Source organism: Bufo bufo, chromosome 5 (assembly GCF_905171765.1).
Source record: "Bufo bufo chromosome 5, aBufBuf1.1, whole genome shotgun sequence".
Lineage (NCBI taxonomy): Eukaryota > Metazoa > Chordata > Amphibia > Anura > Bufonidae > Bufo > Bufo bufo.
Genome location: NC_053393.1, coordinates 369,528,675 through 369,672,853, shown reverse-complemented (window position 1 = coordinate 369,672,853; position 144,179 = coordinate 369,528,675). Strand labels below are relative to the sequence as shown.

Below are 144,179 nucleotides of genomic sequence, written 5' to 3'. Positions count from 1 at the left end.
GTTCGACACATCACGGATCGGGTTGACAGATTACTGGGAGGGGCTGGAGAAGATCCAGCGGTCATGGTCCATATCGGAACCAATGACAAAGTTAGAGGTAGGTGGAGAGTCCTTAAAAATGATTTCAGGGATTTAGGTCAAAAGCTTAGGGCAAGGACCTCAAAGGTAGTATTTTCCGAAATACTGCCTGTACCACGGGCCACACAAGAAAGGCAGCGGGAGATTAGGGAGATTAACAAGTGGCTCAAGAACTGGTGTAGGAAGGAGGGGTTTGGGTTCCTGGAGAACTGGGCCGACTTCTCTATTGGCTACAGGCTCTATCGTAGGGACGGGCTGCACCTCAATGGGGAAGGGGCAGCTGTGTTGGGGAGAAAGATGGCTAGAAAGTTGGAGGAGTGTTTAAACTAGGGACTGGGGGGGAGGGAAATAGTGCAGATAGAGACCGGGGGCAAGGTAGTGGGACTGGGGGAGGAATGGAAGGAGGGACTAGAACAGTTCAGAAGGAAAGGTGTAGGGTAAAAAATATACAAAAACCTCTCAAATGTATGTATACTAATGCCAGAAGCCTGACTAATAAAACTGGGGAACCGGAATTAGGGATGTGTGAGGAGGACTAGGACATAGTGGGAATAACTGAGACATGGCTGGATGATAGCTATGACTGGGCAGTTAATGTACAAGGTTACAGTCTGTTTAGAAAGGATCGTCAAAACCGGAAAGGGGGAGAGGTTTGCCTTTATGTAAAGTCTTGTCTAAAGCCCACACTCCGGGAAGATACAAGTGAGGGACATGAACATGTGGAGTCACTGTGGGTAGAGATACATGGAGCTGAAAACAACAATAAATTACTAATAGGTGTTTACTATAAACCACCTAATATACCAGAGTCCACAGAAAATCTACTACTAAACGAGATAGACAAGGCGGCAAATCATAATGAGGTGGTTATTATAGGGAACTTCAACTACCCAGATATAGACTGGGAAACAAACTTGTATATCTCATAAAGGAAACAGGTTCTTGGCAATAGCCAAAGAGAATTACCTCTCCCAACTGGTTCAGGACCCGACTAGAGGGACGGCCATACTGGACTTAGTATTAACCAATAGGCCTGACAGAACAACAGACGTGCAGGTTGGGGGACACCTGGGAAATAGTGACCATAAAGTAATAACCTTCCAATTATCATTCAAAAGAGCATTTCTACAGGGAGGAACAAAAATACCAAACTTCAAAAAAGCTAAATTTTCAAAAAAGCTAAACTAAGAGACGCCATAGGCCTAACTAACTGGGACAAAGTCCTCAAAAATAAAAATACAGCCACAAAATGGGATATCTTTAAAAGCATCCTAAAATCTCATTGTGAGAGGTGCATACCGTATGGGAATAAAAGGTTAAGGAACAAAAAGAAACCAATGGGGATAAATAGAACTGTAAAGAAAGCAATAAATGACAAAAAGAAAGAATATAAATCACTAAAACGGGAGGGTAGCACGGAAGCACTAAAAAAAATAGAACATGTAAAAAACAAATAAAGGCAGCCAAACTACAGACCGAGAGATTAATTGCCAAAGAGAGTAAAACTAACCCTAAAATGGTCTTCAATTATATAAATGTTAAAAAGTATAAATCTGAAGGTGTCGGCCCTTTAAAGAGTAATGAGGGGGGAGTCGCAGAGAGTGACGAGGAGAAAGCAAAGCTGTTATCTCCAATGTATTCACTGAGGAAAATAAACTGTCAGATGACATGCAGAATGTAAAAATAAATTCCCCATTAAAAGTGCCCTGTCTGACCCAGGAAGAAGTACATCAGCGACTTAAAAAGATTAAAATAGACAAATCGCCAGGACCGGATGGCATACACCCCCGTATCCTAAGGGAATTAAGTAATGTCATAGCCAGACCCTTATTTCTGATATTTGCGGACTCTATAGTGACAGGAAATGTCCCACAGGATTGGCGCATAGCAAATGTGGTGTCAATATTCAAAAAGGGTCCAAAAACAGAACCTGGAAACTATAGGCCGGTAAGTTTAACATCAGTTGTGGGTAAACTGTTTGAAGGTTTTCTTAGAGATGCTATCTTAGAGCATCTCAATGAAAATAAGCAAATAACGCCATATCAGCATGGCTTCATGAGGGATCGGTCATACCGAACTAATTTAATCAGTTTCTATGAGGAGGTAAGTTCTAGACATGACAGCGGCGAATCAATGGATGTCGTATATCTGGACTTCTCCAAAGCATTTGACACTGTACCACATAAAAGGTTAGTACATAAAATGAGAATGCTCGGACTGGGAGAAAACGTCTGTAAGTGGGTAAGTAACTGGCTCAATGATAGAAAACAGAGGGTGGTTATTAACGGTACACACTCAGATTGGGTCACTGTCACTAGTGGGGTACCTCAGGGTTCAGTATTGGGCCCTATTCTCTTCAATATATTTATTAATGATCTTGTAGAAGGCTTGCATAGTAAAGTATCAATTTTCGCAGATGACACTAAACTGTGTAAAGTAATTAACACTGAAGAGGACAGTATACTGCTACAGAGGGATCTGGATAGATTGGAGGCTTGGGCAGATAAGTGGCAGATGAGGTTTAACACTGACAAATGTAAGGTTATGCACATGGGAAAGAATAATGCAAGTCACCCGTACATACTAAATGGTAAAACACTCGGTAACACTGACATGGAAAATGATCTAGGAATTTTAATAAACGGCAAACTAAGCTGCAAAAACCAGTGTCAGGCAGCTGCTGCCAAGGCAAATAAGATAATGGGTTGCATCAAAAGGGGCAAAGATGCCCGTGATAAGAACATAGTCCTACCACTTTACAAATCGCTAGTCAGACCACACATGGAGTACTGTGTACAGTTCTGGGCTTTCTGTGAACAAGGCAGACATAGCAGAGCTGGAGAGGGTCCAGAGGAGGGCAACTAAAGTAATAACTGGAATGGGGCAACTACAGTACCCTGAAAAATTATCAAAATTAGGGTTATTCACTTTAGAAAAAAGACGACTGAGGGGAGATCTAATTAATATGTATAAATATATCAGGGGTCAGTACAGAGATCTATCCCATCATCTATTTATCCCCAGGACTGTGACTGTGACGAGGGGACATCCTCTGCGTCTGGAGGAAAGAAGGTTTGTACACAAACATAGAAAAGGATTCTTTACGGTAAGAGCAGTGAGACTATGGAACACTCTGCCTGAGGAGGTGGTGATGGTGAGTACAATAAAGGAATTCAAGAGGGGCCTGGATGTATTTCTGGAGTGTAATAATATTACAGGCTATAGCTACTAGAGAGGGGTCGTTGATCCAGGGAGTTATTCTGATTGCCTGATTGGAGTCGGGAAGGAATTTTTTATTCGCCTAAAGTGGGGAAAATTGGCTTCTACCTCACAGGTTTTTTTTTTGCCTTCCTCTGGATCAACTTGCAGAATGACAGGCCGAACTGGATGGACAAATGTCTTTTTTCGGCCTTATGTACTATGTTACTATGTTAGATTATTGCTCCTAACCTTGCCCCCTTCCCCACCAAAACTTATGCAGCCAAGCGTGCATTTTTTCTCAACCGGCAGCGGGGAATAAGCCACTGCGAGACACCTATGGTATTCCCCACTACAAAGGGTCAAGTATGGGACATGCTCAATCCTTCTCCCCACCCCATTTGCTGACAGGGGCGAGTCTGAACATCACATACAAATAAGGCTACTTTCACACTAGTGTTTTTTGTGGATCCGTCATGGATCTGCAGAAACGCTTCCATTACAATAATACAACCGATTGCATCCGTCATGAACGAATCCAGTTGTATTATGTCTTCTATAGCCATGACGGATCCAACTTGAACACCATTGAAAGTCAATATATAATTTTAAGCAATAATTAGACTGTAGACGTGTAGTGTGTTAATAAATACCTTTTATTTAAGCACAGCATGCATAGAGTAAGGCAATTGAGCAAATTGTATTTTGTATTTAAGGTAAAAATAGGCTTGGGAGAAGGCTTGTAGCCGGTAGTGAGAGGTTCGGATAATGGTGGACGTCAGTTGTAAATCATTGGCTGAACGGAGGGCACGGGTAGGGTATGTGGAAAACCACCATATATCAGGCGCACAAACAATTGACAATTGAAACAAAAGCAGTGTTTAGGCATTCAGTTCCTTAGAAAGGAGGATGTGGTAATATGTGACTGTTTAGTCAGCAATGTATTTCTTTTGATGTGTCATGTTGTGGTATTGTCCTATCCAGGGCCGGTGCAAGGATTTTTGCCAACACAAGCGAAGCTAAAATTTGGCGCCCCCCCCCCCCCCCAATCCCCAAAGCTCACCTGGCCCTGGTCCCGTCTGCATCAGCTGGCTTCTCCTCTGTGTGGTCCTGGTATCTTCGCTCTGCTTCAGACAATCACTGGTTTGAGGACCATATTTTTCGCCCTATAAGACACACCGGCCCATAAGACGCACCTAGGTTTTAGAGGAGGATAATAAGAAAAAAATTTCCATTACACCTCAGGTCAGACCAGCAACCACACCCCCAGTGTTAATCAGACCTCAGATCAGACCCCAATGACTCAGATCAGACCCCATGTCAGCCATCAGCCCCCATCCATCAGCCCCCCATGTCAGCCATCAGCCCCCATGTCAGCCATCAACCCCCCATGTCAGCCATCGTGCCCCCATGTCACATTTCTCCCCCTCAAGACCTCCATGTCACATTTCACCCCCTCAATGTCACATTTCTCACCCCTCCATGTCACATTTCTCCCCCTCCATGTCAAATCACCTATGTCACATCAGCCCTCACATTTCTCCCCCTCCATCCATGTTGTCACATTTCTCTCCCCCTCCATCCATGTCGTCACATTTCTCTTCCCCTCCATCCATGTTGTCACATTTCTCCTCCTCCATCCATGTTGTCACATTTCTCCTCCTCCATCCATGTTGTCACATTTCTCTTCCCCTCCATCCATGTTGTCACATTTCTCCTCCTCCATCCATGTTGTCACATTTCTCCTCCTCCATCCATGTTGTCACATTTCTCCTCCTCCATCCATGTTGTCACATTTCTCCTCCTCCATCCATGTTGTCACATTTCTCCCCCCTCCATCCATGTTGTCACATTTCTCCTCCTCCATCCATGTTGTCACATTTCTCCCCCTCCATCCATGTTGTCACATTTATCCTCCTCCATCCATGTTGTCACATTTCTCTCCCCCTCCATCCATATTATCACATTTCTCTCCCCCTCCATCCATGTTGTCTCATTGATTTCTCCCCCCTCCATCATGTCCATTTCACCCCCATGCCACATACATTTCTCCCTGCAGGCCGCACAGACAGACTACTCAGAGACATTTGTCCACACAGTTACTCACCACCAACAGCTCCACCTCCAGACCTCCGCTCCCCAGTCTGAACCAGTTCCTGCTGCCTGTCGCCCGCCGCAGCTCCACTCGGCAGTCACACCCCCCTGACCCCGTGACTGTCTGTGTTGCCGATGCCCTGCTGCCGATGAGCATGCGTGCTGCTCTGTGATGAGGTGAGGGCCGGGGCGCACACGGCACACCTGCAGGCTGGGGAGGGCGGCCGGGCCCAGCGGGGTAAGTCCGAAAGTTATGTATAAAACAAAATATAATAAAAAATTCCGCCCTGGTGCCGCCCCCCCCCCCTTCTCTGCGCCCTCAAGCAGCCGCTTGGTCTGCCTTATTATAGAGCCGGCCCTGGTCGTATCTTCAGACATTTAAGTCATGTTCACCCACCAGTCTTTCGGTGGATCCCTATGCTGGAATAGGACTATCTTCCCCTGACATAAATTTCCTGTCAATGTACTTGTGTTAATTCACAGCTTCTAACATTTTGAACTAAAGTAAAATACAAACAGTATGAATGTCTCAACCGATGTTTACCTGCTCCCCTTATAGTGCTGCTGTAACAGTAAGGGTGGCTTCTAGGGATGAGCGAAGTGATCTTCAGATCCAAGATTTAAAATTTATGGGCTCCAGCGAGGCAAATGCGTTACCACCAATGTCTCGCGGAAGTTTGGTGAATAACTTCAGGATATGATCTTTGAACTTGAAAACCTTTTTAAAACTTGGTTCCAAAGTCAGCTTCGGTACCGAGGTACCAGTCGGTACCGAAGCCGACTTCGGGTACCTGTTTTAAATGGTTTTCAAGTTTAACAATCAAATGCCGAAATTATTTGCCGAAGTATCGCAAGATTTCGGTGATAACTCATTTCGCCTCGCCGGAGTCCATACATTTTAATACTGTTTGCAGACATCAGCATTAAAACGAAGTTTGGAGCGAAGCAACTTCGGATCTCGGATCCAAAGCTCGCTTCTCTCAACTCTAGTGGCTGCACACGATCCGGATTAGGTGCAATTTTTCCCTATGGATTTTTGTGTGGAAAAACCATAGCAGCAAAGTGAATGAGATCTGCCAAATCTCATGTACATGTTTCATATGCAGAAATTAATTTTAAAATCTGCGTCATGGGTGGAGCGAAGCGACTTTGGATCTTGGATCTGAAGCTCACTTCGCTCATCCCTAGAAGCCACCCTTACTGTTACAGCAGCACTATAAGGGGAGCAGTTAAACATCGGTTGAGACATTCATACTGTTTGTATTTTACTTTAGTTCAAAATGTTACCAGCTGTGAATTATCACAAGTACATTGACAGGAAATTTATGTCAGGGGAAGATAGTCCTATTCCAGCATAGGAGTCCACCGAAAGACTGGTGGGTGAATATGTCTGAAATGTCTGAAAATAGGACAATACCACAACATGACACATCAACAGAAATACATTGCTGACTAAACAGTCACATATTACCACATCCTCCTTTCTAAGGAACGGAATGCCTAAACACTGCTTTTGTTTCTTTGTCAGCACTAACAGTGAGGAATCGTTTATTTCCCTGCCAGACACCATAGCAGAATACCCACAATTAGACACGAGGGACATTGTTTTCTTGATTTTTTTTTTTATAATATCAAGGTTCTCCCCTCTAGTTTGGACATTTCTGTTATGCTGCCCTTTTTTCCTTTTTCTCCCACCAGGACCTCCATCATTTCTCATGTATTCAAAGGCTAGGTGCTGCATATCCTAATGGAGGGGCTGTGGTGCTTCACTGAGATCTCTGTATCTTGAAGTCATGTTAACAATGGGCCTATTGGACTTTGGTCATTTAATCATCAATGCAAATACAATATTTTCTACTAAAAGTAGTGTTCTACTATAAGTACTTTAACTTTTTTTTATTCTTCAATAGTATACATTTCCCGACTACTGAATATGTACCTTTTACTTGGATAATACCTTAGTGCTCATGCACAAGAGCGTATTTTACTTCAGAGTGCTATCCGTTTTTAATACTGGATGCTAGATTATATTGGCGCAATGAAGTACTGAACAGTATGTATACTGTACTGTAATAAAATCAGTAAACTTGTTTGTCTTGTTACTTCCAAAACTGATTAAAGGGGTTTTCTGAGATTTTTATACTGATGACCTATCCTCAGGATAGGTCATCTGTATCTGATCAGTGGGGGTTTGACACCCAGGACCTCCGCAGCCTTCTCTCAGCTTTTCCTAGGCCGAGTAACAACATTTTCATGTGTCACATGACCTAGGAGCTGCTCAACCCCATTAAAGTGAATGGGGCTGAGCGCGATACCAAGCACAGCTGCTATACAATGTACGACGCCGTGCTTGGTGAGCTGGGAGAAAGCAGCGGCACTCACAAGAGCACCGATGCTTTCTCAAACAGCTGATCGGTGGGGGTCCTGGTGGTCGGACCCCACTGATCAAATACTGTCATCAGTTATAAAAATCCTGGAAAACCCTATTAAGGCATTGCCATAAGAAATAAAATGCCTGTAAAGTGATATACAAGATGGGATATAAGTATAGGCATTATATGTGGCACTACAATGTGGATACAGTACATAAGGAAATTTGTGGGCAAAACAAAGGCTGTACTGCTAAGTAACAGCAATACGGTACAAGATAAAGTATTGGCCCATATGAGACTTATTTAGTAGTACTCTGTGAGCGCAAACATGCAGGATTATATGGTGAACCAGCATGTAACCTTTCATTAGTATGTAGGGATGTTTGTTATGTGGGCATTTAAGGGTGTAAATATAGCACAGTCTTGATGCTCAGCTACACCTGGGGGACGATAAAGTACGTGAAAGATATACTATGGTGGACTGTAATCTTCAGGGTAAATTGCCATGTTGGCACTTTGCAATAAATAAGTGGGTTTTGGGTTGCAGTTTGGGCACTCGGTCTGTAAAACGTTCGCCTTCACTGCTCTAGTATAACACAAACATTATTAAACCTCACCCCCTTATGGTTTACCCCATCTCCTCACAAGCAGAAAATGTAAAAGTAACCCATGTTCTGCAGGATTCCTACAATCCCATGGTGTTTCAGCACCATGCCAAAAATCCTCCAGACTGACAAACAATGTGGTCAACCATGTGTTTGCTTTCATTTTTATTTCTAGGTTTTGCATTCCTTTACATAGATAAGTAAGCAGTGCAAGTATTATGTGGGAATTTGTAGCACCTGCACACAGCTGGGCCTTGGTCACATTCGGACTAGCAAATCTACATGACATCTATCTGGGATATCGCTCCTGCCAAAAAATGCTTTAACAATTATATAAAAAAATGAATGACGAGCGGTCTCCTTGGAAAGTGTAACAATAATAACATGAGGCGTCCACACCCAAGTGCTTACTCTTCAGCGCTGCAAGGATCCTGTGATCTGAGTAACATTCCAGACATATCAACTCTTCCACAACACCAAGCTCTATTATAATCCTGGGAAACGGGACTGTACGTCGGAACAGGGAATAGTTGTGCTTTTTGGAATAGTCACACACTAATTATAATACAATGGTTCCTTGAGAAAGGGAAAATCAGGAATTTGAGTGCAGGAAGGAAAGCTTCCTGTGCTGTTAAGGGATGGATCTTCTGGTCTACTGTATTCAGGGAAGAGAGAGTGTTATCCATGAATTACACTGAAGACAAGCAACTGCTCTGTATGGAGTACATGTAGTATAATTCAGGACTGCACCGCTGACAGGCTAGTCCATCTGGACGCCATCAAAAGTTTCCTTCTGACCTCTGAACTCCTTGACAAGTCAATGCTCCTACGTAGTAAGTCTCTAACAAGGGTTATCTTTGACAAGTAGGAGGCATATTAGGTCCACCTCATGAAAGCGCTGGAGGCTATTGTGTTTGAGATGTGAGAACATAGCGGTTGTTGGGGACTACAGTGATCCTAGAGTGAAACCATTCTCTATCTATGCAGGTAGTTTAATGCTTTGATCTTGTACAAAAAGTATATATTTCGTTATTTTAGACATTATTCAGTTCAACATACCAGGTGCTCCAGTTTCTTCCCACACTCCAAAGACGTACCGATAGGGAACTTAGATTGTGATCCCCATTGGGGAAAGCTTGATGCTAATGTCTGTAAAGTGCTGTGGAATATAGCAGCGGTATATAAGTGCGGAAAATAAATTAATAAGCATACTAATTAAATGCAGACTCCGATATAATAGAAAACGCACACTGCCACCAATAATCAATAATGTTTTTTTCACTGCACTTTATTTGGCCCTTGGTTTGTTTTTTTCGCTCCTTTGATAGGCACTAGTCATTTTGGTTCTATGTGCTACGTGTTGTCTAAAGTACCTATAATTGGCCTGGTTTGTGTATCCCTGCACTAACTCATCGTGGCGTAGTGATGGGGTGGTGACCAGCTGGGCGTTGTGACACACACATCCTGAAATGATCACATGACTGGATCCTATTCGGCGCCATTTTACTGCCCTATCCACCCGTGTGGCATTCATCTCGCTTCTCGTTTTCTGATGGAAGTTACTGAGTAGTAACACCCATGTTAGGAGGTTATGATTGGGCCATGTAGGGTATTTAAGGACTGTCTTGACCTATTTGCAGCTACCCTCCTGAGGAAGTAACATGGAACACATGTTGGGGTCTGTCTTGGTGCCACATTTTGGGTTACTATACATCTTTGTGGAGGTGGTGTTTCCCATATGGATATTTATATCTGTAAATTATTGCTGAGTACTTAATTGTTGACTATTTTTTGGTAATATTTTTGTTAATTTTGATCACAAAATGGCACCTTATATGTGGATTGTGTGTCTTCCCGATATATATATGTACTAGCAGAAGGACCCGGCTTTGCGCGGGTATATTTCATCTATTTCATTTAATGTTTGTGTGTGTCATTAAAAGATATCGACAGTATCCCCCATAACAGCGACCTCTACAGCACCCCACCCCCTTAACAGTGACCTCCACAGCCTCCCACCTTAAAAAGTGACCTCCACTGCAGCACACCCCCTTAACTTTGACCTTCACAGCAGCTCGTTCCTTTAACAGTGACCTCCACAACACCCCCCTAACAAAGACCTTCACAGCGGGGCATTATTGTCTTTAATTCACAGTATATAAAACCCACAGAATTAGTATACACTTAGGCCCCATTCACACGTCCGCAATTTCGTTCTGCATTTTGCGGAACGGAATTGCGGACCTATTCATTTCTATGGGGCAGCACGATGTGCTGCCCGGATACGGAATTGCGGACCCGCACTTCCGGGTCCGCAATTCCGTTCCCGAAAAAAATAGAACATGTCCTATTCTTGTCCGCAATTGCGGCCAAGAATAGGCATTTTCTATTAAGTGCCGGCGATGTGTGGTCCGCAAAATGCAGAACGCACACCGCCGATGTCCGTGTTTTGCAGATCCACTTCCCCTATACCCATTCCATATATGCATATGGATGTCAAAGGATGTCTCTGAGACAAAATAGCGGAGCCACCCTGTTGTACGTGGCCCATTCATGCATTACATGGATGGACCATTAGATTTGAAATGCTTCATCTGCAATTGATGGAGTGGCTGGAAGTGATGACGGGGGTTTAGAAAAAGTTGATCTCCTGATCAAAGAGGCAATAAGGCCGCCCACGCCAGTTTTTTGGAGTGAAAAAGTTGCAAACCTTGTGTTTGTGACTTTTTAAATGCCACAGCACCTAAATCTAGGTGTAAGTGGTGTTTCCATGCTGCTCTCATCCCTTTCCTGAATAGGGGCATGGTGAGGGCGTGGGCAGCAGGCCGGGCACATTTATTTTCTTACATGCCAGTTTTCTGGCATACGTAAAAGACTGAAATTTGGTACAACTTGGAACTGCCATAGATTTCAGTCTAGGTGTACGGACTGCTGAAGGATGCACCTGCATCTCGCTCATCATAAATTAATATGCCCCTGAACTTACAGGCGCCGGCCTCTACATAACTTCAGCACATCCAGCGCCGGCCTAAATGTAAGCCAGCTTCCTTGCTGGCTTACATTTAGACCATTTTCTATGCCTAAAACAGGCGTAGAAAATGATGAATGAGACGGGCCCGCCAGCCCACCCCATTCTCCGCCCCCTTTTTTAGCACTGGCGTGAGTCGGGAAAAGTCACAAATTGCGGCGCAATCAGTGACAGAAATACTCCTAACATAGGCGTATTTCTGACCGGAAATGACCCAAAGGTATATCATAGACCGGCGTAAAATGTTTGTCACTGATAAATCTCCCCCATTGTCTTTATGATAAAGTCCCTTTAGGTTTGACAAATGGGTTATAATCATGGAAATGAATAAAAGCATGAATATTCTGTAATTTCTAAGCTATGATTAGTTGGTATAGTGTAGCTTTCTTCTTTCCAATCTGTTGCACTGCTCCCAATGATCAGCGTGAGTCTCTCACATGCTCTCTTCCTGAACGGTCATGAGCTATAGATGATGATAATGATAAAACTCTTCCTCATACAGGGCTTCTTCTTTTAGTTGAAAATCATGTTAACCACTTAAGGACCACAGGTTTATACCCCCCTAAAGACCAGGCCCTTTTTTACAAATCGGCACTCCACAACTTTAGCGGTTTATTGCTCGGTCATGCAACTTACCACCCAAATGAATTTTACCTCCTTTTCTTCTCACTAATAGAGCTTTCATTTGGTGGTATTTCATTGCTGCTGACATTTTTACTTTTTTTGTTATTAATCGAAATTTACCGATTTTTTTGCAAAAAAATGACATTTTTCACTTTCAGTTGTAAAATTTTGCAAAAAAAAACGAGATCCATATATAAATTTTGCTCTAAATTTATTGTTCTACATGTCTTTGATAAAAAAAAATGTTTGGGTAAAAAAAAAATGGTTTGGGTAAAAGTTATAGCGTTTACAAACTATGGTACAAAAATGTGAATTTCCGCTTTTTGAAGCAGCTCTGACTTTCTGAGCACCTGTCATGTTTCCTGAGGTTCTACAATGGCCAGACAGTACAAACACCCCACAAATGACCCCATTTCGGAAAGTACACACCCTAAGGTATTCGCTGATGGGCATAGTGACTTCATAGAACTTTTTATTTTTTGTCACAAGTTAGCGGAAAATGATGATTTTTTATTTTTTTTTTCTTACAAAGACTCATATTCCACTAACTTGTGACAAAAAATAAAAGCTTCCATGAACTCACTATGCCCATCAGCGAATACCTTGGGATGTCTTCTTTCCAAAATGGGGTCACTTGTGGGGTAGTTATACTGCCCTGGCATTCTAGGGGCCCAAATGTGTGGTAAGGAGTTTGAAATCAAATTCTGGAAAAAATGGCTGGTGAAATCCGAAAGGTGCTCTTTGGAATGTGGGCCCCTTTGCCCACCTAGGCTGCAAAAAAGTGTCACACATGTGGTATCTCCGTATTCAGGAGAAGTTGGGGAATGTGTTTTGGGGTGTGATTTTACATATACCCATGCTGGGTGAGAGAAATATCTTGGCAAAAGACAACTTTGTATAAAAAAATGGTAAAAGTTGTCTTTTGCCAAGATATTTCTCTCACCCAGCATGGGTATATGTAAAATGACACCCCAAAGCACATTCCCCAACTTCTCCTGAATACGGAGATACCACATGTGTGACACTTTTTTGCAGCCTAGGTGGGCAAAGGGGCCCATATTCCAAAGAGCACCTTTCGGATTTCACTGGTCATTTTTTACAGAATTTGATTTCAAACTCCTTACCACACATTTGGGCCCCTAGAATGCCAGGGCAGTATAACTACCCCACAAGTGACCCCATTTTGGAAAGAAGACACCCCAAGGTATTCGCTGATGGGCATAGTGAGTTCATGGAAGTTTTTATTTTTTGTCACAAGTTAGTGGAATATGAGACTTTGTAAGAAAAAAAAAAAATCATCATTTTCCACTAACTTGTGACAAAAAATAAAAAATTCTAGGAACTCGCCATGCCCCTCACGGAATACCTTGGGGTGTCTTCTTTCCAAAATGGGGTCACTTGTGGGGTAGTTATACTGCCCTGGCATTTTCCAGGGGCCCTAATTTGTGGTAAGTAGGTAAATGACCTGTGAAATCCTAAAGGTGCTCTTTGGAATATGGGCCTCTTTGCCCACCTAGGCTGCAAAAAAGTGTCACACATGTGGTATCGCCGTATTCAGGAGAAGTTGGGGAATGTGTTTTGGGGTGTCATTTTACATATACCCATGCTGGGTGAGAGAAATATCTTGGCAAAAGACAACTTTTCCCATTTTTTTATACAAAGTTGGCATTTGACCAAGATATTTCTCTCACCCAGCATGGGTATATGTAAAATGACACCCCAAAACACATTCCCCAACTTCTCCTGAGTACGGCGATACCAGATGTGTGACACTTTTTTTGCAGCCTAGATGCGCAAAGGTGCCCAGTGAAACACTGGGGCAGTGCTGTTAGGTCACAGAGGACTGTTTAGACTGTGAGAAGTATCAGATCAGGGTAGGCTTTCAGGCTCTGAGTCTAAACAGTATTTTATTCACAATGAAGAATTTAAACATAACGTTAGGGGAAATTTATCAAAAGTTGTGCAAAGGAAAACTAGTGTAGCTCCCCACAGAAACCAATCAGATCGATCCACTCTGAACAGTGGGATCTGATTGGGCAACTAAGCCAGTTTTCCTTGGCACTGTTAGCCTGTTCAGGTACACCCCCCCCCCCCAACTGGTTACCTCCCCTCTGTACCCTTACTGAAGGCTAATAGCAATTCATTCATAACTTCTAGTAGAAATAATAAAGAAACGGCACAAGATACAGGTGTTAGGCAATATGATTGCCGTGTTTGTGAGAGGGGAGGTGGGGCCCTTCTGCCTATTTATACCTGCAGGCACACAGCCACAGGTGCGGTTCGATGACATTACAGCCCCCCCCTTTCTTAAGGCACTTCATATTAGGGTTGCCCCCTTTAGGCTGCCCTTCTACAGCAGTTCCGGCATAATCCTGCTGCTATTAGGTAGAGTTAGGTAGGGTTCTTACATGAGCCGATCCGAGCACAAACATAAGAATAGATGTTACAGAACTGTTATTACATGAGGAATGCATGAGGCTATTAAAACAGGCATGTCAGGAGCGGGGAAAGGTTCTCTTCCTATTCCGTAATGGCCCAAATTTACTAATGTGAGTGCAGCTCGATTCTGGAGTAAATTACATAACAATGTGGCACATCTAGGTTTAAATAAATTATTTGTTCCAATGTTGGCGCTTACCAGAAAGGGGCATAACCTAAGATGCAACATTTAGGAGTGGTGTCAGGTCCTCTTTACCACCTAAATGTTTTGCCCGAGTCCAGCTCGGGCAGTGGGAAAAGCACTTAACTGTTCTGCCCGAGCTGGTCTCAGGCAGAAAGTGGCGGGGCTGGGGGAGGGCTGCTTTAGATGCTGCTATCTCCTGGATGGTAGCAGCTAGAAACATGCAACTGGTCTTGTTTGAAAACCGGCAATGACAGCATTAGTCCAAGCAACAGAGGAGAAATCGAGTCAGGAATAATCGCAAGTAAAACCTGCTTTTACTTTCACTTTCAGCTGCATTCACAGCATCCCGATTTCTATCAGTGATATCTTCCCATGTATCTTCTCATATTTCTAGCTGGTACTAAACCAGAGATATGAGCAGTTAAAGCACCCCACCCCCACCCCTATTCAGTCTGGGGGGGAATGAGAGAGCAGCTACAGAGCTGACCGCTGCAGGAGGAGAGAAACAACAGTAAAAATATAAAGAAATGTGACATTATCATCATTGTAGTGACCCAAATAATAAAATTATATTATTTTTACCACCCAGTGAACACCGTAAAAATATTTCCACAAAATAATGTAAATATTGCCGTTTTTTTTATCTTTCCCCCTAAAAATAAAATAATAAAAGTTATTTAATACACTATATATACCCCAAAATGGCTCCTAAAAAACCTACAACGAATCCTGCAAAATAATTTAAAAAAATTTAAGTTATGACTTCTAGAGCACAAAAGGGGGAATATATTATTGGTCCTTAAGGCTAAAATTAATTATGTCACTAAGGGGTTAAAAACTGCAATAGTGTCCCCTGAGTTGTGCGCTGACAAGGTTTACTCCAGACACATTGAAAATCAACCAATAAAAAAAGTGACATTTTTGGGAGGGTTTTCCCAATTTTAACGTAACTGTTAAGAGGTTAAAGAGGACCTTTCACTACTCCTGACATGTCTGCATCGCGGTGACACTAGGAAGGCTCGTCCCTGTCCTCACCTGTCATTGGGTCGTCGTCCCCTTCCCCCGGATGTTTTCACGGGAATGGGGGAGAAGCGGCAGTGGCAATGTGGGGACCAGGAGTGGTGCAGGGAGCTGGAAACCAGGTAAGTAGATTCACTGTGAGAGGCCTGGGCATATGGGGGACATTCTTTTGTCTCCGATAACCCCTTTAAGGATAAATTAGAAAATATACCCAGTTCTTCCTTCTGTTTGCTTGTCTTCCCTTACTTACATACAGAGGAGAAGCTGAAACAAAAATCTAAGATGAAGATGATGCTCTTCATTTCCTAAATGTCGTACAGCGGCACCCTGCTTGCTAATGAATCTCCCAATCCTGCAGTCCGTTAACCTCCCTTTTCAGCTTCAGAGGCAATTAGCCCATACAGCAGAAGACAAAAAAAACTGCCATGTGGAATAGGCAACATATGCCTATTTTTGAGGTGGTTAACCCTTTCAGGACCAAGACATTTCAATGCCTGAATGCCCACAGCTAAATTTCACATTCGGATGTGACATTCGAAGGGCCAGTTCACACTGAGTTTTTGGCGCTGATTTTGGAGCATTTCTGCCTCAAAATCAGCTCCAAAAATTTGCTGGCCTCAGTATGGACGCGGCTGGCACAGTCGTGTGCATGAGGCCTAAGGGTGAACATATTTTTAATTTTATACATTGTCCAAATATTTTTAAGGCACAGCTCAGACTATAATATGGTGCCGCGCCAAGACAGAACCAGAATTTATTTATTTTTAAAATTTTACTTTTGTAATTTAACAAAATTAGGTTAACCATACCAATATTTGTCACAAAGTAACCCCCACACCGTGTATAATGCAGTATGTGTGTATATATATATACAGGGCTGCCCAAAATTATTCATACCCCTGGCAAATTTTGACATAGGCCTCATTCACACTTCAGTGTTTGGTCAGTGATTTCCATCAGTGATTTTGAGCCAAAACCAGGTGTGGGTCAAAACCACAGAACAGGTGTAGATCTTTCCTTTATACCTTATCTCTGTGTGGCCTCCACTCCTGGTTTTGGCTCACAAATCACTCATGGAAATCACTGACCAAACACTGAAGTGTGAACGAGGCCTTAAAGTTAGTTTTATTCAACCAGCAAGTAATTTTCTGACGGGAAATGACATAGGTGTCTCCCAAAAGATAATAGGACGATGTACAAGAGGCATTATTGTGGAAAAAAAAAACATTTCTCTGCTTTTATTTACATTTGAGCAAAAAGTGTCCAGTCCAAAACTATTCATACCCTTCTCAATAATCAATAGAAAAGCCTTTATTGGCTATTACAGCAATCAAACGCTTCCTATAATTGCAGACCAGCTTTTTGCATGTCTCCACAGGTATTTTTGCCCCTTCATCTTTAGCAATGAGCTCCAAATCTTTCAGGTTGGAAGGTCTTCTTGCCATCACCCTGATCTTTAGCTCCCTCCACAGATTCTCAATTGGATTCAAGTCTGGACTCTGGCTGGGCCACTCCAAAACGTTAATGTTGTTGTCTGCTAACCATTTCTTCACCGCTTTTGCTGTGTGTTTTGGGTCATTGACGGTGGGGATGGTGTTCTTTGGGTTGAAGGCTTCTCCTTTTTTACGCCAAATGAAGGAAACATCATTGTGACCAAAGAATTACATTTTTGTTTCATCTGACCATAATACAGAAGACCAGAAATCTTCTTCTTTGTCCAGATGAGCTTTTGCAAAGGCCAAGCAAGCTTTTGTGTGCCTCATCTGGAGAAGTGGAACGCAGCAGTGTGCAGTGTCCGGTGCATTGTCTGCCTTGAGACATTGCCACCAGCAGAGCCCAGATTCACCAGGATGGCCTTGGTGGTGATCCTTGGATTCTTTTTCACCTCTCTAACTATCCTCCTGGCCAGCACAGGTGTCACTTTTGGCTTCCGACCACGTCCTCTGAGATTTTCCACAGTTTAGAACATCTTGTATTTTTTGCTCAAATGTAAATAAAAGCTGAGAAATGTTTTTTTTCCACAATAATGCCTCTTGTACATCGTCTTATTATCTTTTAGGAGACACCTATGTCATTTCCTGTCAAACAATTACTTGCTGGTTGAATAAAAGTAACTTTAAGTCAACATTTGCCAGGGGTATGAATAATTATGGGCAGCACTGTATATATATATATGTGTGCACTTTGTCCCAACTACACCATTGATATAACACCTGACAACAAAGGTAAAAGCAAATATTGTGGGGCTTCAAAGAGAAAAACTAGTGAGAGACGATCATTCACGTCCACGTCAGAGAAAACAGTCGCTGAAGGTGTGGGTGGGTTCAGAGGATGAATTTTTTTTTTTTCACTTTTTTTTATTATTTATATTTGTCTTCTGTGTTATTTTATGTTGTAATTTTTTCTTTGCAGGAAACAAGAACAACAGATTACATGTTAGGCTCCATTCAGACGTCCATAGTGCATTGCGGATCCACAAATTGCGGATCCGCAATACACCCGGCCACCCCCCCCCCCCCCCCCCCCCCCCATAGAAATGCCTATTCTTGTCCGGACAAGAATAGGGCATGCTCTATTTTCTTGCGGAGCTGCGGACCGGAAGTTTGGGGCCGCGCTCCGGAAATGAGGATTCGGAGAGCACATAGTGTGCTCTCCGCATCTCTTCTGGCCCTATAGAGAATGAATGGGTCCGCACCCGTTCCGGATAATTGCGGAACAGATGCGGACCCATTCTACGGACGTCTCGATGGAGCCTTATGGTGAATTCACTTCACCACTATTTATTTCTATTGTTCTGCTCCACTAGAGCAAACAAATAGAAACAAACATTGGCTTTGATTAACGACCTAATTTGGGGCAGGAAGATGGTGCGCATAAAGCAGAGATATTTATGGTTGTCGGAGGCAGATGGTGGGCTGTCACTACCCTTTTTTCAAGGTTATTATTTTTGTGCACAGATTCAGCGGTGTTGTTATTGGAAAGAGAGTTTACTTTCACGGTATTTGAATAAAGTTATCGATAGTCCAATAGAGAATATTTTTGCATGTTTGGAAACTGGGTCTATGGGATTGAGGAAGTCCTTGCTGATCCCTTGCTCACTACAGAGGGTGTGGAACAGGCTGAAGGAGATCCTTAAAGTCCCCGGTCCGTTTGTTTTCACCCCTCTGTGGGGAAACGGGGGGCTGGAGGAATTCTTCAAAATTACAGATTTTGGTTATTGGTTACGAAATGGTATCTATAGGGTGTCTCACCTTTTTCATTTAGGGCGCTTTAAATCACTTTCGGAATTTGGTTTTAATGATAGTTCACCATTAGAGGTATTTATGTATGCACGTTTGAAACATGTATTTGAAGCCTCTAGGAATAGGGGTCGTATTTTTCCACGAGAGAATATATTTTTTGATTACTGTGACGCCCAGAAGGATGAGAAGGTGAAAATATCTAGACTATATGCTAAACTCCGAATGGCACTGGCAACTGTAACACCTTTTAAAAGTCCAAGTAAATGGGAGCAAGAGCTGAATTGCTCCCCTCTACAGTGGTCTACTATTTATAGGAACGTGAGAAGGGCGACAGTTTCCAGTGCACATAGATTAATTCAATTTAAGATCCTCCATAGACTGTACTATACGCCCAAAACCCAAGGAAAATTGGGTCCATTCACTTTCTGTTCGGGATCCTTTTTTTTACCGGACATGCATGTAAGACTTTTCTGTCTGGTCTTTTTGACAGAACCTGACAGAGGCCTCAAACATAGATGTGAACAAGCCCTTAGGTGGTGTTCACATCACCTCTTGTGATTTCTGTTCTGTTCTAAGCGCAGAATGCCAAAAACGATATTGGGGTCTGTCAGGTTTCCTTTCGGTAGTATGTCATTTTACAGAGAAAATCTCAAGAATCTAAAATGGATATCCTAAAGCAGATGTGAACACAGTCTTAGGCCTCTTGCACACGAACGTGTGCGGCCCGTTGCCGTATTGCGGACCGCATTTACGGATCCGCAATACAAGGGTGCCGTTCCGTGGGAATACTGCATCGCGGATGCGGACCCATTCACTTCGATGGGTCCGCAAATCCGGAGATGCGGAATGGTGCGAAACGGAACCCTACGGAAGCACTACGGAGTTTCGTCCCGTACTCCCGTTCCGCAAAAAGATACATGTCCTATCTTTTTGCCGAACGGCCGGATCGCGGACCCATTAAAGTGAATGTGTTTGCGATCCGCTGCAGCTGCCCCACGGACTGTGCTCGTGCATTGCGACTCGCATTTTGCGGGCCGCAGCACAACCACGGGGCGCACACGTTCGTGTGCAAGAGGCCTTACCTTGAGCAATCATCTGTATGCAGATGAGAGATAATAGTGATTTAATGCATGCGGACCATTATTTTATGGTTAGCAGTGATCTGTATACAGGGGATTGCTGGGAGAACACAGCTCATGTCCTCTGACCCTTGACACCATCGAGCAGCACAGGTTTGGCATTGGCCAGAGTCCAGGAAGAAAGCTTCCCGCATTCAGTTTTATTGCATAACACAGGGATACATTTATCATGGGGGATTTATAAAGGCAGTATTGTTTGCGTCTGCACTGGCTCATCATACGGCAAGATGTCACACGGTGTTTAATACATTTGGTATATCTGTAAACGTTTCCCTAGAGATGTTACAGTTTTTTACACCACCCCCAAACTGGAGTAATATGAAATATTCAGACTTTTTTTTTAATTGCTTGTAACATGTCTATAAATTGCTTGTACCTCATTAATATATAACGGACACTTTCCCACCCACTTGGCCAGTCAAGTAAATGCTGTAAAAGCACGCATTTTTAAGCAAAAATAGCTTTGTGCAAAAATTAGTGACTTTTTGGTGGCATTTTCAGTGGTCTGTTTAGTGTATTTCATGACACTTATCATTTCAGCTTCCATTCCAGGATTGGCTTCCCTTCTTTTGATCCGTCAGGACAAGGATTAGTTTACATCGTTTGTGTCACTTCTGTCAGAGATCAGTTATTTTTGATGGAAGAAAAAGTCCTGCAAAAAAAGCACTTTTTTCTCTTTATCTAACTGATCTCTGATGGAAGTAACGCAAACTGATCATAACTGATGCTTAAAGTAATGGATTCGTTTTTTTTCTGACGGATCAGAAGAATGGAAAGCTAAATGGTGATGTGAACTCGGCCTTAGACCAATCATTTTAAAGGGTTTCTCCCACCAGATTTAGAGATTTTCCGCTGACTGACACTAGCGATCTGCTAGTGTCTGCACTACCTAACAGTGCTCTTGTATCACCTTTGTCTGCTGCCGTTAAGCTTAAAAACATACTTTTATTGATATGCAAATGAGCCTCTAGGTGCTATGGGGGCGTCTTTTCAGCACCTAGAGGCTCCGTCTACTCACTATTTCTGCTGCCCACCGCGTCCCTCCAGCCCGCCCCGCTCCTCTTGATTGACAGCCAACCTCGCTCCATCTCGAATTCCAGCACCTGCGCCGTGCGCTTCTGTATTCCGCGCAGGCGCAGTGACTGTCCGACCGCAGTGAAGATGCCGGCGCAAGGAGCGGTCCGACAGTCACTGCGCCTGCGCCAAATATAGAAGCGCACGGCGCAGGTGCTGGAATTTGAGATGGAACAGCCTGCCGGAACGAGTAACACCAGTGTAAAAACAGCCAAATACAGTAGATTCCTTGCGGTCACTTGAATGGGTCCGCAATCCGGAAGGCATGGATCGGAAGTTATCTGTCCGTGCCTCTGCACCGCAAAAAAATGTTTGCGGTGCAGACCGTCAGATGCGGATCACGGACCCCATTCAAGTGAATGGGTCTGCGTTCACATTTTTTTGCTATGTTTTTGTTCCTTTTTTTTTTTTTTTTTATGTTGCCGGATACGTTAAAGTCCATAATGAATTAGGAAATGCACCACAAATTCAAGTTTTCATGTTTTTTTTCTTGCACGGAATTTGTGCAATTTTTAAATACAGTATGCTACAGGTGTGGATTTTTTTCTGATAATTTTCAATTATAGCAGTTCAAAAATTCCTGTCTAAAATGTTATAATAAAAAAAACTCTAAATATGGTGAAAAAAACATCAAAAACAGTCAAACATGGCATTTTTTTACCAAAATTTTTTTTAAAAAAATTTAAGAAGTAAGGCTACTTTCACACTTGCGTTGTTCTTTTCCGGCATAGAGTTCCGTCACAGGGGCTCTATACCGGAAAAGAACTGATCAGGCATATCCCCATGCATTCTGAATGGAGAGTAATCCGTTCAGTTTGCATCAGGATGTCTTCAGTTCAGTCGTTTTGACTGATCAGGCAAAAGAGAAAACCGTAGCATGCTACGGTTTTATCTCCGGCTAAGGCTACTTTCACACTTGCGGCAGAGAGATCCGGCAAGCAGTTCCGTCGCCGGAACTGCCTGCCGGATCAGGCAAAATGTATGCTAACTGATGGCATTAGTAAGACTGATCAGGATCCTGATCAGTCTTAAAAATGCCTGATCAGTCGAAAAAATGCATTGAAATGCCGGATCCGTCTTTCCGGTGTCATCCGGCAAAAACGGATCCGGCATTTATTTTTTCACCTTTTTTTCAGTCTGCGCATGCGCATACCGGAAGGACGGATCCGGCAATCCGGTATTCTGAATGCCGGATCCGGCACTAATACATTCCTATGGGAAAAAAATGCCTGATCCGGCATTCAGGCAAGTCTTCAGTTTTTTTAGCCGGAGATAAAACCGTAGCATGCTGCGGTTTTCTCTTTTGCCTGATCAGTCAAAACGACTGAACTGAAGACATCCTGATGCAAACTGAACGGATTACTCTCCATTCAGAATGCATGGGGACATACCTGATCAGTTCTTTTCCGGTATAGAGCCTCTGTGACGGAACTCTATGCCGGAAAAGAACAACGCAAGTGTGAAAGTAGCCTAAAAAAACTGAAGACTTGCCTGAATGCCGGATCAGGCATTTTTTCCCATAGGAATGTATTAGTGCCGGATCCGGCATTCAGAATACCGGAATGCCGGATCCGTCCTTCCGGTATGCGCATGCGCAGACTGAAAAAAAGGTGAAAAAATAAATGTCGGATCCGTTTTTGCCGGATGACACCGGAAAGACGGATCCGGCATTTCAAAGCATTTTTTCGAATGATCAGGCATTTTTAAGACTGATCAGGATCCTGATCAGTCTTACTAATGCCATCAGTTAGCATACATTTTGCCTTATCCGGCAGGCAGTTCCGGCGACGGAACTGCTTGACGGATCTCTCTGCCGCAAGTGTGAAAGTAGCCTAAGCAGTACAAGAATAAAAGTTCTTATAAACATAGCAAGACATGCTCAGAAATGGTGAAAAAAAAATAGTCGTTTTTTAAGAAGCAGAAATAGAAGTAAGCCTTACCACAATAAAGCTTTATAGTAAAAATGTGATCGTTAGCTATGACCCATAGACTATCTATCGCCTGTGAAGGTAACTCATATTGAATTCAATTCTTGTGTAACAGATTTCAACAAAGATGGTTTTGAAAAAGACTATATTTCGGTGGGATATTTATGACACGTTGGCAGGCGTCGATGTGCATTATAGATTCACTTACGGGCTGGCTCCATTATCAGTTTCATTCTAAATAATTCATATCTAAACCATTCTACACTAACATTACTAACCAGGCCATGAGAGGAAGTCTGCAGAAACTGTTGATGCCGCGTGATATTTATGGTGCTGTTACTTTTGAGAGAAAAAAATATTTTTTTGCAGAATTTTTCTTGGTGTTTTTTTTCCTGCATTTTTTAAAGCACCCAGATATTATCTGCAGATCCATTCAAGCACTTAGTTTGGGTCAGTGCCATTTTTTTTCATGCTGTAGGTGTGGTGTTTTTTCATGTACTTTCCAATAGGGCTGGAAAAACACACTAAAAAAAACAAAAAAAAAAACACCCAAAAGACTTATTATTATTATTATTTATTATTAAAGTGCCATTCATTCCATAACGCTGTACATATGATAAGGGGTGCACATACATAATACAGACAATTGCACTAATCATAAACAAGATGAGTTACAAACTGGTACAGAAGGAGAGAGGGCCCTGCCCGTGAGGGCTTACAATCTACATGGTATGGGAGAAGGACACAGTAGGTGCGGGTGAAGTTGGTCATGGCGGTATGTAGGCAGCAGGGTCACTGGTTGTAGGCTTGTCTGAAGAGGTGGGTTTTCAGGTTTCTTTTGAAGGATTCCACTGTAGGTGAGAGTCTGATATGTTGGGGTAGCGAGTTCCAGAGTGTGGGGGATGCACGGGAGAAATCTTGGAGTCGATAGTGGGAAATGGTGATAAGAGGAGAGGAGAGAAGGAGGTCTTGTGAGGATCGGAGAGTGCGTGTGGGGGTGTATCGGGAAAGTAGCTCAGAGATGTAGGGAGGGGACAGGTTATGGACGGCCTTGTATGTATTTGTTAGTATTTTGAACTGAATTCGCTGGGCAATGGGGAGCAGAGGGGAGAGGCAGAGGACTAATAAGGTGAGAGGTGGATTAGTCAGGCAGCAGAGTTGAGGATAGATTGGATTGGTGCGAGAGTGCTAGATGGAAGGCCACAGAGGAGAATGTTGCAGTAGTCTAGGCGGGAGATAATGAGGGCATGTACAAGCATTTTTGCAGATTCAAAGTTTAGGAAAGCGCGGATGCGGGAGATGTTTTTGAGTTGGATAAAAAAGCTTTTGGAAATATAAGGCTTCTTTCACATCATGCGGTATAGGCTGTTCTGGCACAGATTGCCGGGAATCGGACGGACAAAAACTATTACGTTCAGCGTTTTTTCCCCCACCCAAATGCAGCATATTTGCCAGGTAGCAGTCAGATCTCCGCTGAACCCCAATTTAGTTAATGGGGCTGGTGGGCATTCTGGCAATGTTGGATCCAGAGGACCCTGGCAGTCTGTTCTCTGCCGCAATGCTGTACTGCAGATGTAAAACTAGCTTACGTTGCATGCATGTTTGGTGAAGATGGCTGACTGTCCCACTGAAATTGGTGGGATCACCAATATACAACTGTGTACCCTTTAACATTAAAGGGGTTGTCTGGGTTCAGAGCTGAACCCGGACATACCCATATTTTCACCCAGGCAGTTCCTCTGACAAGAGCATAGGAGCATTTCATGCTCCGATGCTCTTCTTTGCCCTGCGCTGAATCGCGCAGGGTAAAGACATTTTCTGGAGATCCGGTGACATACGGGGATCTCCTTAGGGCTGCCAGGCGGAGGCGTCTGCCCAGCAGTGAGCCTGTTGACGTCATCGGCACTGATGGGTGGGGTTTAACGCTGCCCTAGCCTGTAAAACGGCTGGGGCAGCACTAAAGCCGGCCCTTCAGAGCAGAGCAATGAACTGTCCCTGTATCTACCACCTACAATTACCAAAGTGTACACTGCGCAACCCCCTTTACCATGATTTGTCATGTCCCATACCAATCATCCCAATGAGTGTCCCACTCCAAGAGCTTTAACAGGAGTTACACAAATTACATGTTTCATTTTCAGCTTTCTTACAATAACTGTTTAAACATTCTGATTTTTCAGTAAATATTATATATTTTTGGTGTGGATGCATTTTTTCCCCATTAAGTTGAGGACACATACCTGTATTATACAAGCCAACTGCTATGCACCCACACAACAGTCTACTTATTTAAAGGGGTTAACCTACCCCTATAATGACCCCCCTAATGGCCAGGCACCTCATATAGGTTATACTTACTCTGCTCCCCTGCACCCACGTCGCTATTACTCCCCGCAATGGGGACGAGCCTCCTTATCGTCACCCATGATGCTAGGGAGGCTCTTCCCCGTCGCGGCCTGCTATTGGCTGCCCCTCGTTGCCGGATGTTTTGACTTGTGCGGCGGGGAGATGCAGCGGCAGCCATGTGGGGAGCAGGAGCAGGGCGGGTGCTGGGGAGCAGGGTAAGTATAACCTATATCTATATGAGGGGCCCAGGCATTAGAGGGGGTCATTATAGGGGTTGGATAACCCCTATAAGCCAGTTGGCATATGTGTATCACAGTTACAAAAAACATTTGTACAAATAAATCCTGTTAAAGGGGTTGTCCCACGAAAAATATTCTACAATTTTTAAACCAGCGCCTGGATCTAAATACTTTTGTAATTGCATGGAATTAAACGTGTATTATAACTACCGAGTTATTCAATGAAATCTGTCCTGCTCACTGAGACGGAAGCACATGCTCAGTTGCATCCTCCAACTGCAGCAGAAAGGACACGTCCCCTAAACTATCAGCTTGAAAAAAATCTAGCAGAGCAATTGGAGCAATGAATGTGGAGATCTCTGGATCCATGTGAGGTACAGGGCTGGTTCTAGCTTTGTTAGAAAGAGGTGGTCATGGACTAGATTATGTGTCATTTCCATTTTTTACATTCACGGGATAACTTTTTTAATTCACAATAATGCAAACATTGTGTGAAAGACTTTCCTTTGAAATGCGTGCTCCACCTTCGCCTTCCTCGGCTGACTTGGTCAGTTTCCGGCACCTATCCATCATAAAGGAGGAAGGGGAAAGGGCTTCCAGATGTTCACCTCCTGTGTGCTCCTGGAGGCTATGACATGGCTCTGTCCTCCGTCAGGACACCTGAGGCGCACGTTTCTTCCACCAGATGTATGTGTGTAATGTAAGAAGAGATGACCAGCCTGGAACATGCGGAGGCCCCAGCAGCTGCCACTAAGAGCAGAGATTTAGATTGGTGCCAGCTTTACAAGTAAGGTCTCCCCTGCATAATGGGAACGGGACGGATCCATAATGCAGCCCATAGACTTCTATTATGACGGAATGAATAACGAAATGCCTCTAAAGGCATTCCGTCATAGAATTGCGTTATGGTCCGTGGTAGCGGAATCCATAACGCAATTCACCTTTTACCAACAAACGAAGTGTGAATGAATTTCATAAGCGGAAATTCGCTCCTCTCTAGTTACCACCCCTCTACCATTACTGCAGACTGCTAGCAATTCATTCATAACTTCTAGTAGGAATAATACAGGAATGAAGTCTGCCCAAACCCCTGATGAAGCCAGATTAGCTGGCGAAACATGTTGGGGGGCGGAATTTAGGTTCTTAATCTGCTGACCACATTGAGTTCTTGCAGGGATCTGTGTGCCTGATATATATACTAATATGTGCGGCCATTAGGTCTGCTAAATCTTGGTGTCTATACCCCAGACACGGGGGCCAAGCAGTTATCAGGCACTGTTGGAATCTGTTTATACAGCAGGGATGCTGGTGTGTGGTTGAGTGGTGATAGTGCACTCCCGCCAATCCATACACCGCAGTGCTCCCTTATACATAGCAAGTCTCATGGGGTACAGTGTTTTTAACCCTATAGGTAGCTCACAATTTGTTATTTTCACTTGTGTTTTAACATAAACAAGTAAAAGTTATGTTTTATTAGTCTGGGACAAGAGTGGTTAGTAGCCGTATAGGCAGCAGTGTTCAAGTAATAAATTTAACCCTTCCCAGATAGGGTCCTTTGTAAGTAATAATACAGGAATGGCACAACACAGAGCCATAAGAATAGATGCTCCTGAATTGTTATTACATGGGAAATGCATAAGGCTAATAAAACATAAAGGTCCTCTTTAAAGGGGTTGTTCGTCCCTGGGGACCACCTAGAGGGCTGTACCCGCGGTGGCAATCATACTTACCTGATACCAGCCTCTGGCTCCATCGTCATACCACCGGCTCTGTAGGTCCCGAGTCTCCCTGCATCAAACATCCTGTTTGATGCAGGTCATGTGACCACTGCAGCCAATGACTGGCCGCAGCGATGACGTGTTACCTATAATGGGTCAGAGTTCAAAGGATTCATCTTTTGAGTCTGTTTGACCTGCTTCCTGTTTGTTTCCAGCTTTTTCACCACACAGAATAGTTTGGTAGACTGCGCTATTCTGTCTCTTGTGGACGCGTCCCTGCTGAAGCCAGTGGTTGGCTGCAGTGGACCTTGTGACCATGACAGGGAGGAAGTACATGTCACGGACTGAAGATGGATACGCGGGAGACAGCATGCAGGTGAGCTTGCGAAGTATGGTTCTTTCCACAGCGGAGGCGAGGCTGAAGTTAAAACTTCAGTATTTCGGAAGACTCCTTTAAAGTTAATGCATCTCTGTGGATGGGTGTGAAGGGTCCGTAGCGGCATGATGTAGGTGTGCCGCGCTCCTCCTCTGGCTGCCCTCTCCTCTCTCTCCCCACCTCGCTCCTGGATGTAACCGTTGAGGGAACGCCGATTCCAGACCTGGCCCTGACCAATCGAGCCCAGATGTGACCGATGGAACTGCGATCTGCCTGCCGCCTGCCGCTCCGTTACCAGCTTTGAGCGGTCTCCTGTTACCCGATGGGACCTGCCGCTTGCCGCTCCGTCCCTCTGCCTGCTGGGTCCCGCTTCGACGCTTTGACGCAATTCACAGTCTGGTACCTGCCCTGAGCGCCCCCCAGCTACTTGATGTTGATTCGCTACCTGCCGCTTCGTCTCGCCGCTTGCTGCCTGCTTACGGTACCTGCCTTGCCCCACTGCCTGCGGCCCGCTGTAATATGTTTGCTCTGCCCCTCGTTTGCCTCCTGGCTGTGACCCGCCTCATGTTGTCCATTACCTCGGATCGGTGGTGTCCCTGTGGCTCGCTGTATGTGGTCTGCCGCCTGTGAGGTGCTGGGGGTGCTGGAGCTGCTGAGCCTGAGGTGTTGCTGAGCTGCGGTTTCCGTGGGTGGAGTGGAGAGCCTGGGTTTGGTGACCGGTGGGTGAATTCAGTGTTTTTGTCCGTGACTAACCTACTAACATTCTTTTGGGAGGTGGCAGTGATCTGGTGTGGCTGGCGGGGGGCGCTGTGAGGCTGGGGGATACTTTAATCCACGATATTTCTGTGGTCCTTGCTGGATCCCCGTGGGACTGTCTGCTGTATGACTCTGGTAAATCTGGTAAAACGGGTGGTCACAGGAGTTGGGCCCTGGGAACGTAAGGAACGGTTCCCCCCCTCCCCCCTTCTCTACAGATGAAACAACAAGGCCCAAGAGCAGAGGTGCACAACCTGCGGCCCGGGGGCCACATGCGGCCCTTGATACCATTCTGTGTGGCCCCCAACCATCTGGTAACAGACATGTATGCCTATGTCTGGTGGCTGCTCACATGTATTTTTCATGTATTTCTCCCATTAGACGGAAGTCCAGGAAGTGTAACCAGACATTATTGGTATATAATGTGTGTTCAATATGCCATAAGTACAATATTTCAGTTGTTAATACACGTTTAAATTTTAATTTCGGCCCTAGTCATTGGTTCAGTCTGGCAATGTGGCCCCCAACCAGGAAACGTTGTGCACCCCTGCCCAAGAGGATCCGTTCCCACTGATAGATGCTAGGACCCCCTTTGTCTTTCCTATTTGGATGGACTGTCTAGATGGACTGTCCCTTTGAAAATTAAACTTGTCAGTGGGGGCCTTACTTGGGTGCCCTTGTCATTATAGCGGGGTGGCTGAAAGCTATATGTTTGAGGCTCTATTCAGAAAGCAAGAGCAGCGTTATTACTGGGTATCTTGCTGTTGTACTCAGTGAACTGGACTTACACATTAATCCTAATTGCAATAAGTTATTTAGTTATGTCAACAAGTTATCTAATTATTTACTGGTCCTGCCACACTTTCACGAATATGATTTTCATGGAATGATTACCAACTATATTGTGTTTGTTAGTGGCTTTGTACCGCTCTCTGCTCTAGGGGATGATTGTTATATATTTACCTGTAACCGTTTATAGTCCTTTATTTGGGGGATGTAATTATTTATTCAGTCTGCAATTATCTTGTGTTTAGGGGTGCGTATCTATTTAGTACCCGCTCTCCCTTGGGTTTATGTTTACTTGTAATTTATCTTCTCCCGCTTAAGTGTATTTGATACTATTAACAACCGGCTGTTTAAGGGGCTGTGTTGGGTTTATAGTTTTTTGTGTTGAAGTGTGTCTATAATCGTAGCTCACTTATTTTGTTTAAAAATGCCGCCAAAGTTTCGTAAATCAGGAGGAGTGACCTCCCCAAAAGGAGGATCAGGGGGAAGCCCACAGGCCCGATTAGATAAATTTCTGAAGTCACCACCACCTAAAACTAGAGGAGGTGTACATAGGTCTGCCTCCCAGATCGAGCCAGGTTTAGATAACACGGATCAGTTAGAACGGGGTTTATCAAAGGCCAGCTCCTCCCATAGTGAAGGTTTTGATAGTATTAATAAAAAACTCCAGGATATACTGGGAGTAGTAAACGCTACTAATACTTCGGTGGCGGAGTTGACTTCTTCCCTTGCAGTAGTTCAAGGCGATGTCACCATAATAAGAGACGAAATGTCGAAGTTGAGACTAAAAGTGAAGGAATTGGAATCTGCAGTCAACTCTGTCACCGTAGAGAATGGTCTATTAAAGAACAGACTAGAAGAGGTAGATGTAGACCGCTCTTGGTTAAGAAGGAAAGTGGTAGAGCTGGAGGACAGATCCCGTAGATATAACCTGCGGTTAGTAGGGTTTCCAGAAGGGGTAGAACAGGATAACCCGTCGAATTTCATTCAGAAATGGCTGGTAGAGAGTCTGGGACCAGACTATGATGTGTCTACCTTCTGTGTGGAAAGAGCCCATAGAATCCCCTTTAAAAAAACTCCTCCAGGGGCCCCTCCTAGGGCTATCCTGGCAAAATTTGTTTGCTCAAAGGATCGGGACTGGGTCCTCAGACGCAAAAGAGAAGTAGCAGACACACAATTTAATGGTAATCTGATATCAATCTTTCCTGATTTTTCGCGAGAAACCCAAAATAAAAGAAGATCCTTCTTTGATGTGAAAAAAAGATTGATTGCAGCTAAGATTAACTACTCAATGCTATATCCCGCTAAACGGAGAGTGGTATATAATGACTCAGTGCGGTTTTTTTCCACACAGACGGAAGTGGCGCAATGGCTGGACCTAAAGGGCCTATGAACGGTGCGGAAGGTGGGTGAGGTGGGAGGTTAATGAGGGGAGGTGGCGGGGGGGAGGTTTGGTGGAAGGAGAGAGGTTGATGGGTATTGTGAAATGCCCTGTCAACCAGGTAGGGGGGGTTTGTGGGGGTGGGTTCAAGGGAGGGATTGGCTGCCGTCGTTTGCTGTGTAGATATGCGTGCTTCTCCGTTAAGGAAGGGGGTTTTGGAAATCCTTTTATTCATAGGATATGCCGTCTAACATTCTATTTTGGAATGTGAGAGGGCTGGGAGACAGGGTGAAGAGGACGGTGGTGTTTGACCTTGTAGTCCGCCACCTGCCGGCGATTGTGGTACTACTGGAGACCCATGCTACAGTAGATAGGCTTTACACACTGAAAAGGAAATGGGCTTCTCTTGAGTACCACGCTTGCTACTCTTCTTATGCAAGAGGGATTAGCGTATATATTCATCATGGGATGGAGTTTCAACCGCTAGATAATCTGATTGATAAAGAGGGTAGATTTGTATTTCTCCATGGGTATTGGAAAGGGCAGGAGGTCATATTGGCTTTTATTTATATCCCCCCACCATTTAATGTAACGGTGTTTTCACAGCTAGTCCAATATATATCCACAAAAAATCAATGTGCGCTGTTAGTGGCAGGTGACTTTAATGCAGTACCTGATCCTGAGTTGGATCGGTTCTCGTCGTTCTCCGGACGCGGCCGCACGGGTTCCCCCTTGACTGCTGTATGCCAGGAGCTGGCGCTGGTCGATATCTGGCGCCACCTATATGGCAATAAAAAAATCTTTTCATGTTTTAGCCAGTCATTCGGGTCAATGTCCCGTATTGATCTGGCGTTCGCAAGTCGGGATCTGTGCGGTCGCGTCCTGAGAATGAGATATGAACCCCACGGAATCTCGGATCACTCCCCAGTTCTTGTTGTTTTTGAGGAGGCTCCAAATATAGGTAGAACTTTTAAACTGAATCCGCACTGGTTTGAGGTGATAGGGGAGCAATCCCGAATAGACCAAGATATTCAGGAATTTTGGGATCTTAATGTAGGATCGGCACATATTCACTATGTGTGGGACGCTTTGAAGGCCCATATAAGGGGCTTATACTTTAGTAAAATTAATAGGTTCAGAACGGAAGTACGGCGCAGGGAACAACAATTGACAGACTTAATAAGGAGTTTACGCGCCGCATTAATTGACTCCTATACGGAGCAATCTATTAACCAGTTAAAAGAGGCCAATTTACAGCTTAAGACGCTCCTATATAAAAAAGCACAACATAAGCTCCTATTTCAAGGGCAGAATCGTTTCTGCGAATCTGGTAAAACGGGTAGGTTTTTGGCTCGCTTGGTGGCCAACCAGAGGGAGTCTACCAGTATAAGAGAAATTAGGAACTTACAGGGTGCTGGGGTGAGTTCTGCAGAGGAGATAAGGGAGGAATTTGCGAGATATTATTCTACCCTCTATAAATCTGAGTCTATGTTTAGTCGCACCGATATGGATCAATATCTTCAGAAATTAGAGCTCCCCCAGCTATGTTCTCAAGATAGAGAGCGCTTGGACTCCCCCATTCTTTTAGAGGAACTCCAGGCGACTCTCTCCTCTCTAAAATATAAATCAGCCCCTGGATCAGATGGATTGCCGTTTGATCTATATAGGTACCACGCTAGAGCACTTTTGCCGATCCTGCTTCTAGTCCTGAATGAATCTCGCGTATGTTGCTCTTTACCTCCATCATTTGGGGAGGCAGTGATTATTTTGGTCTTGAAAAAGGAGAAGGATCCGTGTGATAGGGGAGCAATCCCGAATAGACCAAGATATTCAGGAATTTTGGGATCTTAATGTAGGATCGGCACATATTCACTATGTGTGGGACGCTTTGAAGGCCCATATAAGGGGCTTATACTTTAGTAAAATTAATAGGTTCAGAACGGAAGTACGGCGCAGGGAACAACAATTGACAGACTTAATAAGGAGTTTACGCGCCACATTAATTGACTCCTATACGGAGCAATCTATTAACCAGTTAAAAGAGGCCAATTTACAGCTTAAGACGCTCCTATATAAAAAAGCACAACATAAGCTCCTATTTCAAGGGCAGAATCGTTTCTGCGAATCTGGTAAAACGGGTAGGTTTTTGGCTCGCTTGGTGGCCAACCAGAGGGAGTCTACCAGTATAAGAGAAATTAGGAACTTACAGGGTGCTGGGGTGAGTTCTGCAGAGGAGATAAGGGAGGAATTTGCGAGATATTATTCTACCCTCTATAAATCTGAGTCTATGTTTAGTCGCACCGATATGGATCAATATCTTCAGAAATTAGAGCTCTCCCGGCTATGTTCTCAAGATAGAGAGCGCTTGGACTCCCCCATTCTTTTAGAGGAACTCCAGGCGACTCTCTCCTCTCTAAAATATAAATCAGCCCCTGGATCAGATGGATTGCCGTTTGATCTATATAGGTACCACGCTAGAGCACTTTTGCCGATCCTGCTTGTAGTCCTGAATGAATCTCGCGTATGTTGCTCTTTACCTCCATCATTTGGGGAGGCAGTGATTATTTTGGTCTTGAAAAAGGAGAAGGATCCGTGTGATATGGGGTCATATAGACCCATATCACTCCTAAATACGGATTATAAGATTTTCGCCAAAATTTTGGCCAATCGTCTAAAGAGGGTTATAGCGGGTTTGGTACACCCCAATCAGACGGGCTTTATTCCGGGACGGCAAATACAGATGAGTCTATATAGGGTTTATTTGAATCTGTCTGTTGGGGGTAGTATAGACCACTCCATTCTGTCTTTAGACGCCGCAAAGGCGTTTGACAGGATGGAGTGGCCTTTTTTGTGGGCTACAATGTCCCATTTTGGCATTGGGAGTCCTTTTTTGGAAATGACTCAAATGCTATATGCACATCCTGTTGCATGTATTAGTGTCAATGGTATTAGATCTTCCCCCGTTACGATGCAAAGAGGGATGCGACAGGGTTGTCCCCTGTCTCCTCTCCTCTTCGCTCTTTTTATCGAACCATTGGCTTCTCGGATTCGCTTAGGTAGTCATATAGACGGTTTTGGGGTGGCGGGAGCGGGCGATAAAATAAGTCTATATGCCGATGACGTGATTCTGTTCCTGGATCAGGGATGGAAAATTCTCCCGTATGTCATAGAGGTAATAGAAGATTATGGTAAACTATCAGGCTATAGAATTAACTGGTCAAAATCATCGCTCCTCCCGCTGAACCGTAAGGCTGTAGACGAGGGGAGGCGAGTTCGTGTCTTGGTCCCCAATGACACTTTAGATTATTTGGGGGTTAAGATTGGGGTCCCTATAAATAGGTTTTATGATCTTAATCTGGCCCCGGTTCTGAATAAAGTCAGGGACAAAATATGTGCTTGGCGGAAGTTGATACTGGCACAGACGGATCGAATAGCTCTGATTAAAATGATTATCTTACCGATAGTTTTATTTCCGTTGTGTGCCTCCCCCATCTGGATAGATGATATTTTCTTTCATAGGTTAGAGGCTATGATCAATGATTTAATTTGGGGAAGGAAGAGGGTGCGTATAAAGCAGAGATATCTACTGTATGGTTGTCGGAGGCAGACGGTGGGCTGTCATTACCCTTTTTTCAAGGTTATTATTTATGTGCACAGATTCAGCGTTGTTGTTATTCCAAAGAGAGTTTACTTTCACGATATCTGACAAAACTTTTTGATAAACCAGTTGATAATATTATTGCATGTTTGGAGAATGGGTTTATGGGAATGAGGAGGTCCTTGCTGATCCCGTGCTCACTGCAGAGGGTCTGGAACAGACTGAAGAAGATCCTTAAATCTTCCGGTCCGTTTGTTTTCACCCCTCTGTGGGAGAACAGGGAGCTGGAGGAGCTCTTCAAAATTACAGATTTTGGTTATTGGGTACGTAATGGTATCAACAGGGTGTCTGACCTTTTCTATATGGGTCGGTTTAAATCACTTTTGGAATTTGGTTTTACTGATAGTTCACCATTAGATTTATTCATGTATTCACGTTTGAAACATATATTTGAAGCCTCTAGGAATAGGGGCCCCTTTTTTCCACGAGAGAATATATTTTTTGATTTTTGTGACGCTCAGAAGTATGAAAAAGTGAAGTTATCCAGACTTTACGCAAAACTCCGAATGGCACTGGCAACTGTAACACCTTTCAAAAGCACAGATAAGTGGGAGCAAGAGTTGAATTGCCCCCCACTACAGTGGTCTACCATTTATAGGAATGTGAGAAAGGCGACAGTTTCCAGTGCGCACAGGTTAATCCAATTTAAGATCCTCCATAGACTTTACTATACGCCTAAAATCCAAGGAAAATTTCCCCAAAATAAAGATCGGGATTGCTGCTGCTCCAAATGTGGATATATTAATGCAGACTATGTTCACTTGCTTTGGAGCTGCAGCAAAATAAGAAATTATTGGGATGAGGTTTTCGCTACTTTACAAAAGGAGAGTTCAATGAACTATAACCCGGGGATTTTGATAGTGATCTTTGGAGAATGTGGGTCAGAAGTGGAAGTCCCGGCCCAGGTCAGACGGATTTGGATGCGGGGATTGATGGTCGCTAAAGCTATATTGATAAAGTATTGGGGCTCCGTCTCCCCGCCCTCAACAAGGGAGTGGGGTTCATATCTTCAAAAAATTAGAGTTTATGAGGACATTGAAAGGAAACGGAGAATTGCACGCAGAGCTACATAGCCATAATTAATACTATTCTACACATTAATGAATGGAGTTGACGGCAGCCAATGGGGGGGCGGGGGGTGGATATAGTTATTATTATATATTGTCATGAGGGTGTTCTTAGGATGTTGTATAGAATTATTTATATATTTTTTCTCCTGTAAGGATGTTTATGATTGCCATGCTAGGCATACCGTTGTGATTATTACTGTTTTATGTATTAATATTATGTTCTGGAAAATAAAAATATATATTTATTTTAAAAAAAAGTTAATGCATCTCTCATAGTATACGTACTTTGATTACCCTTTTTGAGTAGTCAGATGTATACCTTTGGTAGAGATGTGAACCCAGCCTAAGTCTATGGGCTATTTAAAGCTAGTCTTTAAATCTCCTGCGCTGTCGGAACGGGCGGCCCATTATAGAAATGCCTATTCTTCTCCGAAATTGCAGACAAGAATAGGACATGTCTATATTGTTTTAGGGGCCGCGGACCAGAACAACGGATGTGGACAGTACTGTATACTATTGCGGCCCCATTGAAATGAATGAGTCCGCACCCGTTCTGCAAAATTGCAGAACAGATGCAGACCCATTTATACGGTCGTGTGAATGAGCCCTTACACTGTGATATGCACACACATGTAACATGGAGCTGCACGCTTTACACTCGATGTGGGGTTATCCTGTAGACTGTAGAGGGATATACTGGATGTGATATGACTGGGGTTATCCTTGTAGAGGGATATACTGGATGTGATATGACTGGGGTTATCCTTGTAGAGGGATATACTGGATGTGATATGACGGGGGTTATCCCTGTAGAGGGATATACTGGATGTGATATGACGGGGGTTATCCCTGTAGAGGAATATACTGGATGTGATATGACTGGGGTTATCCTGTAGAGGGATATACTGGATGTGATATGACTGGGGTTATCCTGTAGAGGGATATACTGGATGTGATATGATGGGGGTTATCCCTGTAGAGGGATATACTGGATGTGATATGACTGGGGTTATCCTTGTAGAGGAATATACTGGATGTGATATGACTGGGGTTATCCCTGTAGAGGAATATACTGGATGTGATATGACTGGGGTTATCCCTGTAGAGGGATATACTGGATGTGATATGACTGGGGTTATCCTTGTAGAGGAATATACTGGATGTGATATGACTGGGGGTTATCCTTGTACAGGGATATACTGGATGTGATATGACTAGGGGTTATCCTTGTACAGGGATATACTGGATGTGATATGACTGGGGTTATCCCTGTAGAGAGATATACTGGATGTGATATGACTGGGGTTATCCTTGTACAGGGATATACTGGATGTGATATGACTGGGGGTTATCCTTGTACAGGGATATACTGGATGTCATATAACTGGGGTTATCCCTGTAGAGAGATATACTGGATGTGATATGAGGGGGTTATCCCTGTAGAGGGATATACTGGATGTGATATGACGGGGGTTATCCCTGTAGAGGGATATACTGGATGTGATATGACTGGGGTTATCCCTGTAGAGGGATATACTGCATGTGATATGACTGGGGGTTATCCTTGTACAGGGATATACTGAATGTGATATCATATGACGTGGGTTATCCCTGTAGAGGAATATACTGGATGTGATATGACAGGGGTTATCCTTGTAGAGGAATATACTGGATGTGATATGACGGGGGTTATCCCTGTAGAGGGATATACTGGATGTGATATGACGGGGGTTATCCTTGTACAGGGATATACTGGATGTGATATGACGGGGGTTATCCTTGTAGAGGAATATACTGGATGTGATATGACGTGGGTTATCCTTGTAGAGAGATATACTGGATGTGATATGAGGGGGTTATCCCTGTAGAGAGATATACTGGATGTGATATGAGGGGGTTATCCTTGTAGAGAGATATACTGGATGTGATATGAGGGGGTTATCCCTGTAGAGGGATATACTGGATGTGATATGAGGGGGTTATCCCTGTAGAGAGATATACTGGATGTGATATGATGTGGGTTATCCCTGTAGAGAGATATACTGGATGTGATATGAGGGGGTTATCCCTGTAGAGGGATATACTGGATGTGATATGATGGGGTTATCCCTGTAGAGGGATATACTGGATGTGATATGACGGGGGTTATCCCTGTAGAGGGATATACTGGATGTGATATGAGGGGGTTATCCCTGTAGAGAGATATACTGGATGTGATATGATGGGGTTATCCTTGTAGAGGAATATAGTGGATGTGATATGATGGGGTTATCCCTGTAGAGGGATATACTGGATGTGATATGACGGGGGTTATCCCTGTAGAGGGATATACTGGATGTGATATGATGGGGGTTATCCCTGTAGAGGGATATACTGGATGTGATATCATATGACAGGGGTTATCCTTGTAGAGGGATATACTGGATGTGATATGACTGGGGTTATCCTTGTAGAGGAATATACTGGATGTGATATGACTGGGGTTATCCCTGGATGTGATATGACTGGGGGTTTGGAGACCCAGTGACCAGCTCTGGTATGGAGCAGAGTGCTCGTCATATAGAGGCAGTGGATTTGGGGGCGGCACCGGGAGGGATCCTGTGCCTCCTCACAGCCTGGCATGTGACATCCCGGAGAGGAGCCTGACCTCAGTGCGCTCAGCATTCCTCACATAGTGCTCTCCATAGCGGATACATACAGTTACCTCAGCCTCCGTCTTCCTGGGCGGGAGGGAGGTCCAGCGCTCAGCACCGCACAGCCGGGGGCGGGAGGCGAGAAGTTCCAGCGGACACGTAGCGGCAGAATGTGGGCACATAGCGGCTCGGGGAGGACGGCCGGCGGGATGCACTGAGGAAGTTGGCGGACTTGCTGGGCAGCGCAGGCAACAGGAGCCGCGGAGATAACGATGCTGTGTGTGAACTGATCCCTGGCATCCAGTTACTCGGGGACTTCTGGGGAGCGGCTGCCACGTTGCGCCCTGTTGTTGGGATGTGGGTGTCAGGGGGCGCAGCGGGCTGAGGATGGCATCGGCTGTGTTTGAGGGCACCTCCCTGGTGAACATGTTTGTGAAGGACTGCTGGGTGAACGGCATCAGGAGGCTCATCATCAACCGCAGGGGGGACGAGGAGGAGTTCTTCGAGATCCGGACGGAGTGGTCGGACAGGAACATCCTCTATCTGCACAGGAGCTACTCCGACCTGGGCCGCCTGTTCAGGAGACTTCTGGAGTCCTTCCCGGAGGACCGCGGGGAGCTGTCCCAGTGCTCTCTGCTGGAAGGTGGGTCACCTGTGCCAGTCCTCTGCCCACCTCGGGCCCTCAGGGCCCCCAGGTCTTCTCTTAAAGGGAGGTTCTAGTCGATTGAAAAAAAAAATTATGAACAGTTTGAACTTTCCCTTATATGTTATGCGTCAGTCCTTCACCATGTGCAAGATCTCTGCTTGCTGTCAGTGAGTGGATGCATTCTTGCTTAGGTCTGGAGGCTGACAGCAGTATTGGTCAGGGATCAGCAACTCTCAGCACTCCAGCTGCTGTGATACTACAACTCCCAGCATGCACAGTTATACTCGACTGTTCTTGTAACGCTCTTAGAAGTGGAAGGAGGATTCTGGGAGTTGTAGTTTTAGAACAGCTGGTATAGGTCATATGTTTGCTGAGCTAAGCATTTCCTGAGAAGCTTCTACCAACATCTTTTATTAGGAGGCGAAGACATCAGCTAGGAATAGACTGCAGCAAACCCTCAGCTATGAGAAGTTTTAGGGAGGGTCTGATACGCAAAGTGTTAGAAAGCTACAGTGATGTGTTCAGCTCTTCGGAGATCCCATAAAGTAGGTCTAGATCCTTCTCTCTTGGACCTCAGGGACCTGATCCTAAGATCAGTATTGCTTCTATCCTTAGAGATCTCCATAGTTATAATGTCCAGGTTATCATCATTGAACAGGAAGGTAGGTCATCTCCCATACTTCAGGAAGGTAGGTAGACTCTGACACACTGCATTGGCTCCAGAGCCCAGAACATTGACAACTGGACTGCCTGTCACTTCCCGTCCTCCACAATGAGGAGGAAACAGTCCTCCAGGCTGGAGGTGAAAGATGGGTCGAAGAACATCATAGGACAATATGTTATAGCTAAGGTCCTTCTCACACGGTCAGTGTTTGGTCAGTAATTTCCATCAGTGATTGTGAGCCAAAACAAGGTGCAGGTGGAAAACACAGAAGAGGTGGAAGTCTTTCCCTTAGACCTTATCTCTGTAGGCTTCACTTCTGGTTTTGTCTCACAATAACTGATCGAAATCACTGACCAAACACTGTGTGAAAGCGGCCTTATTAGATAAGTCATTATATGTTAGTTGTGTCTTTTATTTCATCGTCTTATAGTAAAAGTGATATATAAGACCACAGGACATGATCTTCTAGGTTCAGGAAGCTGAGATCTGTAGTCCTGTTTTACTGGCTCTTTTCCCTGCTGAACTAACTTGGAGAATACATGGTGGTTACCTATGAATTTCTTCGAGCAACGACCATGAAAGATGATATTTTCTGACCTTGCGCAGAGCCATCCATTTGTTAGGTGGCCGTAGACAGGGAGATTTGTGGAGCTTTCTGATTCTGATGTATACTTTTAGAGCATGTTCACACCAGTGCTAGTCATTTCTGGTTTTCTGCTGCATTAGAGGAGCAGAACATTAAAAGTAACGGAAGTAACGGAAGTGCCGGAGGTAGCACATAACTGAACCCAACAGAGCCGAACAGACCCCAACAATCTGATTTTTCCCCATCATTCTGCCCTCAATACCCCATAGTGAGAAAGTAAAAAAACTGAATTTTTGTAATATTTGCTATATTATAGAAAAACATTGACATAAGTATTCAGTACTCAGGACTTAGTTGAAGCACCTTTGTCAGTGACTACAGCCTCCAGCCTTCTTGGGTATGATGCCACAAGGTTTGCACCTGGATTTAGGGACTTACTGCCATTGTCTTCTGCAGATCCTCCTAAGCTCTGTCAGGTTGACTGGGGACCATCAGTGGACAGTCATTTTTGGGTCTCTCAATTGGGTTAAAGTCAGGGCTCCGGCTGGGCCACTCAAGGACATTCACAGAGGTGTCCACTCCTGGCTTGTCTCAGTTGTGTGCTTAGGGTCATTGTCTTGCTGGAAGTTGAACCTTCAACCAAGTTTGAGGTCCAAGTCACTCATTTTGCACAAGCCACATTTTACGCTAAAATGTGCAACTTTTTGCGCTTTTCTTATCCCTTTTTAAAAAAATAAAGAGAAAACTAGGAGGTGTTAGGGTCCATTCACACGTCGGCAAATGGGTCCGCATCCGTTCTGCAATATCGGGAACGGGTGCGGACCCAATAATTCTCAATGGGGCAGGAATGGATGCGGAGAGCACACTATGTGCTCTCTGCATCCGCATTTCCGAAGAGTGGCCCTGATCTTCTGAACATGTCTGAACAGAATAGAACATGTCCTATTCTTGTCTGCAATTGCGGACAAGAATAGGCAGTTCTATGGGGGGTGCCGACGGGTGTATTGCGGATCCGCAATACACCACGGACGTGTGAATGGACCCTAAAGTGGAAGAGTTGTGTCCTCTGCAGCCCAACAGAATTGTCATAAGTTACACCAAAAACTGGTGCACATTATGGCTCATCCATGCCCGCTCATAGTAGGCACAGGTTTGCTTGTGACACCCGGCAGATGCGCCTCATAATAAATTTGGGGCTTCTCACCCCAGCGCACTTTAGATTAGAACCGGCGTATTAACGGCCAATCTTAATAAATCTCCCCCCATGAGACTCTTGGAGGGCATCCTGTTACCTAAGCAGCATAAAGGGGGAGATTTATCAAAACTGGTGTAAAAGAAAACGGCCTTAGTTGCCCATAGCAACCAATCAGATACCTCCTTTCATTTTTTAGCACTCCTGTTGAAAATGAAAGATGGGATCTGATTGGTTGCTATGGACAACTAAGCCAGTTTTCTTTTACACCAGTTTTGATAAATCTCCCCCAAAATGTTAAGCGCCATTTGGACTAATAGTAGACTGGACCGTCCCATAGTAGGAGGAATCTAGTCTGATGGCAGCGTTCCACTTCCCAGTAGGTAAAACAACTGCCATAGTGTCCTGGTGCCAGCAGTCCCAGTGCCATCATCTATATCTAGAGGGCATCTAGCATTTTTCTGCTCAAGACAACTTCCCCCACTGTCTAGACTTGAGACAGGGAAGATCTTCTCACGGATGGTGCGTGCGTGTCTTTACGTCACACGTAGCTTGGACTAGTGATGCCACCATTGCTAGGACCATAACAGGGCACCCTGTATGATCTCTGATGCTAAGACTGTGCCGCTTGTGACTGACCTGAAGTAGTAATTGGAATAGATGAGTAGTAGACTTGTCACTCTCCTCTCCGTGCTGACTGGTCAGACAGTTGGCATCCCTTCATTACTCGCATTTTAACCTATGACTTCCTGTTTTCCTATAAACTAACCATGCCGTCTTCAGCATAGCTGGTATCAGACTGCTGCCTACTCAGTTTCCCTGACGTTTTCTGGAGACGTAACATTGTCAGCAAGGAGAGGCAAAACAAAATAGGAATTAAACGCAATGGACCTCAGCCGCACAAGTCCAAATATTCACAGCCAAAAAAACGACCCTTCCTCAATTTCTTTGCATCTACATCTGTCATAGGGTACGGGGTCTTCTCACATGTGTCACATTTACGCAGATTGCAATCCACACCTTATTCATGAAAGTATGGTATCCGCTCAGTGGGAAATTCTGAGCTGCAGCAAATAAATATTAACATGTTGTGTTCAGTATACCTGCTGCTCTAGAGCAGTGAGTTAGTGTCGGTATACCCAGTGCTCTAGAGCAGTGAGTTAGTGTCGGTATACCTGGTGCTCTAGAGCAGTGAGATAGTGTCAGTATACCTGCTGCTCTAGAGCAGTGAGTTAGTGTCGGTATACGCAGTGCTCTAGAGCAGTGAGTTAGTGTCAGTATACCTGCTGCTCTAGAGCAGTGAGTTAGTGTCTGTATACCTGGTGCTCTAGAGCAGTGAGTTAGTGTCAGTATACCTGGTGCTCTAGAGCAGTGAGTTAGTGTCAGTATACCTGGTGCTCTAGAGCAGTGAGTTAGTGTCAGTATACCTGGTGCTCTAGAGCATTGAGTTAGTGTCAGTATACCCGATGCTCTAGAGCAGTGAGTTAATGTCAGTATACCTGGTGCTCTAGAGCAGTGAGTTAGTGTCTGTATACCTGGTGCTCTAGAGCAGTGAGTTAGTGTCAGTATACCTGGTGCTCTAGAGCAGTGAGTTAATGTCAGTATACCTGGTGCTCTAGAGCAATGAGTTAGTGTCTGTATACCTGGTGTTCTAGAGCAGTGAGTTAGTGTCGGTATACCTGGTGCTCTAGAGCAGTGAGTTAGTGTCTGTATACCTGGTGCTCTAGAGCAGTGAGTTAGTGTCTGTATACCTGGTGCTCTAGAGCAATGAGTTAGTGTCGGTATACCCGGTGCTCTAGAGCAATGAGTTAGTGTCGGTATACGCAGTGCTCTAGAGCAGTGAGTTAGTGTCAGTATACCTGGTGCTCTAGAGCAGTGAGTTAATGTCAGTATACCTGGTGCTCTAGAGCAATGAGTTAGTGTCTGTATACCTGGTGCTCTAGAGCAGTGAGTTAGTGTCTGTATACCTGGTGCTCTAGAGCAATGAGTTAGTGTCGGTATACCTGGTGCTCTAGAGCAATGAGTTAGTGTCTGTATACCTGGTGTTCTAGAGCAGTGAGTTAGTGTCGGTATACCTGGTGCTCTAGAGCAGTGAGTTAGTGTCTGTATACCTGGTGCTCTAGAGCAGTGAGTTAGTGTCTGTATACCTGGTGCTCTAGAGCAGTGAGTTAGTGTCTGTATACCTGGTGCTCTAGAGCAATGAGTTAGTGTCGGTATACGCAGTGCTCTAGAGCAGTGAGTTAGTGTCAGTATACCTGGTGCTCTAGAGCAGTGAGTTAGTGTCTGTATACCTGGTGCTCTAGAGCAGTGAGTTAGTGTCTGTATACCTGGTGCTCTAGAGCAATGAGTTAGTGTCGGTATACGCAGTGCTCTAGAGCAGTGAGTTAGTGTCAGTATACCTGGTGCTCTAGAGCAGTGAGTTAATGTCAGTATACCTGGTGCTCTAGAGCAATGAGTTAGTGTCTGTATACCTGGTGTTCTAGAGCAGTGAGTTAGTGTCTGTATACCTGGTGCTCTAGAGCAGTGAGTTAGTGTCTGTATACCTGGTGCTCTAGAGCAGTGAGTTAGTGTCTGTATACCTGGTGCTCTAGAGCAGTGAGTTAGTGTCTGTATACCTGGTGCTCTAGAGCAATGAGTTAGTGTCGGTATACCCGGTGCTCTAGAGCAATGAGTTAGTGTCGGTATACGCAGTGCTCTAGAGCAGTGAGTTAGTGTCAGTATACCTGGTGCTCTAGAGCAGTGAGTTAATGTCAGTATACCTGGTGCTCTAGAGCAATGAGTTAGTGTCTGTATACCTGGTGTTCTAGAGCAGTGAGTTAGTGTCTGTATACCTGGTGCTCTAGAGCAGTGAGTTAGTGTCTGTATACCTGGTGCTCTAGAGCAATGAGTTAGTGTCGGTATACCTGGTGCTCTAGAGCAGTGAGTTAGTGTCTGTATACCTGGTGCTCTAGAGCAATGAGTTAGTGTCGGTATACCTGGTGCTCTAGAGCAGTGAGTTAGTGTCTGTATACCTGGTGCTCTAGAGCAGTGAGTTAGTGTCGGTATACGCAGTGCTCTAGAGCAGTGAGTTAGTGTCAGTATACCTGGTGCTCTAGAGCAGTGAGTTAATGTCAGTATACCCGATGCTCTAGAGCAGTGAGTTAATGTCAGTATACCTGGTGCTCTAGAGCAATGAGTTAGTGTCGGTATACGCAGTGCTCTAGAGCAGTGAGTTAGTGTCTGTATACCTGGTGCTCTAGAGCAGTGAGTTAATGTCAGTATACCCGATGCTCTAGAGCAGTGAGTTAATGTCGGTATACCTGGTGCTCTAGAGCAGTGAGTTAATGAAACATCCGAAGTTGATTCGCATAAAACTTAGTTTCAATACCGAGTTCGGGAAATGTTTTTTTACAGTATAAATTGTTCTCTGAAGTTATTATGCGAAGTCTTGCGAGACTTCGTGAAGCAATAACTTCGGCTTATCAGAGCCAATACTTTCTAATACTGTACGGAGCTCCTGCTTCGTACAGTATTGAAACAAAGTTTTATGCTAATCGATCATCCCTAGTCAGTATACCCGATTCTCTAGAGCAGCGAGTAAATGTCAGTATACCCGGTGTTCTAGAGCAGTGAGTTAGGCTAGGGCTACACAACGACATTTGTTGAGTGACATTTTGTCGCACTAATGTCACGAGACAATTTTTATAATGATAGTCTATGGTATTGCACTGTGACATGCTGCGACTGCCACACGATAGTCGCAAAAACCCCCATCCAAAATGGATTTTTCTGCGTCTGTCGCAGCATGTCGCAGTGCGACACCATAGACTATCATTATAAAAATTGTCGCTCGACATTGGTGCAACATCAATGTCGCAGTGTAGTTGTGCCCTATGTGTGGCGCGACATGTCGTCGTGTAGCCCTAGCCTAAATGTCAATATAACCGGTGTTCTAGAGCAGTGAGTTAATGGCAGTATACCCAGTGCTCTAGATCAATGAATTAATGGCAGTATACCAGTGCTCTAGATCAATTAATTAATGGCAGTATACCCAGTGTTCTAGATCAATTAATTAATGGCAGTATACCCAATGCTCTAGAGCAGTGAATTAATGTCAGTATATGGTACCTGGTGCTCTAGAGCAATGAGTTCATGGCAGTGTACTTGGTGCTCTAGAGCAGTGATTTAATGTCAGTATACACAATGCTCTAGAGTAGTGTGTTAATGGCAGTATACCCAGTGTTCTAGAGCAGTGAGTTAATGGCAGTATAACCGGTGTTCTAGAGCAGTGAATTAATGTCAGTATACCCAGTGTTCTAGAGCAAAGAGTTAATGGCAGTGTACCTGGTGCTCTAGGGCAGGGAAGGGGGTAAAGTATACCTGGTGCTCTAGAGCAGTGAGTTAATGGCAGTATACCTGGTGCTCTAGAGCAAAGAGTTAATGGCAGTGTACCTGGTGCTCTAGGGCAGGGAAGGGGGTAAAGTATACCTGGTGCTCTAGTTTTCTGCCACTGGCGTAGACTGTGTTGAACTTGCTTTGAAGAGGTTCTCCAGAATTAGAAAAACCTTGCAGCTTTCTTCCAGAAACAGCCAAACTGACTGATTATACGTCAAAGAGAAAATGTCTGGAGCACAGCAGATCCATCCAGCGGAAGCAATGCGGTTGTAAAGGTGCCCATACACATTACCCGTCAATGTCCATAGTGCTCTCCAGTTTCAGTGAGACTTGCTGGCAGAATGAAGGATCGGGCAGTTGGATTTCAACATGCCTGATCCCTTGTCATGGGAGGTATCTGGCAGCAGCTTATTCCCCTCTCCCCTTTGAGAACACGTGCATGCTCGCCAATCCGGGAGTGTATATGAATAAGGGCGGGGAGGAGGAATAGCTGTCAGCCGATGTAATGTCTGTGACTGCCTTCAGGTTTGGTTATCACCGGGCAGTAAATCTGCAGCGTTGTACAGCACCAGCACAGAGGATCATCCAGAGGCTGCATACAAAATCTGCAGTGTAAAGTGGCTTATGGTGTGGATTTGAAATCTACAGCGTGTCAGTTTATACTATTATATATTTTGCCATTCCGGAGTCACGGCAAGTTGCACTGTGACCCCAGTCAGTTCTGTATCCGCAGTACTACACAGAAACGGGTGTCACAGCCAAGATCACTGTGTAGTAGGGCGGCAGTAAACGATTATTTTAGCAATCGAGTATTCTAATAAGAAAAAAATGAATTAATAGACTGTTTTCCTTTATAAAAACTCATCAGACCCCAACACCCTTCGTTCCCCCCTGTGCAATCAGCCCCAGTGCCTTCAGCTCTCCCCCACCCCAGTGCCATCAGCTCCACTCCCCCAGTGCCTTCAGCGCTTCCCCACCCCATTGCCTTCAGCTCTCTCCCACCCCAGTGCCATCAGCTCCACTCCCCCAGTGCCTTCAGCGCTTCCCCACCCCAGTGCCATCAGCTCTCCCCCACCCCAGTGCCATCAGCTCCACTCCCCCAGTGCCTTTGCCTCTCCCACCCCAGTGCCATCAGCTCTACTCCCCCAGTGCCTTCAGCACTTCCCCACCCCAGTGCCTTCAGCTCTCCCCCACCCCAGAGCCATCAGCTCTCCCCCACCCCAGAGCCATCAGCTCTCCCCCACCCCAGAGCCATCAGCTCTCCCCCACCCCAGAGCCATCAGCTCTCCCCCACCCCAGTGCCATCAGCTCTCCCGCACCCCAGTGCCATCAGCTCTCCCGCACCCCAGTGCCATCAGCTCTCCCGCACCCCAGTGCCATCAGCTCTCCCCCACCCCAGTGCCATCAGCTCTCCCCCACCCCAGTGCCATCAGCTCTCCCCCACCCCAGTGCCATCAGCTCTCCCCCATCCCAGAGCTATAAGCTCTCCCCCTTTGTGCCATCAGCTCTCCCCCTTTGTGCCATCAGCTCTCCCCCCTTGTGCCATCAGCTCTCCCCCCTTGTGCCATCAGCTCTTCCCCCCTTGTGCCAGCATCTCTCCCCCCCCTTGTGCCAGCAGCTCTTCCCCCCTTGTGCCAGCAGCTCTCCCCCTTGTGAAACCATCTCCTCCCCTGCTCCTCCTGACATCCAGAGTGCACAGCGTCATTGGTTGCTATGATGCTGTGCACTCCGGGCGCCCGGCCTTAGTCTCACCAACTTACCTTTCCAGCAGAGGCGCCACCGGCACTCCATCGTTCCGCGCTGCTCTGCGTCTGTCGTCACACAGCGCGTCAGGTCACGGCGTGCGTACGTCAGGAGGTCAGTCCAGCGCTGGACCATGGATGTGCTGTGGAGTGTCCGGAGTCCCCCTGCTGGAAAGGTGAGTATTGCGGGCCAGCGGGAGACCAGGGAGCGGAAGTAATAACAAGCGCTTCACTCCCGCTCCGTGGTCACGTGACACAAACGAATCTTTGATGCAAAAAATTTGCATCAAGGATTTTTTTGTCGAATTACTCGATTCAATCGAGTAATCGTTTCAGCCCTACTGTGTATCAAGATGTCCAGTGTTTCATCTGTGAAGATGTCCGCAAAGGATTTTGTGTCGGTTTTTTGCCCTCTGTGTATCATGAGTATTCCAAGGACACTGCTAGGCTGAACATTCATTTCCAGAGCATCTCCTACCGTTGGTCAGTGAAAACCACGGCTCAAACATGGATGCCATCAGATGTTGTGTCTGTGGTTTTCGGCAGTTTTGACGACAAGATGGACCCCACTGAAATCAATGGGCCTGTTTTTAACAACCATTAAAAAACGGGTTCATAAGCGATGTGAAAAGCAAAGAGTTAAAAATAAATACTCATTTCAGGCATGTGCAAGAACACTTGTGACGTCACGCCGCTGGGAGCGTCAGGTTCTGCTGCCTCCAGTGCTGAGCAAGTGTTCTCGTGCGTGGCACTATCTTGGGTGGGGGGCATTATATATAAGGGGACCATTTATATGCTAGGGGCATTTTTTATACAGGGGGCACTATGGAGGTTATAAATAATAATGGGGCACTAAAGGGGGGATTGTATATACCGAGGGTGCTATGGGGGGCATTATATCAACAGAGGGCACTATGGGGGCATTACAGATATCAGTGGCACTATGGATGTATTATAGATACTGGGGGCACAATGGAGGGCATTATAGATACTGGGGGCACTACAAAGGGGCCATTATAGATACTGGGGCAATATGGTGGGTATTATTTATACTGAGGGAGCTATGGGACGTTGTCGTGTGAATGTACCTTTTAGGGCTCATGCACACGACCGTTTGATGTTTTGTGGTCTGCAAACCATGGATACTGACTGTGTGCCTCGCGCATTTTGGGGAACGGAACGGCCCCTATTAGAACAGTCTTCTCAATAATAGGACACGTTCTGTTTTTTTTGCAGAACGGCTATGCAGACATACGGACATTGAATGCACACGGAGTCATTTCCTTTTTTTACGGCCCCTTTGAAGTGAATGGTTCTGCATACGGGCCGCAAAAAACCCCAACAGAACGGACATGGGAAAAAATCTGTTTGTGTGCACGAGGCCCTAGAAGGCGGCTGCTGCCCCACCTTCTCTGCCTTCTTCTGACACCTGCTGTGTCTGGAGGTCTTCTCTAGAGATGAGCGAATTTCCGCTTATGAAATTCGTTCACACTTCGTTTGTTGGACTCCCCTGGACGGATCCGTTATGCAGGCCATAGACTTCTATTATGACGGAATGAATACATTCCGTCATAGAATCCATAACGCAATTCTGCTTTTTCCACCAAACGAAGCGTGAACGAATTTCAAACTATGAAAAATTCGCTCATCTCTAGTGTTCTCCTGTTGTTGGACAGCCGGTCCAGCACTTCTGCGGTTTTCCAATCCCACTATCCGGAAAGGATCCAGCTTCTTTATATACGTACGTTCACCTGTGTGGTTTTAGGGTTTGTTCACATGCAGCAGATTTGTAGCAGAAATGTCTACAACTGCAAATCAGTCCCATACATCTGAATAGGGGTTTTCTCCTCCGCAGGCTTGTATTTTGGCCTCCGGATTTGGTTGTTTGTCTCAGTTTCTTTTTAACTTGACGTTGCTAATTTGTGTCGCCCCCTTCTCTATCGCCTTGAAAGAGATCTTGTATACTTGGCAAGGACGTTCCCCTCCCTTGCCAGCTACTGACAGAGAACCTCTGTTTGCACCCTGCAGCTTGCCTGGGGATGCTCTTTACTTCTAACTTCAACTTTGGCTCCTAAGTCCTGAGCGTTTCGTCCCACTCCACCCAAACAGATGGATATGTTTACGGTTTAGGTCCCAGTTTGTGCACTGGGAGCGTTACCAGTGCGGATACACAGAGACGGCCACATTGGAGAGCATAGACTATGTATTTGTGAGCTGCAGAAGATCAGGGAATGAGGTGGTTGTAGCACATTAACCCCTCACACACACTATTAACCCCTCACACACACAAGCATATACAGGATCTGTATCAGTGAGGTCCTGTGCACGTTGATCGTGGATAGCATACTGACCCATTCATTTGCACACATCCATATGTTTTGCACATCCACAAATTATAGAACATTTTGGATGAAAATAGCCCTTTCGGTTGATGGGAGTAAGAAAAATGTGGAAGGTATCTGAATTTTGCAGATCCATTGTTTGCATATTGAAAAATGGACACAGTCGTGTGCATGAAGCCTAAGAGCTGATTCACATGACCGTGGGAGATGGCGCTGACACACCCGGACGCAGACCTAGCGTGGTCGAGTGAATCAGCTCTAAGGCCACCTGTACACATTGCAGAATACATGTGGTTTGTTGAGCATATAGTGCAGTACACAAATCTCATGTACTGGTCATCTCTCCATTTCTGGTTATCTGTCCGTTTTTAACAGCCACTTTGCATCCGTTTTTACCATCCACTTAAAAATTGCCATTAAGTATGGATGTAGTTTATTGAAAAAAAAAATCAAACACTGCAGTGCCCTCAGAAAAACATAATGCCCCCCCCCCCATAGTGCCCCAGAATATATCAGTGCCTCCCCCCGCAGTAGTGCAAACAGATTCTTAAAAAAAAAATGACTCACCTCACCACTTGCACATGCAGGACCTGAAGGCAGCAGGACCTGACGCTCCCAGCATGATCATGTGACATCAGGACGCTCAGAACGTTAGGTCCTGCTGCCTCCAGTGCTGAGCCAGTTTTCCCTTGCATGTGTGTGGTGAGGTGAGTATTTTTTATTTCTTGAGATTTCAACCCCTAAAAGGCCCTTTTCTTATCTAGTGTACCTGTTTTTACCGGCCATTAGATGGGTGCACTTCTGTCTAAATGGCCGATAAGAACTAGTCCATTGATTTCAATGGGGGTCTGTTTGGCTGTGAAAACGGCCAAAAATTGGACATCTCCTGTTTTTTGATGGCCTCTATTTACCAGCTGTTAAAAAAAACGCCCACGTGAATAGCCCCACAGAGTTTAATTGGTTCTGAAGACGACCGTCGCACCGCTAGGTAGGACTCTTTCACGCGTGAACACATGCAAATGTTTGGATAATTTCTGAAAATAGGAACATTTCAAGAGCAAAGAGGAATTGGGGGATTTGGACCCAAGGGTAGGAGAAGCACCTCCAATAACAGACACTTGGGAGGCATTCCCGAAGAGCGAGGCAGGGGCTATTCACATCACGTTTTTTCCCCCCCACATTTAACATACACATAACACAGTCTAACTCTAGATTTGCAATACTGTAGAATACTATACTATTGTGTCACCAAAAATGTTATCCAGTCAAAACCAGATAGCGACACATCCCCTTTTTTCTAATCTGTTTTTATTTTCTGATTGTAGATTTTTTATACGATTATGAGGGCGGCCATCTTGCCTGAGCTGTTAACAACATTTAGAGAGCATAAAAAAATTGCTTTATGGCAGCCCCATGGTCCATAGACACAATGGTCAGGAGGGGACCTCAGTCACTTCTATGGGAGAGTTTTCTAGGCATGCTCTGTGACCTGTGCAGAGGTCAGGAGGGAGCTGATAAGCTGTGATATCACCTATTGTGAATGCTGGATCCTGTCTTATCTATACACAGAGGTGATATCATAACAGGCAGGATGAGAATGACAGATATGCAGGTAACTGTACAGACCAAGAAGACATAGTGGCCAGTGCGAAAACTGCAGGATTTTTGGTTTCCGTTGTGACATGGAAAATTAAAAATAACATCATCAAAAATTATAAAAAAAATGTTAAACATAAAAAAGGATTTAAACAGCAGGTCATTTTCTGATGACACGTTCCCCTTAAGTAAAAAAATGTATACTCAATATTCTCTTTTTTTGGGGGATTTTGGATCCATCAAGACACAAGAACAGAATGAGGGTAGGTTCACACAGAGGTTTTTTTTGTTGAGGTTTTGAGGCCTCTAAAAAACTCTGTGTGCACCTACCCTGAATGTTCTTAACCTTCACAAATTTTGCTTTGGCATTTATCCAGCACTAAAAAGACTCCAGATAAAGTGCACGTGTTTATTAGGACCCCTGTTTTTTATGTTTTGTTAGTGCCGTTAAAGTGACAGTGTGAACTGCGCTTTGTTTCTCTGGCATTTTTAAGATGTGAAAGAACATCAGAACTACAGCTTGCTGCATATGGTAAAAGAACCCAGAAAGACATATCATTTCCCATGGACCTTCAGCTAACATCTGGAGCCTGCATTTTTACCAAAATAAAACACACCAGAGGAGGTGCAAAAAACACCACAAAAAAATCTAAAGTGCAGAAAAATACCTGCAAAAACCTATGTGTGAAATCTAAAACCAGTTCCATTTTTTAGCAGAAAATCTGGAAATGAGGCCTCATGCACACGACCGTTGTTTTTGCGGCTTGGATGCGGACCCATTCACTTCAGTGGGGCCGCAAAAGATGCGCACAGCACTCCGTGTGCTGTCCGCATCCGTTTCTCCGTTCCGTAGCCCCATTTTGCGGACAAGAATGGGCCGCCCGTTCCGTTATGCAAATTGTGGTTTGCGGACCGCAAAAAACGGAACGGTCGTGTGCATGAGGCCTTAATGCTATAAAAAAGCCTACATTTGTATCCTATTGTATACAATGTCCTCTGCTAAGAGAAACATATACCTAAGGCTACATGCATACGAACGTTGTTTGTTTCCATGTCCGTTCCGTTTCTTTTGCGGATAGGATGCGGACTGATTCATTTCAATAAGTCTGTAAAAAATGTGTGCTGTCCGCATCAGTAGGTCTGTTCCGTAGTTCCGCCCAAAAAATAGAACATGTCCTATTCTTGTCCGTTTTAGGCTACATGCAAACGACCGTTGTGTGTTTTGCGGTCCGCAAATTGCGGATCCGCAAAACACGGATGGCGTCCGTGTGCGTTCTGCAATTTGCGGACAGCCATTAATATAACTGCCTATACTTGTCTGCAAAACGGACAAGAATAGGACAGGTTATATTTTTTTTGCAGACCACGGAACGGAGAAACGGATGCGGACAGCACACGGAGTGCTGTCCACATCTTTTGCGGCCCCATTGAAGTGAATGGGTCCGCATCCGAGCCGCAAAAACTGCTGCTCGGATGCGGACCAAAACAACGGTTGTGTGCATGAGGCCTTAGGCATTGTTACAATGGATCCGGAAAAAAACAAAACGATGGCATACGGATGTCATCCGTTTTTTTTTAGGGACCGCAAAATACATACGGTTGTGTGCATGTAGCCTAAAATGCACTGCCAAACTTTGTTGTAAGTGCAGTGCCTACTTATTGCTCGGCATTATGGCCAGGCAAAAGCTAAATCAAACCTGGAATGAAACCAGGGAAAGAACTTTTTACTGCAAAGACTGGGAGAGAGTTATAAAAACTGATGTAAAGCTGGCCTAGTTGCCTATGGCAACCAATCAGATTCAACCTTTGTCTTTAAAAATGAAAGGTGAAATCTGATCGGTTGCTATGGGCAACTAATCCAGTTTTGATAAATCTTGCCCAGTTTCTGATTCTCCCACCTAAGACAGTCAAGGGTTGTGGTAGGTATCCATAGGTTTTGGTCCGTAACGAGTGGCAAGTGACAATAAAGCATGAGAGTTCATTTAACCCCTTTAGGACAGAGCCTTATTTTACCTTACCAGGCCATTCTTTGCAAATCTGACCGGTGTCACTTTAAGTGGTAACTTAAAAACGCTTTGACTTATCCAGGCCATTCTGAGATTGTTTTTTCGTCACATATTGTACTTCATGACACTGGTAAAATGAAGTAAAAAAAAATAATTTTTATTTATAAAAAAATACCAAATTTACCAAAGATTTGTAAAAAATTGCAAATTTCCAAGTTTCAATTTCTCTACTTCTATAATACATAGTAATACCTCCAAAAATAGTTATTACTTTACATTCCCCATATGTCTACTTCATGTTTGGATCATTTTGGGAATGATATTTTATTTTTTGGGGATGTTACAAGGCTTAGAAGTTTAGAAGCAAATCTTGAAATTTTTCTGAAATTTTCAAAAACCCAATTTTTAGGGACCAGTTCAGGTCTGAAGTCACTTTGCGAGGCTTACATAATAGAAACCATTCTAGAAACTACACCCCTCAAGGTATTCATAACTGATTTTACAAACGTTGTTAACCCTTTAGGTGTTCCACAACAATTAATGGAAAATAAAGATACAATTTCAAAATTTCACTTTTTTGGCAGATTTTCCATTTTAATAATTTTTTTCCAGTTAAAAAGCAAGGGTTAACAGCCAAACCAAACTCCATATTTATGGCTCTGATTCTGTAGTTTACAGAAACACCCCATATGTGGTCGTAAACTGCTGTACGGGCACACGGCAGGGTGCAGAAGGAAAGGAATGCCATACGGTTTTTGGAAGGCAGGTTTTGCTGGACAGTTTTTTTTTACACCATGTCCCATTTGAAGCCCCCCTGATGCACCCCTAGAGTAGAAACTCCATAAAAGTGACCCCATCTAAGAAACTACACCCCTCAAGGTATTCAAAAGTGATTTTACAAACTTTGTTAACCCTTTAGGTGTTCCACAAGAATTAATGGAAAATAGAGATACCATTTCAAAATTTCACTTTTTTTGCAGATTTTCCATTTTTATATTTTTTTTTACTTTTAGGCTGAGTACACACGGGCGTTGTGGGAAAAGGTGCGGGTGCGTTGCGGGAACATGCGCGATTTTTCCGCGCGAGTGCAAAACATTGTAATGCGTTTTGCACTCGTGTGAGAAAAATCGTGCATGTTTGGGATCGGTGTTCTGTAGATTGTATTATTTTCCCTTATAACATGGTTATAAGGGAAAATAATAGCATTCTGAATATAGAATGCATAGTAAAATATGGCTGGAGGGGTTAAAAAAAAAAATAATTAAACTCACCTTAGATCACTTGATCGCGGAGCCCGGCTTCTCTTCTGTCTCCTTCTTTGCTGATTGCAGGAAAAGGACCTGTGGTGACATCACTCCGGTCATCACATGGTCCATCACATGATCCATCACCATGGTAAAAGATCATGTGATGGATCATGTGATGACCGGAGTGACGTCTCAACAGGTCCTGTTCCTACAATCAGCAAAGAAGGAGACAGAGGGAGATGCCGGGCTCTGCGATTAGGTGGACTAAGGTGAGTTAAATTTTTTTTAAAATTTTTTTTAACCCCTCCAGCCCTATTTTACTATGCATTCTGCATTCAGAATGCTATTATTTTCCCTTATAACCATGTTATAAGGGAAAATAATAATGATCGGGTCTCCATCCCGATCGTCTCCTAGCAACCGTGCGTGAAAATCGGACCGCATCCGCACTTGCTTGCGGATGCTTGCGATTTTCACGCAGCCCCATTCACTTCTATGGGGCCTGCGTTGCGTGGAAAACGCACAATATAGAGCATGCTGCGATTTTCATAAGTGATGCGTGAAAATCACAGCTCATGTGCACAGCCCCATAGAAATGAATAGGTCCAGATTCAGTGCGGGTGCAATGCGTTCACCTCCCGCATTGCACCCGCGCGGAATATTCGCCCGTGTGAACTCAGCCTTACAAAGCAAGGGTTAACAGCCAAACAAAACTCAATATTTATGGCCCTGATTCTGTAGTTTACAGAAACACCCCATATGTGATCGTAAACTACTGTACGGGCACACAGCAGGGCGCAGAAGGAAAGGAATGCCATACGGTTTTTGGAAGGCAGATTTTGCTGGACTGGTTTTTTTGACACCATGTCCCATTTGAAGCCCCCCTGATGCAACTCTAGAGTAGAAACTCCAAAAAAGTGACCCCATCTAAGAAACTACACCCCTCAAGGTATTCAAAACTGATTTTACAAACGTCGTTAACCCTTTAGGTGTTCCACAAGAGTTATTAGCAAATGAGGATAACATTTCAGAATTGAAATTTTTTGCCAAATTTTCCATTTTAATCAATTTTTTCCAGTAACAAAGCAAGGGTTAACAGCCAAACAAAACTCAATATTTATGGCCCTGATTCTGTAGTTTACAGAAACACCCCATATGTGGTCGTAAACTGCTGTACGGGCACACGGCAGGGCGCAGAAGGAAAGGAATGCCATATGGTTTTTGGAAGGCAGATTTTGCTGGACTGTTTTTTTTTACACCATGTCCCATTTGAAGCCACCCTGATACACCCCTAGAGTAGAAAATCCCCAAAAAGTGACCCCATTTTAGAAACTACGGGATAGGCTGGAAGTTTTGTTGGTACTAGTTTAGGGTACATATGATTTTTGGTTGCTCTATATTACACTTTTTGTGAAGCAAGGTAACAAGAAATAGCTGTTTTGGCACCGTTTTAATTTTTTGTTATTTGCAACATTCATCTGACAGGTTAGATCATGTGGTATTTTTATAGACCAGGTTGTCACGGACGCGGCGATACCTAATATGTATACTTTTTTTATTTATGTAAGTTTTACACAATGATTTCATTTTTGGAAAAAAAATTAAAATCATGTTTTAGTGTTTCCATAGTCTGAGAGCCATAATTTTTTCAGTTTTTGGGCGATTACCTTGGGTAGGGTATGATTTTTGCGGGATGAGATGACTGTTTTATTGGCACTATTTTGGGGTGCGTGTGACTTGATCGCTTGCTATTACACTTTTTGTGATGTAAGGTGACAAAAAATTGCTTTTTTTACACGGTTTCTATTTTTATTTTTTTACAATATTCACCTGAGGTGTTAGGTCATGTGATATTTTTATAGAGCAAGTTATTACGGACGCTGCGATACCTAATATGCATACTTTTTTTTTTATTTATGTAAGTTTTACACAATGATTTCATATTTGAAGCAAAAAAAAATCATGTTTTAGTGTTTCCATAGTCTGAGAGCCATAATTTTTATTGGCACTATTTTGGGGTGCGTGTGACTTTTTGATCGCTTGCTATTACACCTTTTGTGATGTAAGGTGACAAAAGATGGTTTATTTAGCACGGTTTTTATTTTAAATTTTTTACGGTGTTCATCTGAGGGGTTAGGTCATGTAATATTTTTATAGAGCCGGTCTATACAGACGCAGCGATACCTAATATGTATACTTTTTTTAAAAACTTTATGTAAGTTTTACACAATAATATCATTTTAGAAACAAAAAAAAATCATGTTTTAGTGTCTCCATATTCTGAGAGCCATATTTTTTTTAGTTTTTGGGCGATTATCTTAGATAGGGTCTCATTTTTTGCGGGATGAGATGACTGTTTGATTGGCACTATTATGGGGTGCATATGACTTTTTGATCGTTTGCTATTACATTTTTTGTGATGTATGGTGACAAGAAATGGTTTATTTAGCTCAGTTTTTATTTTTGATTTTTTACGGTGTTCATCTGAGGGGTTAGGTCATGTGATATTTTTATAGAGCCGGTCGATACGGATGCGGCGATACCTAATATGTATACTTTTTTTTTATTTATGTAAGTTTTACACAATAACAGCTTTTTTAAAACAAAAAAAAAATATGTTTTAGTGTCTCCATATTCTGAGCCATAGTTTTTTAATTTTTTGGGCGATTGTCTCAGGTAGGGGCTCATTTTTTGGGGGATGAGGTGACGGTTAGATTGGTACTATTTTGGTGGGCAAACGCCTTTTTGATCGCTTGCTGTTGTACTTTTCGTGATGTAAGATGACAAAAAAATGGTTTATTTAGCACAGTTTTTATTTTTAACGGTGTTCATCTGAGGGGTTAGGTCATGTGATATGTTTATAGAGACGGTCGATACGGACGTGGCGATACCTAATATGTATACATTTTTTCCCCCCCTATTTTTTACCATTTTTTTTTTTACTTTACTTGGGAAAATGACGTTTTGGTTTATTTTTACTTGAAACTTTTAATTTTTGGGGGGGAAAACGTAATTTTTTCAACTTTATTTTTTACTTTATTTTTTGTCCCACTTTGGGACTTCAACTTTTAGGAGTCTAATCCCTTTACAGTGAGTATTACTCATACAGCTTCCGGCCTGTGAGATCCAGGGGGCTGGATCTCACAATCTCGTTACCGGAAGGCAGCGCAATGCCTTCCTTAGGCATCGCGCTGCCTTCCATGCCATCGGGTCCCCCCTACAGCCGCATGGGGACCCGATGGCACCGCCGCCAGCCGCCGCAACCGCAGGTAAAAGCCGCAAACCGCAGGTCTGAATTGACCTGCGGTTTGCGGCGATCGCCGACACGGGGGGGTCACGGGACCCCCCCTTGCATTTAGCCAAGGTGCCTGCTCAATGATTTGAATAGGTACCGGGTTGCGATCAGCGTCCACCGGGCGGCGGTGATCGGAACTATACATGACGTACCGGTACGTCATGTGTCCTTAAGTACCAGGACAACATGCCGTACCGGTACGTCATGTGTCCTGAAGAGGTTAAAAAGAACCTGTCACCATGAAATGTAGTACAATCTGCAGGCAGCATGTTATAGAGCAGGAGGAGCTGAGCAGATTGATATATAGCTTTATGGGAAAAGATTCAACAAGCCCGGGACCATGGCAAGGAAAATAGCTAAGCCAAACATCAAGTTGGATTTTCACTCATGGCGCTGGCGAGATGGTTCTCTTTCCTAGGGAGATACCTCTTGGAATATGCGTTTCCCATGGAGCGTTACCAATAATCCAGTAAGTCTCCATACAGGCCTGATATCTTTAAGGATATTTAGCATCCTGCCCAAACTGCTTCCAAGGCATCAAACTGGGCCAGTGAGAGTCCTACTCTGTAATGATGAGGAGTGAGCACCCTGAAACAGCTGTCTACGAATGGATATCTAGGCCTGACTATATTCCCTTCTCAAATCCCAAGGCTTGTTGGAAAGTCAGATCTTGACTCATAGGGTGCCACTTCCAATAGGTGGGGCTAGTGAGATGGTTCTTTTTCCTAGGGAGATGCCTCTTTGCATATTGTTTTCCCATGAAGTATTGCTAATAACTCTCCATACCATGGAGCACTTCCAGTAAGTTTTTATACAGGACCTTAAGGCGAGCCAGTCACCTACCTAAACGGTTCCAACTGCAGTTAAGCTGCTGCCAAAGGAGTCTGTAGGCGTTTTATTCCCAACTCCCAATTGAGAACATATGAATACTCGATGTGCATGGGGGTTGGGAGGACTAGCATTCGTCCACCGGCTAAATATGCCCCATGAACACTGCAGGACTTCTAGAACATATTTGCTGTAATGTGACAGAGCCCTGGTGTCTTTGCTGCTTGCTGGGTGCAGATGTATAAGTTGAGGGGCTCCAGCTGAAGGGTAAATAAAGCTGATGAAGCTTGTGAAACCTTTGATGGATGTATCAGCGGGCGCATATATCTAGGAGAACTTCTATAGGTTGTGCCTATGAAGTTGTGGATCTCTTCTCTCTTGGACCCTGATTATAGAAATTCCTTTTCACATCACTTCAGAACCTTCCTGAATAGTATTTATTGGCATTGCAGGCTGGAGATTTTCTCAGTCTCCTCGTGTGGCCATGACCTGTTCTGCAATCAGATTTTTTTTTATGTACTTCCCGTCAATGGAAATGCAGATATATTATATTTAGAGTTAGTGAAGTTGTTTTTGTGCTCCTTTCAGCAAGTCTATGCATGATTTAAAAAGCCGCAGGACTTGCCAAATGTATGATAATTAAACCTGCTTTATAACTTACTTCCAAGCTACTGAATAATTTACATGGAGTAATCTACTCTGACACAGAGGGAGAGTGGGGTGTCTTCAGAAGTCTTTGTATTACCAGGGAGAAAACGAGCTTTTAGTACGACCAATTTGTGACCATGAAAATGTTTTAGAGGCCGTATCTAAGGGCATAGGGGGCACTCATGTGAGCAGGCTGGCATACTCTGCTTTCTGCAGAAGGCACTATCCTATGAATACGTGATAAATGTTCATCTGTTCATCCGAAACAGTTAAAAGGGTCGTCCCTTGAAAAATATTCTACAGTTTTCAAACCAGCGCCTGGATCTGAAATCTTTTGTAATTACATATAATTATACGTTTAGCATGTCCTTTGAGTTATTTAATACAATGTATCTCTATAGCGCCATCTGATGTTTGTTTTTGTTTTTTTTATTTCTTTGACCTGCTCACTGAGAAGGCCGCACATGCTCAGTTTCATCTTTCAGCTGCCTCCTGAGCTGTGATAGGGCGAGCATGGACACGCCCTCTGAGCAGCAGCCGAAAAGACACTCCCCTTGAACTGTTCCATTAATATAAATTTAGCAGAGCAATGAATGGGGAGATCTCTGGCTCCATGTGAGGTACAGGGCTGGTTCTGGCTTTGTTAGAAAGAGATTGTCATGGACTATATGATGTCTGAATTTCATGTTTTACATTAGTCATGAGATAACCCCTTTAAGGCTCTCTTCACATTTCTGTCGTAGCCTCTATTGCAGGTTGTAGTTTGGGTTAGGAAAAGTGATGACACCTTGGCGTCTGTTGGCACTGCTGGTGTCCATCGTGCGATGGATCCCACACTTCTGTTATAAATGAAAGCCACAATGCAGTTCCACAGTGCACTTTTGTACATGTCTACGGAATGGAACAGCCAAACATTTTAGGTCTTTTCCTTTGTAAAACTCTACTGAATGGGGATGGTCTTACCGTTGTGGAGATGGGGAACTGTCCTGTGTGCTCTGACCAATACGATGTACCTCCCTCTAAGGGTCCATTCACACGTCCGTTGTGTATTGCGGATCCGCAATACACCCGGCCGGTACCCCCCATAGAATTGCCTATTCTTGTCAAGAATAGGACATGGTCTATTTTTTTTGCGGAGTCGCGGCCCGGTAGTTCACGGCCGAAGCCCGGAAGTTCGGGGCCGCGCTCCGGAAATGCGGATGCGGAGAGCACATAGTGTGCTCTCCGCATCCATTTCTGCCTCATTGAGAATGAATGGGTCCGCACCCGTTCCCGATATTGCGGAACGGATGCGGACGTGTGAATGGACCCTAATAGCGTGAGTCTGTTACACAGGGTAAAGCCACTCATACACTTCAGAGAGCCCCCCTGACCGCTATTGGTCCCGGTTTCCCTATAAACATTCTTATTTTAATGGGGAGATGATTCCCTCTTTCCCCTGACATTTGTCATCAGAAAGCCAAAACGTACATGAGATTGTCGGGTTTGCATATGAGACTGTAACTTTATCCTACGTATTGAAAGACGACAACTCTACATCTCAGAGACAAGGCAGCTATAAGATAATTTCCTGTGTATGATAATATATCTCTAAATAATAGTCAGTTACCAAAATAACACAAATATTATCACTGCCATGTTACTAAACGAAACCTAATATACCAAGGCCAATATTAAAAATAATACCACTATATATGGGCAAAAAACATTTACAAGAATAGGTGCACTACTGTGGTGGATGCAATCAACCAAATCTGACTAAACCCTCAAACTGATGTTAAAATGAGACTTTAGCCAATATATCCTTATATTAAGGACATACCAGAGCCCGCGCACCCTGTCAAGGTATCTCAAGTGGCACGGGACCTAAGGATAAGGATATATTGGCTATAGTCTCATTTTAATATCAGTGTGAGGGTTAAGGCAGATTTGGTTGATTGCATCCACCACAGTAGTGTACCTATTCTTGTAAATGTTTTTTTCATATAGTCAATTACATCCACACATTTTGCTATCTGGTGTAGGATGTCCTTGTGGCACTTGTGGTCTGCTGCGGGCATCCCCCACTGCAAGCATCTTTTGCCGGGGATCGCCATTAGCAACGGACCACATGTGCAGGATTTGCTGCCCCGGGCATATATGCACAACTGCATATGGGGTTGAGCATTTCCTGCCTCTTAAGACCACATTATTTTGTCATGTAGTCACTATATATGGGCCAAATAATATCGCCACACAGTGATTCAATAGTACGCCATGCTGTTGCTGAATAAATGCAGAATTTAATGTACAGACATCTTTGACTCTTCATTTTTCTAACACCTTTCCTTAACTCCCACCTCTACACTAATTTGCCACCCATAGTACCCCAGACGGTAATAATGTTTCGCACCACACACAGTAAAATTTCCCCGTTTAGGCCCCACATAGTTATAGTGCTTCTCTATGTCCTGCAGTGTAATAATTCCCCCTTTGTGCCCCCACTGTCACAGTGTAAGGGATAGGGGAGGAACACCAGAATGACAATAGAATGGAAATGACCAGGAACTAGGCCTCAAGGCTAGGGAAAGGGGAATGGTGACCACCTAAGGAAACCCTAAACCTAGCCCTGACTCGTGTCAGTATGAAGAGACCCTGAAGGTGGGAATATTCATACAGCGTAAACCTAGGACCTACTAACCCTGAAAATCCCTAGGATTAGTGACAGGGTCTGAGACTACTGGTTCCTTCCCAGATGAATGAACCAGCGTCTCCCTGAGGCCTAGTAAACAACGAGCAAATGGGAGCAACAAAATACCAAGAGAAGTACACTTATCTTCAATAGAAAATGGATGAGCAGGAACTCAGATGAGGACCACACACCAGCTCTTCCAACTCCAGGCAGAGAATATTAACCGCATGGTAAGAAGTGTGAGTCCAGACTAAATAGAGGAGCAGTAATGACCACAAGCTACACCTGAGACAAGACAAGAGGTGTAGTCATTACCAACAACAACACTGCAACAAGTGAAAACAAATAGGCTGTCAGGTGACCTAACGTGCGGCCAGTCTCTCAAATCTTCTAACCTCTGTCATGGGAGGGACCGTGACACCCACACAGTACTAATGCTCCCTTTTATGGTACATACGCTGCAATGCATCCCTTTTGCCCTTAAACAGAAGTAATGCCCCCCCCCCCCCCTTTGTATCACCATACAGTAGTGTGTCCCCCTTTGTGTCTATATCAAGTAGCAATGCCCCCCACAGTAGTCCTCTTGTGCCCACATATAGTAATGTTATACATTTGGACACTACCCTATTCATATTGCCCTAAAACTCAGGTATCCCCGTTCCCACAACGTCTTCAGCCTGACTGTGTGATGTTCTCTGCATGTTTCCGGTCTCTGGTAGGCCATAACCCTAAAGCAACCCATGACTTACAGGAGTAAATGGCAAGGGAGGGAGGCAATAGGTTTCTGTACCAGCATAGTTTTTAACTGAATTGGAATTGGTGCTGGCCCAGGGTATAGGGGAGCCCCCTTCCCCTGCTGAAACTGTTGCAGTCACACATCTATGACCTTGATCGTTACACCACTCCATGTGAATGCTGGGAGTTGTAGATCTGCAGCAGCTGGAGGACCACAGGTTATTAACCATCATTTTGAAAAATAACATGATATTAAAGTAGTACTGCAGGCTACTGGATGGTAGGGAAGATGTTGCTTTACCTCAATGAGATATATTACAAACATTAAAGGGGTTATGCTGTGATTGAAATATAAATTGAAAAAATCATCATATAGTACATGACACTCTATTTCTAACAAAGCTAGAAGGAGCTTTGTGCCTCGCATGGCTCCAGTTGTTCTGCTAGACTTATGTCAGTCTGGCAGCTTGTGGGGGTGTACTTTCTCAAGGGGCATATCCTTTGTGCTGGAACTCTATCCCTGTAACGGTCACGGCTTCTACTAGAGTATATAAATGGTCGCAATTAAAGATTTAAATTGAGCATGTGCGACCACCTCAGTGGGGTGGACAAGAAATAAGGGAAATAAAAACAGCACTATGGTGGCGCTATACAGATACATTTTATCAAATAGCACACTGTGTATACAAAATTTTTTAATTACATGCAATTACAGAAGTGTCCCGATCTGGGTGCTGTAGAATATTTTTCGTGACACAACCCATTTAATATACTCACATGTACTGCTGCATTATGTAAAGAATTATGTTGGTTTATTATAAGTAGAATTGTTCTCATATCCTAATAACTGTATGATTTCTATCTTTTAGGGCTGATCACAATTAAAGAGTCTCATGAAATAGAGTCAAGACTCAATGAAGTGGAGAAACTGTTGAAGACTGTTATAAACATGCCTTGTAAAGTAAGTAAGCGAAAATTTAAAGGGATCAGAGTATCAGAAAATAACCTCTTGTTTACATCAGATTTTTGTTAGACAGATTTTTTTTTACATGTTTGGTAATAATTTTTCACATCTTTATATTTCTTAATAAATATCTAATATGTACTGCTCAAGTCGGGACTTTAAATATGGTACAATATTGAATATCACACCCAGAGGCAGTCAGTGGTCAGCAATAAGGCCAATCACAGAGATTTAACTCCTCAGATGCCATGGTCAGTTGCAACCATGGAATCTTTTTTTTTTTTTTCAGGGAGCTTAACCAAACTGCTCCCCTGCGCTAAAATCGAGCCTTCTGAAGGCTCTAAAGCCTACCGTAGTGAAGTTCCTATCAAGCCCTGTCTGTGGCAGGGCTTGATTAGAACATAGTGACTGTCCTTATAGGGTGCCATAGTAACTCTTTGCAGTCTATGGGAGAAGCGATAACACATCACATATTAATGTCTGCAAGGGGGACTTAAAATAAGGGTTAAAAAAAGTGAAAAGGTTTTTAAAAATAAAAAGATATAAAAATTCAAATCACCCTCTTTAATCATTTTAAAAATAAACAATAAAATAAAATAAAGATCATTATCATTGCCGCATCCAAAATGCCCGAACAATTAAAATCTAAAAATATTTATTCCATATGGTGAACGACGTTGTGGGGGAAAAAAAGATAATAATAGCTGGTTTAACCCTTAATATGCCGGGCTCTGTAACAGCTAGAGATATTGACTTGGTCTTGTTTGAAAGCTGACAATTTAAGCATTTCTAGTTACTGAGATCACAGCCAGCGTGGAGGAGGATGGGGGGTTGGGGACGTGAGCTAGTGATGGATGTGTTGACAGCTGCAAGGAGGAGAGAAGAAAAGATCCCCTTTCTGTGTGTAACTGTACATGACCCCAGGGGAGGATAACATGGACTTCTGTGCATGTTACCTATCCCCCTCTCCTCCATTAATCAGAGATCATACTTGCTCTCTGATTGTCACATATGAGGGTCTTTATTTCCATTGAGAAGATGATCGCTCACCCATCTAATCACTCTTTTGCCCCTAATATACTGTTTATTGATGCCATGACCCAGATGCTTAGAAGCATATTTCTTCCTTTTTATATCAAGATCTAGCAGGCATCAAAGTAATTCCTGGCACGTTAACCATACAAGCTTAGTGGGCTTAGTTAAACAACGTGCAAAGCTTCTAAAGCTTAAAGTTTGTATCAAGGCATAACAGGTTAAGCCACTGATGTTGGCGCATTCCACATCTGTATCTGTGAAAAGATTTGTGACAGTCATAAAATACATTTTTGCTCTCGGATTGTCGCCAAAAAACAAGTGTTTAGTTTTACAACCAGTATTGCAAACCAGGGCAAACTGGACTCCTGCATAGAGCTGCATGGCACAGGGTGCAGCACTGAAATATGTGTAGAGTATTTTTCCTGGCTTTGAGGTTTGCTTCTCCATAAGAGCTAAAAAAAAAAAAAAAACACTAATTTTGACCTTTGTCAACTTGGGTGGTATTTTTGGTAAGGAATGGTGACAACCATAGATATGCTGAGTATGTAACAACAAAACTATAAACTTAATACAATATTTATGGGTCACAGAAAACATAGTAAATAAACTACAGTACCTTGAAAGAGTATTCATACCCAGAGTTCGCACTACATTTTTTCCAGAAGAGTAAAAATACTCCTCTTAACAATTTTGAGAAGTATTTTTAGCCGAGGAGGAGTACGAATTTTGCAATAATTCGTATATAATAATGCATAGGCCCACATAACGTTATGAGGCTGATATTTGCTAGTCTCCCATGCAGAAATAAATGTAGACAATTTTACATTTATCCAACATCATGCACTAAACATAAGACCACTTCTGCCATACACAGCGCCCAGCTGACGCTGCCATACACAGCGCCCACCTGCCATACACAGCGCCCACCTGACGCTGCCATACACAGCGCCCACCTGACGCTGCCATACACAGCGCCCACCTGACGCTGCCATACACAGCGCCTACCTGACGTTGCCATACACAGCGCCCACCTGACGCTGCCATACACTGCGCCCACCTGACGCTGCCATACACTGCGCCCACCTGACGCTGCCATACACTGCGCCCACCTGACGCTGCCATAAACTGCGCCCACCTGACGCTGCCATACACATATTACACACACAGCTCTACCACATGCCCATTGCACAGATAGTTTACTATATACACATTGCACACACAGCTCTGCCACATGCCCATTACACAGATAGAACTACTGTGTGCACATTATACACAGAAAACTGTACAATAGACTGGTTACACTGACATTGCCCTGCTTTATACACACCTTCCATGCATAAAGTACCTCTGCCTTCTCCATTAGCACAGTCCTATGCAGAGCCAGTGTTCCTCTAACTCCTCCCACACACATGGCTGATCACATGACTGTGACATCACCACCACAGGTCCTGTAACCACAATATAGTCTGGAGCTGCTCCTGGTGAGAAAGATGTGAGGGGCGAGGCTTATCCGGAGAGGGGCGTGGCTTTGTGTGCCGGACCTGGCAGCTTCTGTACAGCGCTCCTGACTAGAAAAAGACCATGCGCAAAAACGGGAGTAAAATGGCCTGAACAGGCATCTATGACGCTTGTACAGGCATTATTGCGACCTCTATTTATACCCCTTGATCTTTTCCACATTTTTTCATGTTACACCCACAAAATTAAACATATTTTGGGGGATTTTCTGTGACACAAAATAGCAAGTATGTGTGACATGAAAAGAAAATGATACATGGTTTTCAAAATGTTTAATAAATAAAAATCGGTATTGTGTGGTGTGCATTTGTATTCCGCCCCAGTCAATACTTTGTAGGACCATCTTTTACTGCAAGTACAGTTGCAAGTCGTTTAAGGTATTTCTCTACCAGCTTTGCACATCTAGAGACTGACATTTTTGCCTGTTCTTCTATGCAAAATATGGCAGATTGGATGGAGATTGTCTGTGAACAGCAATTTTCAAGTTTTGCTACAGATTCTCAATGGGATTGAGGTCTGGACTTTGACCCGGCCATTCTAACACAGGAATATGCTTTGATCTAAACCATTCCATTGTGGCTCTGGCTGTACGTTTAGGGTCGTTGTCCTGCTGGAAAGTGAACCTCCTCCCCAGTTGCAAGTATTTTTCAGGCTCTACTAGGTTTCCTTCAGGATTGCCCTGTATTTAGCTCCATCCATCTTCCCATCAACTCTGACCAGCTTCCCTGTCCCTACTGAAGAAAAGCATCCCACAGCATCATAATGCCACCACCATGTTTCAGGGTGAGGATGGTGTGTTCTGGGTGCAATGTTATTTTTGCACCACACATAGGGCCAGATTTATCATTAGCTCAAGTCAGAAATATGGAGTGAAAGTCGCAAATTTTTGCGCAATTGCTAAAACTGCGCAAAACTTTGCGTCTTTTTTCTGCTCTGCACTATGCTCGCCAGTCTTCTGAAAGTGGGCGTGTTTTCTTATGTAAATGAATCTCTAGACAGATTTACTATTGCGACTATTTAAAAAGTCGCAAAAATTTTTCACTCCAGTGAGGACCATGCTTATCTTATGAGACTGTAAGCCACACCCATATCAGACCGTGTGATGGAGGTTACCAGGTGCAAAAGAATGTTTAAATGCCAGGTAAAGGCACATACACTACATATAAAACAAAATCACATGATGGGCTCCGATGTGTTCCTGACAGGAATATATTGGCAAAAGTCTCAGCTTTTAATATCTGCTTGTATGACTAGCTAGTATAGTCAGTGGCATATCCGTTTGGTGCATTTTTTTCTGTGATTTATATAATTATATTTTCATCCGCACAATGCTCCGTTTTGTGTAGGATGCCTTTGTGGTGCATGTGGACCGCGCCGGCATCCTCCATTGTACGCATTTTTTGCTGGGGATGGTCGTTTGCTGCGGTCCACTTGCGGTGGGACTGCTCCTCCAATGAGAAACACGCTACAGTGTTTGGGGTTTGAGCAGCTCCCCCATATTTGCCACTATATTTCTGTGATTTTGTAAAAATAAGTCCCCAAATATGTTAGAGGGGAGAATTTTACCTGGTCTTTACTGCTAAAATTATTTGCGTCACTAAGGCCTAATGCACGCGGCTCTTGTGCGGCCGTTTCGTGCATTAGGGGCCGCAATTTGTGGTCCTCAATGCACGGGCAACGTCCGTGTGGCGGCCGGGACGGATCGAGACCCATTCAACGCGGAGAGAAACCCCATGGAAGCACTCCTTAGTGCTTCCGTCGAGTTCCACGCCTCTGTTCCACACACCGCAGCTCCGGATTGCAGACCTATTCAAGTGAATGGGTCCGCATCCGTGATGTGGGGAGCACAAGGCTGGTGCCCGCATATTGCGGACCCGCTGTTTGCAGGCTGCAATATGGCAACGGCCGTGTGCATGAGGCCTAAGAGATTAAAATGCAATTCAATCACCCGCGTTGTGTACCAACTATATTAACTTTAGACATAAATTCTAAATCTACAATTAAAAAGTTACAATTTCAAGAGTTTTTCCAATTTGAATGTGACTTAAGGGGTAAGATGTCATCTTATAGCATTACTAATAGATGTCAGGGTAAGATGTCATCTTATAGCATTACTAATAGACACAAACCAGTCTGCCCTAATTTCAGGCTTGGATTTTTCCTCCTCTTTCACAGAGAGTCAGTGATGCAATAGGAATTATTTGTCCTCTTTGTCGAAATTTATTTGGGGCTAAAAACATTTTTCCAATTGGTCTTTATTAAAAAAGTTTAACTGGTTGTCCTCTGCCGTTTTCAGGTTTCACTCTATTAAGCTACTTTCACACCAGCGTTTTTCCTGGATCTGGCAGGGTTCAGCAAAAACGCTTCCGTTACTGATAATACAACCGTCTGCATCCGTTATGAACGGATCCGGTTGTATTAGCTTTAACATAGCAAAGACAGATCCGTCATGAACTCCATTGAAAGTCAATTAAGGACGTATCCGTTTTCTATTGTGTCAGATTGTGTCAGAGAAAACGGATCCGTCCCCATTGACTTGCATTGTGAGTCATGACGGATTTGTCTTGCTCCGCATCCACAGCATGCTGCGGTTTGCTCTCCGGTATGAGAACGGAACGGAATGCATTTTGGAGCATTCCGTTCTGTTCAGCTACGTTTTGTCCCCATTGACAATAAATGGGGACAAAACAGAAGCATTTTTTCCGGTATTGAGACCCTATGACGGATCTCATTACCGGAAAATATTAACGCTACTGTAAAAGTAGCCTTAGAGATCTTCTCTGCACATTCCACATTATTATGTCTACATCTTAACCACCCAACAGTTACATTAAAATTGGAATGTCACTTTTTTATTGAGGATTTAAATTTATTTATGAAATTAATACAATTGGCCCACAACTCGGGTGACAGAAGTGGATTTTAGTGACATAACGAATTTTAAGTAACATATTTCCCCTTTGTAACATCTGACAGCTTGACCTGGAGCCCTTATTTCTTCACTTCTGATTGCTCATAAGCCCTCTTTTAAGCTAAATTCTTATTAGTTTGATAAGAATTCAGCTTAAAGGGGTTATCCCATTACAACAACCTATCCTCTCTCCACAGGATAGAGATAAGTATCTGATCGGTGGGGGTCCAACTGGGGGGTGAGGGGTAGTTATGAGAACGGGGGCTCATGCTCCCCCATTTGAATGGTGCAGTGATTAGGCATGCGCACTGCCGCTCCATTCAGCCAAGCGCTTGTACTCTGCTCGCTCCTGCGGTCCCATGGAGTTGAATGAAGAGGCGTACATGTATGTGTTCTCATGAAAAGGTTTGTACATGTATTTGTACAGCTATACGGAGTTAATGACAAACTGATTAAACTACCTGCGTTGTGTGTCAGCTATAATGATTTGAGATATAAATTCAAAATCCATAATAAAAAATTCACAGTATACTAATAGTGCTCTTAGAGGATGTCACCTTTGGACAACACACAGTAAGTGGTCATGTAAGGTACAGATGAGACAAGTCCCCAAGAGGAAGAGTCACTCTTTAGAGCAGCTCTCGGCTAGAGAAAATAGATGTGGTCCCACAGGAGCCTTTTCTGTTACATTCAAATGCCCTGAGAAGGCATCTTCAGGGGCGTTGTCATGGACAGATCTCAGGAGACAGGTAACCAATGCTCCTAGAAATGTCCTTCCCGATAGAGTTTGTCACCGGTTGCTTCTCCTGGGCCAGGTTTGTCCTGACCGGCTCTGTTACCCATGTAATGTACGTGATTAAGTCCTTGCCTTAATTATCTTTCAGTATTCGAAGTCAGAGGTTGTCCTCACTTTCTTTGAGAGATCTCCACTGGACCAGGTGTTGAAGAATGACAATGTTCACAAGATCCAGCCAAGCTTCCAAAGTCCTATAAAAATCTCCGGTAAGCGACTATTCAATGCTGATTTTACAGATAGACTGGTAGGTCTTCTGTATGGTCTCTAATTAACAACTAGTAACCTCTATCAAGGAGGAGAGGGCCTATTGATTTTTAAGGGGAATGTGTAATACCTGATTTGACCTGTGCAGGGCAGCTGAACACTTTCTACCAGGTTCCCAAGACAACCTACTACTTTGTTCACACTCGCTGGTGTCCAGAACACTAAGATATGATGTTATTGGTGGGATCCTAACAATACGGAGCTGTGTAGCTGTAATGTAGATAATAAAATCGGGCAATTCTGGGCAACCCCTTTAGGTCTCTGTTCACACCACATCAGAGCTATACAACTTTAAAGTATGCTACTGTGTAGCCATACGATGGCATATGTTGCCACCTTGTTAAAAGTTGTATACTGTGTGGTGTACCTTTTTTTGCAGTGACTCTCTGTATAGGAAGGTGTCGTCTGCTGTGCTTTCCTGTACATACCACCCTGACTGAGGCCAGTAAGACTCTTTTTGGGTGAATGGGGACCTATGGCTACTTTTGACTTTTTCGCCGGGAGTTTTCTCGCACATAGGCCAAACATGTTCATTTAAGATGATGTGAAACCTTTGCTGTGTGCGGGTGACCATTATCCTGCTGAAAACTGCCAGTTGGAAGCCCTGCCATGCCATTGACATTTCTGTCTGGGTATTATTATTTTTTTACACTGAGTCTATGCCCTAAACATAATGTGGATGTAGCCTAAGCCATGTTTGCATTCAGCTTCTGAAAGACTTTTGGAAGAGTTCTGTTATCAGTTGTCTAATACTGCCACCTACAGGCTAAAATGCATATTGTGCGTTGTCTCTGATTTTTGGTGTGGATTGTGCACAAACAAGCCACAGCATTTTTTTTTTATAACTTGTCTATTTGCCTTTTTTGGTCTGTAAAGTCATAAATACTTAAAAAAGGGGCAGATTTTACTAACGCCACATTTATTAAAGGTATAAAGTAAGCCAGCCTGGCGACAGCTACAAGCAAGATGGACCAAATCTATCACTATCATAAGTTTGCTGCACCTTTAGGCCTCCTGCACACGGCCGTTTTTTCCCCCCGTTTACTGGCCGTTTTTTGCGTTCCGTATACGGTCCGTATACGGAACCATTCATTTCAATGGTTCCGCAAAAAAAACGGAATGTACTCCGTATGCATTTCGTTTCCGTATTTCCGTTTTTCCGTTCCGTTCTAACATAGAACATGTCCTATTATTGCCCGCAAATCATGTTCCGTGGCTCCATTCAAGTCAATGGGTCCGCAAAAAAACGGAACACATACGGAAATGCATCCGTATGTCTTCCGTTTCCGTTCCGTTTTTTGCTGAACCATCTATTGAAAATGTTATGCCCAGTCCAATTTTATCTATGTAATTACTGTATATGCCATACGGAAAAACGGAACGTAAAAACGGAACAGAGACGGAAACACAACGGAAACAAAAAACGGAACAACGGATCCGTGAAAAACGGACCGCAAAACACTGAAAAAGCCATACGGTCGTGTGCAATAGGCCTTACTGTGATGTCCTAGTTGATGCTAACGGGATTAGTTAGGCTAGGGCGTTAAAGGGAATCTGTCACTAGCAATTTGCCAATTTTTTTTTTTCATGAATCCGTGTTTAACAGAGTACCTTTTTTCCATCTGTCTTGTTCTTTTGATTGTGAGTCTTGTCATTTCTTCAAAAAATCGATTCTTATGATATGTAAATGACGCTGTAAGGAGCCCAGAGGGGCGTTATTCTTTCTCCACGGTGCCCAGGAACGCCCCTCTGAAGTGCCGTGCCCGGCTAAATTTGAAAACTAATAACGCCTCCAAGTTCATCTAAATCGCCTCCCAGAGGCGCGGCTAAGTGCTCAACACCCCCCCGCCCCCTTCCCAAATCCCGCACAGGCGCAGTGCCGGCGATTGCCTGCGCTATGATAAGATGACTGACGGCACTGCGCCTGCGCGGGATTTGGGATGCCGGCGAGAGGAGGATCGGGGTGTTTGCCGCAGAGCGCAGCGCTGAGGAGGGGGGGTGTTGAGCACTTAGCCGCGCCTCTGGGAGGCGATTTGGATGAACTTGGAGGCGTTATTAGTTTTCAAATTTAGCCGGGCACGGCACATTTTTCAGTCGCATTATACACCAGGGATTATTGCCATCCTGTAATCCAGCAGTGGTGGTCGTGCTTTGCACATTTTCTGGCGGCTGGAACTGCGAGATCATGTATAGTACAATGCTTTTTTGCATGGTGGTCGTAACCATAGAAACAAAGGAGGCAATATGTATAATAAGTGCCTTGTATTAACTTTCTCTACATGATGAATGCCATTTACTTAAGTGAGACAACCCCTTTAAGTGAAGGTGAAGCACTGCATTTAGATGCAAAATCCTTGCTCCTGGGCTGTACACAGCACGATCTGCTGCCCGGGAACAATGATTGAGGTGTCCTCATGAAAGAACATTGCATCTGATGAACAGGCTTTTCACTCGTTCATCGGCTGATCTGCGGCACCTTTAGATGGGAAGATTATCGGGAACGAGCATTCGTAGGAAAGTTCATTCCAGATAAATCCAGTTTTAGGGTCTATTCACACGTCCGTATGAATGGTCCCCGGATCTGTTCCGCAATTATGCAGAACGGGTGCGGACCCATTCATTTTCAATGGGGCCGGAACGGATGCGGACAGCACACTATGTGCTATCCGCATTTCCGGATCCGCGATTCTGTTCCCGAAAAAAAATAGAACATGTCCTATTCTTGTCCGCAATTGCGGACAAGAAAAGGCATTTTCTATTATAGTGCCGGCGATGTTTGGTCCGAAAATTGCGGAACGCACATTGCCCGTGTCCGTGTTTTGCGGATCTGCAATTTGCGGACCGCAAAACACCTACGGATGTGTGAATGAACCCTAAGATTGTAATGTTATGCTGCTAAAATTGCACTAATGATAGTGGATGTGTTTGCGCTGAAATCCAACACGACCACATTCATCATTAGTTGCGATGTAGCAGAGTGACATTGTCATTTTATTATGCACGGCTTCAAGTCACCGTGTAGCCCTAGCCGAAATCTACCCCCATTTGTGAATGTCTGTGCCTTATGTAAATAAGTTCTTCTACAGGAGGACAGAAGCTTGCTCCCTAGTGCCACCTACTGGATACACATCAGTCAATGGCTGACTCTTTAAACAGGCTTTGGAACAATGACTTGGGATATAAGTCAAAACCAGAGTCTATTCCATAAGAAAAAGAAGGGTTCTTGGTCCTCATTAGTGCAGAGCAGGGTTCTAGAGAGGCAGGTTTTGTCCCCCTGGAGAAGAGCTTATTTACATTTCCTTTTTCCAAGGAGCACTACCTGGCCTATAAGACTCCCAATGCTGTCTTAGCAGTCTCAACAAAGAGAAACTTAAAGGGGTTATCCCATGATTTAATATAAAAAATCAGACATCATATAGTACATGACAATCTCTTTCTAACAAAGCTAGAACCAGCCCTGTACCTCACATGGATGCAGAGATCTCCCCGTTCATTGCTCTGCTAGATTTATATCAAGCTGGCAGCTTAGGGGGAGTGTCCTTTCTCACGGGGCGTGTCCTTTGTACTGCAGCTAGTGACGTCGAAGGATGGAACTGAGCATGTGCTCAGAGCTCACTGAGCAGGACAGAGAAATTTGAAAAAAAGCAAACAACAGGTGGCACTATACAGGTACATTTCAGTGAATAACTAACATGGAATTACAAAAGTATTCAGATCCATATTATATGTTATGGAGCAGGGGGAGCTGGGCAGGGTGATATATAGTTTTGTGGAAAAAGAATTACATGGCATCTGTCAGCAAATTTGTATCTATGACATGTGACACTTTGTATGGCTGACCTGTTACATGTGTGCTTGGCAGCTGAAGGCATCTGTGTTGGTCTTATGGTCATATGTGCCCACATTGCTGCAATTTTTTTTTAAATATATGTAAATGAGCCTCTAGGAGCAATAGGGGCGTTGCCATTACTCCTACAGGCTCTGCTCACTCATACGGGCTCTGCAACTGCCGAACCCTCTCTGCTATAGTTGACAGAGCCAGGTATGATCACATTTACTAGCCCTGTCAGCCAAAGTGGAGAGGGCGCTGTAGTTGCAGAGAGAGCAGATCCTCTAGGTGTAATGGCAGCGCCCCACTTGCTCCTAGAGGTTCATTTGCATATAATAAAACATCATTTTTCTCAGCAATGCAGGCACATATGAACATGGGACCAACACAGATGCCTTCAGCTGCCAAGCGCACATGTAACAGGTATAGGTATAAATCTGCTGACAGATGCCCTTTAAATCTTGTAATTTATATATTTGAATTTCTCCTTTTTCTGAGTTCAGTTGTACACAGGGAGGTGTTGTCAGTGATTGATAGTATTCCCTATGTAATTGTGTATACATAGATAGCTGTCCGTCACTTATAGTTGTACACGGGGGAGGTGTTATCAGTGATTGATAACATTCTCTGTGTAAGTTTGTATACATAGTTAGCTGTCAGTCACTGATAACTGTACATGGAGGAGGTGTTATCAGTGATTGATATCATTCTCTGTGTTAGTGTGTACACATAGATAGCTGTCAGTCAGTGATAGCTGTACATGGAGGAGGTGTTATCAGTGATTGATAGCATTCTCTGTGTAAGTGTGTATATATCGATAGCTGTCAGTCACTGATAGTTGTACATGGGGAGGTGTTATCAGTGATTGATAGTATTCCCTGTGTAAGTGTGTATACAGAGATAACTGTCAGTCACTGATAGTTGTACATGGGGAGGTGTTATCAGTGATTGATAGCATTCCCTGTGTAAGTGTGTATACATAGATAACTGTCAGTCAGTGATAGCTGTACACGGGGAGGTGTTATCAGTGATTGATAGCATTCTCTGTGTAAGTGTGTATATATCGATAGCTGTCAGTCACCTATAGTTGTACATGGGGGAGGTGTTCTCAGTGATTGATAGTATTCCCTGTGTAAGTGTGTATATATATCAATAGCTGTCAGTCATTGATAGTTGTACATGGGGAGGTGTTATCAGTGATTGATAGCATTCTCTGTGTAAGTGTGTATACATAGATAGCTGTCAGTCACTGATAGATAAACAGGGGGTGATATTTAACCCCTCAGATGCCCTGGTTAAATGTGACCATGGTATCTGAGAGGCGGTTCGCCAGCGATGCTCTCCCATGGCTGAAACGGCTAACCCACGCGGTGATCAGAGAAGCCATTCATTGGTTGTGAAAAACCGGCGCCCACTGGAGGCTCTGATGCCATCACAGGTATATTCCAATGTAGTCCTGCAGGTGGAATATACAGAATTTTCTGTTCCGTAATGCATTAAATCCCATTACTGAATAGAAATGGCAAACTAAAGATGACATGTTGATGTCGCCTTGGGGGCCTAAAAAAAGAAAATAAAGGCGATTTGCCGGTTTTTCGTTGATTCACTTACCCAAAAAATTTCATAAAAAGTGATCAAAATTTATATCAATAAAAACTACACCGCACAAAAAGTTTTTTATTAAAACACACGCAGAACTATACAAATGTGGTATTACTGTAATTGTACCGACCCTGAGAATAAAGGGCACAGGTCAGTTTTATCACACAGGACCGTGAAAACAAATACCATAAAACTGTTACAAAATTGAGGTTTTTTTTTGTACAATTCCACCCATTTGGAATTTCTTTCCAGGTTCCTGATACATTGTATGTAATATTAAATGGTGCCATTAGAAAGTACAACTTGTCCTACTAAAAGCTAGCCGTCATACGACCATCTGAACAGAAAGATAAAAAAAGTTACGGCTCAGGGAAGGCAGGGAAGAAAATGAAAATAAAAAAACTCTAAAATGGAAAATCCTCTGGTCAGGAAAGTGATGAAGGGGTTGTCTCTTTTTAGTAAATAGCTTTTATTATATAGAGAAAGTTACTACAAGGCACTTACTAATGTATTGTGATTGTCCATATTGTCTCCTTTGCTGGCTGGATTCATTTTTCTATTGCATTATACACCACAGGTATACAGGGGTTACGGCCACTCTGCAGCGTAGATACAAGGTGGCCGGGACAGGAGCTGCTGTGCATGTGTACCTGTGTGCGCTTCCATGGTCCCCGCCACAAGAAAGGCCAGAGCCTTTTCCTATAGTGTGCAAGCATGACCACCGCTGATAGATTGCAGGGTGGTCATAACCATGGAAACAGGCAGTGTATAATGTGATGGAAAAATTAATCCAGCCAGCAAAGGAAACAATATGGACAATCACAATACATTAGTAAGTAGCTTGTATTAACTTTCTCTACATGATAAATGCCTTTTGCTGAAGTGAGACAACCCCTTTAAGTATAGAAAGAGCATGGGCTATGTATAAATTATAGGTCTATAGTCAGTGGCGTAACTAGAGTGTTATGGGCCCCAGTGCAAACTTTGGATCGGGGCCCCCCCCCCCCTTTTTACAAAGAAGCGGCAGATTTTCTTACGAAGGGCTCTTTCCCTTGTGGTTAGTCCGCTGCGTGAATGAGGGCCAAGAGACATGGAGCAGTAACATGATTGATAATGCTCTATGCCTCTCTGTGACCTTTTTACTACAAAATCACAGTGAGATAAAGTGGTCACTGTGAGTTTGTAGCAAAACGATCATAGAGAGGCACAGAGCATTATCAATTATGTTACTGCTCCGTGTCTCTGCTGTCCGGAGCGGGGCTTGGCTCTCTTTCACACAGCGGATTAGCCACACGGGATCCGCTCGTGTTAAAGAGCCCTAAGCCCAATGCATGGCTACACTAACCCAGTCCTAATAAAATCTGGTCCTACCTCATCCAGGGTGTCGCTGGCTTCGGCGTGATATCCACTGGATCCAGAACAAGGTCCCTGTGGTGATAGAGAAAAAAATGAATAATCACATAAGGAAGGGATGGTGACTGCCCCTATGAAATCACCAGCAGGGGGCGCTGTGCTGGCCTGGTAGACTGAGCTATGCCAATGTATAGCAGGGTAATTTAGGACATTTCCCCTAAGTTCTACCACACAGTACTAATGCCCACATTGTGGCCCCTCACAGTACTAATGCCCACCTTGTGGCCTTTCACAGTAATTAAGCCCACCTTTGTTCCTGTCACAGTAGTTATGCCCAGATATGTGCCCCCTAACAGTAGATATGCCAAATATGTGCCCCCTAACAGTAGTTATGCCAAATATGTGCCCCCTCACGGTATTTATGCCAGATATGTGCCCCCTTCACAGTAGTTATGCCCAGATATGTGCCCCCTTCACAGTGGATATGCCCAGATATGTGCCCCTCACAGTGGATATGCCCAGATATGTGCCCCTCACAGTGGATATAGCAAGATATGTGCCCCTCACAGTAGTATTGGCCAGATATGTTCCCCCTCACAGTAGTTATGACCAGATATGTGCCCCCTCACAGTAGTTATGCCAGATTATTTGCCCCTCACAGTAATGACCAGATACGTGCCCCCCTACAGTGGTTATGCTAGATTATGTGCCCCTCACATTAGATATGCCCACATATGTACCCCTCACAGTGGTTATGCCAGATTATGTGCCCCCCCTCACAGTAGTTGATATATGTGCCCCCTCATAGTAATGCCTTTATATGTGCCCCCCTCACAGTAGTTATGACAGATTAGGTGCCCCCTCAGTAGAGATGCACACTTTTGTGCCCCCCCTTCCCCTTTGCCCCCAGTCTGCAAAAAAAACAAAAAACATACTTACCCTCTTCCCTGATGTTTCACTGCCACACTCACATCGCGCTGCTGGCTGTACTGAAGGCAGTTTCCCGGGCCTTCAGAGCTCCTCCCACAGCCAGCAGCGCGATGTGCGGCAAGCAGAGGGAGCGCTAGAGCTCCTGCTTCACTGATGATCTGGAGACAGCCCGGCAGTGACAAGAACTGCCGGGCCGAGTGTATATGAGTGAGTGCGCGCGTCCCCCCTCTTCCTCCTCCCCCTCTCTGCGCAAACCTCCCCCACCTTGCCTCATAATATTAAACGTGTAATGGAGCGCCCTGACGGGGCTGGCATTGTCACTGTACTTCATGCCGGGCCCCGTCACAGCTCTTCATTACATGTTAGTACAGCGGGCCCCCTCCCCCCGTCGGGCCCGGTCGCAGTCGCACCCCCTGCGACCGCGATCGTTACGCCCCTGCGCCCCTGTCTATAGTATACCATGCTGTCATCAGATTGTACATTTCCTGGTGACAGGTTCTCTTTAATTCCCCCAGATCCATGTCTGTGCTGTTTCACTTCACCACTAGATGGCAGCTCTCTTAAAGGAATAAATCATGATTAATACAACAAAGCAGTGTCTTAATATCCTGCTGTCACTGCTATATCTCTAAGATTCAGCCAATGTATCTAGGGATCATTTATGACAGGTAAATAAGATAAATGTTGAGAAATAATTAAAACATAGAAAATGTAACTTGACCATTGTTAGTCTGTGATCCAGAATATTGCAGCTATGTTCGAAAAAATAATAATTATAATAAATTATTGACATCTACTGGGACACTTGTTCAGAGGGCTGCTTTCCAGTATATCTTCACTATGTTTCCATCTAAAATCCAACTGTGGTGAATTCACATTGGCTTCCCCTCTGCAGTTGCTTAAATTTGTATTCCGTTGCTTCCAGGAATGCTTGGTGACTCTGAAAAAGCCTGGATTGTCACCCAGCTTTCTCAGGGTCTGCAATAGCAAGTCTCCATAGTTGTACAGCATTGGTAGCTCTGGGGTTATGCCAGGATCGAGGTAAAAAAATGATAATCAGACATCATATAGTACATGACAATACCTTTCTAACAAAGCTAGAACCAGCCCTGTACCTCACATGGATCCAGAGATCTCCAAATTCATTGCTCCAATTGTTCTGCTAGATCAGGGGTCTTCAAGTACTTTTTGTAAAGGTCCACATACCTGTGGTCTGCTGTAGGATAAAGGTCCAAGCTGCAAAACAAAAAAATATATAAGCAGAGACAACACCATTGGCGTGTAGCTCTGCATTATTATTAATATTATTATTATTTTTACAATAATCCACACCTCCAAGCCCCACCAATCTTTTTTCTGCTGACCAAACAGAAAGTGTCCTTTCAGTGCCCCCTAACAATAATGATGCCCCTTTAATGCCCCTCAGACAGTATGATATCCCTTTAGTGCTCCACAGAGTATGATACCCCTAAGTGCACCCCACAGAGTATGAATACCCTAAGAGTAGTACCCCCTCATAGTAGTAATGCCCTCTCTGTGCCCCTTTCACAGTAGTAATGCCTTTACTGTGCCCCTTCACAGTTATAATGCCCTCTTTGTGCACCCTTCACAGTAATAATCCCCATTATGCCCCCTTCATAGTAATAATCCCCATTATGCCCCCTTCATAGTAATAATCCCCATTGTACCCCCTTAATAGTAGTAATGCCCATTGTGCCCCCTTTCACAGTAATAATGCCCATTGTGCCCCATTCACAGTAATAATCCCCATTTTGCCCAATAATCTCCATTGTGCACCCTTCATAGTAATAATGCCCATTGTGCCCCCTTAATAGTAGTAATGCCCATTGGGCCCCCTTCACAGTAATAATGCCCATTGTGTCCCCTTCACAGTAATAATACCCTCTGTGCCCCCTCCATAGTATAAATCCCCACTGTGCCCCCTTAATAGTAGTAATGTCCTCTGTGCTAGTAATGCCCATTGTGCCCCCTTCACAGTAATAATGCCCTCTGTGCCCCCTTCATAGTAGTAATGCCCTCGGTGCACTGTGCCCCTTCCATAGTAGAAATGTCCATTGTGCCCCCTTCACATTAGCTATGGCCATTGTGCCCCCTTCAGAGTATAAATTTCCATTGTGCCCCCTCCATAGTAGAAATGCACATTGTGCCCCTTCACATTAGCAATGCCCATTGTGCCTCCTCTAGAGTAGAAATGCCCATTGTGCCCCCTCCAGAGTAGAAGTACAATACCAAATTTGTAAAGTTTAACGTTTAAAGGGGTTTGTTTACCCTTGTATAGCTGTTTTAGAGACCCCACAGCTTGCCAGACCTAAGATGGTAACCATACTTACCTGATCCCCGCTGTTGCTGCCCCGCCGGCTCTGCAGATCCTGGGTTTCCCCATGTGAATATCCAGTTTGATGCCGGGTCACGTGACCTCTGCAGTCAATGACTGGCAGCATCAGTGAATTGTCATCTATCTGGCATATCACTGGGTCACATGCCACGTGGGAGACATTTGGCCACTGTAGACAGTCATTCCGGATGTTGACTCGCGGAGACACGGGACCTGCAGAGCCATTGGGCATCGATGAAGCTGGAACCCAGCTGCAGGGTCAGGTAAGTATGATTACCACAGTGGGTCTGGCCATGCTGTGGAGTCTGTAGAAAAGCTCTACAAAGGTGAACAACCCCTTTGGATAAAAAAAAAATTACGTTGCGATTATTTTATTTTTTTATTTGGATGTTTTTATGCCTCAAAACATTTTTTATTATGTTTATTTGTTTCTTAAGGGGACTTGTACATGAAGTGTCACAACAGAGAGTAGGGATAATTGCAGCCCTAAACTCCACCCGCACCTCTGTCCCTGCCTACTTGCATGGCCCGTCCTAACCGACGGCGTACAACTTGGTGGCAGTCCCTCGCTTAGACAAGTGCAGGGGCCTAAGAAGATAAAGAAGTACCGTCACAGAGTCAGGAAAGCCAAGGTCAAAGCCAGGAGGTCATCCAGGTATACAGGGAGCAATACAATAACGAGGTCAAAACACAATCCAGAGTCAGAAGCCAAGAGGTCACGTCAATTCCAGGGAGGTCACAAGGTCGAGGTCAAAAACAGAGCCGAGGTCCAAACACACACAGAAAGGCGCAATACAAAATGCTGGTGAGGGTAGCAAGACCAATCACAGGCAACCTGTGGCCAGCAGGTTACCTGTTTAAATAGGTCCTCCTGATGGGTCATGTGACGTGGCCAGCGTCACATGACCCGTTCCCCGCAACTCAGAACAGCTCATCAATATCGTCGCTCAGTTCCCCACATGCTCGTTGCCTAGGGGATGGAGGACGGCGGCCACGCCAAGGAAGCGTGTGCAGCCGGGTCCTCCCCGCCCTCTGGTTGCTATGAAGATGAGGACACCGGCCGCGTCCTCGTTCCTCTTCACTAGCGGGATGCCGGCGACGCTGCAGAGGGGAAGTCCATCGCCGGCTCCCCGTTACATGAAGTTCTTTAATCACTTGCATAATATACCGCACTACTTATGTAGTGCAGTGTATATTGCCTGTGAGTATCCTGCTGATGTGTAACCTATAAGACCCGAGGACTACTAGACTACCAAACATGGCCAAGCTGACCAAGCTGACATACTAAGCCACTGGTACCCTGCAAACGCATCACAGAGATTTGCCTGGATTTCTCCTTTCCTGATATGTCCCTATTAGTAACTGCTTGCATTCCCTATAATATGACAGTTTGGGAGCCTCTATTCACATAACTCTGTGTTGTCACCAATTAGGAGTGTGTCTTTGACTGTCCAATCAGTAATGACAGGTTCATACTGTGCAGGAGACCCCTTTGACAGTAGGAATGGTAACATCTCAGTTGTGAATTTATTCATCAATTTCTTGGAGGAATAACAGAGGAATGATGCAACATGGAGTTGTAAGAAGAGATACTCCAGAATTGATGCTTCACAGTGAATGCAGATATTCCCTCCAAAATAAGAGTATGGTTAAATGGACCTCATTAAATAACCATTTTGCCATCTTAGGCTACTTTCACACTTGCGTTCAGAGCGGGTCCGTCTGGTATCTGCACAGACGGATCCGCTCCTATAATGCAAACGCTTAGATCCGTTCAGAACGGATCCGTTTGCATTACCATGAACAAAAAATAAATACATTTTTTTAATTTTTTTTTTGTTCATGATAATGCAAACGGATCCGTTTTGACTTTACATTGAAAGTCAATGGGGGACGGATCCGTTTGAAAATTGAGCCATACTGTGTCATCTTCAAACGGATCCGTCCCTATTGACTTACATTGTAAGTCTGGACGGATCCGTTTGCCTCCGCACGGGCAGGCGGACACCCGAACGCTGCTAGCTGCATTCAGGTGTCCGCCTGCTGAGCGGAGGACAAACGGTGCCAAACTGATGCATTCTGAGCGGATCCGCGTCCACTCAGAATGCATTAGGGCAGTACGGATGCGTTCGGGCCGCTTGTGAGAGCCTTCAAACGGAACTCACAAGCGGAGCCCCGAACGCTAGTGTGAAAGTAGCCTTAGTGGATTTTTCTGGTTCAGTAGTTTTTATTGGATGTTTCCCAAAAGTATATCAGTGGTACATAGTAGCAGATACGTGGTACATCATATAAGACACAAACAGAAACAAGCCGTCACTGATGATCATCATATCAGAAGATGGCTCTATCACCAATTTCCATAGTCTATCCACTTTTGATTTCTGAAGTAAACTTACATAGAAACATAGAATGTGTCGGCAGATAAGAACCATTTGGCCCATCTAGTCTGCCCAATATACTAAATACTATGGATAGCCCCCGGCCCTATCTTATATGAAGGATGGCCTTATGCCTATCCCATGCATGCTTAAACTCCTTCACTGTATTTGCAGCTACCACTTCTGCAGGAAGGCTATTCCATGCATCCACTACTCTCTCAGTAAAGTAATACTTCCTGATATGACTTTTAAACCTTTGCCCCTCTAATTTAAAACGATGTCCTCTTGTAGCAGTTTTTCTTCTTTTAAATATTCTCTCCTCTTTTACCTTGTGGATTCCCTTTATGTATTTAAAAGTTTCTATCATATCCCCTCTGTCTCTTCTTTCTTCCAAGCTATACATGTTAAGGTCCTTTAATCTTTCCTGGTAAGTTTTGTCCTGCAATCCATGTACTAGTTTAGTAGCTCTTCTCTGAACTCTCTCCAAAGTATTAATATCCTTCTGGAGATATGGTCTCCAGTACTGAGCACAATACTCCAAATGAGGTCTCACTAGTGCTCTGTAGAGCGGCATGAGCACCTCCCTCTTTCTACTGGTAATGCCTCTCCCTATACACCCAAGCATTCTGCTAGCATTTCCTGCTGCTCTATGACATTGTCTGCCTACCTTTAAGTCTTCTGAAATAATGACCTCTAAATCCCTTTCCTCAGATACTGAGGTTAGGACTGTATCACTGATTGTATATTCTGCTCTTGGGTTTTTACGCCCCAGGTGCATTATCTTGCACTTATCAACATTAAATTTTAGTTGACAGATTTTTGACCATTCCTCTAGTTTTCCTAAATCCTTTTCCATTTGGTGTATCCCTCCAGGAACATCAACCCTGTTACAAATCTTTGTGTCATCAGCAAAAAGACACACCTTTACTATCGAGGCCTTCTGCAATTTCGCTGAAAAAGATATTAAACAATATGGGTCCCAGAACAGATCCCTGAGGTACCCCACTGGTAACAAGACCATGGTCTGAATATACTCCATTGACTACAACCCTCTGTTGTCTGTCCCTCAGCCACTGCCTAATCTATTCAACAATATGGGAGTCCAAGCCCAATGACTGCACTTTATTGATAAGCCTTCTATGTCGGACAGTATCAAAAGCCTTACTAAAGTCTAGATAAGCAATGTCTACTGCACCTCCTCCATCTATTTAGTCACCCAATCAAAAAAATCAATAAGATTAGTTTGACATGATCTCCCTGAAGTAAACCCATGCTGTTTTTCATCTTTCAATCCATGGGATTTTAGATGTTCCACAATCCTCTCCTTAAGTATGGTTTCCATTAAAGGGGTTGTCCGGGATCAAATATATATATTTTTTTTAAAGTGTACTCACTATTAACAGTTGATTAAAGTTCCCCCCATATGTGTTGAGGTATTTTCGCCACTTCTACATGGCTCCGATGGTCCCCCACGCATTGTTTACATATATGTTTATCTTTGCCTAACTTCCTGCCGCACTGCACTGTGGGTTCCAGCACAGCGCAGCATCACGTGGTTACAGCTAACTATCATCTCCGCTGTAACTCCGCCCCCTCATTAATTTTCCGCCTCCATTCATTAGAAAGTGCCATGCCTGGTGACGTCACCGGACTGGAGGGGCGTGGCTTAGCGCGATGTCTTACAGCCTAGTCACCGCCCCTCCCTGCGATCTGCATAATTACTGAGGCTGATGGTGACGTCACCGGACTGGAGGGGCGGGGCTTAGAGCGATGTCTTACAGCCTAGTCACCGCCCCTCCCTGCGATCTGCATAATTACTGAGGCTGATGGTGACGTCATCGGGCTGGAGGGGCGTGGCTTAGCGCAATGTCTTCCAGCCTAGTTACCGCCCCTCCCTGCGATCTGAATAATTACAGAGGCTGTTGGTGACGTCACCGGGCTCCCTGGGAAGCGGAAGAAGAGGCTTCGCTCTGCAGCAAGGGACCCGGTACGTCACTGACTATGAGAAAATAGGCACTTCCGGCTTAGAATTTGCAATATGAAAACGGGGCATCAGACATGTGTGGCAAAGGTAGGATAGTCATGTGTGTAATATTTGTTTTACTGTTGTACAACAGTAGAACAATGTCCCCAATCCCGGACAACCCCTTTAATTTCCCCACTATGGATGTCAGGCTTAGTGGCCTATAGTGGCCCGATTCCTCTCTACTACCTTTCTTGTGAATGGGCACAACATTTGCCAATTTCCAATCTTCTGGGACGACTCCTGTTGCCAGTGATTGGTTAAATAAATCTGTTCATGGTTTTGCTAGTTTACCGCTGAGCTCTTTTAATAGCTTTGGGTGTATCCCATCAGGCCCCTGTGACTTTCACACCTGCGTTAGGTGCGGATCCGTCTGGTATCTGCACAGACGGATCCGCACCTATAATGCAAACGCTTGTATCCGTTCAGAACGTATCCGTTTGTTTTACCACCGTTTGCATTGTTCATGATAATGCAAACGGATCCGTTTTGACTTTACATTGAAAGTCAATGGGGGACGGATCCGTTTGAAAATTGAGCCATATTGTGTCAACTTCAAACGGATCCGTCCCCATTGACTTACATTGTAAGTCTGGACGGATCCGTTTGCCTCCGCACGGCCAGGCGGACACCCGAACGCTGCAAGCTGCGTTCAGGTGTCCGCCTGCGGAGCGGAGGACAAACGGTGCCAGACTGATGCATTCTGAGCGGATCCGCATCCACTCAGAATGCATTAGGGCAGTACGGATCCGTTCGGGGCCGCTTGTGAGAGCCTTCAAACGGAACTCACAAGCGGAGCCCCGAACGCTAGTGTGAAAGTAGCCTTATTTGTATTAATTTTAGACAGCTGACTTAAAACCTCTTCCTCTGTAAAGACACATGCATCAAAAGATTCATTAGTCTTCCTTCCTAACTGAGGTCCTTTTCCTTCATTTTCCTTTGTAAAAACTGAACAGAAGTATTCATTGAGGCAGTCAGCTAGTTCTTTATCTTTTTCCATATACCTTCCTTCTTTTGTTTTTAATTTGGTAATTCCTTGTTTTAGTTTCCTTTTTTCATTTATGTATCTGAAGAAGGCCTTATCGCCTTTTTTCCCTGACTGAGCTAATTTCTCTTCTGCTTCTGCTTCAGAAGCTCTTATAACTTGTTTGGCCTCTCTCTGCCTAATCTTGTAAATTTGCCTGTCATCCTCGTTTCTTTTTTTTATAATTCCTAAATGCTATCTTTTTGTTTTTAATGATTTTGGCCACTTCTGCTGAGTACCACAGTGGTCTCTTCCTTTTTTTGCTTTTACTGACAAGCCTAATGCAATTTTCTGTTGCCTTCAATAGTGCCACTTTTAAGTAGTCCCATTTCTCCTGGACTCCATTGAAACTGTTCCAGTCTGATAGGGATTCATATACCACTAATCTAATTTTAGAAAAGTCAGTTTTTCTAAAATCTAAAACTTTTGTTTTTGTGTGGTGTGACTTAGTCACTGTACTTATAGTAAACCACACTGACTGGTGATCACCCAAGCTTTCCCCTACAGTAATATCAGATACCAAATTCCTATTTGTGAATACTAAATCTAAAATGGCCTCCTTCCGGGTTGGCTCCTCCACTACTTGCTGTAGAGATAATCCCAGTACGGAATTTAGAATATCTGTACTCCTGGCAGAACTAGCTATTTTGGTTTACCAGTTTACATCAGGAAGATTAAAGTCTCCCATAATGATAACTTCCCCCTTCAATGTCATTTTAGCTATTTCCTCAACTAGTAACATAGTACATAAGGCCGAAAAAAAGACATTTGTCCATCCAGTTCGGCCTGTCATTCTGCAAGTTGATCCAGAGGAAGGCAAAAAAAAACCCTGTGAGGTAGAAGCCAATTTTCCCCACTCCAATCAGGCAATCAGAATAACTCCCTGGATCAACGACCCCTCTCTAGTAGCTATAGCCTGTAATATTATTACACTCCAGAAATACATCCAGGCCCCTCTTGAATTCCTTTATTGTACTCACCATCACCACCTCCTCAGGCAGAGAGTTCCATAGTCTCACTGCTCTTACCGTAAAGAATCCTCTTCTATGTTTGTGTACAAACCTTCTTTGCTCCAGACGCAGAGGATGTCCCCTCGTCACAGTAACAGTCCTGGGGATAAATAGGTGATGGGATAGATCTCTGTACTGACCCCTGATATATTTATACATATTAATTAGATCTCCTCTCAGTCGTCTTTTTTCTAAAGTGAATAACCCTAATTTTGATAATCTTTCAGGGTACTGTAGTTGCCCCATTCCGGTTATTACTTTAGTTGCCCTCCTCTGGACCTTCTCCAGCTCTGCTATGTCTGCCTTGTTTACAGGAGCCCAGAACTGTACACAGTACTCCATGTGTGGTCTGACTAGTGATTTGTAAAGTGGTAGGACCATGTTCTTATCACGGGCATCTATGCCCCTTCTGATGCAACCCATTATCTTATTGGCCTTGGCAGCAGCTGCCTGACACTGGTTTTTGCAGCTTAGTTTGCTGTTAATTAAAATTCCTAGATCCTTTTCCATGTCAGTGTTATCGAGTGTTTTACCATTTAGTATGTACGGGTGACTTGCATTATTCCTTCCCATGTGCATAACTTTGCATTTGTCAGCGTTAAACCTCATCTGCCACTTATCTGCCCAAGCCTCCAATCTATCCAGATCCCTCTGTAGTAGTATACTGTCCTCTTCAGTGTTAATTACTTTACACAGTTTAGTGTCATCTGCGAAAATTGATACTTTACTGTGCAAGCCTTCTACACGATCATTAATAAATATATTGAAGAGAATAGTGCCCAATACTGACCCCTGAGGTACCCCACTAGTGACAGTGACCCAATCTGAGTGTGTACCGTTAATAACCACCCTCTGTTTTCTATCATTGAGCCAGTTACTTACCCACATACAGACGTTTTCTCCCAGTCCGAGCATTCTCATTTTATATACTAACCTTTTATGCGGTACAGTGTCAAATGCTTTGGAGAAGTCCAGATACACGACATCCATTGATTCGCCGCTGTCAAGTCTAGAACCTACCTCCTCATAGAAACTGATTAAATTAGTTTGGCATGACCGATCCCTCACGAAGCCACGCTGATATGGCGTTATTTGCTTATTTCCGTTGAGATGCTCTAAGATAGCTTTTTAGAAGGGAAAGGGTGGTAGCTTCATAGTAGTGCCTAATACAAGGTAACCCTAATCCCCCCCATACCTCTCCTCCGCATTCGCTCCGTACAACTTGGAACCGAAACAGAGTTCGGTAAAAGGTTTTTACTGTAGAAATTAATTTTTGAAGTTATTACCCGAAGTCTTGCAAAACTTCGCAAAGTAATAACTTAGGCTCATCGGAGCCAATACATTCTAATACTGTATGGAGCTCTCGCTCTGTACAGTATTTTAACAAAGTTTTATGCAAATCGACTTCGGATGTTTCATCCCAAGTCTATTTGCTCATCTCTACTGGTGACTTTTAGGCAGGTAACTTCTAAATGGCCTCAAACACATCTGTAGCTATTTTAGGTTCATTTAAGGACTCAAGTGGATCTACAGACAGAGAGGGGAGTTTGACTTTATCCAAAAATTCCTGTGCACAGTTTTGGAAATTAGCTGGAAGTGTAAGTTATAGAGGCTATTATAGTAGTCTTTAATGGGGTTTTCCAGGCTTTTACTATTGATGACCTATCCTCAGGATAGGTCATCAATATCAGATCGCTGGGGGTCCGACAACCGGAACCCCCGCCGATCAGTCGTATGAAGAGAAGGAAGAGAGACAGGAGTTGGCATTGTCCGCACAGCTTATGCCTTCTCTTCATACAGCTGATCCGACACCTCTGCCGATCTGGTATTGATGACCTATCCTGTAGATAGGTCATCAATATTAAAAGCCTTTAAATTGGCTAGCTATATCTCTAGGGTCAAGGATTTTGGCTCCAGTATTCAGGTGTATAAAATACGAAATGCGTGAGCTAGCATGTTGCGCTTTAAGCCTACAAGCTTCTAATTTACCCGCCTTGTTATTTTGAGAATAATATCTGGCTTTCGTCTTTTTAGGGGCCTTTTCATAGTTATAAAGTAAATGGGAGCGCAATTGATGTCTGAGAGATGAGATTTTCTGCGACAGTTGCCGTGATGGGTTATATTTATTGGATTTCTGTCAGTGTTTAGATTTCTGCCAATAGTGTGGATAATTTATGCTCCCGGAGCTTTTTTTCCCGGTGTCCCAATTTAATTAACACCCCTCCAATATAAGCTTTATACGCCATCCACTCTGTATATACTCTAGCAACACTCCCTGTATTGAATTTGAAGTATTCCTTAGTTGCAGTTTCTGTCTCCTTATTGTATACAGAGTGGTTCAAGAGAAATGTATTGTTCCTCCATATTTTAACTGGGGGTGTCGAGCCATGCCCCTCAATTGTCAAAGTAATAGCAGCACGATCTGACCACTTGATTAAGCCAATATCTGAGGTCCGGCTGTTGTAGAGTAAAGCCCTAAGGTCTATGCAGGAATAGGTATTATGCACAGTGGAAAAGAAAGTGAAATCCCTCTCCGCTCCATGGTGTGCCCTCCAAACATTAAAAGTTTCCTCTGAATGCACGAAGGATTGGAAGCCAGTATCTCTCTCTATCTAAGGCCCCTTTTACACAGGCGAGAATTCCGCGCGGGTGCAATGCGTAAAGTTAACGCATTGCACCCGCACTGAATCCAGACCCATTCACTTCAAAGGGGGTGTTCAGATGAGCGATGATTTTTACTCATCACTTGTGCGTTGCGTGAAAATCGCAGCATGTTCTATATTCTGCGTTTTTCACGCCACGCAGGCCCCATAGAAATGAATGGGGATGCATGAAAGCAAGTGCGGATGCAATGCGATTTTCACGCATGGTTGCTAAGGAGACGAGGGATGAGTTACCCGGGGACCCCATTTACTTTATTATTTTCCATTATACCATGGTTATAATAGAAAATAGTAGCATTCTTTAATTCAGAATGCTAAGTAAAAGGTCCATTGTGGGGTTAAAAAATAAAATAAATCATCACCTTATCCACTTGATCGCGCAGCTGGGCTCGTCTTCTTTCTTCCTCTTCTTGCAGGATCTGGCTGGAAAAGGACCTTCGGTGACGTCATCCGTCAGCGCAGGTCCTGCTGAATGAAGATAGCAGATTTATGTCACCAAAGGTCCTTTTGCAGGTCCTGAAAGAAGAAGCAAGAAGAGGATGCCGGCTGTGCAATCAATTGGAACAGGTAAGTTAATTATTTTTTATTTTTTAACCACTCAATCCACATTTTAGTAAGTATTCTGTATTAAGAATGCTATTATTTTCCCTTATAACCACGTTATAAGGGAAAATAATAAAATATACAGAACACCTAACCCAAACCCGAACTTCAGTGAAGAAGTCCGGGTTTGGGTCTGGGTACCACAGTCAGTTTTTTATCACGCGCATGCACACATTGCACCTGCGCGATAAAAACTGAACATCGGAATGCAATCGCAGTCAACACTGACTGCAATTGCATACCTACTCGCACGATTTTCCCTGATCGCAGACGCAATTATCCGGACACGCTTGTCTGCAAGGGTCCTAAGGGGCCATTCACACGACCGTGTTTTGCAGTCCACAAAAGACCGATTGCGGATAAGAATAGGACATGTTCTCTCTTTTTTGCGGGGTCACGGAACGGAACTATGGATGCAGACAGCATGAATGGATCTGCACCTATTCCGCAAAATTGCGAAATCATCACACCTCCAGCTTTTTTCACAGGAACAAGATGATGCTGCAACGTATGCGCGTCTTTCCCAATAATGTGAGTTTCTTGAGGACAGAGAATGTCTGTTTGAAGTGAGAGAACCTCCTTCCACATAGATCTTTTTTGTGGGCAATTAAGACCCTTTACATTACGTGAGGTAAAATGGACCACCATTTTTAAAGTACAGCACCCAAACTGCAGTCAGGACGGCAAAAAATGAACATAATCAAAAAGAAAAACTATGAATATTATGGTAAATAAAACAGTGGGGAGATGTTGTGAGTACGCAAAGCAGTTGTGATTGGGGTCAACCGTTGGAGTGTGGCCGCTAAAAGGTCGGTAAAAAGTTTCACCGTATGGTACGGTTACGGAAGTGTCTTGAGTTTGAGCGCTCAGCATAATGGCCTCCTTCACATGGAAATAATGTATTCTGGCCAAGGAATCTCTAGGAATAGACGCCGCCAAGTGTTAAGGCTGTGGTACTGTGTGCGCCCCGGCCAATTATCAAGTCATAAGCAATTCTCTTAGCAGGGTTTTAATTAACTGTTATACACAGTCAGCCCTGACAGGGGCACTGTTTCCAGAATACCCATGAACTTAATGTTATTATGACGTGTGCGGTCTTCAATGTCAGCTATTTTGGGTTTCAGTTGTTCTACCTCATCAGCCATATTAGTGTGTGCATCAATCACAGTATCCTGAGAATTAGCACGGTGGCTCAGTGGTAAGCACTGGTGCCTTGCAACGCTGGGGTCTTAGGGTTGAATCCGACCGAGGACAACATCTGCAGGGAGTTTGTATGTTCTTCCTGTGTTTGTGTGGGTTTACTCCCACACTCCAAAGACATGCTAGTAGAGAACTAGTAGATTGTGAGCTCCATTAGGGACAACTTAATGCTAATGTCTGTAAAGCGCTGCAGAATACAGTAGTGCTATATAAGTGCATAAAATAAATTAGTAAACTCGTCCAACTCTTGTATAGTAGTAATAGGTGGCAGCAAAGCCCTCTTGCATAGATGTTTTCAGGGCTAATAGCATGCTTTTCCACACTAACATCTCCTACAGCTGGAGAGTGAGGACTATGAAGGGGGCATTGCATTGAGGAGAGTGAGGGAGAGCAGCCCTGCGTGACGGCAGGAAGTCCGCGATGCTCCGCTGGCTGCTGTGGGAGTCCTAGGACACAAACGTCCTCTGGAGTAGAAGGTGGTGATGAAGCGGCAGCTGTACTCCCCGCTAACTGTATTGTGATGGGCTCTGGAAGGGAAGGAGACTGTGGAGGAGATGGTTCTGTTCTGTCCCCACATGAAGGCGAATGAAGGTGTAACTGATAATGCCTTTGTGACTGTCCTACCTTCATATCCAAGCAGTGGAGCAGACCGGACCGGCAGATGCTCAGGTTAGATGGACCCAGACGTAGACATGAGGATGCAATCAAACGTGGGTTTATTTGATCCAGAGCAGTGACATACAGTGATGCAATACAGGAATGCAGTAGATGCTGTCATGTGGATGTCTTTTCTGAGGCTAACTGCTGAGGCTACTGCTGAGGCAACTGCTGGTCAAAAACTGATGCCTTCACAAGCCGAGGTGTGTGTCTCCAGTCACAAAGAATGCAGCACTAAAAAAGGCTACAGGAAGTGACCAGGCCCAAGGCTGCTAAAACCACGCCCAGAGATAAAACTTTATAGACAACGAACGAGGCGTGCAGCATACAAATTCCGGCCAGCAGATGGCAGCAGAGAACAATAGACTTAAACAACATAGGTAAAACAAGAAATAATACAGTGCAGAAATTCAATATGAAAGGAACAGCACACTCCCCGTCTGAAATTCACTTTGGGGATTTCACTATGACGAATGTCCATAAAATATAAACAACCTGTAAAAGAAAAACAAGTTAGAATGCAAACATAGATTAGTCCTGTTTTCAACTTGGAATGGAGAAGATCTGCGAAGCTAGATACAGTCCTGTTCACCCATCAGGGACGTTCTCGATGGGTCTCATCCAACTGGAGAAACGTTCAAAGCGCTGACAACCGAAGCTGGCGTTTTGCTTTGTTCCAGTGACTAATGCACTATCTTCAGCGCGGATTTCTGGATCATTATCCGGATCCTGGATGCTGAAAACTTCCTGTACACATTCGTCTGCCTCTCCAAGCAGAAACTCTGGACCTGTAAGCCAAGTAGAGTTAGTAAAGGAACCTATAGACATAGGCCTAGTGGCGTGTTCTGCTGGATTAAGTTCAGATGGTACATAGTGCCATTGTTCAGGCTTGGAAGACCTCCTGATTCTCTCTATGCGGTTACTAACGTACACATAAATCGCTTGGTCCGATTGTGGATGTAACCTAAAACGACCTTACTGTCGGTGTAATACTGGACTTCAGCTATGTCGACACCCAGTTCTTGTTGTATGAAATCCGCAATCTCCACTGCCAACACGGTCCCACAGAGTTCCAGTCTGGGAATAATATGATCGGGCTTGGGGGCTAACTTAGCCTTACCAAAGACGAATCCAACGTGATTTTGGTTGTTGGGTTCTGTCACCTTCAGATAGGCGACCGCTGCGATGGCCTCCGTGGAGGCGTCCGAGAACACGTGGAGTTCTTTTTTTATGCTAGAGGAAATTGAGGTTTTAATATAGCATCTCGGGATGTGGATCTCATCCAAGGCACACAAAGATCGCTTCCAGGCTTCCCATTTTTGCTCTTTCTCGGAGGGAAGTGGGGTATCCCAATCCTTGACTGTTTTAGAAAACTGTCTCAGTAGAGATTTACCTTGTATGGTAATGGGCGCTACAAATCCCAGCGGATCAAATAGGCTGTTTACCACTGATAGGACGCCTCGCTTTGTGAATGGCTTGTCTGCACAACTTATCTGAAAACCGAAGGAGTCGGCCGAGAGATCCCATCTGAGGCCCAAGCTCCTCTGCACAGGTGGACTGTCCAGTCCCAAGTTAATGTCCTTGAATCCTGGTGCATGATCGCCTGATTCGAAGGCCCTCATAACGGCCAGGCTGTTTGAAGCAATTTTGTGTAGTCTAAGTTTAGCTTGGTACAACATACTTTGAGTCCTTTTGAGCAGATCGATAGCCGCTTCTTCAGTAGGTAGTGATTTGAGTCCATCGTCTACGTAGAAGTCCTTTTCTACAAAGTCTCTGGCGTCTTTACCGTACTCGGATTCTCCCTCTAATGCAGTTCGCCGAAGGCCGTAAGTTGCCACGGCAGGTGAAGGGCTGTTTCCAAATACGTGCACCCTCATACGATATTCTGCCATCTCTGCGTTGGTGTCGTTATTCTTGTACCAAGAAACCTGAGGAAATTCCGGTGGTCCTCTCTGACTACGAAACAGTGGAACATCTGTTCAATGTCGGCGGTGATGGCAACGAGCTCTTTTCTGAACCTCATCAGCACTCCAACTAGGTTATTCGTCAGATTAGGACCTGTGAGAAGGACATCATTAAGCGATACACCTTGATGTTTGGCACTTGAGTCGAAAACGACCCTAATTTGATTAGGTTTCCGTGGGTGATACACTCCAAATGAAGGCAAGTACCAGCACTCGTCATTCTTTCCTAAGGATGGAGCTGGTTCTGCGTGGTTGTTGCGGAATATTTTGTCGATAAAGGCAACGATGTGTTCTCTCATCTCAGGCTTACTGTTCATGGTACGCTGAAGAGAGTTAAATCTAGACAGAGCTTGTTCCCTATTGTTCGGGAGTCTCACCCTGGTAGCTCGGAAGGGTAATGGAGAAACCCAGTGATTGGTTTCGTCTTTAAAGAACTCATTGTCCATTATCTTGATAAATTCTCTGTCCTCTACTGACAAAGCTACTTTATCATCGTCCTTGCTGGTATGAAAGACTAATCTTCCCAAGTTGTCAGCAAAGTAGGGAGGAATGTCGTCAGGTGGTTGTATGAGGTCTGGAGGCTTCTCTTTCACCTCGTAGTGATGAGGGCAAGGCTTAATGCAAGTTGTGCGTCCATCTCCACGCACGTACGTTTTGAATGAGTGGATTTTCGGCTGATCCAAGCATACATTTCCTATGACTACCCATCCCAAGTCCAGTCTCTGGGCGTATGGTGCATAGTCGGGACCATTACACTGTTGACGCACCTTGTGTACCCTTAGATTGTCTCTGCCAAGCAGGAGTAGAATCTCGGCGTTGTTGTCTATAGGTGGGATAACGTTGGCTAGGTGTGGATGGTGAAATGCAGCTTCCGGGGTAGGAATTTCATCCCTATGGTTGGGTATTTGATCGCATTCGATCAGCGTCGGTAGAGGTATTTCCGTATTCCCACTGACGGAACAAGCAATGAATCCTTGTGCCCTCCTGCCGCTAGTCTCTATGCGACCCGAGCAGGTGTTTAAGATGTAGGGTTCCGACGGTCCCTTTATTCAAAAGGCTTCACGGTTGCTTTGGTCGTCAATGATGGCATACATTTTTACTGCCTTTTCTGGTAGCCCCTCCGGGTAGACCTTGATTAGGCATATGCGGGCACAACATTTCTCACTCTGGCCCTCCCCACATACGTCCGAGCATGAGCAGGAAACAGCGGTGGCTGTGTTAGCGTGGTTCTGGGGCTCCCCGCCATGACTTTGAGCAGGACTGGTGGTGACAGCAGCAGGTGAATCCCTTGTGAGTGGAGTTGGGTGCATAGCTGAGGCATGTCTTTCACTATGACACTCCTCACACTTGATAATGGATTTACAGTCCTTAGCCATGTGCTCCAATGAAGCGCAGCACCTGAAGCATACCCCAAGCTCGGTGAGGACTTTCTTGTGCTCCTGTATGGTTTTGGATCTAAATCCTCTGCATTTGTTCAGTGAGTGTGGTTTTTTATGAATGGGACATTCACGATTGAAGGCCTTGTCTCCTGATGAGGTAGTGTACTGTCTACCAGTGGGTACTGCAGATGATGGTAGGTTAGTCTTTCTAACATTCACGGTGTTCTTAAAGTCTCTGTGTTTATGTACAATACTTTCGTACCTTGATGATGGTGTCACTGAGGCTGAAGTATTGAACTCCAGGAAGTCGAGGCTGGGGTCATTCCTCATCTGGGACTGTTCATCGATGAATCTACAGAAATGAATAAATGGGGGAAAGGTGACGTCATGCACTCTTTTGTACCTTGAGACTGATGCCGCCCACTTCTCTTGCAGGCTGTATGGTAACTTCACGACTATTGGGTTCACCCCATGGGCTGTATCCAGGTAGCACAGCCCGGACAGACGAGGGTCTCTTTTGGCAAGCTCCAGTTCCATGAGCAAATCACTTAAATCCTGAAGCTTATGGACGTCTCTGAGGCTGATCTTTGGGACGTTCTGCAGTCTCCTGAATAGTGCCTTCTCTATTGCTTCTGCACTGCCAAAGGTGCGTTCGAGTCTCTGCCAGGCTGCAGCGAGACCTGCTTCTGCTTGTCCCACATAGACAGTTCTAAGGCTCTTGATGCGATTTGTGGAGCCTGGGCCCAGCCATTTGATCATGAGGTCGAGCTCCTGCTCTGCGGTTAGGTTGAGGTTGGCGATGGCGGCTTTGAAGGTTGCCTTCCAGGCTCTGTAGCTCTCCGCATGGTCATCAAATTTTGAGAGACTGGTGTTAATTAGCTCTCTGCTCACCATAAACCTGGCAAACTCAGACATATCTGATTTCTCACTGCTTGTTGCCATGACAACTTGTGATGCCCCTGGGGCGTATAGGCTGCGTGGCGTGAAAGGGTGAGATGCTTCCGGGTAGAATGATGTTGCTGCAGGGTTGAGCTGTGGTCTAGCCTCTGTAGATTCTGATGACTGCTGCTTGAGCTGTGGAGGTAGGCCAGGAAACACCTGGTAGCCATCTTGCTGTAATAACTGCCATTGAGAGGGCGCGTCTGGGCGACTGTTATTGGATTGCTCGGGTGCTGTGGGTGTCACTGGCCCTGCAGGTAGAGCTGACTTGGAGGTTTCGGTGTTGTTGGCTTGGACAGTACTGCAAACTGGGGGTGGTGCAGATAACTGTTTCAGTACGTAGTCGCTGGTGCGATCAACTGGATCGTCTATCTCCTCTGGTGGTAAGCAGACTGAATCAATGCTTGCTCAAGTAGTCTTACTTTTGCTAATGCGATTTCCTCTTCCCTCTCTGATTCAAGGATCTTTATTCGAGCCTCTGCTTCTTCCCTCTTGGCCGCTGCCGTCTGTGCTTCTGCCCTCGCACGGACTTCTTTTTCGGTGAAGGAACGCCTCACTTTGGATTGCTCTGCATTTATGCGGGCCTCTAGTAATCTGTCGCTCAGGGCGGAGCTTCTAGAGCATGATGATCTGTAGGACCGCGAGGAATGTTTGGATGAATGCGATCTGTGTGATCTGGTTTCTTGCAAATTAGAGATGCGGAGTTCCACTTTATCTTTAGCGTCCAGCACCATGGCGTCTCTTTGTCTGTCTATTGATTCTGCCTTGCACAATTCTGACGGGGCCTCTTCAATATTAGAGTCTTTTAGAAAGGTTATATACCTTGTGGACAGTCTCTTGTATCTTTCATGGGCTGCGTTCAGCCGCCCGACGGCAACTTGTAAACTGGTGGCATCGCCTGAGGAGGACTTAAGTCCTGATATGAGAGAGGAAACTCGTTCCCATAGCTCTTCCAGGTTGTCACATAGCTCATCTTTCATGGTGTGATAGTTTTCTGTGATCTTTATAGTTGGTTTGAGAGAGCGCCTTGGTCGCGTGACTTGGTCTGCTGGAAGTGTGGGTTCTACCTCCAGCTCTTCATAATGATCAGTATCAGGTTGCATTTGCTTTGTTTCATCACTGGGGAACTGTACGAGGTCCTTTTCGGCCATTTTAATTTAAGGTGCGCTGTCTCTTTAAGAAATCAAACTTTTGAATAGGGGGCTGAAAATTGCAGTGCGGCTCAGATGAGGCACCCCGGGGAGGTTCCCAAAGTCCTTTTAGTGAATTGCGGGGTTTTGGTTTAAGGGAGGCCCTGCGTGCGTGAACAGTTCTTATATCATGCGAGCAAGGGTTAATATATGATGTAGAAAGTGGCTTGGCGAGTAGTGGAGGACTTCCAGGCGAGACTATATCTACTGCGGACACGCCGTGCTTCCCCTTAGGCTTATGGGACGTGCACTGTTGCCGGGCAGATTTTCTGGGAGTGGGCCTGTTGCAGGGGAGGTTCCTGAGTGTGGTACTGGGCTCTGAGGGAATCTGTAGCCGGGCATTGGACATTCAGACGGATATTGACTGGGGTATAAGGCTTTAAGGCAGTTTTTGACTGTTCTGTCCCCACATGAAGGCGATTGAAGGTGTAACTGATAATGGATTTGTGACTGTCCTACCTTCGTATCCAAGCAGTGGAGCAGACCGGACCGGCAGATGCTCAGGTTAGATGGATCCAGACGTAGACATGAGGATGCAATCAAACGTGGGTTTATTTGATCCAGAGCAGTGACATACAGTGATGCAATACAGGAATGCAGTAGATGCTGTGGTGTGGATGTCTTTTCTGAGGCTAACTGCTGAGGCTAACTGCTGAGGCTACTGCTGAGGCAACTGCTGGTCAAAAACTGATGCCTTCACAAGCCGAGGTGTGTGTCTCCAGTCACAAAGGAATGCAGCACTGAAAAAGGCTACAGGAAGTGACCAGGCCCAAGGCTGCAAAAACCACGCCCAGAGATAAAACTTTATAGACAACGAACGAGGCGTGCAGCATACAAATTCCGGCCAGCAGATGGCAGCAGAGAACAATAGACTTAAACAACATAGGTAAAACAAGAAATAATACAGTGCAGAAATTCAATATGAAAGGAACAGCACAGGTTCTGGTGGGCCAGAGCGCATGCACGTAGCGCCGCCATCTTTGACGTGCTCTGCTTTAAAATAGTGCCAGACTTCCGGTCTCATTTGGGGGGGCACTTTGTGCGCCTTTCTCATACTGCAGGATGATAAATGCAAGTCTGGGGTCCAAATAAGGTGCAAATCGCTACATTAAACAGGGGTTAAATGGTCGCTGGGTTGGAGAGCTCTGTGTTCAGACACAGAAGATCGACATGTAAAATAGGGAAGAATAGCACATAGTCTTTTTGGGTATAAATAGCACTTTAGTCCCTTAAAGGGGTTTTCCAGGATTTAACAGGAGATGGTATATACTCAGGATAGACCATCATTATCTGGTTGGCGAGGGTGCGGAGTGTCGGATCAGCTATTCTGCAGTAGCGCTGGTGCTGGAAGGCTGCACCGGAACCAAACAGATCCGTCCGTTGTCTGGTGGATGGAGCTGGCTACTGCAGCGCCGCTTCCATTCACTTCAATGAGCTGTGTGCCGTAAGCTACTTCAGTACTGCTGATTGGCGGTGGCGCTGGATGTTGGACCCCTGCAATCAAATAGCGATGGCCTTTCCTGATGATAGGCTATCACTTGTGAAATCCTGGAGAAACCTTTCAAAATGATATGATGTTTTATGACTTCTTTAAGATTTCTCCGGCATGTTTAGCTCTGAAATGAATGCACATTTACAATCTTTTAATAAACCCGCCTGAGCTTCTCGGCATAGCTATTTTCCTTCATTCTAATGATCTAGCAATCTTGTCGATATGTATAAATGGCTCCGAGCCTGAGTACTTTAAAATGACTCCTATTTTCCAACACAGAGGTAATAGGAAGAGGCTTCTAATGTGCTTGTTATAAATAGGAATCCAAGTGGAAAAAGAACGCTTGTATATTTTATGTTTCTGTAATACTTATATAGAGTGCGGGGCAGCATTCACATTTAGATTACCTTTTTGTGTGCTTCCTTCCCTTGTTTATATACTCCTCAACATTAAAACTGCACCACCAAGTAGGTACAGTCGTGGAATTCTGGAAAATACAGGATGGATAGACGTGTTAATGATGTGCCAATGATAAAATAGACATCTTGATTTATTCAGTATCGAATATTTTCCCTGACAAAGCCGGTACGCCAACCGAAACATGTCGGGAGGGTTAGTCTGCAGTTGTCTTTAAGCAGGGAACCGCTGCGCTACTGGCAACGAGCTAGTTGCTTTCATTCTATATGAATGAGTGTGACACGGTGGGAAGGGACAGCACCTTAGCCATTATCAGGGAGAACGTGTGTGAAGCTACTGACTGCCATCTCCCCTCCCTCCCTCCCCCACTTAGTATGGGGAGACCATAGTGTGGAAGAGGTCTTCTCCACTCAAAGTGTAAATGAGTTAGTATGAGAAGTTCTGACAGGCAATCTTGGTCTAATTGATGCAGCAATTCGCTGATCACCTCACACCGCTATCCTGTTCTGCCACACTGAATGCACTTGGGCCCGTCAATCATCATAATTCGCTGTTGGCAGCTCCCTTTGAAATTGCCAACCAATGATGTCCCAGATGTGCTCAATGAGGGACAAGTCTGAAGATGCTACAGGCCATGGTAGCACGTTTAGGCCACGCAAGCTGCTCACAGTAGCACAAGCATCATGCGGCCTGGCGTTGTCCTGCTGAAAAACAGCTTTGGGGATACTTTGGAGAAATGGCCGTACCACTAGTTCCACAACCAAATCACTTTAATGCCAAACTGTTAGTGTACCTGAAATGAAGACTAGATGGGTCCAGTACATTAGTACATTATGCCACCCCACACCATAATCTCGAGAGTAGGACCGGTGTGATGTTCCCTTCTGAAGGCCTCTTCATAGCTTTGCCCACATGGTTTCCAGACCGTCATTGTATTCAAGACAAAAGCAGAACTAATCACTGAAGAGTAATGACCTCCATTCTAGCTTCCATTGCTATCCTGCTGTACATCATGATAGCCTTTGAGAACTGTGGTGTGAGGTGAATAAAACATCTGTAGCTGGATGTCTGGCTCGTAGCCCAATGTTGTGCAAATGACTTTTGTTTGTTTGTGTAGATACTGTTTGCCGCCCTAGGCTTGGGATGTGAGTAGTGAACTACAAGCCATTCTTCTAATCAGACGATCCGTCTGTGCCGAGGTTCACTTCTCTACACCGGTTGTCATTCCAGTTCATCGTTGTTCTCTTAAAGGGAACCTGTCATCAACTTTATGCTGACCGTACTAAGGGCAGTTTAAAGTAGTGACAGAAATGCTGATTTCAGCGATGTGTCACACATCAGCTAAAAGTAAGTGGTTGCCGAGAACCAGCATCATAATCACTGCAGACTAGGCCTTGAAAAGAGTCAAATCTACCTGAGAAGAGTCATGGTCATTCATGAATTCCTGCTCTCCTGCCCACCTGCTGATGACTGACAGTCTTCTACCTAGTTTTCTCCCTTTCTCTCTAATAGAGAACTGCCAATCATCAGCAGATGGGCGAGGAGGGCAGGAGATTATGAATAACCAGGACTCTTCTCAGGTAGATTTGACTCTTTTCAAGGCCTGGGCTGCAATGATTATGATGCTGGTTCTCGGCAACCACTTACTTTTAGCTCATGAGTGACACCGCTGACATCAGCATTTCTGTCACTATTTTATACTGCCCTCAGTGAGGTTAGCATATAGTTGATGACAGGTTCCCTTTAACTACCAGGACACATAATGTTGAACAGGGCTGAGGTCTCACCTACTATTTCTTTAACTTGCGTAAACGTACGGCTTATCCTTCTCGGTGTTGCAGTTTCAAAGTTGAGGCGTACAAAAAAAACCATTTTACTGATTTAAAGTTTTATACGTTTCTTTCTTTTCTTTCAGAAATTATGCGTTCCAATGGATTTTGTTTAGCGAACACAGAGACAATAGTCATCGACCACAGCCTCCCACATGTGAAAGATCCCGACTTGGATGTAGACTCAACCGATCATTTGTGAGTACTCCACATACTCTTTATAGAAATAAAACATATTCTCATCTTGCTGGCCAGGGTATCTGTTATTAGAGGGTAAGTCCAACTTTTAGGCAATTACCTTGCCTTGGCATGCCTATGTCCCAGCATAAGAAGAGTTCAATACCTCTCATTTAAGACCAACATTAAAATGTTTTCTGCCGTCACTAATTTCCACACAAAGTCCCCGTTTTCCGCTCTTGCCGTACTCATAGGAAACAGATCTGGGGTGCTGCTTTCAATGTCTGTTCAATGTCTGTGACTGAAACTAGTCATACACACACAACATACTATAAATGTATGCAGAACATGCCAATTCTGAGAGGCCGACATAACATTGAATGTGTATAGGGGCCTCCCAACTCTCCCAGAACGGTAAATATCGGGAGAGATTACCATCAGGCTGTTGGGTTTCATCTGCCCAATCCTTTTGTTGTCGGGTAGATGAGCCACTGCTAAAGGTGTCTCCCAGTTGAGGACATATTCTAGTAATGCATGCTTGGCCGGACATGTATGTGTATGGAGGGGTTTACCTATCTAATGTGTATGGCTAGTAGCACTGGGCGATTTTGCCCAAAAATAAAATCTAGATTTTTGGTCAACCTTATGGACGATTTTTGATTTGAATCTCGATTTTATTATTTTTGTTAATTAAACTGAAAAAAATAATAATAATAATATGCCAAGACTATACAGACTGGCAATGCAGGGGTTACTGTATATAGACCGTCAGTGCAGGTCTACTTGCTGCACTAAGTGGGCTTTTAAATAAGTGGAGTTTAAAGAAAGGAGCAAGAAACTAAGGTTTGATAGATTTTCCTTGTGTGTTGTTGGCTTGATTCTAGCTAGTCCTCCAACTACAGCAGACAGGATCTAATTCTAACTCATATTTACTGTTTTCCATCTTTACTGTACATCCTCATTTAAACATGTGCTCCATGGACAAGGCTACTAAGTGTGTGTCCTGTGCAATGTATGCGTGCCTTGAAGAGCCTTTCGGGGGTGAATACATTTGCACTAGATGCAATCATGTTGCATATTTGGAAGCCCAGATCTTGGATCTAAATAAGCAGCTTGAAACACTTAGGGCCATTGCAGACCTGGAGAGAGGCTTAGACCTCACTGTGCAGGCACTGACTGGGGTCAGTGAAATGGAGGTGGGAGGAGGAGGGCAAGATCAGGACTATCAGGTCAGCAGTTGGGTTAATGTAGGAAGAAGGGGTAGAGGAAAAAGTGCCAGGGAGGCTAGTCCTGAGCTAGCACGCCCTAGTAAATATGCCTGATATCAGGCATGAAAGCCCAGGGCCAGCAACACTGCAGCAGGGCGTTTCTCCTAGCAACCGGAAGGATGACCGCTGCAGGAAGGATGGGAAAAGGAGTGCAGCAAAGGTCTGACAGATGATGGTGGTAGGAGACTCTATTATTAGGAGGACAGACAAGGTCATCTGTCGCCAAGACTGTGAATGCCGAACAGTGTGTTGTCTTCCGGGTGCTCGGGTTCGGCATTTTGCGGATCGGATTGACAGATTGCTGGGTGTGGCTGGGGAAGACCGGGCGGTCATGGTACACATTGGCACCAATGACAAAGTCAGGGGGAGATGGAAGGTCCTTAAAAATTATTTTAGGGAACTAGGAGAGAAGCTCAAGTCCAGGATCTCCAAGGTAGTCTTTTCAGAAATACTACCAGTGCCACGAGCGTCACCAGCGAGACAACGGGAGTTAGGGAGTTAAATAAGTGGCTCAGAAGCTGGTACAGGAAGGAAGGGTTTGGGTTCATGGAGAATTGGGCCGACTTCTGTCGGTTACAGGCTCTACAGTAAGGACGGGCTGCATCTTAATGGGGAGGGTGCAACTGCACTGGGGGGAAAATGGTTATGCAACGTGCGCCTCCCCCCAGGGCCCCTATAATCGCATCCCAGGTTTAGCTGGAATTGCCAAGTGGTGTAGTGCGGCCTAAATGTCACTTATTGTGTGTCACAGTGCTCCTACCTGGATACTGCTGGACCCCAGGCTTTGAGTCCGAAGCAATAAATAGGAGGAATAATTGAGGGATGGAGGAAAAATAACTTGAGTCCAGACCTTGAGATGAAGTTCAATGGCAGCTTTACTTGAATAAAAGTTTCTCCAAAACAGTTTTCAGGCTTTGTCTTGGTTCCAGCAGGCTTTAGCACGAACTGGCAGGCAAACTCAACTCTGCTTTTTCTCTTTCTCTCTGCTGTACTGACAGGCTAGCTTAGTAACTTTGATTCCTTCTTTATGCTGCACTCCACTCTTTAGTCTGACTTAGTTTCAGCCAAGGAATAGGTTAGTGTCCTGTCAGCTCCAACATGGAGTCTAAACTGGAATAATCTAGAACTGCCACCCCTCCTTCTGGTAGCAAACAGGACTGGCCCACTTCTGCCCAAGTGGGGAAGAATGGAATGGTGAGTTCTATTTTGTCTAAGGGCTCTTTCACACTTGCGTTGTCCGGATCTGTCGTGCACTCCATTTGCCGGAGGTGCCCGCCGGATCCGGAAAAACGCAAGTGAACTGAAAACATTTGAAGACGGATACGTCTTCAAAATGCGTTCAGTGTTACTATGGCACCCAGGACGCTATTAAAGTCCTGGCTGCCATAGTAGTAGTGGGGAGCGGGGGAGCAGTATACTTACAGTCCGTGCGGCTCCCCGGGCGCTCCAGAATGATGTCAGAGCGCCCCATGCGCATGGATCACGTGATCACATGGATCACGTCATCCATGCGCATGGGGCTCTCTGACGTCACTCTGGAGCGCCCGGGGAGCTGCACGGACGGTAAGTACACTGCTCCCCCGCTCCCCACTACACTTTACCATGGCAAACAGGACTTTAGCGTCCCGGCAGCCATGGTAACCACTCTGAAAAAGCTAAACGTCGGATCCGGCAATGCGCCGAAACGACGTTTAGCTTAAGGCCGGATCCGGATCAATGCCTTTCAATGGGCATTAATTCCGGATCCGGCCTTGCGGCAAGTGTTCAGGATTTTTGACCGGAGCAAAAAGCGCAGCATGCTGCGGTATTTCCTCCGGCCAAAAAACGTTCCGTTCCGGAACTGAAGACATCCTGATGCATCCTGAACGGATTTCTCTCCATTCAGAATGCATTAGGATAATCCTGATCAGGATTCTTCCGGCATAGAGCCCCGACGACGGAACTCTATGCCGGAAGAAAAGAACGCAAGTGTGAAAGAGCCCTTAGATAGCTCTGTCAGAAACGCTGCCACCTGCTGGTGAACCAGGCATATTACATGTATAACTGTTGCATACAATATTATAGATGCACATTTTGATGAACATGGAACAGAATTACACAGATGACATACAGGTTAGCTCATTAGAGATAGTAACAGGGTGTAGGAGTGGTAACACCACTGCGGGGTGTTACAGTTAGATGGCTGGAGGAGCTTTTAAACTAGGATCGGGGGGGGGGGGTCATACTAATAAGGGGTTAGATAGTGTAGCTAGAGAGTGGGATGTAGGAGGGGACAGTGGGGATTTAGTAGGGGCTGGGGTTAGTGAGGAAAGTAGGGAGAAGACTGGGCAGAACTGTACACCGATGAAAAATAGAACTGCTGGTAACAAGAACCTGTTACATACAAACATCAACTAAGGTAACCAAAAAATTCTGGATAATCACTTTACAGATAATAGTAATTTAAAATGTATTTTCACAAATGCCAGAAGTCTAGCTAGCAAAATGGGGGAGCAAAATGGGGGAGCTGGAGGCTATGGTACTAGAAGAACACATACGTTATATTTAGGAAATATAGGATCAATAGAAAAGGTGGTGGTGTGTGCCTGTATGTGAGGAGTGATCTGAAGACAAGGGTGAAACAGGCAATTGTGGGTGCGGATGTGGAAACTTTATGGGTGGAAGTTAAAAGGGATATAAACACTGAAAAAATAATACTTGGTGTAATCTATAGATCCCCTAACATTACAGAGGAGAAAGGAGATAGAAGCTCAACTGTATAATCAAATAGAGCGGGCTGGTCCCAGACATTTACTGGGGTCATGATTCTGCCTCAACCGCAAAGGGGAGACAATTCCTCAACTTGCTGCAGGACAACTTTGTCAGCCAGTTTTATAGAAGATCACACTAGGGGAATGCTCTGTTGGATCTGGTAATCTCTAATGATACAGAGCTTGTTGGAAATGTTACTGTTCGAAAAAGGGGGCAGATCTGAGCATGGGGGTCTTGTTTGAGCATGGGTTGGTCAGGTCTGAGCATGGGGGGTCAGATCTGAGAAGGGGGAGATCTGAGCATTGGGGGGGAGATCTGAGCAATGAGGGTCTGAAATTGGAGTCTGATTTGTGTTGTCTGATCCGAGCATTGGGGGTCTGATTTGGAGGTCTGATGAGGTTTGGGGATCTTATTTTAGGTCAGATGAGGATTGGGGATCTTATTTAGGAGTCTGATCTGAGGTCTGATGAAAAATATATTTTTTCTTTTTTTCTCTGCTAATGAAAAATAAGAAGAAAATATTTTTATCAGACCTCAGATCAGATGAAAAATATTTTTTTTCTCGTATTTTTCTTTGTTAAAACCTAGGTGCATCTTGTAGGGCGAAAAATACGGTGACTCTTGTGTAAATGTATAGCTTGTGGCTCCTGGTAGTCATATGTTGTTGTTTTTTGGCTCTTTGTATCTGTAAGGTTGGCCACCCCTGCCCTACACTATAAGAAGCAAACTCTGTCAGGCAGAGCAAAGACACTGAAAAATGCCAATTTCCCTGGGTTGAGGGCAGCATTTCAGGGCATAGACTGGGTGCAGCTACTGTCACATAATAATACTGAGGATAAAAGGGAGAGCTATAAATCCACATTGAGTAATTGCACTAAAAAAATATTCCTTTAGGTAACAAGTATAAACGGCCAAAATTAAACCCCCCGTGGCTTACAGTTACTGTAAAAAGGGCAGTAAAAGACCAAAAATTGGCATTTAAAAAATACAAATCTGAGGGGTCAGCTGTAGCCTTTGAAGTTTACAAAGGGCTTAATAAAATCTGTAAAAATGAGATAAAATTGGCAAAAATACAAAATGAACAGCAGGAGGCAAAAGAGAGCAAAACAAATCCCCAATTTTTTTTTAAATACATAAATGATAAAAAAAAAACAAGGTCAGAGCAGGCAGGTCCACTATATAATGGTAAAGGGAGGGGGGTAGTCACTGAAGATAAGGAAAAGTCAGAGTTACTAAATGGGTTTTATAGCTCTGTATATACAAAATAAGAGAAAGGAGCTGATATCTGTGGTGCTGGGGCTGTTAGTACATCCAGTAATATACTCAATTAGCTAACTGTAGATTTGGTCCAAGATAAGTTAAAGGGGTTCTCCGGGCTTTTAATATTGATGACCTATCCTCAGCCGTGCCAGCGCTGCCTCCTCTTCACTGTTTACCTTCTCGCCGTCGCCTCTGCAGCGGTGAGCAGGTGTAATTACACCTAACCGTCCCATTCATTTCAATGGGACGGATCATTCCCATTCACTTGTATAGAAGCGATCTGTCCCATTGAAATGAATGGGACGGCTTGGGTGTAATTACACCTGGTCACCGCTGCAGAGGCGACGGCGAGAAGGTAAACAGTGAAGAGGAGGCAGCGCTGGCACGGCTTGCGCCTCCTCTTCAAACAGCTGATCGGCCTGGTGTCGAACCTGAGGATAGGTCATCAATATTAAAAGCCTGCAGAACCTCTTTAAATAAGGTAAATATGAACAAGGCTCCGGGTCTAGATGGATTACACCCAAGGTACCTAAAAATCTCAATTCAATCATTGATGTGCCCCTGTTTATAATTTTAAAAGATTCTCTAGGTACTGGTACAGAGCCAAGTGATTGGCGCAGAGCAAATGTGGTGCCCATATTCAATAAAGGATCTAGGTCCTCCACAGGTAATTATAGACCAGTTAGTTTAACTTCTGTTGTGGGAAAAATGTTTGAAGAACTCTTAAGGGACTATATACAGGAGTATGTGACTGTAAATCAGGGCTTGACAAATTTCCTTGGAATCTAGGAGCCAGCTAAAAAAGTTAGGAGCCAGGCGGAGCCGCGTCATAAAGCCCCCAGTAGGTGCCCCCATAGTGCTCCCCCCCCCCCCACTTTTCCATAGAGCCCCCCAATAATGCTGTATACCATGTTACATATACCGCCGTTCCGTCCCCGGACCCTATTGACTATAATGGGGACAGGGCGGAGCTCCGGCGCAGCGCGGCAGTTTGCGGTGAGAGGCCGCCGGACTAAAAAGTTGGACATGCAGTACTTTTAGTCCGGCGGCCTTTCACCATGCACTGCCGTGCTGCGCCAGAGCTCTGCCCCCATTATAGTCAATGGGGACGGAGCGGTGGTCTGGCGAAACAGCGGAAGGACGGATCCGACAGGGTGAACAGCCTGCCTGATCCGTCCTGCCGCAAGTGTGAAAGTACTCTTAGTTATATAGCTACTGAATGAGACAGAAGAAGGGATGCCTTTAACATATATATCTCCTTGAGAAGCCAATTTGATCCTAAAGGGTTAATTCAAACTGTAATCTAAACTGTGTCCTGTCACTTGTATCTCTCTGCTCCTGTCCCTTAATCTTATCACTGCTGCAACAAAAGCATCAGCCGACAGCCTCAGTGTAAACTGTTCTAGTGACTCACGGTTCTTTTAACTCAAAGAATCGAATGAGTCTCTAACTAATGGGATCTTTAGATTCTTTTAACCTGAGACTCATTCAATTCTTTCTAGACTCCCTCCTGTACTTGTGTCAGTGACCCAGAGCTGCTAGTGCTTGCCTTGCCTTAGCTCTGATTGGTTGGTGGGCGGGGAGGGGTGGGGCTGGCAGCAGCTTCCACTCTAGGATCAGATTACACTCCTCCCGAGCCCCTCCCCTCCCTGCTGCCAACGTCTCTGCTATTGTGTGCTGTGACGGAGCTGTTTCACACGGTGCTGCCTCCGGACAGAACGGCAGCTCAGCACCCATCCCCGGGCACCTTTGAAAACGGGCTGACAAATACCCAAGCGCCAGGACTAAATTCCTGGTCGCCATGGCGACCTGGCGCCTGGGATTTGTCGAGCCCTGCTGTAAATAATATTATAAGTGATAACCAACATGGGTTTACCAAGGACAGAAGTTGTCAGACTAACCTGATTTGTTTTTATGAGGAGGTGAGTAGTAGCCTTGACAGAGGGGCGGCTGTGGATGTAGTGTTTCTGGATTTTGCAAAGGCTTTAGATACTGTCCCTCATAGACATTTAATAGGTAAAGTAAGGTCTATAGGCTTGGAAAGTATAGTTTGTAATTGGATTGAAAACTGGGTAAAGGACCGTGTCCAGAGTTGTGGTCAATGATTCCTATTCAGAAGTGGTGTACCCCTAGGATCAGTGCTAGGCCCTCTATTATTTAAATTATTTATTAATGATATTGAGGAGGGGATTAATAGATTTATTTAAAAAAATTGATCCTGGACAACCCCTTCAATAATGAGTCTGTTTTCAGACTGTCTCTCCTGGATTCTGTCAGCTGACAGCTCATGTGAAGCCTTATCTCTGATCTCCTGACCTCATAAACACTCATTAAGGCCATATTTTTAATCAGTTTGATAAGAGGTTAGCTATAGTGGGTTTTTATGAGGTCAGAAGATCAGAGATAAAGCTTCACATTAGCTGCCAGAACTCAGGAGGGACTGTCAGCAAATAGACAGATTTTTAGCTGCATGTATCACAAAAACTGCTGAAAATTTTGAATAAAGACCATTTGAAAAAAATATATATATAAAAAATAAATGATTTTTAAATGCAGGGCAGGTGTCAGATTCCAGCCAAGACAATCTGGTGTAGAACCCAACGCTAGATGAGATGTTATGTGGCAGACAGGCAAAGATTATCATAGAAACGAGACATACTCACTGTATAAGTGATTTGTGTCTGCCACCACTCTCATCATCCTGAGCTGTGAAATATAGCATTACTGGCTTAATATTATGCCTTACACCGGCTGTCTGATTAGAATGCAGCGAATTGATTGGTGTAATTACTTTCAGCGCTGTGCGGGGTAGTGATACTACAGAGCAGGGTTATGTGCCTGTCACAGCTAGAGACATGGCAGTCCTCTGTGCCAGGGATCAACAACGGGGCACTTGTTTGATGCACTCAGGACCTTCTTTGAATGTTATCCGTCTCCTTGACATACTGAGCATTTCTGCGCCGAGTCAACCTCAGTTGTATCACCGCTACAGAGGGAAAAATGGGAGTGGGTCTGGAGAGAACTGTGCAAAAAGGGAACATTTGATCTTGTAGGTGCCAACCTGTCTGCAACACTCTGCCCCATTATTCATTGTGGCAATTGAATGATTGAACGAAATTATTTATGAAATGTTTTTTCCTTGAGTATTAGATCACCTGACTGCGCCCCTAAAAATCGTCTTTTATTGATTTTCATGATTTTCACAAATTTTACTGGTGTGATGCTGTAAGATATTACTAGTATTTAGATATTGTGGGAAATCGCCAAGACGGTATCCTTATTATCATGCTTGAAAGTGTTAGCATGTACTTTAACAGGGTATTCCAGTAGGTACAAGTTATCCCCTACCCACAGGATAGGGGATACAGTACAGTGCTCGGCTATCTCCGGAACGCCCATAGAAATGAATGGAGCAGCCACGCACATGTGTGACCGGCCGCTCCGGTCATTTTAGGGGAGCAGCAGTGTGCCTGCAAGGGTCCTACCGCTGGGATCTGATAGTTATCCCCTACATACCGAAATACCCCTTTAAGGCATTTGGATTTGGAATCCGGTAGCCTGTTCTAGCTGGGGATCAGGTTACCGGAGCTCAACGTATTCAGCATTGCCAGTTACAACCGTGTACCACTGGATTCCCTTTGGCTATAATGGGATCTGGGAGAGATCGGTGGCTCCTAGTAAATATACTGGGGTTTGGCTGGCTAAAAACTGCTGCACATAACAGTTTTTGTCCAGCTGATTCCTGGCATATATGTTATAAACCGTCCGGATCTCCGCCACATCCCATTATAGTCAATTCTAAACGCAACTGTAAACGGGGCCTCATGGGAACCTTTCATGTTGTACATGTGGTCCTAGTTTTATGAAAGCTTCAGTTTTCTAGACTTCAAAACCTAGTGGGCAGTCCTGCTTAGTGTCTGACAGCTATCTCTAGGCACAGTGATACAGGGAAGACTGTCAGTCAATGAGTAGGACCGCCCACTGGACTCCCAACCATAGAAAGAGCAGTTACGAGATATCCCTGTCCTTTTTCCACAAAAAGTTAATATCAATCTGCTCAGCTCCTCCTGGTCTGTACCATGCTGCACGCAGATCAGACACCATGTTTAACATGACTAGTTCTGCTTAAAAAGGGTATTCCCTTTTTCCCTGCCTCCATGACCCTATAACTTGGGGGAAGGGGACTGCTCCCATACTGCCTGTCTACACAGAGCACTCGCCCTTTTCAGGGTTATAGGGTGAGATAGGGCACAGCACCAAGACTCCCTCTGACTACACAAGACTCCATCTGATCCAGGCATCACCAATAGCCTCAGCTGATCCTAGCCTTCTGGTTGGTCGGGTAAGACTGCTTGCGTCTTCACAGGCGCAGCAGGTCTATTTTCCTTTCCTTGCTTTACCAGCAGTGGGGTATCTACACCCTGTACAGAATTATTAGGCAAATGAGTATTTTGACCACATCATCCTCTTTATGCATGTTGTCTTACTCCAAGCTGTATAGGCTCGAAAGCCTACTACCAATTAAGCATATTAGGTGATGTGCATCTCTGTAATGAGAAGGGTGTGGTCTAATGACATCAACACCCTATATCAGGTGTACATAATTATTAGGCAACTTCCTTTCCTTTGGCAAAATGGGTCAAAAGAAGGACTTGACAGGCTCAGAAAAGTCAAAAATAGTGAGATATCTTGCAGAGGGATGCAGCACTCTTAAAATTGCAAAGCTTCTGAAGCGTGATCATCGAACAATCAAGCGTTTCATTCAAAATAGTCAACAGGGTCGCAAGAAGCGTGTGGAAAAACCAAGGCGCAAAATAACTGCCCATGAACTGAGAAAAGTCAAGCGTGCAGCTGCCAAGATGCCACTTGCCACCAGTTTGGCCATATTTCAGAGCTGCAACATCACTGGAGTGCCCAAAAGCACAAGGTGTGCAATACTCAGAGACATGGCCAAGGTAAGAAAGGCTGAAAGATGACCACCACTGAACAAGACACACAAGCTGAAACGTCAAGACTGGGCCAAGAAATATCTCAAGACTGATTTTTCTAAGGTTTTATGGACTGATGAAATGAGAGTGAGTCTTGATGGGCCAGATGGATGGGCCCGTGGCTGGATTGGTAAAGGGCAGAGAGCTCCAGTCCGACTCAGACGCCAGCAAGGTGGAGGTGGAGTACTGGTTTGGGCTGGTATCATCAAAGATGAGCTTGTGGGGCCTTTTCGGGTTGAGGATGGAGTCAAGCTCAACTCCCAGTCCTACTGCCAGTTTCTGGAAGACACCTTCTTCAAGCAGTGGTACAGGAAGAAGTCTGCATCCTTCAAGAAAAACATGATTTTCATGCAGGACAATGCTCCATCACACGCGTCCAAGTACTCCACAGTGTGGCTGGCAAGAAAGGGTATAAAAGAAGAAAATCTAATGACATGGCCTCCTTGTTCACCTGATCTGAACCCCATTGAGAACCTGTGGTCCATCATCAAATGTGAGATTTACAAGGAGGGAAAACAGTACACCTCTCTGAACAGTGTCTGGGAGGCTGTGGTTGCTGCTGCACGCAACGTTGATGGTGAACAGATCAAAACACTGACAGAATCCATGGATGGCAGGCTTTTGAGTGTCCTTGCAAAGAAAGGTGGCTATATTGGTCACTGATTTGTTTTTGTTTTGTTTTTGAATGTCAGAAATGTATATTTGTGAATGTTGAGATGTTATATTGGTTTCACTGGTAAAAATAAATAATTGAAATGGGTATATATTTTTTTTTTGTTAAGTTGCGTAATAATTATGCACAGTAATAGTCACCTGCACACACAGATATCCCCCTAAAATAGCTAAAACTAAAAACAAACTAAAAACTACTTCCAAAAATATTCAGCTTTGATATTAATGAGTTTTTTGGGTTCATTGAGAACATGGTTGTTGTTCAATAATAAAATTAATCCTCAAAAATACAGCTTTCCTAATAATTCTGCACTCCCTGTATATACGGACCCCGTTACATGTTTGTATGTGTGTTATGTTGATGCATCCTCTGGTGTATATTATTTTATTGCATACCCTATAAAAGTTAAATTTTAATAAGGATATTTCCCCACACCTCCTGTGGTGGGCCCCTTTACATATTGAATCTTGAAATATCAGTGAGGCTTTTACATCTATCAGCTTCATTCAGCTTCTACTATTTTGGGGGGTATACGCCTTTTTGATCACTTGCTGTTGCAATTTTTGTGATGTAATGTGACAAAAAAGCCATTTTTTTTGACGTTTTTTTTTTTTTTTTTACTGTGTTCATTTGAGTGGTTAGGTCGTGTGATATTTTTATAGAGCTGTTTGTTACGGACGTGGCGATACCTAATATGTATACTTTATTTTTTTTTTTCACTTTAGCACAATAATAGCAGTTTTGAAGTAAAAAAAAACCCCGTATTTTTCGCTTTATAAGACGCACTTTTTCCCCCCCAAAAGTGGGGGGGAAATGGCTGTGCGTCTTATAAAGCGAATAGTTCACTGGCCGCTATGCTGCACAGCGCGGCCAGCGAAGTATAGTGTGGAGGGAGGAGACGGGGACACTCATGGCGAGGCCCGGTGCAGTGACTCTACTCTAATACACCGGGCCCCGCAACTGTTAAACATTCAATCTGATCTATATCTAATTGTATATGCTCTGTACGGTACTTACTGTAGTACCGCAAGTATAGCATTAAGACGGCGCAGACCGGCATCTCCCTCGGTCATGCGCCGCCTGCCGCAGCTCCCTCCTCATGCGCCGCCTGCTCCAGCTCCCGGTCTGCACCTGTTCATTCATAAAGTGAGATAAGCAGGCACATGAGGAGGGAGCTGGGGCAGGCGGCGCATGACCGAGGGAGCTGGGGCAGGCGGCGCATGACCGAGGGAGATGCCGGTCTGCGCCGTCTTAATGCTATACTTGCGGTACTACAGTAAGTACCGTACAGAGCATATACAATTAGATATAGATCAGATTGAATGTTTAACAGTTGCGGGGCCTGGTGTATTAGAGTAAAGTCACTGCACCGGGCCTCGCCATGAGTGTCCCCGCCTCCTCCCTCCACACTGATGCATCTGATGGGGGATCTGTAGATGACACTTATGGGGATCTGTGGATGACATAAGTGTCCTCCACAAAGCCCCATAAGTATCATCCACAGATCCCCCATTAGTGTAATCCACAGATCCCCCTCAGTGTCATGCACAGATCCCCCCTCAGTGTCATGCACAGATCCCCCCTCAGTGTCATGCACAGATCCCCCCTCAGTGTCATGCACAGATCCCCCCTCAGTGTCATGCACAGATCCCCCCTCAGTGTCATGCACAGATCCCCCCTCAGTGTCATGCACAGATCCCCCCTCAGTGTCATGCACAGATCCCCCCTCAGTGTCATTCACAGATCCCCCCTCAGTGTCATTCACAGATCCCCCCTCAGTGTCATTCACAGATCCCACCTCAGTGTCATCCACAGATCCCCCCTCAGTGTCATCCATAGATCCCCCCTCAGTGTCATCCACAGATCCCCCCTCAGTGTCATCTACAGATCCCCCCTCAGTGTCATCCACAGATCCCCCCTCAGTGTCATCCACAGATCCCCCCTCAGTGTCATCCACAGATCCCCCCTCAGTGTCATCCACAGATCCCCCCTCAGTGTCATCCACAGATCCCCCCTCAGTGTCATCCACAGATCCCTCCTCAGTGTCATCCACAGATCCCTCCTCAGTGTCATCCACAGATCCCCCCTCAGTGTCATCCACAGATTCCCCCTCAGTGTCATCCACAGATCCCCCATCAGTGTCATCCACAGATCCCCCCATAACAGTGCGTCATCCACAGATCCCCCCATAACAGTGCGTCATCCACAGATCCCCTCATAACAGTGTGTCATCCACAGATCCCCCATAACAGTGCGTCATCCACAGATCCCCCCATAACAGTGTCATCCACAGATCCCCATAACAGTGCGTCATCCACAGACCACCATTAGTTCAAAAGCTACCAAAAGCACACCTTTTGGTTTAAAATATTTTTTTCTTATTTTCCTCCTCAAAAACCTAGGTGCGTCTTATAAAGCGAAAAATACGGTAATCATATTTTTAGTGTCTCCATAGTCTGAGAGCCATAGTTATTGTATTTTTTGACCGATTCTCTTAGGTAGGGTCTAATTTTTTGCGGGATGAGGTGATGGTCTGGTTGGTACTATTTTGGGGGGCATACGCCTTTTTGATCACTTGCTGTTGCAATTTTTGTGATGTAATGTGACAAAAATGGCTTTTTTTTACACAGGTTTTTATTTTATTTTACGATGTTCACCTGTGTTAGGTCATGTAATATTTTTATAGAGCTGGTTGTTACGGACGTGGCGATACCTAATATGTATATATTTTTTTTATGTATTTTACTTTAGCACAATAATAGCAGTTTTGAAACAAAAAAAATGATGTTTTAGTGTCTCCATGTTCTGAGAGCTATAGTTTTTTTTATTTTTTGGGCGATTGTCTTAGGTAAGGGCTCATTTTTTGCGGGATGAGGTGACGATTTTATTGATACCATTTTGGGGGGCATACGTATTTTTGATCGCTTGGTGTAAGGTGACAAAAATTGCTTTTTTTTTTACACAGTTTTTATTTTTATTTTTTTATGGTATTTATCAGACAGGGTGGATCATGTGATATATTTATAGAGCCGGTCATTATGGACGCGGCGATACCTAATATGTGTGGGTTTTGGTTTTTTTTTCATTTTTTTTTATTATAAAATAAGGGGAAAGGGGGTTTTTCTTTTTTACTTTATTAATTTTATTACTTTATAAATTTTATAAAAACCCTTTTTTTTTTTACTTTACTTATGACATTCACTTTTAGGGGTCTGATCCCCTCTGCAATGCATTACAATACATCTGTATTATGATGCATTGCCTGTTAGTGTATGACACTGAGTCATACACTAACAGGTTGCCTAGGAGACCCAGCCTGAGGCTTAATTTCCTCGGCACCCGTAGAAGGCAGTTCCCGATGCCGTGCAAGGCATTGGGCAGCCTCTGCACGGCATCGGGCTGCCTTGTGTCGCATCGGGTCCCCGCCACAGCAGCGCGGGGACTCGATGCGATCGTTCACCTGACACAAACCTCTTCTATGTCGCGGTCAGAGCGGACCGCGGCATAGAAGGGGTTAATCTGCCGTCATTGGCTTTTACAGCGATGCCGGCGGATACAGCAGGGGCCCGGCTACCACGGACTGCCGGGCCCCTGCAGTGATCGCGCGCGCACTGCTCCGGTGCCTGCGCGATCACTATGACGTACTATTACGTCAAATTGCGGGAACTCAGTGGTTCCCATGACGTACGTCAAAGGTCGGGAAGGGGTTAAATACTTATATTATTAAAAAAAATCTCAAATACCTCTCATTAGTTATAATGGCTTATTTTGCCTGGGGAGCAACCATAAAATGTCCGCTGTCCGCTGTACACACAAAACCTGTCCTAATCACACAGCAGGACAAGTTACTTCAGAACACTGAGCTAAAGAGCTGCATCATCCTCCTCTCCTACATATCGGGGATTATAATCCTGAATACAGTTTAATATGATCTTCAGCTGAATCTCTGTAGGAATGGAGTTCATGAGGAAACATGAAGTAGAGAGAGGAGGCTGGTGATGTGGCTAATGAGCAGCAGCACTTGTATGCAATCTCCATTACCACAGTTTGTCCTGTCCCTCCTCTCTGTACTTCATGTCTCCTTATGAACTCCATTCCTACAGAGATTCAGCTGAAGATCATATTAAACTGTATTCAGTTTAATTCAGCTGACAATTAGCAGAGGAGGATGAGGCAGCTCTTTAGCTCAGTGTTGTGAAGTAACTTGTCCTGCTGTGTGATTAGGACAGGTTTTGTGTGTACTAATAGGACGGCAGCCATTTTATTTCTCCTACAGATTGCTCCCTAGACAAAAGGAGCCATTATAAATAATGTAAGGTAATTGGGAATATATTTATAATGAAGTAATATTTAAGTGTTTTCATTTTCTTTATTCCCGGGCAACCCCGTTAAAGTGGTCATTGAATGAAAACCTAAATGTGTCCAATGTTGTAGGCAGGTCCAAACTGACAGAAGGCGGGCCAACAAAAGTCGGTCATCAGTACCAAAGTGCAGCACAATATACTGCCCCAGAAGCTGTCCATCTTTGGTGGCCATCAATAACTGTCAGGGTCTGTCCTCCTCCTCCAATTATCTTTAATTACGATATGCAGCAAGAGGCTTAGGAGGTAAGATACAGGCCACAGCACCAAAGCAGCCTAACTTTCAGCATGCTGCCTGGACAAGTGAAGCACACACATCGTACAAGAGCAGCACAACACACATCAGACAAGTGGAGCACACACATCGTACAGGAGCAGCACAACACACATCAGACAAGTGGAGCACACCCATCGTACAAGAGCAGCACAATACACATCAGACAAGTGGAGCACACACATCGTACAAGAGCAGCACAATACACATCAGACAAGTGGAGCACACACATCGTACAGGAGCAGCACAACACACATCAGACAAGTGGAGCACACCCATCGTACAAGAGCAGCACAATACACATCAGACAAGTGGAGCACACACATCGTACAAGAGCAGCACAATACACATCAGACAAGTGGAGCACACACATCGTACAGGAGCAGCACAACACACATCAGACAAGTGGAGCACACCCATCGTACAAGAGCAGCACAATACACATCAGACAAGTGGAGCACACACATTGTACAGGAGCAGCACAACACACATCAGACAAGTGGAGCACACACATCGTACAGGAGCAGCATAACACACATCAGACAAGTGGAGGACACACATCGTACAAGAGCAGCACAACACACATCAGACAAGTGGAGCACACACATCGTACAAGAGCAGCACAACACACATCAGACAAGTGGAGCACACACATCGTACAAGAGCAGCACAACACACATCAGACAAGTGGAGCACACACATCGTACAGGAGCAGCACAACACACATCAGACAAGTGGAGCACACATATCGTACAGGAGCAGCACAACGAGCAGCACAACACACATCAGACAAGTAGAGCACACACATCGTACAAGAGCAGCACAACACACATCAGACAAGTGGAGCACACACATCGTACAGGAGCAGCACAACACACATCAGACAAGTGGAGCACACACATCGTACAAGAGCAGCACAACACACATCAGACAAGTGGAGCACACACATCGTACAGGAGCAGCACAACACACATCAGACAAGTGGAGCACACACATCGTACAGGAGCAGCACAACACACATCAGACAAGTGGAGCACACACATCGTACAGGAGCAGCACACACATCGTACAAGCCCAGCACATGGCATGTTTTTATGTGAAGCATACACGTCAGACAAGCGCAACACACACAACTGTGAATCATATGCATCAGAAAAGCGCAGCACACATGTAATAGAAACGCAGTACACGTCAGACAAGTGCAGCATACCCATCAAGGAAGCACAGTACACGTACCAGACAACTAGAGCACACACCTAAGACAAGCACAGTATGCGTGCAAGACAAGGCTTGCTCTTTATATCTAGAAAATATGCCAACTACAACACAAATAGAAATATAGAGAGGAAAGACAGCCCCAGAAATATGTGAAAGTATAATCCCCTCAGGCCAAGCATTCATTTTAGGGACTTACTATGTCTAGTATGTTTATATTGCTGAAATCTCTGATAAGTGTGGTACTTTAGAAATGAAGTTCAAAGTCACAATTACTGACAGAGACTTATCGAAGGAGAAATAAAATTCAGAATAGTTAAATAAACCCATATGAAGCTTTCTGAAGTTCCAGAGAGCGAATCCTCACAATTTGACACGGTGGAATATTGGAATCTAATCTTATCTGCACCAGGCAACCTCGGCTTTGTTCACACTCCTTCTTTGATCCCAAGTTCCTCATCTGCGGACGTGCTTCAAAATATCTTGGGAAGCTTCGGCTGTAAATGTCAGTGGTTTGCAACAGATTGAAAGAAATTGATTGCTTTGCTGCCCAAAAATTGCAAGTTAAAGGAATCTGGATAGTTATAATCTGTAATTAGTGACGAGAAGAACAAATGTATCATATTGGATATGGTCAGATCAAAAGAATCAACATTACAACATCTTGGTATGGCTACTTTCACACTTGCGTTTTTCTTTTCTGGCATAGAGTTCAGTCACAGGGGCTCTATACCGGAAAAGAACTGATCAGTTTTATCCCCATGCATTCTGAATGGAGAGTAATGGTATTTTCACACTTGCGGCAGGACGGATCCGACAGGCTGTTCACCATGTCGGATCCGTCCTGCGGCTGTTTCGCCGTGCCCCCGGGCCGCCGCTCCGTCCCCATTGACTATAATGGGGATGGGGGCGGAGCTCCGGCGCAGCACGGCTGTGCACGGTTTAAGGCCGCCGGACTAAAATTACTGCATGTCAGGTTTTTTAGTCCGGCGGCTTTCTCCGTGCACCGCCGTGCTGCGCCGGAGCTCCGCCCCCATCCCCATTATAGTCAATGGGGACGGAGCGGCGGCCCGGGGGCACGGCGAACAGCCACAGGACGGATCCGACATGGTAAACAGCATGTCGGATCCGTCCTGCCGCAAGTGTGAAACTAGCCTTATCCGTTCAGTTTGCATCCGGATGTCTTCAGTTCAGTCGTTTTGACTGATCAGGCAAAAGAGAAAACCGCAGCATGCTACGGTTTTATCTCCGACAAAAAAAACTGAAGACTTGCCTGAATGCCGGATCCGGCATTTTTTCCCATAGGAATGTATTAGTGCTGGATCCGGCATTCAGAATACCGGAATGCCGGATCCGTCCTTCCGGTCTGCGCATGCGCAGACTGAAAAAAATAAATTTTTGCCGGATGACACCGGAAAGACGGATCCGGCATTTCAATGCATTTTTTCGACTGATCAGGCATTTTTAAGACTAATAAGGATCCTGATCAGTCTTACTAATGCCATCAGTTGGCATACGTTTTGCCTGATCCGGCAGGCAGTTCCAGCGACGGAACTGCTTGCCGGATCTCTCTGCCGCAAGTGTGAAAGTAACCTTAGACACACTTTCTTCAGGAGGTCCTTCACCATGTGGACCGTGAGGTAGGAGGTTTCATGCACAGGGTGGTTCTTTATGGTCCCCATATGGTGGCACATGTCTCCATATTAAAGACCCATATGCACTATATGCGCTGTTATATGGTGACTTCTTGAGGCACCATATTCTTCTGGCGAAATTTTCTTTGGGAGGATAGCTCCATAATATGACATGCCATGAATTAAAAAAAAATCACAAAATCAGAGGCATAAACTGCCTGGTACATAGTAGAAAATGATCAGATTTAGGCCTCATGCACACGACCGTTGTGTGCATCCGTGGCCGTTGTTCCGTTTTCCGTGATTTTCTGCGGACCCATTGACTTTCAATGGGTCCGTTGAAAACTCGGAAAATGAACCGTTGTTCATCCGCGGCCGTGATCCGTGTTTCCTGTCCGTCCAAAAAAATATGACCTGTCCTATTTTTTTGACGGACAACGGTTCAAGGACCCATTCAAATCAATGGGTCCGTGAAAAAACACGGATGCACACAAGATTGACATCCACGTCCGTGGTCCGTGGCCGTAGGCAACTTTCACACAGACGGATCCGCAGATCCGTCTGCATAAAAGCTTTTTCAGAGCTGAGTTTTCACTTCGTGTTCTATATACTACGAACTGTGTACATGACCCCGCACCTGAGGGGTTAATTGTGCGTATCATAGCCCCCTGTAAGAGATCAGGTGCTGCCAGGCAGGAGGGGGCACCCCCCCCTCCCTCCCCTGTATTACATTCATTGGTGGCCAGTGCGGCCTCCCCTCTCCCCCCCTCCTATTTAAAATCCCTTCCCCCCCCCCCCCCCGGTTAATTTAATAGTGGTCTGCAAACAGTGCAGGATAAATGTCTGCATTTATCCTGCATATAAATGTATATATATATTGTTTGATACCTCCATTTGCAATATAACACGAAAAAACCTAACATAAGCAAAAGCTGTTCTCTTAGACAAAATCCCCCTTTTTCTAAAGTGACCGGCAAAAACACCCAAACTTATGGAACTATTTTGGGCAGCCCACCCAGGGTGAACCGGTCACAGAAGACTTCCATGTCTCTTTGAGAATCCCTAAACCGATCTGGGTGAAATTTGAATATGTTGATCACCCAGATTGGGGCTATCAGGGGACATATGATTTGTGGGGATACCTCATGTATAAAGGGTGTTCAAGATATTGGGGAAAACTGTGACTTTTCTGCCTAGAGATAATCAAGTTGTTACTTTATCAGACTTGATTATCTCCAGGACTAGGGGAAGGCATTGTATGTTTATGCGGGAAGGGTTTTATGTTTCCATTGTACTTGATTGGCTATACTGTGTCCCTCCCTGTGGGATATCCCCTTGCATGGGGACTTGCATAAAAGCCTGTGTGCGATAATTAAAGCGTGTTCTATTTGTACCCTTCTTCTGGACTTCGGCTGATGTTTGGGGATCCGCATGTTTTATCAAGGGAATCATCTTATAAAGTTATTGGCATTTCGTATGGAATTCGTCTACTTCAACTGCCGAACGGAGCGCTATATTCACCAGGCGCGGGCAGTTCGGGAGGAAACTACCGAATGTGGTTTTAAATATACTTGGTTTCCTTACAACTGGTGGCAAGCAGAGGGATTTGAATCCCGAATGGACGTCCTGAACCAAGCAAGAGAATGAATGGCTCAGCAATACCAGCTACTTAAGAGGACCACGCTAAAGGATTTACTGGAAGCTTGAGGCGTAGTGGCAAGTAACAAGACAAAAGCCACGTTAATTGCAAAATTAATACAGAGCGACGGAACCAGCAATACAGAAATGGAGCACGAGGAAGAAACCGTGATGCAGAAGGACATCAGATGGATGCTCAGTGTATTGGGACCTAATCCATCAACAGAGGCGGTTCTGCAGGTCATGGCACAAGCCAGGCAATCGCAAAAAGAGCGAGAGGACCGAGACAGACCGACACAGGGAGATTGGCTACACTCCCCGGGAAGTACCAATGACCTACCAAAGAAGGTAAATTATGCAGCGTTTAAAACTTTTAATGACAATGAAATGGAAATTGACAGTTATTTGCAAGACTTTGAACGTCAATGTGCGCTGGAGGGATTAGACTCCACAAAATGGGCGGCAGTACTTAGCAGCAAGTTGTCAGGAAGAGCGGCAGAGGCGTTGCGAGCAGTACCTGATGGGGACATACATAATTATGTCCAGATAAAAGACATTTTGTTAGCCAGATATGCGGTAACCCCGGAGGCATACCGGAAAAGGTTTCGGGAACTTCGGAAGACCGGGAGAGATTCACACACTGAATGGGCTTTTCGGCTACACAGGGCAGCCCGTAATTGGATGCAGGGCTGCCAAGCAACTACCCTGGAGGATGCCTTACAGCTCCTGCTATTGGAGCAATTTTTCAATCACACTGCAGAAGATATAAAAGATTGGGTAAAGGACAGAAAGCTTAAAACGGTGGAGGAAGCCACCAGACTAGCAGTTGAATACCAGGACAACAGGAGGAGGGAACAGGGGGTGAGCAGACCAACTTTTAAGCCCAACTACCCGGCTCCAAAAACATCTGCAGCCCCTAGGGCCTCCATAAACCACCCGCCGCCGGGCTCTGCAGCAACCCCTCGACCCCCTGCAGTGTGCCATTATTGTAAGCAGCCAGGACATTACAAACACCAGTGCCCTCGTTTGAACCGGGGAGGCTGGGAAAGGCAACCACCACAACAACCCAGGGCAGCCGCTCATTGTGTCCAGCAAGAAAGTACAACCTACGTCCCTAATCAAGAAGAGCAGTGGAGTGTACTACACGAGGTTAATCCAGTGCAAGCGGGAGGTGACAACCGAGACCACCACCGGCAATGGATTACAGTGGATGGCATGGGGACACGAGCTATGAGAGACTCTGGGGCCACTCTAACCGTGGTACAACCACACACGGTCAAGGCCCAAGCTCGCACCGGTCGCACCGTAGCTGTAAGGGTAGCTGGGGGCGCCATACACAAGTTACCTACAGCCAGTGTCCTTGTGGACTGGGGTTCTGGATCCAAACAGTTGGAGGTTGGCATTATGCAGGAACTGCCGGCAGAAGTCCTACTGGACAATGATGTAGGCTGTTTAACCTCCCAACTATCACGGGACACCACTTCAGAAGCATGCCCGGTTACCACCCGAGCTCAAGCCAGACTGGAAGCACCGCTGCACTCTGGGGAAAGCCAGGTAGGAGTTGAAATATCCCCTTTACCTGACCACCCGTCCCTGTTCTGGGATACGCCACAGGGTTTTGAACAGGAACAGAGAACCGACCCCACACTAGAAGGGTATAGAAAGGCAGTAGACGTTACCCGGGGAAAGCACCCACAAAAGATTTGAATGGCATAAGGGATTATTGTACCGAGTGACAGGAGGGGTGGGACACGGGGTCGCTCAGGTCACTAAAAGGAAGCTAATAGTACCCCGTAAGTTTCGGGCGGAGTTATTAAAACTCAGTCATGACATCCCCCTAGCAGGACATCTTGGGGTTAAAAAGACAAGGGACCGGTTGACCCAAACATTCTTCTGGCCCTAGGGTCACGCAAGATCTTAAGTATTATTGTAGGACGTGTGACATATGTCAAAAGGTAGGGAAAAGGGGTGACCACCAGAAAGCCAAACTCCACCCTTTACCCATTATAGAAGAACCGTTTCACCGAGTAGCGGTGGACTTAATAGGACCCCTCAGCCGACCCAGCCAGTCCGGCAAAAAGTTCATTCTCACTGTAGTGGACTACGCCACTAGACACCCAGAAGCAGTAGCCCTCGCAAACATAGAGGCCGAGACTGTGGCGATGGCCCTAGTTAAAATATTTTCCCGGGTAGGTTTTCCCCAGGAGATCTTGTCCGATCGGGGGGACTCAGTTCACGGCACTCCTGACCCAGCAATTGTGGCAGAGCTGTGGAGTGAAACCCCTATTTAGCGCCCCCTATCACCCCCAGACCAATGGACTCTGTGAACGGTTCAATGGCACACTCAAACAGATGCTAAAGACCTTCGCAGAGTCCCACAGGAATTCGAGAAAAGTATCTTCCCCACCTTCTGTTTGCCTACCGCGAAGTGCCCCAGGCATCCACAGGGTTTCCCCCCTTCGAACTCCTGTTTGGGAGAAAAGTCCGGGGCCCCCTGGATCTCGTACGGGAGCACTGGGAGGGCAACACGGATGAGGGGGGAGTACCTATCGTCCAGTATGTTCTGGAGTTCCAGGACCGATTGCAGGCTCTCACCGAATCCGTTCGGGAGAGCCTGCGGGAGGCCCAGGAATGCCAGAAGAAGTGGTACGATAGGGGAGCCAGAGATAGGATACTAGACATAGGGCAGAAAGTGTTGGCCCTGAGACCCGCTAAAAAGGACAAGCTGCAGGCGGCACGGCAGGGACCCTTTAAGGTGGTAGAGCGCATAAGCGATACCACCTATATTGTGAGCAAGTGTTCAGATGAAAGGCTGACCAAAGCTTTTCATGTAAACATGCTCAAGCCCTATTTTGAGAGAACGGAAGATGTAGGTGCCGTATGTGCCCCCTCTTCTGAAGATAGTGAGGAACTACCCCTCCCTGATTTATTAGACACCTCCCCGTTTACTATTGACCAAGTAAGCTGGGGTCAGAACCTAAACCCCTTAGAGAAAGGGGAGGCAATGCAACTGCTTCAGGGATACCAAGGAATGTTGTCGGCCATACCAGGCTATACCTCCGCTGCGGTACACCGTGTAGAAAAAATCCAGGGAGAAACGCTGTTATGGCATCAACCATATCGTATCCCGGAGGCAGTACGTGAAAATCTGCTCACCGAAATAAGAGAGATGCTCAAGTTAGGGGTTATAGAACCCTCACAAAGTCTTTGGGCTTCACCGGTAGTACTATTACACGCGCTTCTGTGTAGACTATCGGAGACGAAACGATCGCACTATAACTGACGCCTACCCCTTGCCCAGAATAGATGAGCTATTAGACCGTATGGCTGGGGGGAATTACTTGTCCACCCTGGACTTGTGCAAGGGGTATTGGCAAATCCCCTTGGAGCCTGCGGCCATCCCAAAGTCGGCATTCGTCACTCCATTTGGGCTATACCAGTTCAAGGTTATGCCCTTTGGGATGAAGAATGCCCCGGCTACTTTTCAGAGGATGGACGATAGGCTCTTGGAGGGGTTCCAGAACTCCGCATGTGCATATCTAGATGATATTGCCATCTATAGCCGCACATGGAAGGACCACCGGGGTCACGTGTCCAGGGTGCTCAAACGAATTCATCTCACAGGTCTCACCTTGAAACCGGACAAATGCCATGTAGGCATGGCCGAGGTGCAATATCTCGGCCACAGGGTAGGTTCTGGTAGGTAGCGGCCAGAGCCGGCTGAAGTAGAGGCCATAGCTAATTGGCCCCAACCTTGTACCAAAACCCAGGTATTAGCCTTTTTAGGGACGTCCGGTTACTACCGAAAATTTGTCCCAGAGTATAGCGCCCAGGCCAAACCTCTCACCGACCTTACCAAAAAGGCCCTACCAAAACAGGTAACCTGGACCCCAGAGTGCGCGGACGCTTTCCAGAAACTTAAAGCAGCATTAAGCGAGGCTCCTGTGTTGGCAGTACCCAACCACACTAAACAATTTCTTGTCCACGCAGATGCCTCCATGTTTGGGTTGGGAGCCGTGTTGAGCCAAGTGGGGGACGACGGCATGGAACACCCGGTGGCATACCTCAGCCGTAAACTTGTGTCCAGAGAGGTCAGCTATGCCACCGTGGAGAAAGAGTGCCTAGCCCTAGTTTGGGCACTCAAGAAACTTCAGCCCTATCTGTATGGACGGCCGTTTACCCTTATGACCGACCACAACCCCCTTGTGTGGTTAAACTGGGTAGCTGGTGACAATGGGGGACGGATCCGTTTGCAATTGAACCATACTGTGTCAACGTCAAACGGATCGGTCCCCATTTACTTGCATTGTAAGTCAGGACGGACCCGTTTGGCTCCGTATGGCCAGGCGGACACCAAAACGACTTTTTTTTTTATATCCGTGGATCCTCCAAAAATCAAGGAAGACACACGGACGAAAAAACGGTCACGGATCACGGAACAACGGAAATCCGTTTTGCGGACCGCAAAAAAAAACGTCCGTGTGCATGAGGCCTTAAGCGTAGTGTGTATTTATCTCACGGAGCATTGTCTACACTGGATACAACATCTCAGCTGAATGCAGGACTCTCTGTGTATGGGTTTCAGGACTCTGCATGTAAACTAGAGCGTTCTCATTCACTGACAGCAAGCTAACGTCTTGTAAATGTGGAGGTATGACATCACAGATATTACAAATTTGTAGAATTTTTGATTTATACATTTAACCATTATTTCCATAAAACCAGAAAATGTTCTTCTGGTTTATAAAGAGGGGCACTGAACACAGGACATCTCTCTAGTCCAGTGGTCGGCAAAGTGCGGCTCGCGAGCCTCAAGCGGCTCATTTGATCCTTGAATGCGGCTCTTTGGTTCGGGCTGGCGGGTGGGCGGCCGCGCAGCCATATCGCGCCGCTCAAGCTGCTTGCAAAATGTCCGTCATGCGCCTCCTGCCCCGTCTGTCTGCTCCTTCCACTTTATGAATGAAGCAGGCAGGAGGGGCATGACGGAGGGTGAGATGTCACGCTGCGCACAGCAGCAGAAGGGCGGGCAGCGGCGGACTTTCGGCAGAACACCGGCCATGTGAGGAGTGGTGAAGAGGCCACCGCTCAGGAGGAGCGAAATGTCCTGCAGCAGAAAGGTAGGAGCTTCCCCCGGTGTGTGCACAGCGCTGGGCACTGCACCGGCCCCGCCGCAAGTGTCCCTGCCTCCTCCCTTCCCCCCACTAATACATTACTTTACTTACTGGAGGGCACTTATGGGGGATATCTGTGGAGGGCACTTATAGGGGATATCTGTGGAGGGCACTTATGGGGGATATCTGTGGAGGGCACTTATGGGGGATATCTGTGGAGGGCACTTATGGGGGATATCTGTGGAGGGCACTTATGGGGGATATCTGTGGAGGGCACTTATAGGGGATATCTGTGGAGAGCACTTATGGGGGATATCTGTGGAGGGCACTTATGAGGGATATCTGTGGATGACGCACTTATGGGGGATATCTGTGGATGACACATAAGATGCTATATATGTGCCCTCCACAGATATCCCCCATAAGTGCCCTCCACATATATCCCCCATAAGTGCCCTCGACAGATATCCCCCATAATTGCCCTCCACAGATATCCCCCATAAGTGCCCTCCACAGATATCCCCCATAAGTGCCCTCCACAGATATCCCCCATAAGTGCGTCATCCACAGATATCCCCCATAAGTGCGTCATCCACAGATATCCCCCATAAGTGCGTCATCCACAGATATCCCCCATAAGTGCGTCATCCACAGATATCCCCCATAAGTGCGTCATCCACATTACACCCACATCTGCAGACAAGTTTAATAAAAGTAAAAAATTATAAAGATAAAATGAAATAATAATCAAGATCCAAATAAAAGAAAGTACATATAAAAGTATTCAAAAACACACTCTGGGCTCATGCCCACGAATGTAAGGGCGCCGTGCCTGTGCTGCGGACCGCAAATAGCGGTCCGCAATGCACGGACACAGACCATGGGGCAGCTGCATGAGGATCGTGGACCCATTCACTTGAATGGGGTTCGCGATCCACATCCGACTGCCCGCACCGCAAAAAAGTAGCGCATGCTGAAGTGAATGGGTCCATGATGCGGGCTGCACACGGCCGTGTGCAGCCCGCATCATGGACCCATTCACTTCAATGGGTCCAGGATCCGGGATATGAGTGCTACAGTGTGCTTCCGTGGTGCTTCTGGCTGTGCCTCCGCACCGCAAAAAAGTAGTGCATGCGTTCCCTTTTTGCAGTGCGGAGGCACAGCCAGAAGCACCACGGAAGCACACTGTAGCACTCATATCCCGGATCCTGGACCCATTGCAGTGAATGGGTCCTTGATGCGGGCTGCACACGGCCAGTGCCCGTGTATTGCTGACCCGCCGTATGCGGCCTGCAATATGGCAACGGCGGGCACACGGTCGTGTGCATGAGTCCTAATAGTCCTCACTGGTACTGTTGACGCAATATTTTAGGTTTTAAAAATGTGGCTCTCGAAAGAAATTTCAATCGTGGTTTTGGCGATATTTGGCTCAGTTGACAAAAAAGTTTGCCCACCACTGCTCTAGTCCATTAGCAGGGCATATTGTCAGTGCTTGAAGCAGTCTAATATATGGGCAACAGTTTATAGAGCAAGAGGAGCTAAGCAGATTGATATATAGATTTGTGGGAAAAGATTCAGTAAAACCTGTATTTTATTCATTTAAACCTCTGCTCGTTCTGACCTTAGGAGTCCAGCGGGCGGTCCCACTTAGGGAAGGAGAGCTGTAGTCGTATACACAGTCATAGAGCTATCAAACATTGAGTAAGACCCCCACTGGACTCTTAAGCATAGCTCAAGCAGAGATTTAAATGAAAAAAAAATACAAGTTATACTCAAACTTTTCCCACAAAACTGTATATTAACCTGTTCAGCTCCTCCTGCTCTGTGATGTGTTATAGATTGGACTATATTTTTATGGTGACAAGTTTACTTTGAGTGACTCTTACTGTACTTTTAGACATAAGATTAGTGTAGCTCAGTTGATTTTATATAGAGAATTAGGACACTTTATGATATACACAACTTTTCTACATCTAACTTTCTGCAGCCACCTACTTTCTCCAGCTACAGACTGGCTGATATCTGTCTTAAGCCATTTAATGGACTAGCTGAAGGTTGTAAAATGAAATTGAACTTTATAGAGTTCAGAACCAAGCATTTTTAATACTTATTTACTTCTAATTTACTGTTCAAATCCATCTTGAGAGACAAGATTATCAGCTCACAGAGGGATCAGGTTACATGCTGTCCATAAAAGTCTATGGAGAGGTATGCTGGGGGAGGGAACAGCTCCAGAGTGCTGCTGTCTAGCGCTAGTGCTGGATCCACAGCATCACATCTCAGCACTGATGTACAATGACCTCCATTCTGCTGCTTCTGAGGTTGTTCTACTGTACAGAGATATATGAGAGCAGGACCTCCTCTTCTTACTTTTCTAGCACAGTACATTACCGCCTAAGTTTATATCGCCTATTAGCTGGCTTACGTTGCATCATAATTTTGCAAAATTGTAGTGCAGTCTTGGAGCACATTATTGCATCTTAAGGCATGGCATTTCCCCATGAAGCCGTGGCACTGGTGTCTAAAAAACTCCTAAAGCGGTTGTTTCACCTGGAACATTGGTGGCATATCGCTAGGATATGCCACCAACGTCAGATAGGTGCTGGTCCCACCTCTGGGCCACACCTATCTCTAGAATGAAGATCCCAAAGAGAACAAGAGCACTTGCGCGGCCGCCCTCCATTCATTTCTATGGGAGTGCTGAAAATAACCGACTGCTGGCTTGGCTATTTCTGCCAGTTCCATAGAAGTGAAAGGAGTGGTGGAGCTGAGCGCTGCTCAGCTTTTTTCAGAACTTCCATAGAATTGAATGTAGGGCAGACACATATGCTCGATGGGGTCTCCTCAACTTTGGGCGCTCCATTCTAGAGATAGGTGTGGGTCCCAGAGGTGAGACAACTCCTTTAATAAATGTGCTGTATGGCATGTGCGCCAGAATTTTGGCTCCACCTGAACCAGATTCCTGCCACATTTGTAATACTATATCTGCCCCAATGTCTACAGACATTGTTTTGCAAAAAAAGGAGATAAATGAAACATCAAATAATGGACAAATTGTCTTATTCAGTAATACTTTTATCCACAGAAATATGAAAAACAGATTATTCTAATAGACGTTATGGTGAGCAATATTAAAGTGACAGTAGAGTGACAGCGGTTCACCCAGAAAGTCATGATATACAGGTGAAACTCGAAAAATTAGAATATCGTGCAAAAGTCCATTTATTTCAGTAATGCAAATTAAAAGGAATTGCAGCTTAAAATTCGAATTTTGTGAAAAGGTTCAATATTCTAGGCTCAAAGTGTCACACTCTAGTCAGCTAATTAATCCATACCCCCCGAGCAAAGGGTACCTCAAAATTGTGACTTTGGGGTTTCATAAGCGGTAAGCCATAATCCAAATTATACCAAATAAAGGCTTGAAATATCTCACTTTGCATGTAATGAGTCTATCTCATATGTTAGTTTCACCTTTTAAGTTGCATCACTGAAATAAATGAACTTTGCACAATATTCAAATTTTTCGAGTTTCACCTGTATTTACCGTGGTTAGCACCCTCTATAAAGCTCCCACGTCTTTGATTGCGATTCTCCGTGGTTCTTCTCCATACTCATTATTGTTCATCTCCATTTATCCTTTCTTATAGATTTGGAAATGGAACAGATTTTCCTCCAGAGGCAGAGGACACTGATGACCCAACAGCTTATGTTACGAATTTGTCCTACTACCATCTGGTTCCATTCGAAACAGACATTTTAGACTGAAGCGATCAAGTACCTGCAAGGATTTATTAACCGTGGAGGTGAAATCTCTTTGAGTGCTGCTATCCCTGTGGCCTTCTACAAACTCTAAAAAGCACTGCTCTTAGCAATTAGCGCACAGATCTCAGCAAATGGAACCACAGCAGATTTACAGCAGGAGGCAGAAGAGCATTGCTTGTTTCTACTATCCACTTAACAATACTCACCGAGCCTATAGCCGCATGAACATAGGTTTTCCTAGTATAGCGCATGTTCATCATTTCAGTCCTGTTAAGTCGGTGCAAGAACATCAAGGACCTAGACACCAGCAACCCTTCATGTGTATTGTTTCATTTATATCAGAGCCAATGAAGGAAACGAAGGCCTCCAAAGCACAATTAATACAATGTGATGGCTACATAACTAGAGCAATAGGGGAAAACGTTCCTCGACAGCTGAAAATGTGCTAGATTGTTTGGGGCGTACTTGTATGTGTACTGGGGGTGCGATGAAGACCACGCAAAATGATTGTGTATGTTGACGATGTATATTGTGATACTGCAGCCATCAGTATGTTCAGAATATGCCAAGTGTATGTGAGATGGGAACGAGCGTCAGCCTCTGGTGGTAGACCTACAGCATGTACATCTCCACAGAAGGACCATGTGCAGCATGTTAATTTGCTGGGATGGAGCTACCTGCGATGGGAATAGACATATTTGCTGCATTTCCTCCAAAAAAATCTAACATATTTTTCTCAGCTCTGTGTCCCCACAGCGAGCACAGTCTGATGTAAATAATAGTAAATTATTGAAAATGCTATTTCTTTTATACAATACTTTAAAATCTATTTTGTTGAAATGGAATATTACTCACAATAAATATATTTAATATCTGCAGTGTAATGTTTGTTACATATTTATTATTGCAATGACGGTGCCAAAAAACTACCCTGCCATCCCCTGAATATCTTCACCGACGGACATCTAGAATGGCAAACATTTTTTGCTGACTATGAAGTTTGATAAGTGGAACAGTTACTTGAAAATTGAAATTCTATGGGGCATGTTTATCATAGCCTGGCGATTCGGCAGTGCGTGCGCCAGGGGCTCGTGTAGATTTCATGGGCAGGTGTAGACTTCAGTGCTCTACTCCAGAAAACTGGCGGATAAGGGGCGATGGAGTAACAGCACTTGTGCAAACAGTCTAAGAAAAAAGATAGCTGGAGTGACTATTGTCAAATGTGTTTAGGAATATGCCTTTTAATAAATTTGACACATTTGGGACTGCCTGTAAGTCAGAAAATGAATTCTTGACACTATTTTCTGTATATTTTCTTAAGGCCTCATGCACACAAATGTATTTTCTTTCTGTGTCCATTCCGTTTTTTTTGCGGACCGTATGCGGAACTATTAATTTAATTGGTTCCGCAAATAAACAGAAGTTACTCTGTGTGCATTCCGTTTTCGTATGTCCACATGTCGGTTCCCGCAAAAGAATAAAACATGTCCTATTATTGTCTGCATTATGGACAAGGATAGGACTGTTCTATTAGCTGCCAGCTGTTACGGTCCGCAAAATACGGAATGCACATGGATGTCATCTGTATTTTTTGCGGACCACAAAATACATACGGTCATGTGCATGAGCCCTAAAGAGGTATTCGCAACTCAGACTGTGGCATATAAGTAGGATATGCCACCAATGTCAGATAGGTGTGGGTTCACCTTTGGGACCCGCTCATATCACCAGAATGGGACTCCCCCCCCCCCCCCCCAAAGTGAAGGAGAGCACACTGTGCAAGCACGGCCACCCTCCATTAACTACTATGGGAGTTCTGAAAATACCCAAGCACTGGTTTGGCTATTTCCGGCCATCCTATAGTGGTGAATAGAGACGCGGCTGTGCATGCGCAGTGCACTCTCCTTCACTTCAGGGGGTCCCATTCTGGAGATAGGGGCGGGTTGCAGAGATAGGACCCGCACCTATCTGACATTGGTGGCATATCCAAACAGTATGCCACCAGTGCATGAGGTGGGTATAACCCTTTAATAAAGTAGTTTAAAACTGGGCCAAGCCCATACCCCGAAGACTATCCTCACTCTCGGCAATCTTTAAAAACGGAGGAATGCCGCAAATTTGGCATGCAGCATAATTTCATATAAAGTATTAATAAATGTGGGTCTCCTTTGTTTTTCTCTGCAGCACCCTGTCAGCTTTGGTTCCAGGGTGCTCTGTAAGCAGCAAGGGAGGCAGTAACAGCAAAGCAGAAGCATCTGATGGAGCCTTGGTACCAACGCTGACAGGACGCTGCAGTGGAAAATCCACCCTTTGGCTTCTTTCTCACATACCGTACTTTTTTTTTTGTATCGTTTGCTCAGTCTTGTAAAAAACACAGAATTTTCCAGAGCCTAAAGGGTTCAGCCTCTAATCTTTAGCAATTTTGTTTACATACTCATCTTTTAATACTGTAGTATGATTAACTGATTTCTTAATTTAGGCTGGTTTAGCACTAGATTTCAGTTGGGCCTTGGCCTCACACAGCATATCATGTGGTGCTGTTAAAGTTTTTTGCTTGAGATCTGATTTTTTTTTTTTCTTTCAATTAATTACAGTTTCTACAGGAAGCATTATTTACAGACCCACGTGTAAAAGTGAAATTTGCAAAGTGTCCCAAAAATCAAACACTTAAAGGAGTTTTCTAAGATTTTTATACCAACGACCTATCCTCAGGATAGGTCTTCAGTATCTGATCAGTGGTGGTCCAACACCCGGGAGCCCTGCCGATGAGATGTTTGAGAAGGCAGTGGCACTCCTGTGAGCGCCGCTGCCTTCTCTCAGCTTTTCCTAGGCCAGTGACAATATGTTCATCTGTCACGTGACCTAGGAGCAGCTCATCCTCATAGAAGTGAATGGGGCTGAGCTGCAATACCAAGCTCAGCCACTATACAATGTATGGCACTGTGCTTGGTGAGCACGGAGAAGGCCGCGGCAATCACAGGAACTCCGATGACTTCTCAAACAGCTGATTAGCGGGGGTCCCAGGTGTTGGACCCCCACCAATCAGATACTGATGATCTATCCTATCAGTATAAAAGTCTCGGAAAATCCTTTTCAAATTGCTGCAAAATCAGTACAAATCTGCACTTTGGCCACTTTGCTTGACTCAACTGGGTCATGGGACCCTTGTATTCGCAATAGATGGTGACTCATAAATAATTCCCTCATCTAGTTGACATCTATGACATATCCTACATATAAGTCATAAAGATCAATGGCCAGGATATCCATCCAGCTAGGGCTCTTTCACACCTGCGTTCTTTTCTTCCGGCATAGAGTTCCGTCGTCGGGGCTCTATGCCGGAAGAATACTGATCAGGATTATCCTAATGCATTCTGAATGGAGAGAAATCCGTTCAGGATGCATCAGGATGTCTTCAGTTCCGGAACGGAACGTTTTTTGGCCGGAGAAAATACCGCAGCATGCTGCGCTTTTTGCTCCGGCCAAAAATCCTGAAGACTTGCCGCAAGGCCGGATCCGGAATTAATGCCCATTGAAAGGCATTGATCCGGATCCGGCCTTAAGCTAAACGTCGTTTCGGCGCATTGCCGGACCCGACATTTAGCTTTTTCTGAATGGTTACCACGGCTGCCGGGACGCTAAAGTCCTGGCAACCATGGTAAAGTGTAGCGGGGAGCAGCATACTTACCGTCCGTGCGGCTCCCGGGGCGCTCCAGAGTGACGTCAGGGCGCCCCAAGCGCATGGATCACATCATCCATGCGCACGGACTGTAAGTATACCGCTCCCCGCTCCTACTATGGCAACCAGGACTTTAATAGCGTCCTGGCTGCCATAGTAACACTGAAAGCATTTTGAAGACGGATCCGTCTTCAAATGCTTTCAGTACACTTGCGTTTTTCCGGATCCGGGGTGTAATTCCGGCAAGTGGAGTACACGCCGGATCCGGACAACGCAAGTGTGAAAGAGGCCTAATTTCTCCACTCATAAAAAAAATTGAACACCCAAATTATACCCAATATGAAGCCAGCCTAAGGCCTCATGCACACGACCGTATCCGCTTTGCTGTCCGCTAATGGCGGATCCACAAAATACGGAAGCGGTCCGTGTGCCGTCCGCATTATTTTTGTAGACCAGTTGATTTCAAGGCGTCCATGGTCTGTATTTTGCATACATATTCTACATCTATGCAGATCTGACATATGGATGTGGTAAGCACATGGATGATCTGTGTGCTTTCCTGCATCCGTGTGTTCGTTCCGCAAAAGGATAGAACATGTCCTATACTTGGCCACAAAATGCAGACCATTGACCCTCTGATGTTAATGCGGTATCAGTATTTTGTGGATGTGTCATTTGCAGACCACAAGATACTGTACATACTGTCACGTGCATGAGGCCTAGTGGATAATATTCCTCTTCACACTGCGTAACCTCACCGACACTGATATTACTGAACTGTCAGCTGCTAGACTTTTTGTACACATCGTCTTTGATGATCGAACACATAATTAAAAACACATTTTAATAATTTTTTATTCTGGTTATTTGTCCGGAACCTTTTGTAGAAACCTTAATTTACTTTCCCACCTCTATACCGCTATAGTTTGGGGTTCTGTTCCTTGAAATTAATTTTGTTTAATTAATCTAACAAAGGTTAGGTTGCCTCCATCAAATATTTAATTTATGAGCAGCGCAGTTGTGCCGTGCGCTGACCTCTAAAATTGTGTGAGTAGGAGTTTGCTGATGACGAGGCACCTAAAATAGAAAACTCCACATAAAAATGTATTAGTTGCTTTGAATTGCATTGCTAGCACGTAGCCTTGACAACAAGGAGAATATGTCAGGATTTTCTCTGCTGAAAATGAAAATCTGTTTACTCTCATTGGGTTTAGATTAGAAGCTTGGAAATGGAAAGCAACAAAACATGCCCTTCAGAGGCTAGGTGCTCAGCACAACATAAAGAAACACCCATTGTATCAATAGTTCTCCTTAGACCCAAGTTCACGGAACATTGCAGAGTTCAGAGCTTCCCAATTTACACCATTATTCTTCATTCCCTTGAAATTTCTTTCCCAGCTTCAGTCTCTGTTGAAAGGTTGCAAACCCTGTTTTTTGGCAGATGAAAAGGCATCATTTGCAGTCACTGGATGATATTCAGACCTGACATGGTGAGAACAGGATAATAATGAAGTTTTAAAGCTTGTATGAGACAAGCTAGTTTAATATTCTGGTCAATAACTTCAAAATATTCAGAATGAGAGAGATATGTGGTATATATTCAAAGCGGACATTTCATGTTAAATACCTTTACTTGCCCTGCTGATGCTGCCGCCCTGCCTGTTTTTTTAAAATAGGGCTCCTGAGCCCCGCTGTGCCCCCCTATAGTTTTCCCGCTCAGTATGTTAATACTGAGCATCGGTACAGGGAGGAGGAGACGCCAGGGTTTCTCAATGGGCGTCTCCTTCTCCCTGGCTGTGCCGCGATCCAATCTCAGTGGAGAGAGTCACAGCCACGGAGAAGGAAACGCCCATTGAGAAACCCTGGCGTCTCCTCCTCCCTGTACCGATGCTCAGTATTAGCATACTGAGCGGGAAAACTACAGGGGGGCACAGGAGCCATATTTTAAATGAGGGGAGGTACCCCGCAAGTAAAGGTATTTATCTAGAATTAAAAAATATATATATGAAAGGTCGGTCTGCTTTAAGGCCAGATAAAGCTTTAAAGGGCATCTGTCAGCAGATCTGTACCTATGAAACTGGCTAAACTGTTGCACATTCCTCCTAACTTTTGAAAAACACAAAAAGGAGCAATAAGTGAGGCGCTTGTAGTGCGCCACGGCAATTTTTTTTCATACTAGGCCACACCTCTAACTCTTCCCAAAACATAACTACACACCCAGTCCCCTTAATGCCCCATATAGTAATTATTCCACCTTTGTGCGTGCACACAGTAATAATGCCCACATGTGCCCCCTTCACAGTAGTTATGCCCACTTTACAGTATACATGGCCACATTGTGCCCCTCACAGTAGTTATGCCCACATGTGCCCCCTTCACAGTAGTTATGTTCCTCATAGTTATGTCCAGATATGCCCCTTTCTCAGTAACTATGCCCAGATATGTGCCCCCTTCACAGTAGTTATGCCAGATATGCCCCCTTCTCAGTAACTATGCCCAGATATGTGCCCCCTTCACAGTAGTTATGCCAGATATGCCCCCTTCACAGCTGTGCCCAGATATGTGCCCCCTCACAGTAGCTATGCTCAGATGTGCCCTCTTTACAGTAGTTATGCCCAGAGCTTGCTGCTTTTCCAAGGCTGCTAGTTCAAGTGCTGCTGTATAAGTGCATTGGAGATATTCAGGAGACTAACAGTCTAACTGTAGCAGATCTTCAGTGGTGTTTCTGGTGAATACTCAGACACTGTGTTTCAAGAGGTAAGGAATTTGCTAGACACAGTATCTCTATTGTCTGATTGCAAATGAGCATAGGCAAGTAAGGTGTTAATTTGCTGTTGGGGGAGGAGCCTTTGTGGGAGTGTGGGTATATATATCCACACAGTATTAGCTTGCTAATCATAGCTTGCTGCTTTTCCAAGGCTGCTAGTTCAAGTGCTGCTGTATAAGTGCATTGGAGATACTCAGGAGGTAATCTGGAGGTGGATACAATCTAAACAAGTAAGATTTGTTTGTTTAAAATCTTTCCCCTCTTTACAATGGCAGATCTGGTTCTGTGCAGGAATTGTTGTGCTTTTATTTCAGGTTCCACTCTTCAAAGGTTTGGATACTGTCTGATCTGTAGACAGCTCTCCATAATGCAGCAGGAAATTACCTTTTTGAAATGTGAGATTTTTAAATTAACCACTAAACAAACTCAGGCTGAGAACATTGCAATGCCACTGCCACAGAGGCCCCCTAGAAATGGAAGATGGGTTACTGTAGGTTCGGGTAGACTGAGAGTTGTGGATAGAAGGCATGTCCCACAGTCTGTGGCTCTCCATAATTCATTTGCTGCACTTTCAGAGTGCAAGAGCAACATGGAGGATGGCTCAAGCACAGTGGGTGAGAAACAATCATCTCCCATGCCTAAAGTATGCAAGACTGCAGCCAAAGACAAAAAGGAGAAGGTGAGGATTGATAGTAAGCAGCTGTTGGTGGGCGATTCCATCATAAGAGGTGTGAAGTTTGAGGAGAATGGTGTTGTGAGATGTCTCCCTGGTGCTACCGCTAGCAGGGATAGACGACGGATCCTAAATATAGTTAGGCAAGCAAAGCAGGAAAGGGAAGTGGATGTTATTCTCCATCTTGGGACAAACGATCTGGCTTACAATGAGGTTTCAAAGGTAAAAGAAGCTTTTCATACACTTGGAAAGGATATACGGGAGGTTGCATCAACTGTTTCATTCTCTGCAGTTTTGCCTGTGCATAACCTTCAGCATGACAGGAAGATGCGCATTAAGGAATTCAATGTATGGCTTGGTGAATGGTGTCTGAACCAAGGGTTTGGCTTTGTGTCTCATGATAGCTCTTGTTGGAATGGAAAAGAACTGTACAAGAAAGATGGTTTGCATCTTTCTCTCAAGGGAACGAATGTCCTCGGTGAACAGTTCCAAGTATTTGCTAAGAAGCATTTAAACTAGGAAAGGGGGGCAAAAGAGTGATAATCCAGCAGTCCGACTGCCCCCCGGAACAATGCCAGAAGAGGCCAGTAGCACAAAGGTTAAGAAATGACAAGCTCAGAGTCTTGTCTACAAATGCTCGCAGTCTAGGGAATAAGATCAATGGGCTTGAGGCTATAATGGCATCTGAGAATATAGATGTAGTGGCTGTTACTGAGACGTGGTTCAAGGGGAGTAATGACTGGGATATATCAATACCAGGGTTCTCTCTATACAGGAAAGACAGAGAAGGCAATAAGGGGGGAGGGGTGGCCCTGTATGTGAAAGATAGCATAAAATCGAATTTGATACAAGTTAGCGAGAACAATTTAGAGTCAGTTTGGGTTACCTTGCAGCTTGATAATCATAAGGTAACTCGTGTAGGTGTTATATATAGACCACCTACCCAAGTCAAAGAATTAGATGATCTACTAGTTGAGGAAATAGCTAAAATGACATTGAAGGGGGAAGTTATCATTATGGGAGACTTCAATCTTCCAGATGTAAACTGGAAAACCAAAATAGCTAGTTCTGCCAAGAGTACAGATATTCTAAATTCCCTACTGGGATTATCTCTACAGCAAGTAGTGGAGGAGCCAACCCGGAAGGAGGCCATTTTAGATTTAGTATTCACAAATGGGAATTTGGTATCTGATATTACTGTAGGAGAAAGCTTGGGATCTAATGATCACCAGTCAGTGTGGTTTACTATATGTACAGTGACTGAGTCACACCACACAAAAACAAAAGTTTTAGATTTTAGAAAAACTGACTTTTCTAAAATTAGATTAGTGGTATACGAGTCCCTATCAGACTGGAACAGTTTCATTGGAGTCCAGGAGAAATGGGACTACTTAAAAGTGGCACTATTGAAGGCAACAGAAGATTGCATTAGGCTTGTCAGTAAAAGCAAAAAAAGGAAGAGACCACTGTGGTACTCAGCAGAAGTGGCCAAAATCATTAAAAACAAAAAGATAGCATTTAGGAATTATAAAAAAAAAAAAAAACGAGGATGACAGACAAATTTATAAGATTAGGCAGAGAGAGGCCAAACAAGTTATAAGAGCTTCTAAAGCACAGACAGAAGAGAAATTAGCTCAGTCAGGGAAAAAAGGCGATAAGGCATTCTTCAGATACATAAATGAAAAAAGGAAACTAAAACAAGGAATTACCAAATTAAAAACTAAAGAAGGAAGGTATATGGAAGAAGATAAAGAACTAGCTGACTGCCTCAATGAATACTTCTGTTCAGTTTTTACAAAGGAATATGAAGGAGAAGGACCTCAGTTGGGAAAGAAGACTAATGAATCTTTTGACACATGTGTCTTTACAGAGGAAGAGGTTCTAAGTCAACTGTCTAAAATTAATACAAATAAGTCACAGGGGCCTGATGGGATACACCCAAAGCTATTAAAAGAGCTCAGCGGTGAACTAGCAAAACCATTAACAGATTTATTTAACCAATCACTGGCAACAGGAGTCATCCCAGAAGATTGGAAATTAGCAAATGTTGTGCCCATTCACAAGAAAGGTAGTAGGGAGGAATCGGGCAACTATAGGCCAGTAAGCCTGACATCAATAGTGGGGAAATTAATGGAAACCATACTTAAGGAGAGGATTGTGGACCATCTAAAATCCCATGGATTGAAAGATGAAAAACAGCATGGGTTTACTTCAGGGAGATCATGTCAAACTAATCTTATTGATTTTTTTGATTGGGTGACTAAAATAATAGATGGAGGAGGTGCAGTAGACATCGCTTATCTAGACTTTAGTAAGGCTTTTGATACTGTCCCACATAGAAGGCTTATCAATAAAGTGCAGTCATTGGGCTTGGACTCCCATATTGTTGAATGGATTAGGCAGTGGCTGAGGGACAGGCAACAGAGGGTTGTAGTCAATGGAGTATATTCAGACCAAGGTCTTGTTACCAGTGGGGTACCTCAGGGATCTGTTCTGGGACCCATATTGTTTAATATCTTTATCAGCGAAATTGCAGAAGGCCTCAATGGTAAGGTGTGTCTTTTTGCTGATGACACAAAGATTTGTAACAGGGTTGATGTTCCTGGAGGAATACACCAAATGGAAAAGGACTTAGGAAAACTAGAGGAATGGTCAAAAATCTGCCAACTAAAATTTAATGTTGATAAGTGCAAGATAATGCACCTGGGACGTAAAAACCCAAGAGCAGAATATAAAATCAGTGATACAGTCCTAACCTCAGTATCTGAGGAAAGGGATTTAGGGATCATTATTTCAGAAGACTTAAAGGTAGGCAGACAATGTCACAGAGCAGCAGGAAATGCTAGCTGAATGCTTGGGTGTATAGCAAGAGGAATTACCAGTAGAAAGAGGGAGGTGCTCATGCCTCTCTACAGAGCACTAGTGAGACCTCATTTGGAGTATTGTGCTCAGTACTGGAGACCATATCTCCAGAAGGATATTGATACTTTGGAGAGAGTTCAGAGAAGAGCAACTAAACTGGTACATGGATTGCAGGATAAAACTTACCAGGAAAGATTAAAGGACCTTAACATGTATAGCTTGGAAGAAAGACGAGACAGAGGGGATATGATAGAAACTTTTAAATACATAAAGGGAATCAACAAGGTAAAAGAGGAAAGAATATTTAAAAGAAGAAAAACTGCTACAAGAGGACATAGTTTTAAATTAGAGGGGCAAAGGTTTAAAAGTAATATCAGGAAGTATTACTTTACTGAGAGAGTAGTGGATGCATGGAATAGCCTTCCTGCAGAAGTGGCAGCTGCAAATACAGTGGAGGAGTTTAAGCATGCATGGGATAGGCATAAGGCCATCCTTCATATAAGATAAAGCCAGGGGCTATCCATAGTATTTAGTATATTGGGCAGACTAGATGGGCCAAATGGTTCTTATCTGCCGACACATTCTATGTTTCTATATGCCCCATTCACAGTAGTTATGCCTAGATGTATCCCCTTCACAGTAAATATGCCAGATATGCCTCATTCACAGTAGCTATGCCCAGATATGCCCCCATTCACAGTTGCTATCCCCAGATATGTGCCCCTTCACAGTAGTTATGCCCAGATGTGCCCAATTCACAGTTGATATGCCCAGATATGTCCCCCCTGCATAGTAGCTATTCAATGATATGCATCCTTTACAGTTGCTATGCCCCCTTTACAGTTGCTATGACCAGATGTCCCCCCTTCACAGTAGTTATGTCCAGATATGTGCCCCCTCACAGTAGTTATGCCAGATAAGTGCCCCGTGCCCCCTCACAGTAATGCTGGATATTGGCCCCCTCACAGTATTTATGCCAGATATGTGCCCCCTCACAGTAGTTATGGCTAGATATGTGCCTCCTTCACAGTTGCCATGCCCAGATATGTTGTTCCCCCTTTACAGTTGCTATGCCCGAATATGTGCCCCCTTACAGTAGTTATGGCCAGATACTGTATGTGCCCCTTCACAGGAAGTAAAATACAGTAAATACTCACCTAGTTCCTCTGATGAACTGCGCTCCCCAGCAGCAGTACAGTGTTCATTGAACCTAAAAGTCATGGCGGCGCTGACTAGTGAGAAGAGTCAGACATGAGGGTCACACATCACTTGAATTTGTCTCTTTTCTAGGGCTCAATAAAATGTAAAAAAAGACTGATAGGGGTTTTGAACCTAAGAATACTGCATGTGAGGAAAGCATCTAAATGACGGAGCTATATCTTCAGCCAGCAACCTGAAGGGTTTTCTTCATCTATGTGATTGAGCATATTAAAAGTACAATGAACCTAAAAGTAATTGCGACACTGACTAGCCAGAGGAGAAGAGTCAGACATCAGGGTCACACATCACTTGAATTTGTCTCTTTTCTAGGGCCCAATAAAAAGTAAAAAAATTTAAAGACTGATAGGGGTTTTGAACCTAAGAATACTGCATGTGAGGCAAGCATCTAAAACACTGAGCTATAGCTTCAGCCAGCAACCTGAAGGGTTTTCTTCATCTATGTGATTGAGCATATTAAAAGTACAATGAACCTAAAAGTCATTGCGACGCTGACTAGTCAGACATCACTTGAATTTGTCTCTTTTCTAGGGCTCAATAAACCTTTAATTTTTATTAAAGACTGATAGGGGTTTTGAACCCAAGAACACAGCATGTGAGGCAAGCATCTAAACCACAAAGCTATAGCTTCGGCGATATATAATATATGATATATGACAGCTGAGCAGTTCATATATAGAGCTAGAAGCTCAGCTATAAACTTTGTGTGATTTAGCATACAAATACACAGTTTATCTATAACTCATTCTCACTTTGACCCTGACCTATAAAGATGATAAGTCAAACTCAAATGTCAGAGTCAAATATCAATGTCAGGGTTAGGTGTCACACTGGCATTATTCTAAAACTTGACTATGATATCTGACCATGTCTTAAAATGAACACTGTACAGAAGGATACTGTCACCGATCCCGCTTGCAGGGCTGTGTAGGAAGAGTCCACAGGCTGATTCCACCTCTCCTCCTACACAGCCTAGCAGCGTGCTGTGTCACAGATATCATGCTACTGCTGGGGAGTGTCGGCAGCTGAGCTGAATGGTAAAGTGTGGAGCGGACGGCTCCCTGCTTCACCATTATAATCGTCTGACAGTGGGACATACTTCAGACGTTCTGGGACTGCAGGACAGACACTCCCCAGCAGTAGCAAATCTGGATCCAGGCAGTGCTCGCATCTGTCTGCCAGCCCTGTGCTCTGGTAAAGTCTTGCGCCGTTCAGCATTCGGCGCAGGCGCGGTGAGGGAAAGACGCTCGCAGGCTACCAGCTTCCTCACCGCACCTACACTGAACAGCGCGAGATTTCACCAGAGCACAGGGCTGGCAGACAGATGTGAGCGCTTCCTGGCCCTGTCAAACAGGACTTGGAGTGAGGCGACAAAGGTGGGAGAACGGACCCTCTAGGAGCAGGAACAACGCCCCCCCCCCCCCCCCCCCCCCTGCTCCTAGAGGCTAATTAGCATATTATAAAAGTTAGATTTCTGGCGTAACGGAAAGATAAAAGAAGGAATAGGCTAGTTAGGTTTAGCTGACATTAGCACATCACTAATGTCAGCTAGCTTAATAGTGTTAAATCTGGTGACAGAATCTCTTTAAGGTGGATTTACAGTGCCCAATTATCAGGAATGAACATTCCCAACAATCTGCCCTTCTAAATGTGCCGCCAATCACCCTATGAATTAGCGAAATGCTCGTTCATTGGGTGATCCTCTTGTTCATGCAGGCACACCAATCATCGTTTCTGGGCAGCAGATCGTGCGATCTAAACAGCGATCTGCTGCCTAGAAACAATGATTCTGTATGAGGACAAGCGCTCACAATAGCGATCCCTCTTCCTCATACTGTGAAGGAGACCACTGCATGTAAATGCAGCAATCTCCTTCACTGAATCAGCAGTGGACTGTCGGGAAGGAACACTCGCCCCGTGTAAACCCGTCTTTACACACAGCCAGCATTTGCTGGATATGAGATGGGCTCAGCGTGTAAACCCTCTTCATATACATACACTTCATACACTTAAACTGCACCAATGACATACAGTTGTGTCCAGGTACGTGTTAAAGAGGACCTTTCATCAGTTTTGACATAGGCTAATTATGGTATTACCTTGTAGGGCGGCTCCCACTGATGCCATGGGTAAAAAAAAATTTCAACCCCCTCCACTCCCCCCCCTCTTCGTCCGCTGTGGCCCCCCAATGATTTGGCGCGCTGTATTATAATGAGCATTAAACTCGCAACGGGGAGGAGACGCAGTCTTCTGCTGTGGGCGTCTCCTTCTCCCTAGCTGTGAGCGCGATCCAGAGCTGACCGCTCACAACCAGGGAGAAGGAGACGCCCACAGCAGAAGACTGCGTCTCCTCCCTATTGTGAGTTTAATGCTCATTATAATACAGAGCGCCAAAGCTTTGGGAGGCCATAGCGGAAGAACGAGGGGGGAGGGGGTTTGAAAAAAAAAAAAACACCCATGGCATCAGTGGGGGACACCCTACAAGGTAATACCATAATTAGTCTATGTCAAAACTGATGAAAGGTCCTCTTTAAAGTGAATTTTTATATTATTTAGTATTCTTGAACCAAGTGCTCAATTCTGTGCTGGTTAATTTCTTAAAATATCTTTAAAGGAATCAGAGCTATAAATTATAGATAGGGTTTTACATCAGTCAACCTGGAAAGTACATCATCCTGGAAAGTACATTGAAGTAGGTGACAGCTCATTAGTCCTAAATAACCACCAGACCTCCTATAGTCTGCCCCAGTGGAGGCCAAGATCAATCATAATGTGGCCAAACACTGCAACGTTCACAAAGTGACAAACTTCTGTTGATCAGACAGTAAATGACTCACAAGTCCAATGAAATGCACTGGGGTTTTCAAGATTTTCATGAAGAAATTTTAGCTGCATAAAATATAAACATTATAAAAGTTTAGGGATTTTTCAGATATCACAAAATTCAGATACTTGGCCAGGGCCTTTCCTAAATTGTTGTTA

The 144,179-nt window shown here is 44.7% G+C and overlaps 1 protein-coding gene across 2 annotated transcripts; it reads left to right on the top strand.

The window, feature by feature from the left end:
• Positions 1-37,965: 37,965 nt before the first annotated feature.
• Positions 37,966-130,882, top strand: PXDC1 (PX domain containing 1). Of its 2 annotated transcripts, XM_040432739.1 has the most exons (6): positions 37,966-37,977; positions 38,152-38,631; positions 63,430-63,521; positions 69,873-69,990; positions 100,973-101,084; positions 129,884-130,882. In XM_040432739.1, exons 2-6 carry the CDS (start codon positions 38,376-38,378, stop codon positions 129,999-130,001), a joined length of 696 nt encoding a protein of 231 aa, XP_040288673.1. In that variant the 5' UTR covers positions 37,966-37,977; positions 38,152-38,375; the 3' UTR covers positions 130,002-130,882. The 2 variants fall into 2 exon arrangements, with proteins under 2 accessions (XP_040288673.1, XP_040288672.1); XM_040432738.1 differs by lacking the exon at positions 37,966-37,977 and having other exon boundaries at positions 37,984-38,631.
• Positions 130,883-144,179: the final 13,297 nt, after the last annotated feature.

What these genes read in the sequence shown, in the direction of transcription:
- PXDC1 (XM_040432739.1), top strand. Translation starts at nt 38,376, where the DNA reads ATGGCATCGGCTGTGTTTGAGGGCACCTCCCTGGTGAACATGTTTGTG. An exon ending in AAGTCCTATAAAAATCTCCG is followed by an intron (nt 69,991 to 100,972) that starts GTAAGCGACTAT and finishes CTTTTCTTTCAG; the next exon opens with AAATTATGCGTTCCAATGGA. An exon ending in GTAGACTCAACCGATCATTT is followed by an intron (nt 101,085 to 129,883) that starts GTGAGTACTCCA and finishes CCTTTCTTATAG; the next exon opens with ATTTGGAAATGGAACAGATT.